Genomic DNA, 144,179 nt, shown 5'->3' on the forward strand with positions numbered 1-144,179 from the left:
CAAGCAGACGAACCAACGAAGAATGAAGAGAAAACACAGGCTTAAATACACACACACGCACCTGTACACGTCACAACATTACGACAGTAGTTGTAACAAGTGTGATTCACTAATCAAACAGGAGAGAGGAGGAAAAAGGGCAGGAAAACAGACAAAGGGGGGAAGGAAAGTGAAACAAGCTACATGAGGATATAATTACCAAAATAAAACAGGAAATCAACAAACCAAAAAACCCAAACCATGACATATAGCTGTTTGTTTCCGGGCCAGTATAAACCCTAAAAACTAAAACATTACCTGATTTGTTAATGTGAATAAATTACTTTTCTTAATAATCTCCACAAAACTCTACAGGGACAGTTACAACTTAACCCCATATTATAAATTATATGTCAGCAAACATTGATGTGCAATACATGAATTAATAAAAAGTTTCCAACCATCAACCAAAAATGTTTTATTTATCTGCATACTATATGACTTTAAGTCTAATATTCTCTCTCTTTTTGCTCTGTTTTTGGTCTCCACCACCTCCTGAAAAAGAAAATAATCTGACTAGGACAGCTAGTCTGTAACTGTCTGCTGTTTTCTGCTCAGCAGGTATTGTACTGTTTTCAGTTTTTACAGCTTTGTTGCTGATGCTAAACAATGATGCTTAGAGAACTGAGACTGAACCAAAGCAGTACATTTGTGGACGTAAAACAACAATAAAAAACAAAGAGCTGAAAAGATGTGAAAACATCCTCTGTGGGTTCATCACTTGTGTGACCTTTGTCACATTATACATACAAATTTGATATTTATAAAAAATATTGACTATAGCTGCTTTAAGTTTTGATCAAAAGATAAGGATGTGAAATTAAAGTATTCGCCTAAAAAGACAACAAACTAGACAATCACTCATAGAAGAGTAAAGACAGTTCTCGGGACTTATTTTGTTTTTTGGAAACCTCTGATTTGTTTTTTGTAGGTTTCATACTTATCATATCAACATTTTTATGATACATGGAATTTCATAGCAAGACGGCCATCTCGCCAGAGACCACTGTTCAAAGCTACGTTTCAACAATTGTTAGCATGGATATTTTAAACGTTGGGAATTTTTACAGCCAGGTTTTTGGTGACAGAACAAGGTATTTTAGGCCAAAAGAGAATGTTTTCCTGACACTTACCAAGTGGTTTTTGTGCTTAAACCACAAGCACAGCGTTGTCACAAAAGGAAATTGATAGTTGAACGTCAGGAAACGGAAAGTTGTAACATTAAAGAATTGAAAGTTTTAACAAATTTGTGGTTGGAAAAGTGCATTTTGCCAATATTTATCCTTGCAATTTTCATGTTGGTTGGATTTTATAATGAAATGACCAATTTCCTTTATTTTAATGCAACTAAATGCCTTTAAACACAGAAAATATCAGTAATCATATCTTTCTTTGGAAACTCCTTAATATGTGTCCCACCAACCTCTGACACCAAACCTAACACATGCCAATAACTCCAGTAAAGAAATGGAAGTTGCACTGAATTATATTACTTTTGACAAAACCATCATGGGACATATTTTACTATAAAGTCGTATTTAAGGTTCCTCCTATTTACTGGAGTAGTGAATGTTTCTGTTGCACAAGAACCATATGGGATGGTAGTGACTGTTCCAACTATTATTTTACTAAATCTTGTTTAAAAGGATGCAAAAGACACAGATCTGTCTTGTTAATCCTTCAGTTGTATTAAACGATCCTATTCTCAGTATGTGTTGCTCAGCTCCACACCAGAGGAAAATATTTTCATTTCTTCGTCGGTTTCCTTGTGCAGCAGTGATGTCAGCCGTCCTCTGGGTTCAGCTCTAAACCAACACTGATTAATAATTTATGGATCATCCCATTATGCCACTTTACACAGTTCAAAGGCTGCGCATTTGCATCCCAATTTGTTCACTCTGGTATAAAGACACGCTCAGCCTTTTTGCATCAGTATTTCTCTCATAAATGGAATTTGGGACGGTCTGTCCTCACATCAGCGGATAAAGAAGATTAAAGTGCGGGCATCCTGCATTCCCTCCCTCCTCCTCCCCTCTCCTCCTCCTCCTCCTCCTCCTTCCATCTCCAGCTCGGCCTCGGGGCTTTGATGTGTCTCGTGATAATTCTGAGGAAGGCAGACATGAAATACAGTCGAGTTACATCCAGAGAAAGGACTCGACACGTAGAATCAGGGTTTGTAAAGAGGGTTTTTACTCTGCTGATGAAAAAGAAACAAACAAAAGAGATGATGCAGAACCACAGGAGACATTAACAGATGGTTTGACTGATCTTTTTTAACCATAACCTAGGTGAATACTTGATTGTGATTGGCCACAGGTTTTCAATTAACTTCAGATAAACAAGATCTCTATTGTCTGTTCACAGTTCTAAATTAATGCCCTGTATCTAAAATAAGTGGCATTGACTCATTGGCGAGGTCATCAGAAGAGGACCCAAATGCAAAACACCGAGGCAGGCATGTTGAAAAACTAAAAGTGAGTGTAAATGGTAGCTGATGTCCCAAGTCCAAAACACAAAATATAAGCAACAAAAGGCTGGTGACAAAACAGGAGTGAAATGAGTAAAATTTAACGAAGTCCAAACCAGTATAACATGAGAAGAAAGGCAGGAAATGTAGGTAAAACACAACGGGAAGACAGGACCAGGGAACAGACGAGTGGAAAGTCACAACAAGACCGCCGTTCATTTTTTTGAACTGCAATCAATGCACATACGTTATTAACCTTGGCCCACTTCGTAATTTTAGAAATCAGGACGTGCAGCAATAACATTGTGGATGGCAGCAGTAACAAACCTCCTTGAGCAGAAATGGATAACGAAAAGGGTCTTTTGAATGGCAAGTTTCAAAGCCCTGCCAGATGAATCTCTCAACAAGAACAAAGTTTTTTGTATTTACTGTCGATGTGAACTGAATTATCCGCTTAGTCGTCGAGTCTCAAATACCACATGCTGGCCAAACACACAGCTGATGCGGACAGCCCTCCTCCCCCTCGCCAAAGGCAGACCACGCTGATAGTTTGCAGCGGAGAAACGCCTGGACAACTCTACATGAGACAAACTGTCAACAGCGATAGCTGAATAGGTGGCTACAGCTTTAACATTGTTAATCGGCCTGCAAGTGTAAAGTTGGACAATACATTGTGCTAGTATTACTAAGGAATGTTGCATTCTGGTCAATATGTCCATCTGTTGTTGCTTGTTGGGCTTGAGTTTGCCATATTATGCTTTCAGCATATTTTTTGAGCATGCAGTACCTTTGAGGTTATTCTGGAGACTATTCTGGACAGTATCTGTCATTGTTTTGGATTGTTGCCATGATAATAAACATACATTTGCATGAAGCAGGCATATTTATCGACTCCCATGTTGATAAGAGTATTAAAAACTTGAAAAATATTCCTTTAAGGTACATTTAGAACAGATGAAAAATATGCGATTAATTTGCGATTAATCGGGAGTTCACTATGGACAATCATGAGATTAAAATTAATTGATTGATTTTGATTTGACAGCCCTAGTTAAAACTGAATGTTTATTTATGTGGTAACTTCACATTTGTTTAGGTTGAATTTTCTATTTCTCTCTTGTCACAATGCTTTGCTTATGCACCGGTTAGGTTTAAGCACAAAACCATTTGGTTAGGGTCAGGAAAACACCAGCTGGAAATGTCCCCCGCTGTCGTTAAAAATATCTAGTGGTGTGACTTGAACTGCCGTAGGCCGTTTGGCTGCCTTGTTGGCTGTAATAACAACATCTCCGTCCCCTCAACCTCCTGATGTGAAAGTAAGCTAATGATCATTTAATGTGAATGTGATATGCCACATTTGGTACAACTGTCAACCTTGGACGTATCTGTGGTTTGCAGAAACATTAAGTGCTAACATTATATCCTGGTGAATGGGCTGCCACGGTATAAGCAAGATAAATCCCGAGGTGTCTATTATCAGGAATTAATGGACTCTGCGTCATCCATTGATTCCTCATAATGGAAGCCCTGTTAGGCATTGCTCCGCTAATGTAGGAATTTAAACAAGCATCAGGTTTTTGGCACTTGTGGACATGAGCAGAGCATTTATGTCATGCAGAATGTCAGAGTCAAGACCACAACCTCAGTATTACCTCATGTCTAACAGGCCCTGATTGGTTTAAACCCAGGACTTTCAGTCTGTGAAGCTGCATGGCTCAACTTTGAGCTATTGAGCCTTCTCTCTTGTTTATTTCTCAGCCTAGCCACGGAATATAATGTTGCCAGTTATTGACATTTGTAGAAAACATGTCATATCATGTTCACATAACATGCATTTTTGAGATAGCAGAGAAATAACAACTCAGTCGTCAGAATAAATGCTGGCAAAATGTCTGCAAAACCACAGAAATTGTTATAATTTAAACAAAAGAAGAACCAAATGCAAGACACAAAAGGGCAGGCAGTTAGAAGCAAAAAGACAGAGGGGAAGACAAGAACTTAAATACCCAGAGGGTGATTACAGATAGAACGCAGGTGAGGCGCAAAATGTGCAGAGAAACAGACAAAGGTAGGAAATGAAAAGCAAAACATGACACATGATGGTAGAACTTAAAAATAAAAGAGGAAATGACAAAACCAAAAACTCACACCATAACAGATCACTTAAAACTGTACTTCTTTCAATTCAGTGTTCTAATTCTTTCATCGCAACGCTATGTTTATGCTCTGGTTAGGTTTAGGCACAAAAACCACTTGGTTAGGGTGAGAACAACATCATGGTTTGGCACAAAATACCTGTATGGCCACCACAAACACAGCTAGAAATTGTCCCAAGTTCTCCATAAAAATATCCGGTGGTGTCATGCTTCCAAAAACATCCAGTGGTTACACACTTACAAACGCTGAAATCCAGACTCGAACTGCGATCACAGGCTTCGAAGCCCTGTGGTCTGTAACTCCACCACCATCCTCTCCACCTCTGACCCAACTTTCATATTGGGACGTGGAGGGGATGGCTTTGTCTGTTTCCCTGCAAGGTTTGTGCCTCACCTGCGATCTATCAGTAATCACCCTCTGTGTATTCAAGTTCTTGTCTACCCCTCTGTCTTTGTCAGTTCATCTATTCTGTTTGTCATGTGTCTCCTGTTCCTGTTCCTGTCTTTATCCCTCTGTCAGTCCTGTCCCTCGTGTTCTCAGTGCTTCTTTGGTTTGTACCCTTTTTATTTATTTGATTCCTTTTGTCTCTTGGGATTTTGGATTGTTTGAGTTTGAGTGAGCATATTATTAAATCTCACTTTTTGTTTCTAACCGCCTGCCCTTCTGTGTCTTGCATTTGGTTCTTTTTTGTTTTGCTTTGTTTTGTTTAAACCATTATCTGTGGTTTTGCAGACATTTTGCCAGCATCTATTCTGACAACTGAGTTGTTATTTCTCTGATATCTCAAAAATCTACTTGTTTTGGGTGTTGGTTAAAGAACAGTGATTATTTTTCAGTGCAGATCCAATACATTGCTGCGTGCACTGGAATGAAAAAATGTTTTCTGTGGGTATTGTAATGCAGATTTGGATCCAAATGTAGATTAAAGCACTTTTTTTATTACAAACTCTTTATTGATTTATGATTAATAAAACCATTCAGAGGACTGAGCAGTGTTGGCAGAGAGTCACATCCCTTTTCTGCTTGAAGGGGTGCAGAGAATGACTTGTGCTCTCTCATGGCTGAGATCTGGACCTGTGCGACTTCAGAGTTTCAGGAGTCTGAAGGAAAATCTTCTGCTCTATCCAGCAGCTTTCAAGCCTTGTTGTCATCCAGGAGCAGATAGAGACGCATCCAAGGCCCCGGACACGGTGGCTGTTCACCTCAGATAGCCTCCTCGAGCCAAAATAAAAACAGCACTCCTGGCCTCCTTTCATCCCCTCCTCCCCGAGTCCCTTCGCTTTTTCTTTCATTACGACTGAAGGAGTGTGTGTCTGTCGTTCTGTCTGTGTGTGTTGCAGTCGGGGGGGGTTAAAGGGGGGGTGCATAGTGAAAGAAAATGGACTTCTGTGTGCTAGCTAGCAGCAACAGCTTTTTTTAATCCTAGCCCCAAGCCATACTGTGCACTGAAGCAAGCTATTACATGGCAACAATTAAGAGGCTGGAGCGCAGCACCTGGTCCTCCCCATTCGCTGGCCTTCAGTGGCAGCTGACTATACAGTTCCCCACGCCAGGTGGTTCCACTTCAATCACATTAGCTAGTCACTGTAGGGTTAATAAAGAGCCCACTCACCCTCCCTCCACCCTCGCTGCTTCTTTTCTGCAGCGAATCTGAAGACAGAGCATTTTAAAACTCGTTAAAATTAAGATCCCTCCGCCGGCGCTGGATAATTAAAGCAGTGCAGGACGAGCTCCTTGGAATCTAATGTTTCAGGGAGGGGGTGTCGGCGAGGAGGGGGTGGTGCGGGGGTCCCTATCCGCTTAGTAGTCCATTTGTACAAAGAGCAGAGGATCATAATAGACCTTTTCATGGATAGACAAAACAGATGGAGGCCAATTGAAATGAGACAGGCAGGGAGACTGTACATATCTGCCCGGATACTGGCGATGTGGAGGGATTCACAAAAACAAGTGGCGAGCCAGCAGCAGAAGCGAGCGGCGGCGGCTCCACTCGGCTTTTGTTCGTCGGAGCGTTATCGCACTAAAAACAGCTTGAAAACCAAAACCTGTAAATAAAGGAGTTGGGGCCGAGTGTGTCAGGCTCACAATCAATAGTCATTTGTAAGCACAGAAAGCAGATGTATGCAGTGACATTTAATGCAGCGGCCTCCTTTCAGCGGGATGTTAATGGTGCGTTTCTCAATTCTTACCTCCTGTTGCTTTGTGTTTGTTGTCGATTTTCTTACTTTTGGGGGAAAGTTTTATCCTTTTAACCTTTAGTCTTCACTCACTCGAGGAAGATGCTTTTGTTTGTTCACAAATAATAGATTAATGAAGGTATAGGAAAAACTTTTTTTTGTTTTAGTTGCTTTATTTGTTTGATTTGAAAACCAGAAAAATAAGGTTTGTGTGGAAAGTTTGTTAAATTAATGGTGCAGGATCAAAAAGAAACTTTTTTTTGACCCTTTAACATCCAGTTTTTTCTTTTTACTGCCCTTTAAGAAACCACAGTCAGGGTTGGTCTTAAGTGACTAAAATCAGACCAGACTACATTTGAAATTTTTTTGTGATTAGATTATGATCACATTGTCAATGATTACATTACTATATTTTTGATCATGCTCTTTAAAATGACTATCTTAAAATGATGAAACTGTTTTTCCTTGATAACTAATGCTTTGTTAATCATTTAAAGTTCATCTGAATTTTTATTTCTTTTTAGCACTGAAAATATAAAGTGATTGATTCAGTCCTCCAAGTGGCCTTGAGTAAAAAACGGCAGCTGAATAGCTGAATATTACCTGATTAACTGAAGCTGGCTACAGAGCTTCATGAAACTGAGGAGATCTGCTGTCATGGTTTACAAAACATGGACCCAGATGCAGACACAGGTTGAACAACAACAAGCGAACTTTAATGCTGAGCCGATATCGAAGTCCAAAATCAAAAGTAAAAAGGAGGCAACAGAAAGTCTATAAACAACAAAAGGCAAGTAATAAAAATGCTAAATCATGAGTGAAAAGAAATTAAACAAATCAGGGAGGCTTAAATACACAGGGAGTGATTAACTATTAAGACACAGGTGAGCAGAATAAATGGGCGGGAAAGCAGACAAAGACAGGAAGTGGAAAGTAAAGCATGACACATGAGGATATAATCTAGAAAATAAAACAAGAATTTACAAACCAAAAGTCCCAAATCATTTAATAATGATCAATGAACAATTAAAGCCACCTCAAAAAAATCTTGCAGATCTCCTTCCGCTCTTAGTCTAACTCTCAGGTGATCCTGTATGATGTAAACTGGTGTATTTTTCAGCAGCAGTAGATTCTTCTGCTTCAGTATAAAGTGCTTTGTGCTCAGACAGACTGTAGCTGTAACATAATCTCCCTGAGTGTGACTGAGGCCACAGATGGAGCTGATGCAGTGAGGAGGATCAGTGGGTGGAGGAGGCTGAGTGCTGCTGCGTTCAGGGACCCTTGGCCTCTCCGCTGCACCGGCTGCCAGGTAACCGTCCACAGGGCCCGGGCCGCCTGATCTCCTGCGGGACCCGGGGCCGGGAGGAGCCGGGCTGGGACCGAAGGAGCAGCGATGGGATTATTCTTCTTACAGACAAGAGAACACAGTGGAGGATCAGGAGGGAGGATTACCTTTATACTGTAAGAGAACAGAGTAATGAAGGCTGAGTCACAGTAGTATGTACAAGTAATAGAGGATATCAGCATATATATCATAAAGCTGGAAAGTAGGTCATTTCAAATGCTTTGATTGTAAATGAGCAGCTTTTTAAAATGCTCTCACTTTATTGAGTAGAGTTTGTAGTTCAGCTTTCATTCATTTTGATTATTTTTTTCTTTGAATTGTGGCCTGCTGTCAAGAAAATCAAGTAAAATCAAACGACAATTTATGAAATGATTGGTGTACTTATTCAAACAAATATCATCATTAGGAAATCTTCATTTTTATTTTAATAATAAGAGTTTTAAAGGACTTAAATTTTATTTCAAAATGCCCTTTTCCCCAGTAATTATTTCACGCCAATTTTTATTTCACAATGTCAAGCATAATTTTTTACAATTTTTTGCAATTTTTTTGTGAGTGAGTACTCGGCTGAAACCTTTAGTATCATGAGTGAAATGTGTCAATATCCGTACTCATGAAGAAGGAAAATCCTCATTGGACAGCTGACTGAAGTTTGTCCATTCAAGTTTACAAAAAAAGTGGTTTCTCTTCATCCTCAGTGATCTGAAGTCCAGTTCTGAGGCTGTGTAAAGTTTTCTCATGTAAATTTAAATGAACAACTTCTGATTCGTTCCACCCACTTCTGGTTAGCTACGTCCATTCCAAGTAGGGGTATAGAGAGCCGAAGTCACGCCCCTTCTGATTTGCCCCATAGGACCTTGTTTTGGAAAAACTTTGTATGGTAGTGAATGGAGAGAGACAAATCATTTTTTTAATCCTGTTTGAATTGTGCCATAAATCACACGTATGATGTTTCCCCACTTAAAAGATCATTTTTCAAGTCAATAAAGTCACAGTTTGTCGTAAATTAAGGTAAAATATCATGTAGTTTTCTGTTAAAGCGCTCAGTGAACTACATCATCTCACTCAACACACGTCACCAACACAGAAAAGGCACTACATCTGGTCATATTGACAACTGCAGTTATGTGAAAGTAGAGTTGGTCAGTTCTGTGAGCATGCTCTCTATAGCACCAAGTACAAAGTTGATGGAAATGTCATTATGTGTCTTTAAACAAATAACATTTTTGAATTGATTTTGAGGAAAAAGTACAGGAAAAGTCACCAAAGTGATTAAAATTCATCTTGAGGGGAACTTAAAGCAACACTAGGTAGTTTGGACTCATTACTACCCCCAGCTGGTTGAGAAGCGCAATTATCGGTTACCAGTGTCGTAAATACTGTCACTGTATGAGCATCCCTGGGGAAAATGAATACACCTGAATTTGTTGACGGAGCTGGCGAATCACAAAATCGTCTAAAAAAACATAAAGTTATAAACTGTGGACAAATAGAGCCTCAATGAACACCACATAACAACAAATCAACTCAAAGTAAAAGTTGGTAAGATAATAAATATGTATATATGTAATATATGACTTACAAATCCAGTAGCATCTAGGCTATGTCGCCATCAGTCTTGAAACCCATTTCTTCTTTCAGCTCGCATCACTGAGTGTAAGCTAGTCCAGTGCGGTTTCTGCCAGCGCGACCCCCCTCAGGCTGCAGAGACGTCACCATTCATCCTATTAACCGTTTTTCTACCACTTAACTGAGTTTAGAAAAAATATTTTAAGCTCGCAAAACTACCTAGTGTTGCTTTAAATCTGTGAATCAAATTTCAGTACAATCCCCTCAGAACCCCAAATGCCATCCCCATGGGTGGTGCAAGAAGAGAACTCAGAGAATCATCAAAGTCATTCAGTCAAAGATTCATCATCTGGGGACCATGAATGTATGTACGAAATATCGCAGCAAACCATCTGATACCTGTTGACATTTTCGGTGTGGACCGAGTGGTGGAAAGAGCAGCCAGGTGAGCCAACCACCACGTCCAGCTGTGGTCTGTTGAAATAGTTTTATTCAAGTAGTTTTCAACATGATTTCTTGGAATATTAAGTCAATCAGGAGCACTTCTACACCTTATTACCAACGTATAATGTAATGTTGCCATTTCACATTTCTTCAAACCACGTATAAGGTCAGATTTGTAATTTGTAATTTTTACAATACAAGTCATGTCACATTCATATTACAAGTCTGTGAGCTGACTTTCATGTCAGGAGATGGAGGAGATGGTGGTGTTGTCACAGCTAGGCGGGGTGGCTGCCAAGGTAGAAACCAATGTTCAAGATTGTCTTTCAAGTTTTGACCTGGACAATTTCCAGCTGTGTTTGTGGTGACAGAACCAGGTATTTTGAGCCAAAACATGATCATTTCCTGATCCTAACCAAATGCTTTTCTTACAAAACCCAACTGGATTATAAGCACAGCGTTGAAATTGAAGAATAAACTTGAGGAAATGTAAAGTTTCACATACATTGCCAACATTTATTCTGGTGACTGGGTTGCTTATTTCACCTCCCGCATCTGTATACATCAAAATATGAAGTGAAACATTGTCAATATCATATTTAAGCATAAAAATGTCTGGGGAACTTTGATGGAGCGTCAAAGGTTTGAACTGAAAAGCTGCATTTCTCCTCAGGAACGCTGTTTGAAATATACTAATATACAAAAATTTCAAAAAAGTTTCTCTGTTTCTATGAACACTTGCAGAGTGAAATTTTAAGTGCTCTCCAAAGCACTCCTGTCATGTTGTGCAAAGCGTAATAAGGGATTCATCTCCTCGCCTGGTATGCAACACATGAAAGAATTTAATCAGAGAGTGCAGGGAAATAAAGAAATAACAAACAAAGGAACGATGAACAAGAATGAAATTGAACTTCAGATCCTCTCACACAACCTCTGAGCTGTCTGTCACTCACATCCATCCATGTTTACAAATGGATGAATGGAATACTTGCAACTTTAATACTCTGAGCCCGCTTCATCCTGCCGGTGCTCAGCTGCCTTTGAGGGGAATGTATCTATAAAATGTCTCAGGGAGCCGTCTCTCCATTTGACAGCCCTTCGGGAGAACAAAGGCTCAGCACTAATGCAGCACGGATCAACCGCCTGCTTTTCTCTTGAGCAAGGTGCCAAGATGCACTCGCTTTTAAAGCTGGAGCGCCCCGACGCCGGCCACCGGGGACCGGCTTCAAAGCCTAATGCAAAGTGAGTCATCCGTCGCCCGTCTCATATTAAGTCCCCCTTTAATTCAGCCCCCTTTGGTTAATTATTTGCTATTGTGTTTGACCCATCTGAGCCCGTGTCAACATTAAAAAAATTAGTTGGAGAAGGGGCGGTTTAGTGAGCGAGGACGACCTAAAAGCACAGCAGCCCGGAAAAATGTGGGCCGGCGCGGGGGTTGTGCAGCCATCTGTGACCCCGCTGCTCCTCGCCAAACGCTGACAACCAGCAGGTCCCATGTGGCCGACCGGGTTCTGCCGGGTGTCACCCTCTTGTTGCTATTTTGTTGTTGTTATTTATTTACAGAAGCAGTCAGATGAGATGATGAGGGAGAGCTTTGCCTCGGGTGCCAGGAGCAGTCGGAGTCGTTGGAGGAGAGGAGGTTTTTTTTGTGGTGGTTTGGCAGCGGCGTGGCGTCCAGCGGAGAGCCGGTCCAGCAAGAGGACAGAGGGAGAGCGGGGCCGGGCCATCTGTGGGACAGACATGGTAGACGAGTGTCAAATGGTGCCAGGAACTGATGGCACTGAGGCTGATCTGATCTTGAACTGGTCTGCGTTTAGTCACAGCGTTCTGAGCAGAGGTGGGAGTAACAATTACATCTACTCCTGTTACTGTAACAAAAACAAAAAAGTATTTTTAGAAATCAGTCATTCTTCAGTATTTCTTTACCTCAAGTGTTCTACCTCTAGCCAGTCCCCATCAGAAAAACTGATGTGTAGGTCGTCTGTGCCGGCAGTTTATTACGACCTGTATTTATGTTTAGTGTTAAGCAGCAACCTCTCGTTGTCACAGTAATTATGATGTGGGCAAAAGAAGAAGTTAGGTGAAGTAGGACAGCGACAAGGTCCACATGTGGAGGAGGACGAGGAGGAAGACTCTCACCCAGGAGACTACTACAAGTAGTAGGTAGGTAAGTAATGTAAGGTAAAGTTTTTTTTTTTGTTTTGTTTTTGCTTAACCTAACTAAGTGGTTTTCCCCCCTGTACTTACCTGTTGCAAATGCTCTATTCTTTTTGCTGAATACTAGGTTTTATGATCATATCACTCTTTTGGACAGCCAAGGGTCCTAAGGTTAGCGGGTAAGGACCGAGTTAGGCTGCATCCAAATGTTCGCGAGTCTTGAGGGCTGTCCAAATTCACAATTTATCCAGTCCACAAGGGCTCTCAAGTTGACTTTCTGCAGACTTCCAGGCAGTCCGCTTGGGGAGTGGACTTCACCGCACTGATTTAATTATCCACGGATCAAAAAAGCTTGGTACTGGGTGGGTGGTGCACCGTGCGAGTAGTGGAACCAAAGCTCAAAGCTGAGTGTGAACTTCTTTTGCCACTGTTAGTGTATTGGAACATTACTGAATTTAATAAATACTAACTCTGGGAAAGCTGAGTTTAGTTTTTGTGCTGCACTCGGAACATTGTACAACATTAAAACTTAACACAAATACCTTGCATTTGTTTTCTTGTTCATATTTTCTGTGTGTATTTATTCTATTATGCTTATTAGCCACCTTCAGGAGGTGGATGGTGGTGGTGTTATTACAGCCACCAAGGCTGCCAAATGGCCTACCACAGTTTGAGTCTCATCAGTGGATATTTTTAAGGACACCTAGAGACATTTCCAGCGGATTTGTTGTGACCATAACCGGGTATTTTTCACAGGAAGTTAGACCATCTCCATCAGTGATCGTGGTGACCAAAACAGGTATTTTAAGCCAAACCATGATGTTTTCCTAACCCTAACCAAGTGGTTTTTGAGCCTAAACTTAACAATACCAAAAAAAAATTGAACGTTGCAATGTAACGTAACAAAGAAACAGTTTTATCTGTGTTTTTTTCAGAAGTGTACTTTGCTAACATTTTTTCTGGTGATTGGGTTGAAACTCATGTCACCTGGCCTGAAAACACATCAACAAAATGGAGACGATCCCCTCCCAAAACAACAGAAGCCTTTGTCCCTGCACATGAAACACACCCTGAGCAGCAGCAGTAACTTCAGGAGAGCAGAATGCTGATGTAGAGTGAGAGAATGTCCCCGAGGTTCAATTACCGAGCCGCCACAGGTCCTCTCAGCCTTCATTAGCTGCCTGCTGGAGCAGACACTCCTTCCACACACCCGGTGTGGTTGTTGTATTGTGCCGAACCTTCGGGGAGATGCCTTTCCCTCCTCTCCTCTCGCTAATGATCACACAGAAAGCTTTCTCAGAACTCGGAGGAGCTGCTGTGTGCTGTTATGTGGTTTGTTAATACAGCGGGGAGGGGCCAGTCAGCCACCTCTGCGTCTTCCTGCCGCCTCGGCACGAACCGTTCCTGCTGCTCCCACCAGATCGGTTAACTAGACGCACGGGTGTTGGCATGCCCAGACAGGGTGGAGGCTGATCAGCGCTCAGCAGGAGGGAGACGGTCACACTGACTCCAGCTCCGAGCTTCAGCTAAGTAAAAGTCTTAGCTCTACAAGTGAACATAACAAGATTCATCTGATCATACCGACTGGAGACTTGAAACTTACACCATTACTACGTCGAGATGACGCACATTTCAGTCGACTTTTACACCATTTCCAGTCCGTTCTGCCTCTGTGGACGTCTTTTTAATTGTCTTTTAAATCGACAGCAAAATGAAGAATGTGTTACAATCAACTTCAGAATGACACGAACAAAAGGACAGATATCACCAGGGAAAATCATCATTACGCGTGATGATCTTACTTTAATGTAATAAAATAACACTTCTAAAACCTGAAAATTGAATCTTATTATCTCATCTACATCTTTCAATGATTATTTTTAACCCCTCTCAGTTTCCCCCCAGAATATTTTATAATGAAGCACTTTGTAGGAAAAAAATCCTTATTTTAACTGTCACTGAATATCATCCATGAAAAACGCAGCACTGACAATCACATTTAGCAGCAATCAAGCCTCATCTCTGTTACAGCAGCGTCTTAATTTCCTAAACCCTAGATGCAGATGAAAATTTAATCTGCTCACTTATTTGGGTAATGGAGATGGAAATTAGATTATGGGCATCTCAGTTCCGAGCCATCTGGGAAGAGACTGATGCTCGTAACTTTCAGCAGTGTGCAGTCTTCAGGAGAAAGCGAGAATGAAAGAGTTGGTGTGAAACAGGTTTTAATTGTAATATTTTGCCATGATGTTGTCTGTGAACAGGGATTTAATTTCACCCGACCATATGATCTACAGCTTTTCCCTGGCCTAAGTGGTACAGAACTTTAAGCTCAGTGATTACATCTTGTTTTCGGGTGCCCCCTTGCCGCTCAGAAAAAGGGTGGATGGAGTTCAGCTCGATCAGGGCTATGCTGTGCTGAGACATATTTCCATGACTTACCATGTAGTCCAACTTCCCTGCTCAATTTCCTCCATGTCAGCTGTCCTGTCTCGGTACAAGTGAATGTGTTATCGTACAGCTCTGGGTGTCCGCAAACAGCCATGATTACCCTGGGCACGTCTCTGTTACCTGGTGTGTGCAACGCTGTTCATATCCCACTGGGAGTGTTTCAGAAGCAGAGAGTCATGCCTGCCTGATGTTGTTGACTTGCTCAGACTGTGTTTATTTCATCATTTCACCTTAATTTTTGCATAGTAGGCTACGTAGTTCAAACATTTAATATTTTGTCCGTTTTAATTGTATTTATTGTTAATATTTCAGACTTTGGCACGCAGTGTTTTATTTTGAAAAACACTATGGTGTTCTACTGTCTGACTTCCTGTCTGGTTCGAGCTGCTCTGTGTGTTCCGCTTAAGTCAAAAATAGACTTGGTGCGTATTCTCCCCGGAGCAGAGTGGAGAACTGCTTCCGGGACGCTGCTGAAACATGCCGTGGCTCAGCCGGTGGAAACACAAGCACTGTCTAGAACGGCCGCGAGACGGTCGCTAGAGCAGATCCGGTGACCATATAGCAGCCCAGCCATAACGCGGTGGAATCTGGGGGGTAGTGATTATTATCCTCTCCTCCATTACTTTTCATGAATGCCCGGACATCAGCTGCATTAACATCATGACATCAGTGTGAATGTCAACACCAATAGACTTTTGAGACATCATGCAAAATCCCTGCGTGTGTTCAATATGTTCAACTCATGTGAATTTGTTTATTTGCATCATTTGCACGACCAGTCGTTTCATTGAATTTGTATGTAATCTAGCGCTGTTTGTTCGTTTTTTGCTCTGAATTTCCCATTAGCCAATGCTGCCTGATAAACATGTAGAGGATGTTGAAGTTGATCATGGCAAATAACCACTTTAGTTAATGTTAGCTGTGAGCAGTGATTTAGAGCAGTTTTAGCTTAGTTTGCACATTTTTAGATGTCAGCAATTGTTTCTTAATTCCCTTATATGATACAACATATAAAAAATCAGTTCTAGAAATGTTGGTCATTGTATTTTTGAACTGGATAAAGCCAGATGAGATGGTTTCCCCTGAATACAATCTTTAAGCTAAGCTATAGGCTTAACATTTCCCGACTCTAGCTCTGTACCTAATGAGACTGATATCAATCTTCTTGTCTCACTTTCAGGAAGACAGCATAAAGGCATTTTTAACATATGTGACTGTATTACATCAGAGTATTTTTCAGTGATCATTGACATCGGGATGTATTGACTGAGGCAGGATGTGACATGTGCTGTTCCACTGTGAGGCCGCGTGCCTCTATAGTCGCACCACACTGAGCCCCCTGTGAATGGCTTCATATTTACAGCCAATTATCTCTCTGAGGGAGGGTCGGCGTGACCGCGGGCCTCTCCAGCATGTTACATGAAGGTCAGCATCATCGATGGGGGCTAATTAAACAACTGTCGCTCAAGAGGCAGTGGAGTGTGAGTCACCCAGTACTTTACCCATCAGAGGAATGTCTTGTTTCTCGAATACAAGGACAGATCTGCCTCTCAAAGCCTCGAGCGTGCTTGACCAGTTAAGAAAACACTTGATGCCCTTGGTGGAATCTTCTCTATTGGGATCACTTTTTTTGAACTCATGTTTACAGTTTAAAGTAGAAAAAGTTAATTCAAGGTTAAAGGAGACAGCAGCAGCGCACCCTCCTTCCAATGATTGTCTCAACTCTGCTGAAGGATAATGACCTGTCAGAGGCCAGAAGACTCTGTGTCCTTACATCATCTTTGAGGTGAGAGACTTCTCGTCATGGTCTGCCATTGCAATAATCCCCTTGCCTGCAGCTCCATTAGGCAATGAAACAAGTTGTCCAACTGTGTGGATGGAGGGGGTTAATCCTCCAGCAGCTCCTCTGTAAAAGGCCTCAGCTGCCACCATCCTCAAATCTTTTGAAACCTCTGTCAGTTTATGGGGACTTCAGACGAACCTTCCTCCCTGACCCTTATTGATTCAGGTCTGCACCGCACCCTTTCAGCTCTACACACACACACACACACACACACACACACACACACACGCTGTCTCCAAAGAGCTCAGGCCCTCGAGCTACAGCACTGGGGTGCCGTAATGTTTCAATTACTGATGCCTGTCATTGTTCGGGCATGACAGGAGAAATCCATTTGAACAGTCTGGCGTCACAATTCTATATTTAAAAAAAATATATGATCAAAAAGTTTTCAGAAATGTTTTGTTGTCAATATATAGTATTTTTGTTGTTAACATTGAATCCAAGGACTCAGGATTTAACCTGAACCTCTACAGAGCTGTTTAGCCTCTTTCAGCTCATTGTGTTCATTTTACATCACATTTAATATTTTCGTTCACTCTCAGTGCTTTCATAAACTTTCTTTCCAACAGCACTTACTTAAAGGGGACATATTATGCAAAACTGACTTTTTCCTTGCTTTAGTATGTATATTTGCGTATCCGGAGTGCCTCCCCACCCCCTAAGCATGAGTTTTGACAACTAAGTCAATATTTTGTACCTGGCAGAGTCAGGAATTGAGTCTCTAAATGAGCCGTTTGGATTTCGACCGGATTGTGACGTCACAATCCGGTCTTTTGCATACTCTTTGCGTATCTCCTCCCACATTACGCCAGCTACCTGAACGAGGATCCGCCATTTTTTTCCCCTCGCTAACTTGTACTACAGCCTGACCACTACCATGTACAACCCGAAAGCCAAGCACTGCTGCTCTGTCGTCGGATGCACGGATCCTCATGTTTCGCTACATCGCCTCCCTACCAAAGAGGATATCAGAGCAAAGAGGCTACTTTTTATTTATCAGGGTCCCAGCTTCAGTGAGCAGAAGCGTTATGGTCTGTGCCAGTCACTTCACCCCGGACTGTTTCAACTGCCAGGGTCAGTACAACGCTGGACTGGCGACGAGATTGTCCCTTAAAAGATGGATCCATACCCGCTGTCAGTGATGGAACTGTAAGTATTTAAAAAACACTATAGTTTGTGTTACTTTGGCCGTTTAGCACATGAGCTAACGCTAACCGTGGGTGTAAATATGAGGCTGAACTAACATTACGTGTGAAGTTGTCAACGTTGGGCTTACTGACCGTAGGATTCACGATAATGTTAATGATACGAAGCGTTAATTTGTCATATCAACACTTTTAAAACATGACGGTGAATTGAGAAAATGAATTAGGATATTGAGAATGTATCGCTTCTAACCGGCCGGTGAACCACTGCTCGGCCGTGAACATGGGGAGGAGACGGGGTGAAATGTCTCAGTTGTTCGCGGACAATGAGCTGCTGCTCCGCGGTGAACAAACAGAGGAGACGGTGTGACATCGTCTCAGTTGTGTGTGTCAGTTGTTCGCGGACGTTTAGCTGCTGTTCCGCGGTGAACACGCAGAGGAAACGGTATGAACTGGTCTGTTATTCTCGGCCAGTGAGCTACGTTAATTCATTAGCATGTTGTGCTAAAGGACAGTGTGTAAGCAAACTTCTAGAAGCGTGTCTTGTCTGAATGCACTGCTGACTGTGTGACAGCCCGAGGAGCTGCTGTAGTTGGGCAGATGTCCTGGCTCTGGGAGACTGTCCTCTGACCGTTTTCCTGTGTGTTGGTATACATGTAATACGTGTGTAGCGTTAGCCGTAGCATTAGCTGTAGCGTTAGCTGTAGGCTACAGCTAATGCTACAGCCTGTAGCGTTAGCTGCTGGCATGAGAGACCAGACCTGAGAGTATCAAAACGTTATCTGCAGTAAAGCAATCACTACTTTGTTTTGGAGCTGGAGACAGGGGCTACCTGCTACATGTCTGCTGTGCTACTATCAGTTATATGCAGGCACGGACACTGAAAAGCTGCGTCGCGCTGTGTATTGCTCCTTGTTTTTGTTTTTTTTCCTCAACTTTATTGAAAGTTGCTGTGTAGCGCTTGTTGCCATGGTCCCGCGATGCCTTCCTCACGTCTTCCGGTCGGCAGGAAGAAGTGGGCGGCGCACGCAGTAGCTCATTAACATAATGAAAAAAAGTCACTGAATCCGGCCGCTGAGAGCAGGGCTGTGAAACTGGTGTGTAAACAACCCTGCTGTGCTCAATCCTTCGGTTTTTTCGACCAAAGCATGTTACTATCATTCCATTTAGACATCAAGGACCCATGTCAACAAGCAGAAATGAGCATAATATGTCCCCTTTAACTTAACTATCGGCTTGACTTGCACGGTTGCCAGATTAAATACTGGCAGTGTACATTTCTGCAAACCTAGGATATGTTGAAACGGCACTGTGCTTAGGCTCTGGTTAGGTTTAGGCACAAAAACCACTTAGTTAAGGTTAGGAAAACATCATGTCTTGGCTTAAAATACCTGATTCTGTCACCACAAACACGGCTAAAGAATGTCCCGACAGCTCACTTGAAAAAACACCAAAGGGTTCACGCTTAAACGTTGAAATGGCGTCTCAAACATGTGGTCCCTGGCTTGTCAACCAACTAGCTATCATTCTAACACCACATGAGATGAAAGTCAGCTCATATACATGTAATCTGAATGTGATATGACCAAAAGTTGATATGAGGCTAGCTGGTGAAAAAAGGAACATTTAGCAGCTGAAGGGACGGATAGCTTTCTCCGGAATTGGTGGAGAACAAAACAGAGCTGAAAGGAGAGTGAACTGTGATGACAGTGTTGCTTCACATCTGCTGGATATCTAAACCGGCGATTGTTTGCTAACATGTGAGTCCTACAGCTTATTATGAGAAAGACAACAATAGATCTGGTCTGTTTTCAAAGCATGAACCAGGTACAGTGTGTAATATGTAGTGGCATCTAGCAGAACAGACTTGGCAGAAATGGAATATAATATTCATAAGTATGTTTTATTTAGCGTTTAATCACCTGAAAATAAAAATTGTTTATTTTCATTTCCTTAGAATGAGTCAATTATATCTACATAGGGAACGGGTCCCCGTCCACGGAGGTCGCCATGTTGCACGGCCATGTTTCCACAGTAGCCCAGAACGGACAAACCTGCCACTAGTTAAGGCCGTTTTTTAAATTTAGTGGGTGGCTGCTTGAAATGCACTGGTTGGAAGATGAGAAAGAAGAAGAGCGAGTGGCTACTGTTTCCTGCCAAACAATTTGTATTGTGAGAAGTTTGAAACCACAATCTGATAGAGGATGGCGAATCATACTTATTTTGTACAAGAAAAATCACAGGAGCGTGAAGAGACGAAAACTCCAAGACGCTAACCAGGCAACGGCATAAAACAAGAATAAACATTGGAGCTGCCTTTCACAGATGAAAGTCTCTGATGACAGAGAAATGTTTGCAGACTGACGCCAAAGCGTCCTGCTTTCTGCTGGACAGATAAGAGTAACGTTTTACAGCCGACGGTAATATACAATTCCCCCTGCTGCTAATGGTACAAAACCTATATAATGTACAATGTTTATTAGCAGTACAATAGTTTCACTGAAAAGAAATGCTGCCACATATGACGTTAAATATTAGCACACCGTAGATTCAGGGAGTGTTTCAATCTAGAACCTCACCGCTAGATGCTGCTAAATACTCCAAATATATCACACTGGACCTTTAAAAAAATGTATGATTTTTAATCTGGATTTTAACTGTACTAACTTGGCCAAGCAGGAAATGATTCCAAAGTCCAACATCTATAAATGCTGTAAGCTAATGTGATGTTTAGACAACAACTATCTATATATCGATTAACTTCATTGTTTTCTCAATTGATCATTTATATTAAATGTCAGAAAACAGAGAAACTCATTCAATTCTTTCATTAGATGAATTACCAATGTTTTAAATCTTTTTTATATCTGTTCCACATGGGAAAACATAACTTTTCATGCATATTATTTATTCACTCATGACAACTTTATTAATTTTCATGCGATGATCAGAAACGTACCATGTTCATATGTGAGAACCAACGTGTTTCTAGAGAGCATGAGCTTTAAAATCACATGAAAGTTCCCATGTGACTGCAACATGAATCTGCTTTACTGTCCCTCCATCTGAGACAAACATAGTTCCCCCCATTTCTGCACAGGGGCCAGAGGGTCATGGACCACCATCTGAGCAGGAGCAGGCTCAGCAGCTTGCTCAAGGACACTACATCGTGGACAAAAAGAGTCTCAGATATGTCCATTAATACAATAAACCCTCACAAGGTGCCTAGTTTAAGCATTCCTTCAACCTCTCATCCAACAACAAGACTCCCACACAGATGTGCGTGACTCGAGTGCCTCTGTCTTGGATCAATACTGGCTCGAGGGAGCGCGGCATGTCTCCTTGCTCCTCCTGAGTCCATGAAACTCGCCGGCTGCTCGTCCATCAGTGACTCACCTCTGTGAAACCGAACCCGAACAGCTCCGTTCCCATGGTGATCAAGGACCCGGGTTCATTTTAAATCAATCTGCAGTTCCATGAAGGCATGCGGGACAATTATTTCTCTAACTGAACTTATCTGCTGTTATTTCTAAAAAGGCTCCATACTGAAATTGAGCATTTATTAACAACGCTCTGAGGATGACTCAGAACATAAAAGCAATCCCATAATGCATTTCAGTCTAATGCCAGTAATCATTTTGTTTGGAGTGGGTGTCAATTTTCTGAAAATGGCAGTTTGTGAAGTCTCATTTAGGCTTTTTATATAATTGTGATAAAATGTTGTGATACAGTGAGATGTAAAAATGTGTGATTTTGTGATGAGGTTTGGTTGCTATAGCAGCTGAACTGTTAAATGACCCGCAATTTATCCTGAAGCATCCAATACAATAAAACAGACAGCTGCAGGACAGACAGTGCTCCGTGTTCAACATCACATGAGATATTTATGATTTGGGCACAGCTTGAACACCAGGGAGGGAAAGTGTCTGTAAATGTAAAGACATGCAAAAGATTCATTTGTAGCGAGTGTAGATCTTTTAGACACAAGAATCTTGGTGTTACTTTTGATTCTACCCTCATCACATCAAAGAAATGACCAAGAGCGCTTTTTACCACCTGCGCAACATAGCTAAAATGAGGTCCTTGTTGTCCACAGCTGACGCAGAGATCCTGATTCATGCCTTTGTTTCGTCTAGTCTGGATTATTGCAATGCCTTATTTTCGTGTCTGCCGCGTGAGAGCACTACAAGTCTTTAAATGGGTCAGAATGCTGCAGCTAGAGTCTTAACACGTACAAGAAGATTTGATCATATTACACCAATCCTAGAATACAAACCTGTACATGGCCTTGCCCCGTCGTACATGTCCGATCTCATTATACCATACACTCTACCTTGTGCGGTACACTCTCAAAATTCAGGGTGCCTGACGGTTCCCAGGTTTAAAAAGAAGTCAGCTGGCTGCAGGGCTTTTTCCTATTTAATTAGTCCTTGACCTCAATTGCTAGTTTCTAGACTCAATGAGTCTCCTACCTGTGGTATTAGAATACACATTGTCCTGGCGACGAGAAACAATCTGCTTATTCTGATTAACAACGCATTTCTCTAACTTTTGTTTTTTGTTTTCTGCCCCCTCTGTTTTACTATCTTCTTATATCTGTATTTCTGTCAAATGTGATGCCTCTTCACTCTGATGTTTTCTTTTTTACTGCTAATTATCTTGTGTGGCCTTCCCTCTTCCAGGTCACCACAGTGGAGAGGAGGCCATGTGGCTCGGGCACCACTCTGTCAATGCAAATTGTAAATTGTGATTTTGTTGTTCTGTTCTGTACATGCGACAGCTGTTGCATGTCTGTCCGTGCTGGGAGAGGGATCCCTCCTTTGTGGCTCTTCCTGAGGTTTCTTCTATCTTTTTATTTTTCCCCCGTTTAAAGTTTTTTTTTCCGAATATGGCAAGTTTTTTCTCACTTGAATCCAGGGTCTTAGGACAGAGGATGTCGTTCACTGTACATTGGATGTCAATCCAATGGAATACTTTTAATACATCTGTCAGCGCCCCTCCACAAGACTCTCATGACAAGACACTCAGTTCAGGTGAGTTGCATGAATTCAGGGGGTCAACTTGAAGTGGTTGCTCCTTTTAGTTGAAAGGAAAATGTGATTCTGATTCAGTTGCCTTCTGTAGAGGTATTCCAGGCACATATAACTGGTAGGAGACCCCAGAATACGCTGGAGGGATTACAGATCCCATCTGGCATGGGAACGCATCGGGATTCCCCTGAAAGTGCTGGAGGACGTAACTGTATGAGGTTAGGAGGATAGACATCTGGACAACCTGCCTAGCCTGCTGTCACCGTGATCCGCACCAGGATGAGTGGCGGGAAATAGATGGATGTAATCACCAAAGTATATGGTGACAAGTCCGATGTGAACAAGAGACACAGTCAGTCAACAACATACAGATGAGTCATATTTGATTGGAAAAGAAAAATACGGCAAACAGAGAAACTTGTTTTTTTTAGATCTGAATAACCGTTGGAGTAACAATTCATGTTAAAGTCCTTGTAATAAGTGTTAGTTCACAGATAATAAATCCTTTAAGTCTTATTAACATCAATAAAACTATTTAAGTGTTTATAATAACATAATAAACATGTATTGTAAGATTAAAGACATTTATAAGCACTTAAAGGAAGCGTGTTAACAGTCAATAGACCACTTAAGAATGAAAGTCTTAAAGGTTTATGATGCTATTACTAACACTTACATAGTCTTATTAATGGTAATAACATCTTATGAGGGCCTCACTACCTGTTATCTAACACAACTACAAGGATCTTAACATAAAGTGATGCTGCTGACGTGTCTCCAGATCTCAGCTGTCCAAAACCAGAAAAACAAAACCCAAATTCTGATAAACCTAATTAATCTTTCAAAGGGATCATTTAAGTCTCCTCCTTTCTGCCTTTTGTCCATCTTGCTGTAATCAGTATGTCCCGGCGTCTGTGCCACCAGACCGTTGGACCCCTCCTTCCAGCCCTGACCCCTCCCTCCGCTCGGTGGCTCAGGTGTTCGTCTGTGCGGCCTCGCAGAGCTTCCTTTCAGTGATTCGTCATGCCTCGGCCGGGCTGCTGCGCCGGCACGTGCCAGCTCGCCGAGGAGGGCCCGGCCTGCTCGCCAGACGGACGCTCGGCCCGACAGCCTGCCGCTGTCAGCCAGGGGCCCAGGAGTCACCGTCGGGCCTGGCAACCGGTCCCCTGGCCCCGCCCCCATCCAGGGACAAGAATAGGCAGCGAACCCCTCCACCACCACCGCCGCCTCCTTCCTCTCTGCAGGCTTTTCATTAGCTGCAGTCATCAGGAGGTTAGGACTGAATGAGACAAGTGGACACACACACACACACACACACACACACACACACACACACACACACACACACACACACACACACACACACACACACACACACTCAGCTGCGTCACTGCGAGTGTTTAACTGTGTTGACCAGTGATTAAAGTGAAGATGTGTTGTGAAGGTCATCGACAGGGAAACAGATCAACAAATACTCGCTGTTTGGCTTCAGACTGGGTTTTTATGTCATCATTTCCTCTCTATTATGTTTTTAGTGACTTTTAAATGGTCTTTATAATTAATCAACCTGTATCTCTACTGTTTGCCGATTGCAAGATTTGACTGTACCCTTAAAGACTAATTAGACTAATACTAAATGTATCGCAAATAAAATTCCACATTTCATCATTTTTATGACCAGAGACATTTTTGTAGACTTGCTGACCCATTCCCAAGAGAAAAAGGCGCCCACACACAAAACAGATGCTCCAAAAAAGACATCATAATTGTTCTGGATGTTTTGTTTGGGAGCATTAATTCAGTATGTAGTCACCTTTTTCTCTCAATATTGTTTTCCCCTAATTGCAGATGAACTTAATATTATGTTGGGATGTGCATAAACTATTTTATGAAACACTCTTCTTGCCTTTTATACCTTTTTGCATGTTTATTATAAAACACCATAATGTACAAAACAAGAATCCGGATGCATAATATGGCTGGAGACAAAAGAAAAAACTAAGAATTCAAAAACAAAGAACAAAATCAAAAAGGTAACAGGGAACAAACCCTGGAGCAGTGAGGACACGAGGAGACAAACTGACAAAACATAAGGGGAAACAACAGGCTTTACTACACAGGGACTAATCAAATGAAACGCCGGTGAACAGGAAAAAAGGCGGGAAAAGGTCACTACAAGAAGTGTAAAGGAAACATCACACACGAGGAGAGAACTTACAAAATAAAACAGAAAAATAACTAAATCAAGAACTCTAACCCTGACACCGTGATGATGTTGCATATTATAATATTACTTTAATTATTCTTAACTGTGTGTGTGTGTGTGTGTGTGTGTGTGTGTGTGTGTGTGTGTGTGTGTGTGTGTGTCCAGCAGCATCAGGCTCATTACCATAATGATGTTCCTGCTTCCTGCAGTGATGAGGGGAGGAGCTGCTGTGACCTCCTATGACCTTTTCATCAGCTGCTCCGGGACTCAAACACCTTCACAGCCAAAATCAACTGGAGCGCCAACACTGTCCCCGAACACAGAAACACAAGATCACCTGCTGCTTCGTTTCCTGTAAATCTAATACATAGATCCCCAACACTAATTATGAAAACTACTATAGAGAGAAGAAATTATGGAAAGCATCCTGTCAGAAATTAGGTGTGATTTAAGGATCACAATCCCAAAGCATCTGTTTTTGACTAATTGGGAATGAGACTCTTACAAATAGCACCTTTAAGTTGAGATCAGTGACTGTCAACATAATATCATGGCAGTTTGGGAAACTGTCACTGAATATAATCTACATTTGTGCACATGGACACATATTTTAAATTGTTTTTGTGACTTTCAGCACAACTGTGTCAATCATTGTATGTGTCGCTGCTCATTAAAAATGTTGAGCTGTTAGATAAAGCAGGCCAAAGCTTAAAGTTCTCAGCAAGCTAAAGAACATTTAGATCTGTCGTCCTGTTGTCGGAAAAAAACTACGAAGCATGAAATCAGAATGCTGTTGCTCGTGTCATGATGAGGAAAGGCCAGTTAAAAAGGCAGTTATTGACCGACTTCTTTATTAGAACAAAGTTCATTTGTTGGCTGCACTGGAAACAGATACACCGGTTGTTCCTGCTGCTCAGCCACTGTTTTCTGTGGTGTTAAACAATGATGGAATGTTACTCAAGTACTCTACATGTTGGAAGTACTTGTACTTGCAGTAGTGTTTCCATTTTCTGCGAGTTACTTTGCAGATTGCATGTTGCATCAAAGCCATTTTTCTTTTCATTAAAGTAATGTATTTCATCGGCAGTTGGATAAAAAAACACACTTATTCTGATAGTCAGTCAACCGATAGTGCACAGTATAGTATACAGTATATATGTAAATAAGTAGATTTATTTCCATAACATTACATCACATTTAATATCAGATACTTTAAGACTTTAATCAAGTACTACTAATATGGGCGAATTTCACTTTTACTGAAGTGCTATTTTAAAATGATATCTTTACTTTTACTCAAGTGTGACTTTTGGGCACGACACTGACACTATATAAAGATAGTAATAATAAAGATTTCTACATTTTAAGATTTAAAACAAATGATTTTAAAATCTTTTGCGCTCCTACAGAAATTCTCTTTGTGTGGAGGATCGACCAAATGTTTAAATCTGTCGCTCAGATTCCTTCGTAGGCAGGTTGTCGGCCCGTCTGCGTCCTGCTGCTCTGTTGTTTATCCAACGCTATTGAAGAACTCATCTCTGCATCAATGCTAAACAGGCACGTTTGTTATATGATGGCGGTCTGTGAAGCAGGATTTCTGCTGAAACAGAATCAGGTTTCCAGTGGAGAGACAGGCTTCAGTTTGCTCATTAGAAATTCATTCTGAACAGCTTGTTATTATCTTTGGCCTCTGGATGTGTGAATAGATTTACAAGCATTAGGGCCGGGGCATTGTGTGGGGCATGTGTGGAGGAGGTCCTGGCCCCTTTGTGTTCGTCAGGGTCCTCAAATCAGCTGCCCCCCCCTCCAAACACACACACACACACACACACACACAGATCCCCCCCACCCCGCCTGCCCCACCCATTACCTCAACCCTCTGAACAAAAGCTTACAGAACACACTGATGTTTTGCAGGATTTTAGGAATTACAGAACAGACGTGTGCTTTCAGCCAAAGCAGATGCAAAAAGCTGTTCCCCAATTTACACCACAAGCTTCTGTACACAGTGCACACATCTCCAGTATTTGAAACATGTCAATACAGATCCAGTATCAACCCAATAATAACAGATACAGTCACCCAAAACTGAGTCAAAGGTTTGCAGAGATGACCATGCTTCAGACAGTTCAATAAGGAGGCTGGGTTAGTTCAGCCTGTACTCTGCTATTCAGCCTGCAGCCTGCACAGCACTCAATGTACTTCTCTCTCGGCATGAAGCTCTTAAAATACAGTTGTCATTTCCGTCCGGTTCACGAGCAGCACGAGCACGAGCTGTCTGACCATGCTCACAATTTAGCATAAATGGCTCTGAACTCGCCCCCAATGACCTGGTTTGCATATAAAAATCCAGGATTTAGTTTGGTGTTGACGAGAAATGTGAGAAGCGACATTCACATCAGAAGTTTTTTTATACCAGGAACCAAATTGAGTACATTTCTACAGCTCTACCACTGAAACTCGTCTGTGTCTCCGAGCTGCTGGGGAGAGTTAATTAGCTTTCCCACTTTGAGAGCCTTTCAAGTCAACAAGGCGATTAAGGTTTTACTTGAGCCCTGCTAATCAGAGGGGAGATGGGTATCACAGCCAGCTGTATCCTGCTCTGTAAAGCTGATCAACTGCAGACCCTGACCTTGGAAATGATGTAACAGATCCTAAGAGGCTGGATTTACATGACACAATCCACCATCTTTATTGATTAATGTTCCTGAGCTTTGGTTTGGACAAAACAGGTGTTGGTAGGTGAAAAAAGTGCTTTATATCAAACTGTCCTGCTCGATTATTGAGCTGCAGAGAAAACCAAACCACCTGTGATTCCATAAGTAGCATAAAGTATATTTCCTTTTTTAATGAAATGAACATACAAACATTACAAAGCAGCGGTTTGAGAGGGTCAACGTGAAGGTGGTCTCTAACTTTAAACTCATTTTCATCACACACTGTTGTTGTTTAAGCTGAATTAGCTATGATACACTATGGAAAGGAGATTCATGTCACACCTGTGCATGCAGGGAAACAGGAAGACAAGGGACTGGACCTAAATACAGTTACTGGTGTGTGCAAAAGGCTTACGGAGCGAAAAGTCCAAAACACAGGCAAGATTAAGGAAAACAAAATACAGATCTAAAAATCACACAATGGAGAGGCTGGGATGCTGGACACACAAGGTACAAAGACAAACTAGCAAAGTCAGAGGGGAACAGGTGCTAAATACAGGGAGAGAGCTAACGAGGGACAGGTGAAACTAATCAGGGCGGGCCACACAATCAGAGAGGCGGGAAAATCAAAGGCAGGAAGTAATCTGCAATCAAAAGAGAGGTAAGTAATAAAATAAAGCTGTAAACGAATGAATGAGTGAAACAAGGAAACACAAGCGAGGGAGCAGAGCAGAACATGACGATTAAGAAAAGCAGACAATAAAATGCACAATAATGTCCTTAACTGCTGTGACCAAAGTAAAACAGCCACTTAGACAAACTGAGATCTCCTTGTAACAACCCTGCTGACAGACTAATCAGAGGGAACAGAGTTTGAAGACTTGCTTAAAATAAAAAAACCCTTTAATGGATCTGACTGCAGCTCATTCAAAAAGCACAGACTGTCAGTTGTGTCAAAAAAAATGTTTTAATCATTGATGGTACCCACTTTCCATAAAATGATATATTATGCCTCCAAAAGCTGATGCTTTCGCAATTTTTTGGAGCATGCAGTACCTTTGAGGTTATTCTGGAGAATATTCTGGACAGTATTTGTCATTGTTTTCGATAGTTGCAATGATAATAAACATACGTTTGCAAGCATATTTGTCCACTCCCATGTTGATAAGAGTATTAAAAACTTGAAAAATATCCCTTTAAGGTGCATTTAGAACAGAAAAAAATTGTGCGATTAATTTGAAATTAATCAATTTGCAACCTGAAAATGAGACATGGGACCCTTACGTGACTGAAACATCGTCAATGATGGCTGAACTTGATCGACGTCACAGTCACAGGCCGGAGGAAGCATAATAACCAGAATGGAACACATCCAAGTAAGCTAAATGAAATTCGTCCCACCTACTCTGTTGTGACTGAGAGGAGGCCTGTTGGTTACGCAGTGCAGAAACACTACAGAGGATTTAACAAAAGACCAACATGAGTATTTACCACTTTAGCTTTAGCACCCACATGTCGAGTGAGCAGAAGTCCGTGCAGGCAGCAAACACTCTACAAGTAGCAACAACTAAAGCTCAACATGCACTTAAAACACAGTGTTCCTGTGTTTGTGTCCGCCCCTCACTGCTTGTTCTTCTCCACTTGTTGACTCGATGCCACGCTTGCCTGCCTCTGACACCAACACCTGCCGGCCTGGAAAATGCCCCCGAGGTTTGTTTGACTTACCCCGGCCTACGCAGAGAGGCAGCGAGGCCGTGTTTACTCTGTCTGCTCCTGCCTTTTTCTTTCTGTTTTTTGTCTCTTTGTTTGAGTGTGTTGGAGATAAGAGGAGGCGCGTGCAGGGCGGCAGCAGCTGAGAGAGGGCAGCCATGATGGAGGACAGGGAGGGGGAGGAGGTGAAAAGATGCAAGCTGATGTGAAAGAAGACTGGAAAATCTGAGCGAGCCGATGTGATGTAACTCCACACCTGCTTGTCAGGAATTTAAGGTCTACAAACAAAAACTGGCGTTTAGAAAAGAAGAAGTTAGAAAACAACCAGCAGAAACAAATATTTTCAATGTCTTTATGTGGCTATTCAGTGTTATTTGCCTAAATGTTTGAATAATCAGCCTGTAAGACAATTTTATCGTCACAATTGGATAGATTTCAACTTGAATCATTTGTCTAAATTTTAGATGTTTCTATATTTTAGATGGTGCGCCATGAAAAGGAATGAAAAGAAAAATGGAAGGATTAAGGAATGGATTGACAGATGGTTAGTTTGTTTGTTGGATGTGTAGATTAATCCATGGATAGATAGATTATCAAATGGTTTGGTTGGTTGGTTAGTTGGTTGGAAGGAATAATGGATGGTTTGTTCGTTAGTTGGTTGGAAGGAATAATTGATGGTTGGGTGGTTGGATGAGTGGACTAATAGTATGTTGGTTGGTTGGAGTAAAGAATGGTTGGTTGGTTGTATTAATAAATGGATAGGTGGTTGATTGGTTGTTTGACAGATGATTGGATGGCTGGATGGAAGAAATGGTGGATGGATGGATGGATGGATGGATGGATGGATTAATGGATTGGTGGACAGATTGTGTTGATGGATTGATAGGCTGATGGTTGATTGGATGGATGGATTTGTAACATGCTGAACCAAGGTGGGTTATTGGGAAAAGCAGTTTTAATGCTGAGGAACATAAACACTTACACTACATGTGTAATGGCTCCTTTTCACCATACTAACAATAAAATACAAAAATAGAGGCTTTAACGGCCACAAATGATGCTGTTTATCATTTATATGTACATCCACACAGCTGAGGTAACAAAAACACATTCATACACACACAGACACACACACGCAGGTTGTAACATTACTCCCTGTCCTGGGCTAACAGCATTAGAGAGCAGTGGATGTCTGATTAAACCAGACAAATTGAATCACATCGTGTCGCTTTCATGTCTGATAACAAGTTGTCTGACGTGAAGAAAACACACAACAGCCGCAGAAAGAAACAAAACCGCCAACAGCAGATCTGATGATGGCACATTAACGCTGACTGACCACAGAGCATCTGTGATATGAGGAGACACTGAACGCAAACATGTAGAAGAACAATCTGTAACAGTTTTGCATAAAGAAATGTGTTTTACTGATCCAACCTATAAAGTCATTTTTCACTTAAGTGGCTGTCACAGAACCCTGACTTCAACCCTATCAACACCTTTGGGGATGAACTGGATCACCGACCTCGAGTCAGACCTGATCACCCGATATCTGTGTTGGACCTCCTCAAAAAGTATCAAATACCTGCAGCAGGTTCTAGATTTGATGGAAAGACTGGAACCAGAGTAGTATATGGGATTTGTGGGTGTTTTCTCTGAGGAACTGTTGCAAAAAATGATTTGGTTGGTTGGTTCGTTGATGGGTAGGTTTGATGGAGGTTTAATGGATAATTGGTTGGTTGGTTGGTTTTGGTTTAAAGGTTGATGGTTGGTTGGCTGGTTTGATTGGATGAGTGGATAAATATATAGTTATTAATGGATAGTACCATTATACGGTTGGTATAGTGTGGACAGTTGTTTGGATGGATGGATGGATGGATGGATGGATGGACCTAGTCTGGAAAAACTCTCAGGACGGAGTCAGAATGAGAGTCCACAGCCATATCAGCGGCTCTGTGAGATTTGACTATATCGTTTACTAAGTTTTCCATCTTAGTTTAGCGTGTTAGAATGCTAACATTTGCTAATTAATTTGCTAATGCACAAAACACGGTTTTGCCATCAGTTTTGCAGGCATTTCATCGAAATAATGGAAAAATACAAAAATTGAGCTGACGATGGAGCAACATGAAAAGTTAAGGAATCATCGGAGTTGCTGAAGTTGCTCCTGAGGGGGGCATGAATGTGTTGATCATATTTCACAATGACTCGCCCAATAGTTGTTGAGACATTTCACTGAAAACCAGAAATGTAAACCTTGTTAAGGAGCAAGAGGAAAAGTCAGAAGATCACCAAAGTTATTAGGAATCACCCTCTGTGGATTGTAAATGGTAGTAAAGACAAAAGAAACCTGTATTCTTGTATTCTTGAATTAAAAGAACACTTTAATGCTGCAGGTTAGCTCTGTAACACGTTCAGATGTACAGTTTGAGTCCTGCAGCTCCGACAGCTGCTGCTTCAGACTCTCTTTATTTCTGTGGAAATGCTGCTCTGGTCCATTATAGAGACTGTGTGTGTGTGTGTGTGTGTGTGTGTGTGTGTGTGTGTGTGTGTTATCTGTAGCTCTTATCTGCAGTCTGCTCCCCAGCTGGCTTACACCTGTCAGAGCCACACAAGGAGGGAGACACAGACTGATGGCCTGCCTCTGGGTGTGTGTGTACTGAAAGTGTGTGTATTTGCTGTGAAAGTGTGTGAGTGGTAAAAGCTAGAGACAGGGAGAAAGTGCCAGAGTGTGATGGAGGGGTTAATGCTGAGGTCAGACAAAAGGTTTCCGTCCAGATGTAGTGAAAATGTGTTTGTTTTTGTCACCATTTGTTCTGTCAGTAACTCTTCAAATACATTCTGGAAAATTACTGAATTTCTTTGAGTCGGATCAGATTTTTTACAGGTTACTGGTAAAAGAAAAATTGAAGAGATACAGTAAAGTTGACTTCTTCTCCACAGAAGAACATGATGGCAGTCATGTGTCAGTGTTTCAGAGAGGCTGAAAGAGAAGAAAGAGAATCAGAGAAGCTGCAGGAATGTCTTTCAGATGCGGAAATGTTTTGTATATGTTGACCTGCAGCTGACCTGTGACCTGACCTCTGACCTCTGCTAAACACATGGTACACAAAGCTCTCTGTTACAGTGTGCAGTAACTGTTCTCTCTGCATTTCCATCCTGTTACACACACACATAAATAGAAGATGATAAAAATGGAACCGGTTCAACAAGGCTTAATTGAATTAAAATATTTCAAGTCAGTTATGAACATTCCCTATATTTCAAGTATCAAATTGTAAAGGTGTGATGTTGCTGTTTTTACTTCAGTAATAGATGTAAATACTTCCATCACGTTGTACAGTACATGTTCTTAACACAGAAATCATTGATGGTCGAGATTTGGAGAATATCGATAAATGGATATGAAAAAATAGAGCGATAATGTCAACAGTTAGTTGTATTATCTGGTTTCTTCTTTTCATTGTAGCATAATGTTCTATTTTTTTCAGGTTTTATTGTGTCTTCTTCATCTTTTACAAAAAACACATTTGTTGCAGACAGCAAAAAAAATGAAGACATTATATTTGTAATTTTGTAAAATGTGAAATTGTTCTTGTCTTACTTAGTTTGGGAGAAGAGTGTCATGTGGTGTTCTTCGACTGATTCATCAGAAAAAATAGAAAAACTCTGCTGACGTCATCCCTACAAATACCTTCACATGGGGCTGCGTTCAGGGTCGTCACGCTGTTCAGGAAACCAAGGACGCGTCCTCAGTGATGCTTCTGGGAATCTGGTGCTTTAATAACACTGAGCTCTCATGCAACACACAGTCATGGAGGAGGTATTCAGACCACACTGTGGAAATACTTCACTACATGTTAAAGTCCTGCATCGAAAATGTACATGAGCATTATTAGCCAAAATGTTTAGCCAAAATTATTATTATAATCTAATCTAACTATTTCTACATACTTCTGGGCAGTTTGATTAAATATTATAAGCTCATCAAATGTTTTATATGTATTTTTTTAAGTATAACTATCAGAACAATATAGTAGTGTACACTCAAAAAAATAATTTACTTAAAACGTTGACTTTAAAGGTGCAAAATCTTAGAGTTCTAGTTGAAAACATTAAAAATTAACTAAAATTATTAACAGAAGAAATTTGAAGAAATAACAGTTTTGATCTTATGATGTCTATATATTGTGCTGCACAGATATCTACTGAAGTTAGCATGCTAACCAGCTAGCTCTGTGCCAGCAGTGTAAACACGAACACTCCCAGTCTTGACCACTAGCTGCACAGCTAAATGAGCTAACTAGCTAATGCCAGCTATAGTTAGCAGTTGTCACTCTGGTGATCTGCTGACCCCTACTCATCTTTTAATGATTGAATTCACCAGGTGGGAAAATCCTACATATTGCACCTTTAAGTTATTCAATTAAATGTAATGAAAGTATTTAAAGTAACTGTTTTAGGCCAATTATTCTTTTGAGTGTTTAAAGTACAATATTTGCCTCTTAGCTGTAGTGAAGTAGAAATAAAAAGAGGTATAAAATGGAGAATACTGTCTTAAATACCTTCAATTCAATTGAATTTGTACTGAAGTGCAGCACTTGAGTAAATCTACTTAGTTACATTTAGGGTTGGGAGGGTTACTTTAACAATGTATTCCGATACAGTTACTAATTCCCTGTTAAAAATGTAAAGTATCACAATATTAAAGTAATGTTACTTGATTACTTTCCGTAACATTTGGATTACCTCAAAACCAAACATATGCAAATAAAGTCAAGAGAAAAGAAAGACTCTTTGAAAGACTGTGCATGGTGACGGACTAGTATGTCTTTCTTTATTTCTAAATTATAATCCTGCTAGTTATCCCCTTTTTGCTCAATGTATCTGTAATCTGATTACATCTTTACTTCTATAATTTTACTGGAAAAGTAACCCTTTTTTGTATCCTAATTTTGTAATCCCATTACATGTATTCAATTACTCCCCAAGCCTGGTTACATTCCACCACTTGCAACATGTACTGCACATGTTGGTATTTTATGGCTCATTCTGATATTTTTAGATAATTGTCTCCAAATTTTGGCTGTTTTTAGCTGATAAAAACATTAATGAAGGTATAATTTACGTATAAAGATGAAATATGTATTGTTTTAAACGGCATTAAAGTTGATTTGGGGTTTAAATCCAGCTGATAAACCACATCTGGAAATATATTTTCATGTTAAAAACCTCCAGAAGACACGAGACAGAACAGAAACTGTTTCTCAGTTTGGTTTTTATTATTTTTGGACATTTAGCAAAATACTGCAGAAACATCCAAAGCAGTATAAGAGCTAACGGTTACAAAGAAACCTGAACAAAAAATAAAATAAAATACAACAAAGAAATAAAATCATGATTGCATTATTCAGTTTTTATTCAAGAGCGAGAGGCTGATGAAACTCATCGATTGCTATAATGTCACTTGAACACACCGTCCTCACTTCTGATATAAGTTAAAGAAAATAAATTTGGCTACATCATGAAAAAACACAGCAACAGATCACATCAGAGAGCACACAGAGCAATAATTTACACAAATAATTTAATAAATACATAAATAAATAGAAAAAAAAGAGTCAGATATACTGTATAGTGGTAATACAGAAGGCTTTGTAAAAAATAATAATCATATTTAACCCAGCCAGTGATAAATAAGTGATCAAAAAACAATCAGATCAGTTCAGTTTAAGGCAGTTTTACAGCAGGAGTTTCTAATCCAAAGGCAGTACCGGCTACACTAGTTTTTACTCTTTTTGTTTTCAGGCGACAGCTACTGATCCACGGATCCACAAGCTATGTTAAAGCTAATCAGAGTGTTGAGATAAGGTTCTTTATAGGCCTGTGATTTCTGCTTTTTATTGGCTACAGGTCGTCCCCTCTCTTAGGTCTAGAAGCTAATAGCACTTGTGCAGAGATGCTAGAAAAATAAATTAACAGTCTAACGCTTTAAGTGTTTGGAGTATGACGTCAGAGATCCTTTAAGAAGGGGGGGAGGAGGAGGAGGAGGGGGAGTAGGCTATAGGCCGGGGGTTCAAACACACACCCAGAACCTGCTGAAGTGTCCTTGAGCAAGGCACTGAATCTCTGCCAGCTGCAGGTGAGCGGCTGACCTCTGACCTCTACAAACTGGTGCATGTGAGTCAGATTATGTTACACTGCAAAAATATCCTTAAATGACCTTTTACTTCCAAATTTGTCTAGAAAAGGTGAAGCCAGCGACGATTCCTCTTTATTCTTTACTGATTTGTGCATTTATCATAAATTAACAGTTAAAATTAAGACACATTTCAGCAGTTCAGGGTGAAAATTTCAATATTTGGTGTTTTTTTTTTACCAAATAACTGAAACAAGAGCAAAACTAAATCACTCCTATCAACCAAAAGTTACAGCTTTTCACCAAAGTGCCGTATATTTTTCACTTGATTTAAGATTTTAAGAGGCCAAACTTTTTTAAAAATCTAAATAAGTTGGATATTCTTGCAGTCCCTAAATTCCTCCCAGAAACAAGGCTGGACTGTGTGATCAGTGTGAAAGCAGCCTGAAGTCCCGGATCAGCAGGCGGGGCGCAGGGGCATCTGCAGCAGGATCACCTGCCGGTTCTCGGACGGGTGGCATTTGTTGATGTGTCTGGTGAGTCCCGGGGAGCTGTAAAAGACGGCGGGGCAGTACTTGCACGGGTACACCTGTGAGGAGTGCAGCAGGCGGATGTGCCGCTCCTGGCTGCCTCTGTTGGAAAAGTTCTCACCGCAGACTGGACACAGGTGGCAGCTGGAGGAGCTCAGGTTCAGCGGCGCCGCGCTCTGCTCGCACGCCGGCGCGTCCTCGTCCTCCGCCGGTTTTGGGGAGCCGTGCTGGGACGCCAGGTGCTTCCGCAGGTACGCTTGGCGCTTAAACTTTTTCCCACAGTGATTACAATCGTACAGCCCCTCCTCTGAGCCGGACTCGGACGGCCCGGGGCTGGGTGTGTCCCTGTCACTAGAGTCCTTCGCTTCATCCGCAGCAGTCTTCCCGGACGCGGCCGCCTTGTCGCTCTCCAAGTTTTGCGCCCCGGCAGCTGCGCTCTGAGGCTTCGGTTTGTGCCACCGCCGGTGAGAGGCGAGGTTAGCCGGGCAGCTGAACACCTTGTCACACTCGGGACACCTGTACTCGACCCGGACTATCCTGGAGCACTTGTGCTGCGCCAGAGCGAACGGGTCCGCGTACGCCTCCCGGCACAGCTGGCACACGAACTCGCCCAGCGGGTTGTTGTCCCCTCCGGACGACTGCGGTCTGGGAGGCTTCTGGTCCACCGGCGCCTCCTTAATCTTGAGCCCGAGGACCGGAGATGTGGTGACATCATCCTCAAAGTGCAGTTTCCGGATAGCTTTGGTTTTCTTGGATGGCGGCTTGCTCTTGCGCTCCGTGTCGCTGGAGGGTCGTTTGGTCCCGGCGGCGGTGGGGAGCGTCGCGGTGGATGTGGCGCTGGTGTCGGTGCGGTTGCTTTTGCTGGAGCCGATTTTCAGGTCCACCGGGGCGAATAGATGGTCCAAAGCGGTGAGCGCTGCTGGTGTGGGGAAGGACTCCGCGGACACCGGGGAGCCGAGGTTGAAGCGTCTCTCGAAGTAGGAGCGGTCGTGGTCCTGGCTGACAGGGCGGGTGGGGCTGTAGAGCGCCTGGTACACCGCCTCCGGGTTTCCAAATTGCACCGGTTTGGCTTCATGCTCCGGGGCCGTGGCCGCCGCCCCGCAGGTGGGCGTCGGCGTCTGTGCGCGCACGGGGATGGAGGCGAGAGGCGCAGAGGAGCACGGCGGCAGCGGCGGCGCATCAGCCGCTGCTTGTTCCGCTTCCTCCTCGTCGGAGCGGACCCGGTAGGACACCGGGTTGGTTTTCTTGTTCCTTTTCACCAAAAATCCTCTCGGCATGTTCGCGCTGGACGGAGAGCTGAAGGCACTTTGGACGCTGCTGAAGAAAGAAGAAGAAATCCACTTTCAGCCGCTCGCTGACAGAAACATCTGATGCGTCTTTTTGTTGTTGTTTCCTCCTGCTACTGATCCTCTGTTCTCCTCCCGAGGTGCTTTCACCACAACATAGCTGCACTCTTTTTAAGGCGACATGATGACATTGTTCCCGTCCCCCCTTGTTGCCTCATCCCCGACCAATCAGAAGGAGCCGAGGTCCCCCGTGGATTTGGAGAGTGGGTGTGGGAGGATGGAGAGGCTGATGGAGGGGAGGAGGGGGGAGATGGAGGGAGGATTTGCAGATTGCAAAGCAGATGTACCTGAGGGTTTTATTGTATTTCACTCCCCCTCCCTACACGCACACACACACACACTCCACACACACACACTCTCTCTCCTCCGCCTCCTCCTCCTCGTCTCGACCCGGGCACACGCCAGGAGCCTCCTGCTTTTACGGTCTGATGAGTTTGTATAGAAATCTACACGTGCCTCGGCTTTATGTGTCTCTTTTGGGTGGTGGGGGCTCTGATTTGTCCAAAAAGGAGACATCCGTCCACAAAACAGTGTCAAGAAGAAGTGAGTGGACAAAATAACAACAAGGGAAAATGGAAAATCTACAAGTACAAGCTGGAAATTTAAAATCCAGAGAGGGGAAGCGGAGCAGAACTTAGAGGAAAATTTACGACCAATTTTAGAAATTAAATAAAAGTGAGAGACAGACAGAGAGCGCTAAAACAGCCCCGAGCCTGAGTTCTAATACTTGACCGAACTGTTTTCAGGACCTTGGGTTCATATTTTTATTTTTATTTTTTATCTAAGAGATTCAAAGACTTTCCAGGACAACTAAAGATCCTAAACACAAATTTAAAACGCAATTTTACGCACCGAACGATTGAGTTAAATTCAGCTTCCAAACAAACAATCCAAACCAGACAAATAACCAAACAGCAAAACAAACAAACAAACATTTCAAACCCCAGTGGCCCTGCAGCATGTGCGCTGGCGTGACAGTTAACTCCGGACATATGAATCCGTCATTTTACGCATACATAATTAATAGCGAGAGGAGGGTTTCCTGCTTTGCATCACAATGGCTGCGCTTGTGCAAGCTGTAGACCCGTCGTGATTGAAAAGGAAATTGCACAGTTGAAAAAAAAAAAGGAGAAGAAGAAGTGGGGGCCCCCAAAAAAGCAATCTGGCCCCCAGATACTGTCGGCGCGTGCTGTGCGTAATCAGTGCGCTTTTTTCTGTGTCTCCAAATGGGGCAAACCGAGATTATCAGCGAGTTAAAAACACAGCAAACCCAATTCCTGCAGGTCAGATCTGACCCGGTCAGCCGGATATGAGTCTGTCCTGCACCGTGAGGGATGACGGGATGACACACACATCTCTGACATTATTGTGTGGATGGTAAAGATGTTTGGAGAGCAGCAGGTTTTAGTTTATATCTCAGAATCAGGCTGATGAGTGATTAGGTCACATTTTAGACTGTTGGTGTTCCCAAACAGTTACTATTCAAATATCAATTCAAGTCATTTCCTCGTTAAAACTGCCTACAATTAAATTTTTTCTTAACTTTTTAAATATAATGGTGTTTTTCCTTTTTGTTTCTGAAGTAAAATCAGTTTGTACATTTTGTCCTTTATCGAGCCCTTATAATCCAAAAAAATCATTTGAAATAAGTGTAATTTTTTCTTGATTTACAGCAGCAGCCTGAACCATTCTGTCTTGTTTTTCAAGATACAAACACACATATACAGAATATTCCTGAAGAAGTTTAAGTTTAATCGAAACAGACTGAAATGATCTCACCACGCTGGCATTTTTTGACTTGTTTATAGAAAGCAAAACTTTTTGGACTCAAAACAGGCCAAAAGTATTAAAAAAGTTTGAGGGTTTTTTCTTGAACTGGATGAGGTTTTCTTTACATTTCATGTAGTTTTTGATAACTGATTCCAACAATACAATAATATATATAATCCTAAATATATGATAAAAAATCATGACACAAAATCCCTGAAACAAGTTGACTGGCCTGTTTGGAGACAGGTCAGAACTCTGTCACCCAGCTGGCTTTTATTTTGACTTTTAAGACTAAAAACAGACCAAAATGACTTAAAAGTAAAAAGAGTTTTCTTTCTTGAAGTTGATGAGTTTTGGTTTACATTTTGTTTGTTTAATATGAAATACATTTAATAATATACAGCACTATGTTTCATATTCTATAGTTGTTTTCCAAATGCAAGAACTCTTAATATTTAACCATCCGGTAACCAAATATAAAATTCAAAAACATTTATAATTATCATAAAAAACACTATAATGGTCTTTTTGACTCACCAGCAGAATATAAGGACATTATAGCACAGTTGTCAAAGATAACAACATCAGTAAGTGAAGTAAAGTTACCATTAAAGTTAATATATATATATATATATATATAACTGAGTACCATAAGAACCCTGTACACCCTTGGTAAGTATCATAGAAATATCAAATTTCATCAAGACAATCAAACTTTTCTGACTCCAGGAGGGACACTTGTATCTTATATCTCTGTATATTGTATTGGGATAATCTGGTGACTTGCATCATTATATCATAACATTTTAATGCTTGCTGATCGTATATAAATCCTTTAATATCTGACTTGATATACCAGCAGTGTTTGGGGCTTGCGGTTTGTTTGTAGGTGTGGACATATGTTGTGGTGTGTGCGGTTATTTTCCCGACAGGCTTCAGCTCAGCCTCATTATCATACAGCTGTAGAGTGACACCCTCCTCCTCCTCCACCTCCTCCTCCTCCCAAAGGCTTTCATCTCCAGCCGCTATACGGGCCGTGTGATTGGTCACGCTGCTGCAGAGTCACTGAGGGCAGAGTTCATACTCACAGTTACAGTTGGCACATTGTGGAGGAGATAGACAGAAACCTCAACAGTCCTAATTTTACTTGTGTTAAACTGTTTACTGTACGTCATGCTCACGTTAGAGTGAGTCAGGAGTTTCTACACTTCGATAAACATCAGATAAGAGACATAGAGTGTCAATTAATTTGATGTTTACATGAGATGAAAGTGCTGAAATCCTCGAAAAGTCTCTTAATTTAATCAAATTTTGGAACAAATCAAAATGACGTCAAATTTCAAAGAACCTTTCAGTGACTTTATTCATTAAAAAGTGCCTTAATTTGAAGTTACTGTAACATAAAGGGTTTCCAGCTTGCAGGGATATAAGATTACACATTTCTAATGGGAAGAACTGACATTGATTTGTAATGTTTACTGGACTAATGTTGCTCATATTTACATCTTTACAGTTAGTGAAAAGTCCCTTAAATTTGATACTCATAGGATCAAATTAAGGGACTTTTCTACATATGACTTTCTTTTTATCAAGAAATAACTCAACATTCTTGGAAAGTTTGCTTGTGTGCTTTCACTTGAGTTTGACAAAAAGATGGTTATCAGCCTCATGTCTGCACTGAAAAAGTAAACTGTTTTAACCCTGCACTTATATAACACTGAACAGTTTCTAAAAACACAATGTTCTCATCTCAGAGAACTTGCCAGAATAAAATATAACACTTGTCAAATTGGTGTTCACATTACATGTACATGAGCTGACTTTCATGTCATAGTATAGTGGAATCACAGCTAGGTGAGATGTAAAAAAGTAAATTAATTGGATTTATATGAGAAAATTTACATTAAGACAGCTGCTAAACCAGAGACTGTTCGAGACGAGGTTTCAACGTTTGTAAGCGGGAAAAAAATAGATATTTTCAAAGAGACATCGGAACATTTTCCAGCTGTGTTTGTGGTGGCTTAGGTATTGTAAGCCAAAACAAAACTTTCCTAACTGTAATTAATGTATGTTTTTTGTTTTTTTTGCATAAATCTAACCAGACGTGAAACTAACTGAAAGAAATGTAAAGTTGCAACATATCTGTGGTTTGCAGAAACAAACGCTGACAACATTTATACTGCCGGTTGGGTTGCTCATCTAAGTGTTGACTAGAGAGCAAATAAACATGTTTCCATATATGTTGAATATTCCTTTAACGAGCAGTATTTGTTTGTTGCTGTTAGTAAACGTAGTAGAATAAGCAAAATCAGTTGTATTTAGATGGTATAAATAGTAGAAGTACTAGTGTTGCTAGTGGTTGCAGTAGAAGTATGAAACTAGAATCACTACAGGGCTAAGAAGCATTAGAGATACTACTTGCATGACAGGCAGTATTAGTATTTTTAGCAATACGATATTTGAGGGCTGCACAATGTATTGTTTCATTCAATGTGCGCATGTGCACTGATGCGCTCTGATGTTTTTTTAAAATTGCTTGTCTTTCTCTTTAGAGGAGCCCTGCAAATTATTTGACCACTAGTTGTGCAACTGAGCAATGTTTTTAAGCGTGTTTTTTGTTTTTATGACACAGTCACAAGCATGCTGATGAAAAGCCACTGGTTTCTTGACATTCAGATGATCCAGAGTTGTTGCTTATATGCAAAGAAAAGAAGCAATGTGCCAACAAAGGCAAGAGAGAAGAAGACCGTTCACAAGTCAACATGGACGTCAACAATGCAAGATTGAAAACATTCAAAAAAAGTGGCTCTGCAAATGTTTCATAAGGAATGAAATGTATTCAACATGTCTGTCAGACACACGTCATTTAGACAGAAACCGTGAACGTCAGCATAACTTTAAAAATAAAGTGCATGTTTTCAGTTTAACAGTTTATTCTGTAGTTTAAAGACATTCAACAGGCTTAAAAGACCTCGTTAACCTGGTGATGTCACTGATGGTGTCACAGCTGTCCCGGGTATGCGAACATGGGCAGCAGGTTACGGTTGTAGGTCAGATATTTCACAGTGCTGCTCCTCAGAGTCGCTCGACTCTCCGGAGTGAGGAAGTTTGAGTTGTCAGCGCCCATCAGCTGCTGCCTCGACTCGTCGTCCTGCAGACACACACAGAGATGTTTCTACCTTCTGAGACTGTCAGGTCAGTCGTGGCACTTTAAATATGTTACTTGCAATATATAGTTTTCTATTTTTATTCAGCCATTTACCGTTGCATTTTTTTATAGAAAGAAAGAAAGAAAGAAAGAAAGAAAGAAAGAAAGACAGGTCAGACTCAGATCAAACTTGAATTTTAAGATAAAAAATAAAGGCACTAACTGTCGTCGAGGTGATCTGCTGAAGCTCCTGCTCAAAGTCTGAGAATCTGTCGTGACAAACGGCCAAACACCAGCTTTGTCTGAAGAAACTGCAGGAGATACACACAATTATACCCACTGTTTGAATCCCAACAATCCCTGCTGTTAACAACCTTTATGTATTCAGAAGTTCAGGACATCACATCCGTGTAACAAGCTACTTCACAGAAAATGACTGGTGACAGCAATTTAGTTTTTACCCTGTTGAGTTTCCATCTTAAAAAACAAAACAAAAACACACTCTACACAACGACCTGTTTAGCTGATAAACACTTAATTTAAGACAGTGTCTCTACTCCACATCACAGCTGTGAACTGTGAAGTAAAAGAATGAAGTTTGCCTCTCAGATTGTTTTATTTGAATGGTTTGTTGAGGCCTGAAAAGGTTAAAACAACTATTATGTAATGAACAAAATGCGTGTAGTGAACAAAATGGAGCATTTAGCAGCTACAGATCCAGATATTTCCCTCAGGAGTTGGTGGAGACCAAAAACAGAGCTAAAAGAGAGTGAATACTGACCTAACATTCATCAGGTGTCACAAACGAGACTCCAAAACATTGTCGGTAAGAACCTAAACTGGCATTAGACATGTTTTCTGCTTCAACATATCATTATGAAGTAAATGTTAATTGCACAATGTAATAAAACCATCAGCGTTTACATTGGCTCCCTATAAACCTCACCATCACTATAGAAATTTGTCCGCCAGTGGGCAGGCAGCCACCCAGAAAAAAAGGAAGGTAAGTGGCGATCCATTTGTATTATAGACTAAATGATTGCATAAACTTGTGTTTTGTCCTGAGTTGTTGTTATTTGCGACTTTGAGGAAAACAGAAACGATCCAGTTGTCTTTGCAACAGCGACGCCCACAATACCACTTGGAAACACTAGGGGTAAAGTTGTCTGTTGCCACTTTAAGTACAGTTTTGAGGAACTTTCTTTTTGTGCTACTTTCTACTTCTACTCCATATATTCAAATATTATATTATATATCCAAATATTGAGCTTTTTACACCAATACATTTGCTTTACAGCTCTAAATACTAGTTACTTTCAGATTAGGATTAGGATTTTGCTTAATTTGCATTGTTAAAGGTAATATACAAATTTTTTAGCCCATTACCACCTTACAGAACAACATTCCCCTCTAAACCTCTTAAATAACTGTTTAAGGCCCAAAGAGGAAAATCTATCCAATATTACACACAAAAAGTAAAGATAAGAGAGAAAAACAACAACAACAACAACAACAAAACAGATTGTTAAAAACACTTTCTTCTGTATTCTTTTCTCTCCCATTTATCACGTCATGACCCCTCAGATTTATCTGGCGACCCTTTGGATGGATCTGACCCCTAGGTTGGGAACCACTGGACTGATCTAGATAACTGTATGTAAAGAAATTCAAACAATCTATGAAATAGTAAACGTCAGTCGAGGCCCACTTGTCTTTTAGTACATTTACATCTGCTGATCTTAAGGAGGATTTAAAGTGCATTACTTTTCCTTGTAGAGTATTTTTACATTGTGGTGTTGGCACTTTTACTTGAGTAAAAGATCTGAGCACTTCTTCCACGGCTGGCTGTCTGCATAGCTAGACACAAGATATAAGTGTGTGACTGTCTTTCTTCGCAATGTGGGTGAACTGACCCTTTAGGCTCAGCGAACCCTTGAAGGATCAAAACACACACACACCCCAGCAGCTACACTAAGTGTGTTGACTGAATAACCTCCAGCCGCCACACGGTCAATCAATTATTTTAACGGCTCCCGATGCTCCGTCAGCCTCCACAATGACTTTACGAGTCAGCTGAGTGAGCGGCGTGACGAGGAATGAGCCTCTGCGGCGGGGAGGCTCCGGCTTTGTCTCGTCCTGAACGGGCCACAAAGACAGATTGGGGGGCTGCATAAACAGATTAGGAGGCGGGGGACAATAGACGTCCATATCTGAGGGTCATTTGTGTTGAAACCTCAGAAGCAGGTCACCCGCTGTTTGACAAACACACACACACACACACGCATACACACACACTCTGCAAAGTCACAGCAGCAAACACACAGACAGCACGAGGACAAAAGACACTGAAGGCCTAAATCTCTCTCGCCTGTTCACACCACTTATGTGTTATTCTGACGTGTGAGGTCATCAGTCAGCAGATGAATGATGGGAAATCTGACGAACTGCAGCTTTCTGAAAAAAATTCCTCTGTCGGTCTCACAAACAGTCAGAGCGGCTTGTTTTGATACGGAACTCGGTTATGAAAACAGCTATTTTTAACAGCGCATGCCATCTGTTATATTTAGTACCAAAATCCACAACTGAAAATAGCAACATGAACTGTATTCTGGTACAATGACAGGAAGTGTTTAAATCAAATTATACGACTACAGACTGAACAGTGGCACATTAAACAATCCTTTGGTGAAGCTGTTCAGACATCATATGCATTTCTGCTGCTCTACTGTACTACAAGTTGTCTGTTTTCCTCTTTGATGTTTGCTGCTGATAAAAGATGATATTGACAAAAAATTATAATAATGATAATTCTGGTTCAATACAGCTAATTTACAGCTTGTTTCATCATTCTACCTGTAACAGGTTGTAAACAAAGGTGAAAGGTAAAACTATGAAAAAAATGTTGGCAATGTACATTTCTGCACACCATGGACATTTTACAACTTTACATTTCTTTTCTGTTCAGTTTTAAATGTAATGTTGTGACAACACCGTGCTTATGGTCTGGTTAGGATTCGGCAGAAAAACCTCTTGATTAAGGTCAGGGAGACATCATGTTTTGGCTTAGAATTCCTGGTTCTGTCGGCACAAACACAGCTTGAAAATGTCCTGAGGTGTTGTCAAAAATATCCTGTTTGTCCACACATTCTTTCCTCCAGTAGAAGTACAGATACATGTGTAAAAAAAGACTCTGGTAAAAGTAGAAGTACTGATTTGACTTGTTTACTCCAGTAAAAGTAATAAAGTACAGGCTCTGAAATGTAAAAAAGTATCCCTCTGAAGGACATTTCTAGCGGCTAATCCATAATTCCCCTCAAATGCATCAAACTAAAGTAATGAGCCTGTTTTGAAAATGTGAGGAGCAAAAAGTTCTGATATTTGTGTTCAAATGTAGAGAGGAAAAGTCAAACGTTGTCTCATAAATACTCAGCAAAATACAGATACCTGAAAAATCTATGAAAGTACAGTAACACTATTTGTACTTAAGAAATCTAAGACTGGTCTCCAACCACAGGTCAGTCTGAAATATCTTTCTTTAATAAGCCAGAATTATCTTTTTAAGTTTTACTAGTTGGATATTGTTGACTGAATTTAAAACCCTGGCTGGCTACAAATACTAAAATATAAATGTACGTATTCTTCCCTCAAAATGCCTCTCAAACATTTGAAAACTAACACTAACTGTCCTTCTGTCTCCCACCTGTACAGGTCGTGGATAAGGCCCTGGTTGAAGCGTGTTAGCAGCTGGCCCAGCAGCTGCTGGTGTTTCCCGTACAGACTCAGGTAATTGTAGACGGGGAGGGGCTTCAGGGACAAACAGGTGAGTGTCTCCACCAGCTCGTAACAGTCGAGGTGTAAACAGAAGTAGTTTCCTGTCTCCACTCGTCCAGTGACGATGCTTCTGTCCTGTAACTGTGCATGGATGAACACACCAGTTAGTGAGAGAACTTGTTTTGACTTGTACACCTGATCACAGATGGATTAAAGGAAAAGGCAGAAATGTTCTCTTTCGTTTTTTGTCCTCAAATCTCATGAAAAGATAAAAACCATCAATACATCAGTCTATATACGGACTTCCCGACCGTGTCTGTTGCTCTGAGCCCAAAGCCCACTGGTTCTCACTGAAAACATAAATCTTTAAAAATGTGTTCCAAGTTTTTTTTCAAACTCAACCAAAACTTGAGGAAATAGTACATTTGTTGGGGACTATTTTAATTAATCCACACTCAGGCACAGGATGTGTAACCCAGAGAAGAACTACCACTGACACATCTGAGGTTAAACCTTACATGTTTGACAGGAGGACCTGTCAGGTTGGTCGCAGACGGTTTAAAAACATGCAGGTAGTTGAAACCTCCGGGCAGCTTCCCACCTGAGGAGAGGAAACACATGATGAAGGTGAAGGTGTGATGTGGTTCATATCATTCATGTTTTAACAGAATACAAAAATCCATCAGTAAATGAATAAGAAATACGAAAATAGTTCCTACAAGGAACCGCTCACCACAAGGTCTGTGCATTATCTTGAGTAACGGGGTCATGATTTCTGGAAGGAGACACTGTTGTTGAGTTTTTCAAACTTGTGTTTTTAGCTCTTTGAGCACCACAAGCCAAGTGCCATCTAGTTCCATTACATTGGAGAGAAGGCAGACACCTCTAAAGCCGATATCTCCAAAACTTGGCAAATCACACTTAAACAATCCAGATGGGTAAATAGCAATACAGGTAAGAGGAAAAAGCAAGTGTTTTTGATTGTGGGGTGAACTGTCCCTTAATAATGGTAAAATTCAAATACAGTGAAAGCAGCGGCCATTTGGCTGTTTTGTGTTAGACAACTGAAAAACAACTGGTCAATTAACTGATCAGCTGATAAACTGTAAAGTTGATTTTCTCAGTTTTGTATCATTATAAATAAGTGGAAGATCTTAGGATTGGAAGTGTTTGTTGGACAAAACAAGAATTTGAAGATGCCACTTCTTATACTATCTATACTTAGACTTGATGAACAATATTTTTAACCATCAAAGACCCAGACAGCCGGTGGGGCTAAAAATAGCTATGATTCTAAAATGGTAAACTCATGTAAAGCGGAGTTTCTCTGCTTTTTAGTGGTATCGTCTTTAGTGTGTCTTGTTGGGCGCTCAGGGACTCCACAATGAATGGGTTACACCATCACGCCCTGCAGCATTGATTTGTCAAGGAAACCCAGGTAGTTTGTGTCTCTGGGCTAACGGGGAACGTTTGTAGCCGAGCTACTTTAGTTGTTCATGTTCAATGGATGATATGTGTCTATAAAAAAAATGTATTTTTGGTTCAGGGTCCTCAATAACCTTTCTATTTACTCTCTGAACTTTTTTGGACACAACTATAGTAAATACATTAAACGATTACACCTGTTTCTCATTGAAAAATGTCCAGGATAATATTCAAACAAACGGCTGTGACTTGATGAGGAAAGGTCAGATGTAGACAATAAATCTTATGAAAGTCTAAAACATCTGAGTACATCATTTTAAATGATAAAAAACTAAACTTCCTGATGTTTGTAAAAATATCATGGTGTTGATGTTGAGAGAAAGGAGCTTTTATCGGAGGAAAATATTCAAATATTTTTCTTGTTTCATTGCTGAAACGAGAACTGTGACAACAACAGATCATAATGTGCATTTCACTGTTAGCATCCACCCACAGAGGAGAAGAGATGTGAAGCAATGAACTCAGATTGCCGGCGGTGATGTGGCATCTGTGCTCTCCCTGAACACTGAAAAGTTCACGTGTGTTTCATCTCTGTGAGATGGGCGAAGCAGAGTGGCTGTTGTGTTTATGTAACCTGTGGAGTGGCCTTGGTTACTGCGTGAATGCGCAGCAGCACAATGCGCCATTGTTGCGCTCTGCTATGGTTTGAGTGTTCGCCACAATAACATTGGCTGTGGGTGGGTGGGTGAAAGATTGGAAAATGTTCCACAAAAACATAATGAGAAAATATTGGCAGCGCAAATTCTCTCAGATAAAAGCAGACGAAAACATGGAGGGACGGGAAGAGGAGAGTGTCGAGGCAAACTGACAGACACTGGGAACATGGAAACCTCCGCTGACATCTGCTGCTGAACGTGGAGGAATTCTGTCTTTATGACAAGAATACTAAATATTTAAAATGAAATAATGAAGCGGGATGAGTGTGTTTGGGTCCAGGGCTCGAGAGGTCCCATTTTTTTCTCATTCATTCTCTGGATGAATCATCACATCACACTTCGGTCTAATGCACATTGACACAGGGATGAACTGGAGATATCTGCTCAAACTTTTTGATGAATTTCTATTGATGATAAAGAGTCAGACCTTGAATCTTGGCCTGTTTGTACAGTGGTACGAGATGATCTGTTCGAGGCTCGTCCGCAGGCTCCTGCGTCGGGTCGAAGAGGGGCAGCAACATGGCCGCCAGCTCCTGACCCACTTCCTTTGAGTTGAAGTTGGCCTGCGGCCACTCGTCTGTGTAGTAGCAGCGGGAGTATTTGGTGAGCGGTCCGGCACCACAAATGGCTTCATCGCTGGTGTGGAAAGATGCGTTTATGACGAGTCTGCTGTCGAAGACAAGGAAGGAACTGTTGATGCTCTTAAAGGCGTCGTAGTCGACTCCTTTATTGGAGAGGTTAATGAACACCTGAAAGGAGGGAATACAAAAAAATCATAATGTTTTCTGTTTTCTCGTGATTTCATGATCAAATTCTTAACATCGCCGTTTTTCTTTACATCAAAGGGTGTGTTTATGTTAAAGCAATAGTTTGATAGCACTTATTAATGTACTCATTTTCTGTCTGTTGAATATTTATCAATTCGGTGTCTTCTTGACATCACACTTCATCACCGTTTTACACAATTGCATAAATTATGTCTATTTTCACAGTAGAAGTGAAGCTAAATGGAAGCTGGAAACACAACAGAGCAGACCAGAGACATGTTGAGCAGCTCAGGCGTGTGTGAGCTGACCAATCAGTCTTCTGGAGGGGCGCCTTCAAGAGACAGGAGCTAAAACTGAGCGTTTCATACACGGGGGCACTGGACAGTATGAGAAAACTGATGTGTTTTTCAGCAGTGAAGCATGTAAACGTATTCTAGTAGTAACCCGAGATAAAATGATAAACCTGAAAATGAGCGTAATATATCTCCTTTAAATCCTTGTTTATCTAATCCGACAATAAACTTTATTGTCCATACTGACATCAGTGCACTCAAACAATTCTTCAAATCAGGGCATATTAGAGAACATACACACCAATAAAAAGACATCTGTGATAGGCCAATAACAGCCAATAATAGTGGCTCAGAGATATTTTGGTTGGGCTCTTGGTTTTGTTATGTGTAATAAGTTATGTGCTCAACAATTGCTTGTCAGGCTTCCTGGAGTTTCTGCTGGTTGCCTGCGAGCCTTACCGTGACGATGACTATTCCTGGCCAAGAAATATTCCAGCCATGGATGCATTAAGAAATCTGGACACAGCGCCACCACTCAGCCTTGCTGCTAATTTGGATTTAACACCCTGCACCCCAAACACAGAAATTCTCAGCAGAACACATTGTGTGAATCCTTGGACATATTTCTCCCCTTCAAAAAATATTTGCTCAGCCAACATCTTGAATGTTTTGGAACCTGCATGGTTTGATACATGCAGATTATATGGAGCTTCTATTTTAAATTAAAATTGAAAACAAAAAAAAAAAAACCTGTAGGATCCTGTCTAACTGTCTGAAACAATGAAAATGGGAAACACACCAAAATCATTTTGTGTTTGACCAACAGTCTGCTTCCAGGAGAGAAATTAACATCCACCCAACAGCCTCAAGCTGCTGAATTCAGCCGGTCGTTTGTGAGCTTTTCAGCCCCACCAGACCCGCTGGCCACTCACCCACCATTGTTTTTAGAATATTTCCTTTTGTTAAAACTAATAACTGACCGGGTAAGCAGTGAAATCATCCAGTGGATTTTAAAAGAAACTTTGACTCACTCCACACTGCAGATGAAGAGGCTCTGCGTCGGTGCTGAATGACACGGATGTGAGAGGATCGGGGTGCTCGTCTCCGTCGTTCATCCGGGCCAGCAGGCAGTTACGGTGGACCTGGACCTCGGCCTTCGACATGGCTGTCACCACAGCCTTCTCGACATCAGGGTCGCTAAAGCAGGAGACGCCGGGCTCAGGAGGTGTGAGGACCAGGTGGATACGATGTCCCAGGACACCGAGGCTGAGCAAAGTCTCCACGGTGGTGAAGACATCGATGCTGTTTCCGTAGACAACGGCATTATCTGGAGAGACACAAGGAACATTCAGAAGAGTGATTTCATCATATTTCCAAACTAAGTGAGTTCAGGCAAAGACACTAATGTCGAGCAAATAATTATGCAGTCAAACTCATTGTTCCGTTGAAGAAAAGAATTAAACCTGTGGGTCATGAATGTAATTTTATAGTAATCAATCTACTACTGTTCACCCTTCCAGAACTATTCTGGACCGAAGCTGTAGATATCTTCCTCAAATTAGAACTCCAACAACTGGATTAGCTGTCAACTATTAAATGAATCTGCAACTATTTTGATAATCGATTGACTTGTTTGAGTAATTCTTTAAGAAAAAAAAAAGTCAAAAATCTCTGATTCCAGCTTCTTAAATGTGAATAATTTCTGCTTTCTTTCCTCCTCCATGACAGTAAACTGAATATCTTTGGCCTGTGGACCAAACAAGACATTTGAGGACATCATCTTGGGCTTTGACCAACATTTTTCTGACATTTTATAGACCAAATAACTAATCAAATAATCGAGAAATCAACTGGTTAATCAACAATGAAAACCATTGTTAGAGGCAGCCCGACCCCAACTCATTGAACCCTTCCCCAATAAGTCTCTTGAGCTCTATTCAAAATCTGATAGATGATCATCAACAGTGGAAATCTGAGTGATACATCAGGACTTTCTTATGCACTGAGAGATATAATAGAAATCCACTCACTACAGTGATAACACTTTGGATTTTATTGGATTTTGGATTGTTGTTCCTTATTTACAGTGCTCTTGTGGTTAGAATAGAAAACTTGTACAATGTACATTACTGCATGTTCTGGCTAGACTTAGGCACAAAAACCACTTGGTTAGGAAAACATCCTGTCTTTTGTCTGAGAGTATGTGCCCCTCATCTCTCACTGATTATATTACAGTTAAAACACAATGCCTGGAGCTGCAGGGTCATCATGCAGATCGTCTGTCAGACAAAATCAACATGAACTGAGATTTCATATGTGCATGAGTTTATACGCGAGTACTTCTACATGTTTTGCTCATGCTGGAGGTCATATAATGTCGGTTATAAAACAGATAATTTAACCAGTAGAAACACATAACAAAGATATTATAATTAAATTGAGATGTTTTTCATTTAGCTCAGAATGTGGGTGGTATTTTTTCAGCTCTTTCAGATGGGCTGATAAAAAAAACCCTCTCCAGTATGTATAAACATTGTGGAGTGGGACTCAAACAGTAGTGATTTATTGGTGATTAAGTTGTGTCCTGTGCAGAGGTTTACAATGAAGCAAAAGTTGCAGAAATATGTATTCATTTCCTTCCGTTCCCCTGTATACTGTTAGTTAAAGATAGAATATATAAGATTTCTGCATGAAAACGACTCGACCTTTGTCCTGAACTTTGTTGAGTGGTGTACTTACATTATTCCCAAGGTTAACAACAATGTTCACAAATCATATAAACATAATCACAAATGTTTGTGCTAACTGGGTTATCTTGGCTCAGGGGTTGCGTGTTCTTTTCCGACTTCTCACAACTCGATGCAGAAACTTCTTCAATCCAAGACGGAGCGAGTAGCCTTGAACTCTTTTGGCAGTGTGTAGGTGGTGCTCCTTGTCATGTTTCTGGGTTTTTAGCAGTTCCACCTGACTGAGACATTTCCCCCTCAAGGCCTCAAAAAGTCAAATAACCCAATATATCTTCAAAAAGATGAGAGAGAAGTCTAAAAGAAATAAATACAGAGTGTGCAGCAGTCATCACTCCTGGTGCTATTTAGCTGAAAACTCTTCTGTACTTCAAATGAAGAATTTTCAATGCAGGATTTGTATTTGTAATGAAATATTATTACATTATTGTCTATTTAGGAGTTGGTGTAACAGAGTAGACCAGAATTGGTGTTAGCTCTCAGTGGCTGCTGTTGGGAGTCTCTGTCCATGGTGCTGAAGGAGAGGAGTGCTGCTGCTCCTGAACATCAAGGCCAGCAGAACACAACTTCTCATCTACAGATCTATATTTCACTGCTCACTTCATCTGCTTCCTCCTTCGACCACTACTAGAATAGTCCAATGAAACATGTTTTTATGATTACAAAAAAAGGAGAATGAATTCTCCAGAAAGTGAAGGCTCATCGCTTTGTTAAGGCACAAAAGTTAAAAAGCCTCAGAGTCCTGAGATGCACTGGTATGTGGTCAATGTGAACTAGTCTTCTTTCTAATCAAGTAGCCGCTGTAATAAAAGCCTTGTAATGAAGGAGTGAGCCTTGACTATTTCTGGAATTTGATCCCTGTTTCTGGGAACACTGACTGCCTACTTGTGCTTGTACTTGACATCGCTGTCAGATCTAAGAAGCTTCCTTCCTCATCTTTTTTGTATCAAATGTTTTTTTTATTTTTAATTTACTGTTTGTCGATGCATATTTAGATTGCACTAAATCTAAAAAACTAAATCTAAACTGTATCTACTAACAAGTGTGTATCACAGCCTGATTAATCTTCTTATTCTTTGCCATATAACTCCATTGTTGTCCAAAAACTATTAAAGGGTATCTCCACCAATTTTACACATTAAAGTGTGTTTTCAGGTCTTGGGGAGTATTGGCATTAGAAAGTAGCATAAAGGCTTTTGTGGCTCCTGAGTAAGCTGCATGTAAGTTGATAAATTGCCTCCAGTGATGTCACTCACTGACTGAGTTGCCTTGTGGGTAATGTAGGCTCTCCTATAACACTTTTGGACTAATTATGGACAGTTTAAAAACAAATGATCAAAATGGATACAGCAGAACCAGAGACGTCACCTTTTTTTTAATTCCATACAGTTTCTTCAAAACCTTCCACCTACCCACAATGCAATTTAGCCACTGAGTGACATCACCTTAATAATTATGGGATTACATGCAGCTTCCTCTGGAGCCACAAAAGGCTTTATACTACTTTTTTCACATATGTAGTTGTATTTTGACTTTTACATATTCACTCTTCACATACGAATATCACCACGGTGGACGATCACACTTGATTCCACACACACCACAAATACTCACTGGAGGCACCAAATGTGGATTAATCAAGCGCTGAATATAGTCCCTGACAAATGCGCTATTTCCTTCTGTTTGTATGATAAAAACTACTGTGAGCAGCTGGTTTTAGGAAATTACTGAACCATTTTAGAAAAAAAAGAAACTAAACAGGACATTGAAGATTCATTCATAGAGATTTACATATTCAGTAGGAATCAGTGGGCTTGGAGCCACAGACAGGCAGTCGGAAAGGATCAAGAGATGACACATTGTTAGATTTTATATTTTTATGGGATTTGTTGTCAAAAAAAAAAAAAAGTCCTTTAAAGACCGTATTGAGACAGAACAGAAGTGACTGCACTCAAAATATGGTAATAAACAAGGTATCAGCGGGAGTCAATTTGCATTTATTAATGGTTTTCCTTTATGACTGGGATCAACTAATTAGTATGTATAAAAGCCTCATTCTAGATCACTGCACAATTCCTTCAGAGAGCAGATTAATTTTGCTTAATGGCACTGTGTATTTTCTCCCGCTCTGAGCAGCCCGGCTCTCAGAAAGTGATATGATAATGGAAAATGGATGGAAGAGGCCGACCTGATTCACAGAGATGAAAGATTTCTCTGCAGCTAATTAGCTGCTAATTATACCAGGGCACTTCAGCGCTGACTGGCTGAGTAATGACACACTACTACAGATTAATTTCAGGCTCCCTGTGTGTGTGTGTGTGTGTGTGTGTGTGTGTGTGTGTGTGTGTGTGTGTGTGATCACTTACCCTCCAGCTCCACAAAGTTGGCACACAGCCAGCGGTGAGCAGCCATGCAGTCGTGGAGGTCGTTGAGGGTGAAGAGGTTGGACGGGACGGGCCTGGTGTATCTGCGGTGGGTGGACTGAGCCGGCAGCTGGCTGTTTGTGACGGGCTGGCTCACATCCACACCAGTAGGACAGGGAACCTACAGCGTCACATGACACATATAATTCAGATCATTCCAGACTACACTTTCACCAAAAGTGCTTTATGAACAATTAAAAACTCTGATGGTCTCATGGTCTCACCTGGTACTGCAGGCCGGTACAGAGGATGAGGTGATCGTAGGGCACCTTCTCACCATTAGACACACGGACATATTTGGACTTCCTGTTGATGCCCACCATCTTCCCAGTCATCACATTGACGTAGGAACGCAGAGGTAGCTGGGCCAAGTCTCTGCTGCTGTATGCATGACTGCAGGAAGTGAAGAAGACTGAATAGACTGAGATAGTTCTGCTGAAAAATGTTCTTCATCAAGCTAATTTTTAGCTAGCATTTTGAGGTGCTAGCATGGTTGCAGACTTGTGTACTATTATACAAACAATTCTATGAATTTGTGTTGGTTTTTTATCATCACATTTTTCAGTGAATGCAGGAGAAACATGGAAATTGTCTCATAATGTTTTAACACAATCTGGAAACCATTCAGGCTAAATTTATATCATATTGCATATTATATTTGTGCACTTAACTTACAATAACTGGACATGGATGCTAAAGTCTAAAGTAAATTAATGTAGGTGTGATTAACAACTTGATTCTAATAACACATGAAATAGTCACACAGGTTTAATATTCTCATATCTGAGTTATGGCAGAATATGATTTTCCATTGTTCCACTCACTCACCTTGTGGACAGAAACCCGACGTCCTCGTGGTTACAGTCGCTGGGGAAACCGTGTGTTGAGATGAGGGTCAGGTTGTTGAACCGCAGGTGAGGGCTGAGAGAGAACAAACAACGGTGAAAAGCATGAGTGCTTTTCTGCAGTTCCACTGAATACATGCTGTGTGAGAGGAATGTTCTCTGTGGAAGGACAAGTTTAATTTCTGCAGCAACTACAGCCCCTTCTTCATCCAGTGCAACATCATTTAGAAAGTCTGAGTAATGTCAGCCATGTCAAGAGGAAAATAAAGAATATGAAATAAAACTCTCAGCATTGCTTTATGTAACAGGAAGGTCTGAACGATACAGGGGCGTCTGCTCGGCCCTTCGCTGCCACCGCTTATATTATAAGTGCTCATATAAACATTTTAAATGAGAAGTTATAAGATCAAGGATTGGTTCGCTGGAAGGTTGTCTCTTCATAGATCAGAGAAAGGATTAGCTTAAACAGTGTGAGTAGTCTGGGTGGAGAGAGCAACGCAGATCCTGGGTGAGGTGAATGACAGAACTTGCCCTGCACATCCACGTGATTTCACTTCTCCCAGCTGCTTAGAGCTCTTCTCAGTTCTGTGTGGGTGTGAACAGACCTTCTGATCAACATCTCCCTACGTGTCCTTGTTGCACCTTTTAGGATGGAACACATCACATCTTAATCTTTCAAGGAGTTCGTTTAAGGAATCTGGTAACCTCATGTACATCCCGCCGTAGTTTTTCTTATCTTCAGGACACAGTCACACATGCATGAATGCGGGCGAACGACCATCTGCTGGTGCTGAACTGAGTTCACTGGTTTCTAGTCAGGTTCAGGAGTCAACCACACATGTCTTTGCTATTGGTTGTGGCTGCAACATCATCCGTAAAAAGGTAAATTAATGTTGAACTCCATGTGAAGGCAAGATGCGAATTTGCTTCACCATTGGACGCAAATGTTTTATTTGCCCCTTCGACTGCGTAGAGTGAAGGTGAATTTATTTGATGTGATGTGTTCACAGACAAGGTAATGTTTAAAAGGTTTATTCTTGTTATGTTTGGTCAAGTTCACTGACTTCCGTCCTCACTCTCTGACATTTTATCTGGCTTTTACCCGAAAGTTAAAGTGACAGGCGACCAAATCAAATGCACTGTTATCTCAAGGTAAAATACTGAATTTCTCTGAGTATTAACTTTAACACCTTTGGATAATATAAATACTACACAACTCAACAAAATATATAACAAATGTCTAGTCATTTTTAGACTTTTCTTTAGCAGAATTATGACATCTTTTGAGTGTGTAAGTTCATCCCTGACCTTGGAACCATTAATTCGACTCTTTTGAACTCCATCAGTGGATGGAGGACTGTGAGGTGCAACTGAAAGAAAATCTGCTTCAGTAGAACTCAAACACAGTTGATCTCTTTGACAGAGTCCCTGCTAACAGAAACATTTAAAAATCATGAGCAGCCCAGTGTTACATTTGTGCTTCCTGTGCATGAAGAATCCTGAACTGCTCTCCCTCCTGTCGTGTGTTTACTGCCCACAATATACAACATCCCTTGTGATGCTAATCATCTCCTTTGTGATGGCCTACAGGACATTACACAGCTGATAACAGCAGCTCCAGCTCCTCCGTCCAGTGAATAGCAGACTGTGTACCTCACAGTGTTCGGCCTTATCACACTGACGCCTCTGATCGCCTCCTGCGCTGTTCTTATCTCTGCTTCCTGCTAAATTAACGCCCACCGGCAACAGATCTACAGCACCAGACACTGAAACGCTGGTAAACTGACTGGTTATTATAGGCTGACTGTTAGGTTATATCACTAGCAGTGTGACTGGACAGTATGGGGATAAACACTGTAAGTGACATGATAGACATTTCTCAACATTTAAACCATTGCGGACAATTTTAGAAATGAGAATGGAAGGAGAAAGACCACGTCATGATAAGTCGGTGCAGATCCAGACCTTCTGGAGGAATAAACACGCAGAGTCACATCAGATTCTGCTCCGAATCCAGAGCCGTTTACCGATGGGAGGAGAGCTCAGAGATTAGTTTTTAACTTTTGGGAGTGGGATCACTCGGCGGTGATCCACGGATCACTCACCTGTTCACCTCACCTGCTCCTCATCACCAATCAACCCAGTATATCTACTCCAGCCTCACAGACACTCATTGCCAAATTGTTTTTGACATTCATGCAACACTCTCCAGCACTTCTCTGTGGACTGATTTCCTGCTGCCAACCCTGCCTGCCTCTGACCAACTCATCTCGTCTGATCCCCGGTAAACTGACCTGCTTTCTGTCCCCGGTGTTGAGAGTTTCCGCTGCTTCTTTGGATACTGTTTTTCCTGTGGCTGCTCAGAGTAAACTCTCCCCAGCTACACTGCAGAGTGAGTTTATCATTCCGTCTCTCTAAGATTTCCTACAGATCGTAGACTCTCGCTGTGTTGCCATTTTCACCTGTTGGCTTCCGCCTTCACAAGCTCGTCTGCCTGCCTCTGCGTGGTATTGTAACCCTCGTTATTTTGGACTACAAGTGTGTTTGGACTACTCAGCACATATCCTGTCTGATTCTGCCTGCCATATCTGCGGATCCATCAGACTTTGTTGAGAGACATTTCTGTAATTTTGTTCACCTTGCGAGTCAGATCATTAAATCCTCAATCGACTATTCCAGGTTTCCCGTGAGCAGCATTTAGGTCTTCACTCTGCACTTTACAGAGGTGGCCTCCATTGTTGGATGTTTATGTTCTGTAATGTTGACTGCTGACTGGAGCTGGAGGGGAAATGTACTTTACTTCATGAACGTAGCTTTACAGAGAGGGGAGGGGAAAAAGAAGAGAGAGAACCAGAGTCTCTGCTGAGTGCTGAGTTTAGTCAGAGGTTGACCTGAATTCAAACAAACAGACACACACACCCTTGGTCCGTGCCGTCACTTACTATTTTATGGCTTAAGTACAGTAAGGTAATCTGGCTGTTTTGCGGCAAATAAAACAACCATCATTGCTGATGAAAATAATCAGACATGACTCAGGCATGACTCAGGCATGACTTTTTTTTTTTACTTATTAAGTAATCGTTTAGTCATTAAAATGTCTGAAAAATAGAGCAAAAAAAAGGAGCAAAATTAAAAATGTTGAGGATCTTTATCCAGTAAAATCCTCAGATTTAATGATCGAACGAGAATTTACAGAAGGATCAAGTAAAGGATCCTCAACTGTCATTTCAAAGCTTTGTGTAGTCAATGGTTTGATCCCTGATTTTGACGTCAACATGCAAATAACAATGATCAGCGATCAGACAAAGACTGCCGTCAAACTTTCCTTGTTAATCTGTGCCAGAAGGTGGATTTATGCCGCAGCACTGAGGCATTAAGGCCCATTATTGGCGTCTGGAAGTGACTGAATCAGAAGCTGTGGATTTGCTCTGTTATCAGCCGGTGACAGACGGCCGTGGTGACCCTGCAGCCTGACCGCGGCGAGCAGAGGGCCTCGCCGCTGCAGAGCTCTTTATCTGTCTGACCCCGTCCCAGCCAGTAATGGAGTTGGGGGGGTGGTGCTGGTGCTGCTGGGCTGGATTCAATGAGCACATGGAAAGCTGTGTCAGGGTGGGGGGGTGAAGGGGGATGGACGTTTGGGCAGGGCTGATAAGGGGGGCCCCAGCAGGCCGAAACTGACCCATCATTCACCCTCTCAATGCGTCGCCGCCTCACCATTAGTTCAGCGGACACTAACTGCCTCATTAGTCAACTCATTAGTGACAGCAAACACAGATCGCTGCAGCAGATCCCTGACGGGGGAAACAGTGGAGTGGCTAATTAAGGGGGCCAGCGCTGGCCCTGCTGAATGCCAGGCCTCAGACAGCTGCGTGCGCCCGCCCCGGCAGCCACGTCGTGCCAGCCTCACCAGCTCTGAGAGCTGCGAGATCTCATTCGCACAAAACAGTGAGCCCAGTTGCCTGGCAGCTATCGCCTGGTTCTGAATCAGCAGCCCTGCGCTCCTTATTATCTGCCGGAGCAGTTAATCTCACAAAGGCAGGACGAAGGCAAACATGTAAGACGTCCGACCCGGAGTCAAGTGACATTTCCAGAGATTGGATTCATGGAATAAAAGACGATAAAGAAATAAAGAAGAAGCTTCATTGTCACGGCTCTCTTTGGGTTCACAGTATTTCTCTGCAGACATGTCAGAATCTGTAACAAACAGGATCATGTGAATACTTTGTATTTTAACAGCTGTCTGTTAAATCTACACTGTCTCTGTGTACTTCACTACTCAGCTGGGTTTACTGGCACATAAAGATTAAAGTGATTGTCCTCCTGTTACCTGTCTGCTTAAGACATACAGACACTGACTGAAAGATTCATACTCAGACTGTTTCCTCTGCTTGTAGAAGTCCTGCCTGGGCACAGCATGTAGTTTTTTCCACAATGGGTCAAAACGGTGACAACAAAAGATGTAGTGTGGGATCATGGGAGTTGCTTTCTTCATTGTTAAACAACCAACACCGCTGATGACTAAAGCAGAGTATTAACAGACGAGGTCATGTATTAAAGTTTTATACATGTTATGTTAAGTCATGTTTGCCGACTTCCTTCCCCACTCTCTGAAGTATCATCCGATGTTTCCCTGGAAGTTAAGTTAAAGCAACAGGCGGCCAAATGAAATGCACTGTTTACCTTCAGTGAACTTACAGATTTCTCTGGGTCTGACATTCCTGGAAACATTTGGGATAATGTTAGTACACAACTCAACTAAATATATAAAAAAGGTCATTTATTAGACATTTTAAAGGTGCACTGTGTAGTTTTGGGGGATAAATCAGATGAGAAAGATCTTCATTGACTTTTTTTATGCCTAAAGAAACTAAATAAACAAACTCTTTGTTTTTATAACTGAATAAACAAAGTGACCTTAAAGGACAACACAATTTCATACTGTTGTACTTTGTTTATATGTGGCGGACCCTGACACCTTTCTAGCTTCAGTGTTCTGGGACCTTATTTTCCTCTGAGAACAGCTTGTTTATTCACTTGTGGAAATAAGAAATATTTCTGAGTTTGTATTATTCCCTCATTAATATTGTAAATATTACAATTCTGAGTTTGAATTTCTTCTCCAAAACAAAGTGCATAATGCACAAAAGGATACAGATATCCTCAAGACATTGGTGCTTATTCCTAAATAAGATAATCCCTGTCCTTAAAATAATATTGCAATATTTTACACTGTATCGCGATGCACAATATACTATTTCTTGATATTCTGAAATCCCCTTAATAGATAACAGTTATTTCGACAAAATAACTGAATATTGCATCAATATTGTAGAGATGACTAATGGTAAGTAAGTAATCATTAGTAATCCGGATATAATGACTAAGTGGGTAAAGACAATGATCAGAACAAGTAACAGTCTGGTAATTCAGAAAATGACATCACTTTACTGTAATGCAGTCTTTAAACCTAGGAAAAGAAAACACTTATGTCATATCACAATAACAATATAATATCCATGTATTTCCGAGACCTAATCCCGGATGTCGCTAGTGTTATACTCCTCTTATTGTCCACAGTTCCCACTAAAGACGCACAGTAAAACTTCAAGGAAAGGTCACAAGTTTATAGTTTCATTTTAAATAACAGCTCAGTAGTTCCCCAAAACAGTTGCTCACTGTCGTTATTACCAAGTGTTTCTCAAACAGAAAGAAACAGCGCATTTGATGGGGACTATTTTCAGTGGCGGATTAATGCAGATTTGGTGGCATTTCTGGCAGCAGGCTGTTATTCACTGTTCTTGATGGTAACTCGGAGATGACAGGGTGCATAAACAATACACAGATGGTGAGAGGTGTGTGTCTGTGTGTCTGTGGGGGGGGGATAATGAGGCCTGACACTAAATTTTTGCCCCAGGGCCCCTTAAGTAGTGAATCCGGTAAAGGAAGAACTATGACATTATTTGTCACTGCTGCTACTAAATCAGAAAAGACCAGTACAGACACACTTTCCTGCACATCTCTGATAACAATCACAACACAGAGTTTGTTCTGAGGCTGACTCACCAGAAACAAAGCACCTCAAGGAAAGATAAACCTGTGTCTGACGCCCCCACCACCACAATCCTGGCATTAACGGTGACCTTCGGCTCCATGGTTAACTTCCTGCTGATCAGGCTGAGAGCAAACGGTGCCTGAGAGAAACAGAGAGAGAAGACAGTTGGACAGATTCACTAGTTTTACTTCAGTGAAGAAATCTGGAGGGAATTCGTCACTCTCTAAATGACTGGTGCCATTTCCTGAAAATTAAATAATCCATCAAATGCATGTGGCCTTAATTATTAATACACTAAAAGCATTAAAAAATGATGTGCCCAATTTTCTTCCATTTGAGCATCACAGGATGAAACAGGAACGAGCTTTCATTAAAGCACTTAATCTGCCTGCTGAAGAGAAAGTCCAGCTTTCGGGAAAAAAACCTTTTCAGTCTGTAAAGTTAGAGCAACGTTTGTGTCAGATCTTCTGAAATCTTTGCTGAGTGATGCACCTTCCTTTTACAGGTGGTTGGCTAATTCAGATTTTCCAAAGACCAACAGACATTAGAGAAGCTAAAGCAGGTAGACGTAGATGCTGAGATATTCCACAACAGACTCTTGGTATATTTTATAAGCTGAAGCACTCAGATGACTCAGGAGAAATATTCTGTATCTTTAAAACCCAAAAGTCTCTTTTTTTTCTTGAATTTGGCATTTGTATACCCAGAAAAATCATGTCCTTTTTTTTTTTCATATTTTGGGACATTTAGTGAGATGTAGAGTGATGACAGGAAATGAAGTGAAAGAAAAGGGAATGACATCCCACAAAGGTCCCCAGACAGACATAAAACCGGGATGTTGCAGTTCACAGTCGACACCTACACCCAGAGGCCATCAGGAAGCCTGGGTAAATGGTTTTCGGCCCAAAATGAAGGAATGAGGAATGAACTTTAAGTTGAGCTGATCATTTTCTTCTGTGCACGGCTCTGCTTCCAATTTGTCTACGAACTTGTTTGGTAAAACCAATAAAACTCTGTTAGTGACAATTTTTCCATAAAATGTGCGACTTGTAAACACGTCCTCACACAGTTTATAGAGTATCTTAACAACAGACTGAAGAGCAGCGCTTAACTGCGCTTAGTGGACAGTTCCAAGTCAAGTCACCTGCTGCGTGTGGTCAGAAATTTGCTTTCTTACACCTGTGACCACACCCAACTGTGATGTCATGGGGGCCAGGAGTACACCTGTACATCCCTGCAGCAAGCTGAGAAGTTAAACCACTGGAGGTCAGCAGGAACAAGATTTTCAGGGGTGTTACTATTTAAAGAGCTTTATTTAATAATGGTATTACTCTCAAAGGTCCAGTGTGTAGGATTTAAGAGGACCTATTGGCAGATATTAAATATAATATTCATAATTGTCTTTTCATTAGTGTATAATCACCAGTGGATGACTTTATATAAGTTTTTTCAACAGAAAACAGCCTTACAACAGGGGATAGATGTATGATTATATCTACTGTCTTTTAGAAATTCTAGAAAAAATGTTGTCTAATTAGCAACACTAAATTAGTTTTAAATAACCCATGCCACCTGAATTATATTTTTTAATTGGCATAATGAGGAGGGGAATCTGTCGCAAAATGTTCGTCTGTTCTCCGGTGTCCTTGGCGCTTTGTTTTGGTAAGATACAAAAACTTCATTCACTGGGAATCATTTTTCTGACCTGGAATAACCTCCTAGTCCTACTTGGAGGTTGAGGGAGGTGATGCAGAACCTTAGACTAAAGAGGCTCAGGTGAACACTAATTGTCACTGTCATCGCTGTCATCTGTAGACCCTTCACACTGAGATAGTTGTGTATTGATCTTTGAAACGCTCCTTTTGTAATTATTATTTTTTTTAAATTGTATTTTTCCTATTTTATGCTCTGTGTACCGTCATCCCGCTATCTTCCCTTGTTTGTGTGTCAATCAAGTGTTTGCTTTATATTTATACATTCAAAACTCAATAAACACAGTCAGAAAAATATGAGGATTTCATTAAGTGCAGCCTTGGATTCTAATGAGATGGAAACATAGGGATCAAATGTGTGACCTTACAGTTAAGGAACACTTTTCCACAATAATTACAAAAGAGTCCCACAGGAATTAGCTGAACACTGTGTTCTCATTTTCCAATTCCTCCACCGCTAAGCGTCTCTGGTCCTCGCCCTGCGATCTGAGGCAGCTAATGGCTCCTTCATCATCTATAATTAGGCAGATTGGCCCCACAATGCACCTTGTTGGATGAAAACAGCATTGAGTGAAAAGAGGGAAACCCGAGGGTGAAATTAACCTTTGTGTAATATTCAAATAATTTCCGTGAGGGCCTGTGTGCCCGACATCTGTCACATACTGAAAGATGGTGTCGCTCACCGTTTGATTAGCAGGAAGATAAAAGAGCATGTGGTTAATCTATAGGATAATGTATGTGTGCGTCAGAAAAGCAAAAGTGATCTGATAAATGTTTTTAATTGTAGCAACAAAACAAAAGCAGCATATTCCATATGTTCAATTTTATGTCGTGCAACGCTGTGTTTATGGTCTGCTAAGGTTTAGGCACAAAAAAACACTTGGTTAGGGTTAGGAACAGATCATGTTTTGGATAAAAATTCCTGATTTTGTCAAGAAAACATGTCTGGAAAATGTTACAAATGTTTAAACGCTGTCTAGAACAGTGGTCTCTGGCTTGGCAGGCATCTCGCAGAGCCGCAACGCGACCAACATCCATTCCCTCCACCTAACATTAAAGTCAGCTCATATTCATGTAATTGGAACATATTAAAAACACTGCGGCAATGTTGGGATGATAAGTATCAATGCGCCGACTTGGGTTAAACAGTGGGGGGACAAAAACATGTAGATGATGTTTGATGACATCCTCTCGTGAGGGAACTGCGTGATCCAACTTGGGTTTTGGTCGTTTTGGGTAGTTATCGCTATAAAAACTGAGGCTGCAGTGAAGGGTTCAGTGTTTCTGCCTGTACCAAAAGCAAAAACAAAACATGTCGCCAATGTGACCTTAATACGCGGCTGACACGTTACCATTTTGTATCATAATTGTTAAAAGTAGGAGGACAAAAAGTCACATCGTCCCCCGATTCAGGCGCCAGTGATGCCCTACAACAACAGGTCAATAAGAGAGTTTCAGATGATACTTGTTTTAGCTTGACTAGCTTCATTAGAGTTGCAACATTGGAGATGTTTGGGAGCAGGGTTACTGAAGTATTCATCTCGCTCATTTTCTGACCAGTGAACTCTTCTGGTTGATTAATGATTATAAAAAACAAACAATAGGAATTAGGAAATTCTGTATTTTTGATAAGAAGTTGAATGAAAAACAAAGAGAGAGGAGTGAACTGAAAAGCATTTTGGTACAACACATCCAGACCTTTCACAGAACATTCTGTTTTGTGTACAACTTGCGATAAGCTGAAGTTAAAGATTAAACCTCTAAGTCAACTTTAAACATTCTGCAGTTAAGATTATGGGTCAATTTTGGATGAATTAAACAACTGTGGCTTGTTTTTTGTTCCCAAATGCAACAATGAAGCATTCTGAATTTGCTTGTGGAGTAAAAAGGCTGGACTGGAGATTTATATAAACATGCTAATAAAATGATGCTGTTGTCATTATTTTCTATAAAAGTCATCCCTTAGAACACTTTTATCAGGATAACATTTAAGAACTGTGCCAGATAAACAATGATTTCTAAGTGTGTCTCATGCAGACGCTGTATTGACATTTATTGAAACTGAGTATTACTTTATATGTAAAAACCCAGCATTTGTTACTGCATGTAGTCAAATTAAATGCCTACATGCATCCATCTGAATACTGCAGGAATTAACCAGATGAGGTATTCATATGAACAAAGCTCCTGTCTCATCTGCATGTGCGGTGGAGCAGGTGCAGCAGCTCTTATCACACTGGAGACGCCTCACCTTCCCTGAACACAATGACCGCGCCTCTGTGTAATACGATCCAGTATTGACAGAGAGGGAACAGGTGCTTTAAATTTGATTAATCATCCCGAGGCCGACATCAGGAGGCAGGGGCGATGCTCGGTAAGCGAAGCTCGGAGGCGAAGCTCTTATCTGCACGGAAGCCTAGAAATCATGACTGCTGTGTTACCGAGGTGAAGGGGGGGGGGCAGGCTGGGTTTGATGGAGTGAAATGAGCATGTGTGTGTACACAGAGCGCTGCTGCACATGTGGTAAATATTTGAAGTGGGGGATGTTTAAAGAAATCACAGTCACGTTAAAATCAGTCAAGCTCAGAGGATTTAACCAGAAAACACGACTCAGGGTAGAATTTAAACATAAGAGAGCTGAGATTATCATTATTCACTATTCATCAGTCACTTATATTCTCTTACCGGTTTAAAAAAGAATGAAATAAATCAAGTTGCTCTTAAAGGTAAAGTTCACCCAAAAAAATCTAAACTCTTCTTTCATCCTTTCTTCTTAGTTTTTAGCATATTTGAATGTTTATATTTCAACTAGTGCTTTTGAGCAATTCCTTTTTTACATTTAATTTCTGTCAGTGCTTAAATTTTATTTGTCACTTTTGCTGTTTTAACTTCATATTTGACTCCCATATGAAGAGGATTTCTATAGCTCAAAAGATTTAACATTAAGTTGAGTAAGTTTGAAATGTTTCCACTGCAGTTTTCAGCTAAATGAGTTCTAAATCCTCTTCAGAAAATGTTTCCTTTTCAACTTACAAATGCTTGTGTAGACGAGATTTGTTAAAAACACCACAACATTATTTCAAATTCTAGCTGAAACCCAGAAGTTTCACAGATATCAAACATAAATAAAGTTGAACTCTCAGGTGTTTCTGAAATCTGATCTAACAAAAAAATGTTACATTAAAGGAAATATAGATGAATTTTAAATTAAATGAGTTTTCTACGATTTTAGTTCTGTTTGTTTGAAATCTTTTAGTTCATATGTATCAAATCTCTGTTTTTAAATGCTGTTTGTGTATTAGAAACTAAAATGTCAGCGCTAATTCCATCATACTGTGGTTTCTGTACTGGAGTTTGCCCTCCGTACCTGTAAGTGAATCACATTCTGTGTCACTTTTCCCTTTTGAAACAGCGCCGTCTAGTGGCCACATGACCTCCCTGCTGTTCCCTCTGTCTGCAGCCTTCAGCTAATCTACATTCCCTGGCAGGCTGCGCGCTGTCAGCCAGCTGCTGCTGTGCCCACCTGGTCCTCGGTGATCTGCCTGGAAGGGGCGTTGATGCCAAGCTCCTCCAGCGGGTAGATGATCTGGCGTCGCGGGCGGACGGGGACTGCGCAGTTGAGGACAAAATCCAGATGGTGGACACAGGAATTCTGGGTGCAGAAGAAGAGGGCACGATGTCAGCGAGCTCAGAAAAATCCCCTCAGAGGTTAAACAGCATCAGTGTGAGGGCTCAGGAGGTAACTGGGAGGCGGCAGAGTGATAATGAAGAGGTTAGATGATGCAAGGTTTACACCACTGATATGAGCTGCCTGGAAAACATCACTCCATGCTTCATCCACGGCCTGATCAGAGCTAATTCTCTGGTTATCTACTGTCATTATTCTATTTGCACATCATCATCTCCCAATCTGCTGCTTGTTTGTGGAAGGTAATTAGCAGAGGAAGTGGAGGCCTCTACACGTTGAGGAAATGTCTTATTATGGTGTGGAGAGGTGGAGCTGGCAGCACTGTCGGCACCTGCTGCCCCGACCCCGGGGACAGCAGCCTGCCGAGGGCCACACGCTGCACAAAATGACCTGTTTGAAAACACATCATTTTAACATGAACAAATGCATCCAACAGCTACAGGAGACATTTCTAATATCTGAGATGCTGCAGGTTTTTTCTCTTTGTCCAAATAAAAAACAATAGCAAAAGGAAAGGGGAGCAAATTTAACAGGAACAGTTCACTCAAAAATGAAAATTCTGTCATCACTGCTCCCCCAGTGCCGATGAGAAAAACAGGTAAAGTTTTGTAGTCTCCGGAAGCCTTGAGATCCTAAATTGATCTGACAAGACGTTACTTTCACACTTTTTAAGCAGAAATCTTCACTGTTGCTGCTAAACTAAGCGTTAAGGCTTGCCCTGTCTAAAGAGCTCAACTGCATGTCGAGGGTGTAAAAAAACATCTTCTCAATTCAATTTAGCATCTTGTGGCTTCCAAACACTTGGATTAAACCGGACGGGCTGTATGGAGCCATCTTGTGGTTTTTTTTTTGGTTGTTTTTACGTTTTAAAACAAGTCCCCAGCTTATTCAGTTGTTTGGGTGCATCCTGCAACACTGTTTTGCTGTGAAGCTCCAGAAATGTTTTGTGAACTACCAAACTTCACCTGACTTTCCATCACAATGGGGGGAGGAGATGATGACTGAAATTACATTTTTGGGTGAACTGTTCCTTTAAATATCAAGGCTTAATGCTGAGGTTTGGCAGAACTAAAAAAATGTTTAAACACCAATGTTTATCAAGTCTGGACACAAAATGATCATGAACGAAGTGTCAAATTCTTTTTCCTTCAACATGTTAAAAAAAATAAATCAACCATTCCAGTTTGCCTGAATGAGTTTCCATTATGTGGGACTCACCTGCCTGTTTTATACTCATGCAATCTGTGTTAAGAAATTCTCAGACTAGAAAACTGCTACTTCGTCATTTGAATGACTTGTCCTGAAGGATATTTTTTGCAGTGTATGAACTGAGGATCATTACACTAATGACAATGTGTATCTGAGCAGACATGCACAGAAGCTGGAAGGGGCCCAGTGATGATGAGGGGCCAGTGAGGGCCTGAAGGTCCCTGTGCACCCACCTCCTGGCTGCAGTCGGGGGGGTACATTCGGTGGAACAGGCAGGATTTGTGAGCCAGACGGAGCACTTCCTTAAACAAGTGTTTGCTGAAGTGCTGGAAGGACGGGTTGAGGACAAAGTGGCGTATCTGAGCGTGCTCCTCGTAGCGGTGATGGCTGAAGTAGATGAAGTTCTCGATGTTGTAGTGGGCTCGAATGTACTCGACGTCCTGACAAAGACAGATTAGATATTGAAGTATGAAGTCTGCAAACATTTTCTTTGGTTTAATAAAGTGAATCTGTTTTTGTTCCATGCAAATTATAACAAAGAAAAGGCTCCTGCTGATTGTCGTATAAAAACATTTTAATCATATGAACCTGTTTCAACATTATTCATTCATATTCATTATTTCTTTATTAAAAAACATTAAAAGAAGACAGTAGAAAGAACTGACCTTACCTCATCAGCAGACTTCTTTTCAGTCTTATGTTGAGCAGACAAACATGTCAAAACAACTATTTCATTTTTCTCTCCTTATTTCCAGCTCTAGTCGAGATCCTTAAGTTTCAATTATCCTAATTATTTCAGGCTGAATCACAGGAAAAGGGTTTTCTAATTCATCTCTTTTATTCTCGTTGTGAGAAAATAGGGTTTAAACTAACAAATATTTCCATTATCAAGTGATCTTTTAATTATTTTTGATTGATTTAAGTGATCATCTATAGAATGTCAAACAATTGTGAAAAATCTTCATCTTTAAATTGCTTATTTTACCTAAACTCAAATATATATGACTTACAATCATATCAAATAGAGAAAAGCCATAAATTATCATAATGTTTGGTATGTCAAATTGATAACAGACTTATGAAAAACTGTTGTTGATGAATCCAACACAATTTGACCACCACTCGACTACTCTGGATGGAACGTAGGAATGTAGAGCTGCACAAGTAATCAAAATGTTATTAAAATTGCAATATGGCCAAGTGCAACACCTTAATTGCAAAAGCTGCAATTTTCTAATAAAGGTAAGATTTGTGACAAACACAGCATCGTAATGCAGAACTGTATCTGCAGAGATGTTCTTGCCTAAAATCTTGTTCTCCAGATGTGAGAACACACATTTGTTTGGTATGTCATACCCCCCACGGATTTTTTTCAGTGAAAATGAAAATTGTGATGCAAAAAATGAATCACTATGATATTTTTGCGTTACCATATCTTGCAGCCCTTTTAATTATTTTTAATTGGCTTGAGCAAAAAAATCACAATCCTAATGTTGCCTGTTCAACGGTCCAAAACACAAATATACTAAATTTAAAATCATATGAAAAAGAGAAAAGCTGGGAAAAGTCATAATGTTTGGGATTAATGATAAATGATGATTGATGTTGATGATTGAACTGATTCATGTCAATATATATAAACCTCCATAAAGTTTGGGGGAATGGGGAGACAGATAGTTAGAATCAGTGCAGCAGAATCAGGGGGATGCTCGAAAAGCTCTGGATCCTACAATTCCCATAATGCAACCCGTATTCATGATAACTGTGCTGTGAGGAAATGTTTTATAAGTAAAAAGTTTTCAATTAAGCCCTTAGTGATACAGAACCAAAAACATCCACCATCGTTTCAGGTTCATCTGAGGACGATGAGGTGTAAACTGCACCTACCTGCTCGTCACTCATGATCAGAATCCCCACAACCTGACTGTCCACCTGGGCCACGAAGGCCTGCAGCGGCACCCCGTCCTGACAAACAACACAACAACACAAAATCCATGTGAATTTACATGTGTGTATTGAACTGAATACTGAACCTCCTCGTATCAGTCCGGTGCCATGAATACTCATGAAGTGGCTGCATTCTCATTTGAGAAGTAATTATCAGTTTTGGAGCTGCAGCAGTGACAGCTGGGGTGTCAGTCAGAGAGGAAAATCCGTTCAGCTGAATTCTCACCAATCTGTTCCCTGGCATACGTGCGATATTCCTCGTTATTCCAAGACAATCATCGTCACCAGCTCTAGTCACACTCGACCGTCCAAAACAATCATCGTTTCATTTTAAAAGTTAACGGGGGCGCAGTTAGAATTTCAACCTTGATATTTTCTCTATTTACTGTTTACACTAATTAATATTACTTCCAAACAGTTGTTTATTTGTGAGGATCCCCATTAATTGTGCCCTCAGGCAGCTCGTCTTCCTGGGGTCCACAAACATGGACCGTATTACAGGCTGGAGAAAATTGGTAGTAGTTTGGTTGTAGTGGCACACTGCTATGCCATTAATGAAGAATAAAGATGGGCAAGTAAAAAACATGAGAAGGTAAATACATTGTGTATTCAAAGACAGGACGGGAGGGAATAATGTCGGAACACGGGTGTAGGTTTGGTTTCAGAGGTGGAGGGCACAGTGAAGTCTCAGGTTCTTTAACCAAAGAGAAAGAGGAAGAAGATAGGAAAGAAACCATGTGAATGTTACTTCCTCGATAAGATACATTTATATGAATCTAACATATTATGGTGAAATTGGTTATTGAGTTTAATATTTAAATAATATTGTATTATAAAGGCAGTAATACTACTTTAAATCAAATATACAGTATAATAAAACTTATTTATTTACGTATTTACATCTTTACTATGAAGAGCTCTGTCCTCTTTGTCTCTGTGTTCTACTTTAGTGTCTATTTAGGAGAATATGTAATTCAAAATATAAGCATGTTGGATAAATATTTGTTACCTCAGGAGTATTTTAGCCCTGAGTAGAGTCTGCAGTGTTCAGTAGGGCAGCCTGTAGCCTGAGAGGCACAACCCAAGGGAAAATGAACCAATAGCACTGGCTGCTGTTTATGAAAACGAATTGCTGTGAGCTCAGACTGTTGATTGTATCAACATTTTAATAAACTCAGCGCTTCTCTCGCCTGGGTTTTGGTATCTGGACAGTAAGAGGAAAGCGTTGAGAGAGTTATTAGTAATTAAATAAAACTGAACCTGTTAGAGTGGCGGGGACAAATATAGGATTAAGAAAGTAACAAAGCCAGAGGGAATGTTTCTTTGTGCTGGATACATGATTACTATTGATCACTATGGGAAAGCAGGCTTGCATCAGCATCATAACTGCAGCCTGCAGTCTGAAGGAAACACAAGAATAATATCAACAGTGCTTAGAGTAACTGAAGGTGGTGTGTTTGATGTCTGTGCTGACTGACCGGGTCTCTGCATGTCTCATAGAAGCAGTCCAGGTCCTGCAGCAGGGACTTCTTCAGACTCAGACCCTTCACCAGATCAGAGACAGCCGGCCGGTCTGCAGCCACAGCCGGCCTCACCTCCACACTCCTGCTGGGACAACCATACTAAAGTGGCAAACTTGCTATCCTGGCAGGCACAGTGACGTTCCGATGCTGCCTATGAGAAGTAGACAAAAATGAACTAAGATGACCCACCTGAGTCCGGCCCGGGGGAATATGTAGAGTTCATAAGGCAGCAAGGTGGTGGTGCGGTGCGGCACCCTGAGGAAGTTCTGCAGCAACAGGAACTCAGGGGACAGCATCGGGACAGTGATGATGCAGAAGTCCAGGTCCTGGCAGGCAGACACGAGACACACACACACTTCACTGAGCAGAATATATCATATTTTTTTTTGTTTTTAAAGAGTCTGCGGGGATCATACACTTTATTAATTTTCCAAAACCTGAAAATCAAAGTCATGTCTATTCGATGAGATTAAAATCCCTCCTGATGTGTAAAGGAATCCAGTGTTTATAATTACAGACTGACTTATTTCTGTACCGTGCACACATCTGGCACAAATTATCATTCCAGGAAAAAGGAGAATTTATTTAACTTCTTGTTCAGTGACATTTATCTTTGGCCTATTTGCTCTGTCTGTTTGTACAGCTCATTAACACATGCTTCTTTTCTGGCGGAGAACATGAGTCAAATGATTTAAATGTCATGTGCAAATTAATACTCACAGGAAAGAGTTTGAATGCATATGGAATCAAATCCACTGATCTGTAAGAGAAGGAGAAGACGGAGAAGAGGAAGGGGAAGTTAAGTGAAAAAATGTCTGTGCCAACTTCAGAATCAAATCTGGTGATCAGTGTGGCGGAACAACTGGCCGACCAATCTGCCCGCCGCTTCCAGCTCAACTTCTCGCTTTCAGCTCTGCCTTGCTGTCACTTTAGGTGCAGCTCTCATTAATAACATGCTCACTCTCGGCAGGAAGCGCCTCGACTTCATATTCAGTAACAGCTGGGAGGTAAGGCGGTGGTGAGAGGAGCTCAGCGGGAGCCAACTAACAGTCACTCTCCCTGCTTTAACACAGCATATGACTGATGCAACTCTGGACAGCTGCCATCAGCAACGCCTCAAAAATCCATTTCTGACAGGAAAAATATTCATATTTAAGATATGGTATACTTTTCAAAATATATTTCCAGATTTGCAAACCTTCTTTTGGTATCTAACTTTTATTAAATGGATTTTAGTGAGAAGTGAACAAGGAAATCTGGCACTGAAAACAAAGTCTGAACTCACATGAAACTCTCAATGCGTAAGTAAGTCTGTTTCTCTCTGTCGTTGTTTTTCACAATTCACATGAAAACCAGTGACACTGAGAAAGTTTAATTGAAAAAAGACAAACATAAGGAAAATAATCTGACAATTTGTCAATGAAAAACACATCAAAATAGAAAAAAATTATAATAGTTTTTAATGTCTGTGTTTCATTTTTTCATTTTTATGTTTTTTTCCAGTCCCAAAGATTTGTTTCAGTGCCAATACAACTTTTTCAAATACAAACATTTCAATGCCACTATTTTCTCTTCAAGTTTAGACTTTGTCTTCAATGCCTAATTTTATTTTCGGCACTGCCAATATTTACGATCACTTCTCTAGCCTCATATCTGAGGCACTGAAAGCTCGCTCATTAATACTCACACCAAGACCTCATCCTGACCTTACCTCATTTCATAACTCTTGTCAATAGCAAAGAACTGAATACAGAAAGCGTTGGATTTCTCTGAAAATTGTCCTGCTCCATTCGACTGTGTCTTCTCCTGCATAGAGGTGAGAGTGACAATAACAACAAACATGCCACAAAGAAGAACATAACAATAAAACAATTTTTTATATCATAATCATGACTTTAATTGCATTCATTAAAGAATTCCAGCAGGGAGACACCACTGAGATGCTTCCTACTTGTGAGTGTAAGCTTCATTGTGCCTCTATTTATCTGTAATGTGAGTTAAGTGTATTTACAGAGGTGCAGTTAAGTTACCTGCTGTGAATCTTGTTTGTCTTTACTTAAGTCAGGCTGAGCAGCAGCTTCATCGTGTTTTATCCGTTTGTACAAACCATCAAACTCGCTCAACTCGAAGCTGTGCAGCTGTTTTAAATCAACATCAGAAGTGACGCTGATGAAGCCAACGATCACTCCGTCGCTCTGTGTAGATCAGGAACACACAGACATCAATACATATACTCATACTTGTATTTCCCTCTGAATGTAATATACAGTATGTCTATAACACAGCAGCCTTCTACTAGTTAATGAAGGTTTTACCATTTTTACACACAAAATACACATTTAGGTGTTTGTTTTAGTCCCGATTTGCAAATTGGTGCATATATAAATATAAAATATCAGAAAACTTGTAATTCAATAAATATTTGTTTTAATGCAATAAATTAACTGGGGAAGTTTCATTTAGTTAACATGTTTACCCTATTCAGAATGTGAGACAGAAATCTCCACTTCCAGCTATTAATTCTCATGCTGGATTGAATTTGGATTGAAATCATGATTAGGACACATGAAAAAGGTAATAATATAACACCCAAAATACCAAAATGACATATTCTGTAGTTTGACAAAAAGTTGAAGAGAGCAGAGTGAACAGCCCAACCCTCTGGGGCAATGTTTGACTGTTTGTTCTCTGAGTGCTGAACATATTCAGACAAAAAGCCCAAAATGCTTCAGATGTCTGGACACAATATGTTCAGTGAGAGCATGTCTTGGCCAAGTATCAGCTCGTATCTGCCATATGCTGCCATGAACACATGTCAGCCCGACTGGCGGGGAGGGGAGAGAAGATCTGTCGTCTTCCAGGTCCCGAGGGAACAGACCCCAGCAGGGTCCCTGACAATCAGTCAAAGCATCATCACTGAGCTGCTATTACAATATGTTCAGACTGGAGCAGAGGATCAGAAATGACCAGGAACGAATCACATCTCACACACAAGATCAGACAACCGGGAGGGATGTTTGTAAATGGTTTGTCTACTTAAACTAAAATTAAAGTTGGAACAAACCTCACACACAGCGGCGCAGTTCTCCTCATTCTGGGCCTCAATGAGCTCTGCCAGGAAGTACGGCTGATCCACTATGTCTGTAGTTTGTAGTAGTTTTGTCTGCTCTGCAAATAAGTGCATGATATCATCGTGATCTTCAACCCTGTAATGAACAAAAAGAGGAGTAGCCGACACGTTAAAGCTCCACCAATCAATATTTTTTAAATTACAATGAATCAAATTACTCTCTTACTTGCTGATACTGCTTAATCCATTAATAATTATCAGTAACGCAGCAGTTCTTTAAAAATGTTATTGTTTTCTAAGCTGATTCTATGTTCACCTGGCTGGGCGGATATGAAGCCTTGGACAGAGCTCTTGTCTTTTGCAGATGAATGCCGAACACTGAGGTCCAGGGTCAGTCAGGTGCTTTAATGGCTGAAACACCTCCTCTAGCGCTGGCTCTGGACAAACAGCAATCATAAGACTCACAACTCTATTCAAGTTTTTGAATAACTGGTAAATTAACAATGAATTTAAAATGCTCTTCACCTAAAACACCAACGTTTGGGCTGACCAGGCAGATGTATTCAAGCTCTCCAACTGCATTAAAGACAGCCCTGCAAAAATAATCAGAACAGCAAAGGGAATTATAATTTGGCAGACATTGCATTAACCTGTTACTGCTTCTACCAAAGTACTGGAGTAACTACTGTTTAAAATAATCATGACTTTTAGGAGTTGAACCAGTGTCATGTTCAGCTGTCTATAACTGCTATACCACACACACATCAAATGTATTGACACGTAAGGCTATATTCGGAAAGTAAATATTCCGGATAAGAATACTGAAAAACTTAACTAAAACCAAATTGCCCTTGTTTTGTCATACCTCATTATTTCCTTTACACTTGCTGTGACGAAATTCGGCTGTGCCACAAAAAGGTGGAGGTAGAGTGTGTTCAAAGGCTGCAGAGGGAAGAAAAATTAGCTTTAGTTTTCTCCAGTGCAGCTGTCAGTTCACTTTTATCTCACCTGACCTAAAAATTAACTTTACTTCAACTTCAAATAGTGAAAAAGTCTTAGTATGCGCATACAGCCAGATTAGTTCTGTAGGGGCCAAAGATGTGACTTTATGGTTAAAAACTGTTAGTATGCATGAACAGTATTAATCTTAAAAACAACTCTATATCAGCAGCTGTCTCCAGTATTGTCTGAATTTATGACTGATACAGACTGTGCATTTTTCAGCTCTGAAGTGTTTCTGCAGGAAAGGTTCCCAGTGAGCCGGATCCACCAAGTCTCCAACAGGGTGATCGAAAAACGAAGCGTGGGCCACAATGTCATCCTTTTCATTGGCCAGAGTCACGGCCAGATTGGCTTTCTCTCTGGAAGGTGACGGAGAGCAGAGAGGAAACAGGAGGCAGAAAATCATATTGGGACGACATCAGAACACTTTGTCAGTGACTTTTTACGAAAACATGCTGGAAGAATTCTGTTTGTATGTCATATGATTACTCGCAAGGCAAGCTTTCAGACATTACACAGATTAAGTACCAGTGAAAACAGTGCATATACTGTAGATATATAATATGAATGAATGATACTAGGAAACTTACACAGAATGAATAATAAGCCAATACGTACTGTGGATTGATATGTACAGAATAAACGGTAACCCAGTACAACAGGTGTAACTAAATGTAACATCAGGCCAAGAGACTGCTGATAATAACTAGTCACTCAGCTTGCACTTACATTTGTGTGAAGGTTGATTAATGTACACTTTCCCTTTTCAAAAATAAAGAATTAAATAATTAATAAGTTATGATGTATTCAAGGTGCAAAAATGAGCCTTTTGTACAATCAGCAGTAGAATAAACAAGTGAGTTCACATTGACTAAATAGAAACTACTGTGGTAAGTTGTCAGGTTGTCAAATTCATGGACAGCTTAGGTAGCCTTGAAGACTAGCCAGTTTATTCTGTGTGTCTCTATCCAGAAAGCTTGATATTTACTGTCGGTTCTCTATACTAAAAAAAAGACACTATTTAAATGTTTTGTCTTACAGCAGATGAATTACATTGACCCTTCCAAAAACCGCCAGAGCCGAAGGGCTGATGAGGCTGTCAATCCCCTGAGCATCCGCTGATTCACTCCTTCTGACAGTCACAGCTTCCTCTTGGCCACTGGGTGAAGTTATGGTCCTCATCTTCACCTGGACTGGTTTTAATAGAGCGGGACGGTGTCATTTCAGCCACGACGATACCAACAACAAGAACGGATACAAGTTAGATAATAATCTAGCTAAATGTGCAAATGTTAACCAGAACCATGAACTGTTACTTACCTGTAAAAGATTTATCTCCCAGTGAACTACAACGTCAGTCTTGTAATGTTTTAATATCCTATAACTCTTGTCTGAAATTAGAAATGAGAAACTAACGGGAAAAGTAGCGTTAGCGCCATAAAACTGTAACTTTTCGTCGCAGGATTAGCTAGCTAGCTAACCCCAAACTCTGTAACCATGGTAACAGAACGCTGCACCAGGGGTTAATGGGAACTGTCGCAAGGCATGCTGGGTACTGTCATGGTGGCTGGCGGTGGATGTGAACGAAACGTTTCACTCACAGTTGTGTTGTTGTCGAAACATTTTAATTAAGTTTGGTAAAACTTTGAGTTAACCTGCCGGCGAAATGGCGTCCACCGCGGCGGGCAAACAGCGGATACCGAAGGTGGCGAAGGTAAGAAGCCAAAACTCAATAACAGGAGCCACGAGCTGACTTCGGCTAAGCTAATGCTAACATTTAGCGCTAAAGTTGAACGGAGCGAACTTCTCGAGCTAGCGCCAGATAACGCTTGTGTTTGCTTTCTAACAAGGATAGATCTCATAAATCTGAAACATCGGATACGAATACACATACAGTTGTTATTTTAGGGTACTAAAGTTAGCCAGGCGGAAACCACATGAGCTCGAAAACCAGCTAAGCTGACTTTCACACACAAGCTAACTAAGGACGTTGTATTTCCCCACCAGGCTGCGCTTTTGGGGGGTTGCCTAAACGTGTTGTTTTAATCCTATATTGTGTAGTTATTCCTGGTTTTGTGTAAGTGACAAACTGGTAGGCTTAGACTTAGCATTTAAGCATGATAACCTGACTTGGCTCCATATTAAACACTTAATGGTAGTGCTAATAGTCGTAGTAATAACGGTTTGTTTTCATGCACATACAAGTGCCAAGCCGACATGGACGCATAAGGCACCTTATACACACTCGTTAGGGGAAAAAAAGATCAAATAACACAAGTTTAGATCACATTTAAAGCTCCCCACATGTCAAGTCTTGCACCCATCAGAACAGAAAAAATGATAAAATGTTATAATTTACTGTAAACATAACTGTTCGTATGGATAATGGTGTTGAACCTGAATATAGCTGTGTATTAAGAAATCAAGTATTATGTCATCCACTCCTACATGAACATTCATATGGTACATAGAACCAGTTGTACACTACACTATTAAATACATCTTCCTTCCTTCTCTGCTATAGTACTGAAACACACACACAGTCATGAAACATTTTCTATTCTTCTAAGTTTTGTGTTGAAAACTTATTGCACGAGATCATTATGTTAAGGGATAAAAAGAAACTGAATTATTCAGCAGTACGACATGAAAAACATCAAAACACAATGCTCAGGACTGGAGCAACATCATGTTAAATGACTTTTTCCTCGCATTTCAGGTGAAGAATAAAGCTCCTGCAGAGGTTCAGATCACTGCTGAGCAGCTGCTTAGGGAAGCCAAAGAGAGGGAGCTCGAACTTCTGCCACCCCCACCAAAACAGAAGATCACTGATGAAGAGGAGCTGAATGATTATAAACTCAAGAAGAGAAAGGTATGTTCTCACATGTCATTATCTCCACTGACTGCTTGTTCTGATGAAAATGCGCAGTGTGAAATCTGATCAAAACAAATCAGATTCTCCAGTTATAGTATCAATACTTGTCCAATACACCATATTTTAAAGTCTGAGCTGTAAGATCAGGTGATTATACTTGTATTCCAAGACTCATATTAACTCAAATTCTCGTGTTATGACTTTAATTAAACGAGAGCAAAAATGTAACAGAAACAAATGAACCCTTAGAAAGAAAACTTTTGTTTTATGACTTTTCGTCAAATTGTTGTCTTTTCTTTCAGGGGTTTGAGGACAACATCAGAAAGAATCGAACTGTCATCAGTAACTGGATCAAATACGCACAATGGGAGGAAAGCCTAAAGGAGATCCAGAGGTAATGTTCCTGAAGTCAATTTTACTGCAACATTTCAGAAGTGTTACAGCTGTCAGTACTGTTGAACCTCTGCATCATGCTGCATTAAGTCCTTTTCATGTTGAGGGTGTCAGTATTTTGGCAAAAAAAGAAAGAAGAAAAAATCTGATGTGATATTGCAGCTAATTTTGGCCTGTTTTACACAGAGTTTCTGTTGCAGCAGAAATTTCTCTGCTGATCTTCCCTCATCGCTGCCTCCTCTTTTTTCAGGGCTCGTTCCATTTACGAGCGAGCGCTGGACGTCGATCACCGCAACATCACTCTGTGGCTGAAGTATGCCGAGATGGAGATGAAGAGCCGTCAGGTGAACCATGCCCGCAACATCTGGGACAGAGCCATCACCATCCTCCCACGAGTCAACCAGTTCTGGTATGAATGAAATTCATAATTCCGGCTTACATTAGAAAATACAGGAAGTGGAACACTTCGATCTGTGTGCTTAAAAGGGCAGATGGAGAATCTTTAGTGTGTTGTACTTGTAGCCTATTATTACTTTATGACATGGCTATCAATATATCTGCTGCCTACTTTATTTATGTTTGATTGTTTGTCCTGTTAAAGGTACAAGTACACATACATGGAGGAGATGCTGGGAAACGTGGCCGGCTGCCGGCAGGTGTTTGAGCGCTGGATGGAGTGGGAGCCTGAGGAGCAGGCCTGGCACTCCTACATCAACTTTGAGCTGCGCTACAAGGAAGTGGACAAAGGCCGCACCATATATGAGCGATATATCCTTTTATTTGCGTTTTAATGCATTGTGTTGGGAGGATTAAACTACTGAGAGGAGGTGGTGTTAGGAGAGATTTCATCTCTGTGACTTCATGTTTATGTTGGAGAGGGAGACGGCAGCAACGAGGACTAAACAGGAAAAGTGACTATTCATAAAACCTTCAAGATAAGAACACAGCAAATTATATTAAATATTTATAAAATATATTTTAAAACAACCAGGGTTGACCAAAGTGCTTTACAATAAAATACCCTAAATAAAATAGCATGGCAAATTATGTAAAATGTATAATGCAGTTACTAACACAAGTGTCAATATGATCATTTTCATGCTGATCATTTGTTGCACCTCCAGTTCATACCAGTCATGTTTCATTTTGTCTGCTCTGATCAGACACATCAGTAGATGACATCTTGTGACCTTTGGATGATATTATTTTGTCATGTAAAAATTCCTTAACTCCTCTGCACTCGTCATGGTTCACCCTGAAGTGAAGAACTGGATCAAATACGCTCGTTTTGAAGAGAAGCACGGATACATCGCCCATGGCAGGAAGGTGTACGAGAGGGCAGTGGAGTTTTTCGGGGAGGAATATGTGGACGAAAACCTCTTTGTGGCCTTTGCCAAGTTTGAGGAGACACAGAAAGAGGTTTGTGCAGCTCAGTACAAAACTCACCTGTAACAGACTGTATGAATTCAAATTACAGCCTCAGTCCTTTTGTTTCTTGTTCTGCTGGAGAGTTATTAAAAATGTTTATATCTTTGTCCTTACATTGTTTGTGCTTGCCGAATGACTCTGATTGTAAGATCCCCCTTCCTTTACAGTTTGAACGTGTTCGGGTGATCTATAAGTACGCTTTGGACAGAATCCCTAAACACCAGGCACAGGAGCTCTTCAAGTACTACACCATGTTTGAGAAGAAGTTTGGAGACCGAAGAGGTATCGAGGACGTCATCGTCAGCAAGAGAAGGTTCCAGTATGAGGAGGAAGTCAAGGTATTTAGTGGGTGCAAAACAGTCTGACCAGTGGGTGTAAACGTTACTTCCTGTCTTCATCACTGACATTTCTCTGTTCCTCTCAGGCAAACCCACACAACTACGACGCCTGGTTTGATTACCTTCGCTTGGTGGAGAACGACGCTGACCCAGACACAGTGAGAGAGGTTTATGAGAGAGCCATCGCCAACATGCCCCCCATCCAGGAGAAGAGACACTGGAAACGATACATCTACCTGTGGATCAACTACGCTCTGTACGAAGAGCTGGAGGTCAAGGTCAGTTCAGTTACTTTTCTTCATCATCATCAACAACTGCCCTCATTTTACCTAAAGAGACCAATTATTATACGATTCCTCATTGACCTGCTCAGTCATTTTCTCAGCCAGTCAGCTTAATTTCAAATTGATTAAGATGTCATCACAATGAAAAACAGATACTAAATCAACAATAAGCTCTGTTAAATTTGCTGAATAAACTTTTATTATTGTTTGATCAGGATCCTGAGAGGACGAGGCAGGTGTATCAGGCATGTCTGGATCTCATCCCACATAAAAAGGTAATTTGGATGTTTGATTTTCCACTTTGTTAGAATAAGTCCTGACTCTCTGTTGTTTCTCTCATAATAAATACAATACTGGTGTCTCTGAATGTAAACAGAATGCTGGTGTAGTTGATATAACAGTTGAAGTCAAGGTACTGTTATTACTCAGATTGTGATAATCGTGTGTCATGTTTTCGTTTCAGTTCACGTTTGCTAAGATGTGGCTGCTTTACGCTCAGTTTGAGATCCGACAGAAGAACCTGCAGGGAGCCAGAAGGGTCATGGTAAGATTCAGCAGAACTCATGAGTTTTAAAATTATGTGCTTATAAATTTATTATAACATACTTTTAGATCAACATGGAGACCAGCGCAAAAAAAGGAATAAACTTGGAAATAACATCCTAGTGGAATACTTGTTCATGGACTGTCAATCTAAAGGTTTATAATAACAAGTTTACCTGTTTTGATATTAGCTGTCTTACATTACATAAATGTTCCCAAACTGAAGCATTTATTTCTTTTATTCCCTTATTTAACTAGCTAAACATGTCATGTCATGGCTTATTTAACCTTGAAACAACTGACACACAAATTAAAAACATATGTAGACTGTTACTTTTGAAATTATAAAGCATTAAATAACCATGATCAAGACGATCAAAAGTACATTTATTGAAGTTGAAGTTAATGAACAGCAGGTAAAATAAAGAAAGTGACTTTTTAGTAAAAATTTAGACGTGATATTTTTGATTTAGTGCTTGAATTTTACTCTGGGCTAAGATGCTTAAACAGGTATGAGTTTCCTCAATATCTAAGAAACTTGAACTTGACAGTTTCTGCAAATGAACTCAGTTTGACCTGTGTTTTCCACTCTTTTGTTTCTCCTCTCAGGGTACAGCGATCGGTAAATGTCCGAAGAACAAGCTGCTGAAGGGCTACATTGAACTGGAGCTGCAGCTGCGTGAGTTTGACCGCTGCAGGAAGCTGTATGAGAAATACCTGGAGTTTAGTCCAGAGAACTGCACCACCTGGATCAAGTTTGCTGAGCTGGAGACGATCTTGGGAGACACGGAGAGAGCCCGTGGCATCTTCGAGCTCGCCATCGGACAACCGCGACTCGACATGCCAGAGGTACTGACTGCATATTCGTTCATATAACCATTTATTATTGACTAAAGACATACTACTGCATTGCTCAGACGGTCTCACTCAGACCAACAAGTTTAAGCTTCTACATAAAGGCCGTAGTTTGTTCTGCACATAGAAATTCATTTGTTGATCATTTCAAAATGTGTGTCCGTTATCTTACAGGTGCTGTGGAAGTCCTACATTGACTTTGAGATTGAGCAGGAGGAGTTTGGAAACACCAGAAACCTTTACAAAAGGCTGCTCCAGCGCACTCAGCACGTCAAGGTGAGAACAACATTTTAGCTTTCTGTGTCCCTTGAATATATGGGGGACAAAATGCTTAAAAACTTCCTCTCATGCAGGTTTGGATCAGCTACGCCAAGTTTGAGCTGTCCATCGACAGCCCCGACAGGCTGCAGAAGTGCCGGCAGATCTTCGAGGAGGCCAACAAGAGCCTGAGGAACTGCGAGGAGAAGGAGGAGCGCCTGATGCTGCTCGAGTCCTGGAGCGACTTCGAGAAGGAGTTCGGATCCGACAGCACGAGGGACAGAGTGAGGAAGCTGCTGCCGGAGAAGGTGAAGAAGAGGAGGAAGCTGACTGCGGAGGACGGGGTAAGAGCTCAACAGAAGAACTGGTTTATAGCACAGCATTATGATGTCAAATTGAAGATAGCAGACAGCAGAAAGTCCTTTACACTGGAGGTCTTGTTCTTTTCCAGTCATTTTTTTAAATCTTAGACTTTTTAGCTTTGAAACATGTACAGCGTAGAAAACTGTTTCCATCAGTCCTGTTATGTATAAACTGATTAACAGTTTTTGATAAATAAGTAGTTCTTCAGGGCAAAATGTGGATTTCTTCAAGACTCTTTATGTTGTTAGTCTGAAGCTTATCCATTTATTTTCTCAATTAAATGTTGTTTGTTAATTTAAATAACTTGGAAAACGATAAAGATGCATCTCAGAGTATTTGCTTTACTATGCCAGGGGTTTAATTGCCGTGTGAGCACAGGACGGCAAGGTCAAATAAATAAAATAGAAATGAATCTACTCATGACTTTACAGCACCAAACAGTCTCTTAAGTGATTATGAACTTAGAAGGTAGACGATTTAACAAAAGATTTCCTTATTCAAAAGACAAAGGTTTTCCCAAGATGGAATGTGTGAATATATAATCTTGGATTGATCTGATGGGGGAATAATTAGATTTTGGAAGCTTCTTCTTTCCTCAGGCTGAGACTCGTTAACTCAGCCTCCACACTCCAATATAAAAAATAGTTAATTTATTATCGGAGCAGCAAAATTCATCTAGTTTCACAACCCTGTGAAGTGATAAAATAAATGAATCTTGAATCTAGAATATTTTGGCACTATTCTATAATGCCATGCCAATTAAGCATATTTGATTTTAGAAAACTGCACTAAATGTTTTTGAATTTACTTAATATTAAACTGAACTCGAGCTTGATCAGTCAGTTCAATATTAAGCTATTTAGCAAAGAGTTGGAGCCAATCCCAGGTATTAATCTCTTCTTGTTTTCTCAGTCGGACGCAGGTTGGGAGGAGTACTACGACTACATCTTCCCAGAAGATGCAGCCAACCAGCCCAACCTCAAACTGCTGGCCATGGCGAAGATGTGGAAGAGGCAGCAGGTAGTAGAAACGACAGAGGAGGATCCAGAAACCTCTCCAGGGGATGAAACGACATCACCCTCTGACGAGCCTGCAGCTCCTCCGGAAAACGGCTCCGACAGAAACACTGCGACCGAAACAGAACAGGAGGCGACATACGATGATCGAGACGATGACGTCAGCAGCACCAGCAGCGAGAGTGACAGTGATGATGAAGATGGAGAGAAAGAGGAGAAACGGAGCCAGAGCGAAGAGGAAGAGGAGAAACGAAGCCGGAGCGAAGAGGAAGAGGAGAAACGAAGCCGGAGCGAAGAGAAAGAGGAGAAACGGAGCGAGAGTGGAGATGAAGACGATAAAGATTAAACTCATGTTTAGAAGAGTTTCCCCGCTCAGGGACACGAGAGGAGCGACGTTCATCCTGGACTGATTTTTCTACTGATCTGTTTTATACCACAAACAACAAAATGAGCTCATGAGCGAACAGTCTTTATTGTATTACCATGTTTTGTTTGTGCCATTATACAAAAAAACATCAAGTCAAACTCGCCTGTTGTCTTGTTTCTCAATTAAATGTTGATTGAAAATTTACAGGAAATGAAACTGAATTCGACTGTTAATGGAAGTAAAATTTGTACAATCAGTGGCTCTCAGACGAAAAAGCAGGGAGAAATGGTGACAGTTTATGTACAATGTAACATGATTATGAGGATGCAGAGAGCCACAGTCTACTGTTATTCAATGTCTTCTGGTCTGACAGGATGTGGCAGCGGGATGATCGACTTCTTCTCTGTGTCTCTGGACAGAGCTTTCCTCATATCTGCAACAAGGACACAAGACAAACTGTCAGTTCTTAAAAACTAAGCTGAAGTTTCTTTTGCTCGTCACAGTTCTTAACTGAGTGAAATGACCACAACAGCTGTTTGAATTCTCTATTCCTTGCAGTCCTACTGTAAATGCAGTTGAATTGTCTGAGCACTGCAGTTGTTTTTATTAATTCTTCACATCTTTCCTTGACCTTATGATGCATTACATCGAGGTCAAGGAGGGAGAAGAGGCAAAGAATTACATTTATTGATTATTTGACTGCAACCCCAGTCTGAATTCAGTTTGTGTGGAGCAACAGCGCCCTCTGCTGCTTTGTGTTACTAAGACAAATAAATGTGCTGCACAGTTTGCTTATGATACACGTCCAGAGTTAGTTTGGTAATTGAAAGTCATATAAGGGGTCGGTTCATCAAAAATACAGTAAAGATTAGTTTAGCTTCAGTAATACCTGTCCATGCAGGTCGATTCTGTTTTATTTGTCAGGTTTTCTGAAACTTCTCAAAGGTAAAATTAAAAATAAACCTCAAAAGCTGCTTGTCTTTGCAGAAAATGTCCCTGTTAAAACCCACAGAAGAGCTTTTACAGAGACTTTCTTCAATACCAGTTCTTAAGGAAAGTGTTGGTAGCTTATGGCATCAATTCCAAGATTCCACTGTATCAGGTCAGCAGAAAGCTCAGACTGACAACTTACAACCTCTGCAAATAAAACAAAACTATCTGCAAGATTGATCCTACCAAAGGGTAGTCGGAAAAATGTCTCGCAATTTGCGTGGACTGGCCCTTTAGATGCTGAATATTTAAATGCCACTGTTTTTACTTGCTGTATTTTATGCAACAAACTAATACAGGTGATCACACACTACTTTTTTTTTTTTTTTTTGTTACATCTAGCTAGCTTGCTGGCTAACAAATACCACAAAATTGTATGCTTATGATATATTCTCCATTAACTTATATCCATTGCCTGGCCACCTACCCACTGCTAGACAGGCAGCATCCCCCTTTTGGGACAGTTTGTAGTTTTCATAGGTAATATCGTATAATATCTGCTGGTTCTGTTTTGAGAGCTGCTCTCACCGTAAGCGTCTTCATCAGGTTCTCCGTTGCTGGCTGAGTAATACTCGATCACCGTCCTGTAGACGCTGTAGCCGAGACGTTTGTACATGTTCACCGCCACCTGGTTGGAGACTCGCACGAAGAGATCAACGAAGAATCCGCCCTTCCTACAAGATGACAATAAAGGTCACAGTAACATGTTTTTATGAGGCAATAACTTCAGTCATCAGCTGTTCACTGAGCCAACAACAACATCTGTTGCTCTCGGGTCTGGAGATGATTTTCAGAATAAAAACATCAAAACTAACAAATTTTAAGCTACAAACAACCTATGAAAACCCATTACTTGTTCAGAAATTAAAGGGGATAATGTGTATTAATATATAAAAAGATAAAGATGCATTAAATCTCCTTTGCTGTGTGAATCTTTTGATGCCCAGGAAATGCAGTTTAAGTCTGCTCATTTGGGTTGAGTCCTGACTTGAAAGAAAAGACACATTTAGAAAAATGCAAATTCAAATTTTAGACTCAAAATCAAATTTTCACCTAAAAGAAATACTTAAATTTTAGGGACTGGACACATTTTTGTTAACCAGCTGTCAGCACAAACAAACAGCCAGATGTTAATGCAGATTCTGCCTAATTTATACAATTTTTTTTTCAGTATTTGCATATTTAAACCTTGAAATTTGAACAGGAATTGGAATTGGAACAGGCTCCTGTGACACTAACATTACACTTATCTAATTTCTAAATAATTGTCATGCCTGTGCTGCAGATGTTACAGTCCAGTATGTGTTGTGATGTTACAAACCTCTCTGAGATTTCCTCCAGCATCTCCATAAGTTTGGCGGCGAGGCCGAGTCGTCTGAACTCCGGGGCGACAGACAGAGCTGTGACGTGCCCGTGCCACTCCTCCCGAGCCACAGATCCCTCCGCCTTCCCCATGACTGAAAAACAGAGTCAACCGTGAGATCAGAGAGTCACACGAGCTTCACAGAGAGTTATATTTTCCTTCACCACCTTGCTGAGTTTTGGTGTAGTAAATGTGTGGCTGTAATGTAAATTAGTGTTAAAGAGCATTTCATATGCAACGTGAACCATCTGTTCAAGGGCCAGGGTGAAAATGCAGAAATTTCAATTGCTTTGTTTTCAGGGCCAGCAATATGCTTGAATTTGAATATAATCCTTAATTTTCAACATAATCTGTTGTTTCATCGACACATGAATTGTGTCTTGTATTTGTAACAATTTAGATGAGACGATAAAGGCTTCCTGAGTCTGGATATCTTTGTTTAAAGTTAAGACTACCTAGACTTTTTCTACTGTGTCAAACTGTCCTCCATGAAACAGCTCCACACATGGCAAATGTTTTACACTTGAATGAAATAGTAATTGGTGTGAAGACGCACCCAGAGGTGTTTACACTGAGACTTTCTTTATGATTAATATGTCATCATAGCAACTGACCAGCAGGTGGTGACAAAGAGAAATATTTCAAAATGTTTGTCTTTTTGTCAGCTCTTTCATTTATTTATAAATTAGGTGCTTATTGAATAATTTGTCCTTCCTTTGTTTAGTTAATATCTTGTTGTTTAGCTATTGTTTTGCTATTGTCGCATGTACTGTGTGTGCGCCCTACCATGTGACCATGGCCACATGAAACAAATGAAACGTTGTAGGGAAATTTCAGTTTTTTACCTGCTCGTTTTCCCAAACACACGTGAAGGTTATTTCACTGAGGATACTTGGTTTCTTCCTGGCATGTTCCCTCTATCCTGCTATTATTACTTTTATCATATACTCTGTTATGTTATCAGGTCCTATATGCTCTGTTTTTATCCATGTTGTGTTTTTATCTTGACTGTTGTTGTACTATTTTATGCTTCCTTGTTTTTATATTGACTGTGTGTACTGTTTTTAACTTGTTCTGTAAAGCACTTTGTAACCCTGTGTCGAAAAGTGCTATACATTAAAGTTTATTATTATTATCATTATTATTATCATCATCACAGAGGGACAGTGTGACTCATTTAAAAGTCTACACTACTCAATTTTGCTTTTGTTACTGTATTAATTCTTGATAGTCTTGACAGTATGAGGACAGGTATGGACATTTATTTTCTTTTACAAACTCCGTGCTTCCCACCAACAACTACAGTAAATGCACCAGAGGACTTTTCAGATTAATGTGCACCAAATTGAAAATAAAAACTGCTATTCAAGCAGCAGGTTCCTTGTGATGAAAACATTATCTGGAATCTGTTCAAGTATATTTTTGTATTGTAAAAGAGAAAAGAAATGGCTGTTATGTAAATGTATGAAAGGGAAATTTCTTGTAAAAGACGATCTCAACCATATTAAACAATAAAATAATTTAAATCTGACAAAGCAGACGAATTTACTGTAGCCCATCAGTTCACCACCAGGAGCCTCAGCAACGATGAAGTACTCCGGCCAGTGAGCCAGGTACTGCAGGTAAAATGGGATCCCATACTGGAGGTCAAAGGTCAAAGAAAACTACAGACTGCTCTTAGATATGAAACACACTAATATTAGAAACAGCAGTATTAAATACAGTTTCAACAGCAGCAGCAATTACAGACTATCAGATGCACTCACTCACTTAAATTAAGTGTTGTCAAGCTGAAATATGCCAGACCAAGAGACAGAGACATGTGAGATGTATAAAACTAATTCACGACATGAAAATAAATGACAGATTAGCTGACATTGATAGCTGAAGGATACAGTTTCTGTCAAAGGGTCCAGGTTGCTGTTGGACAAAACACAGACATTAGTTAGTTTCATGCATTTTATGAAGACACAAAAAAACCAAAATCAATCGAAGAGTTATATGTTTTCCTAGTCAACTTTATTTACTAACGCTAACATTAGCTACCTAGCTAAGAGAGGTACTAAGTTACCTAGCTACCTAGCTCGGGTTAGTCGGCAAACAGATTTTAACTTTCACTGAAACGACAGTCAGTTGGCTGATTAAATGTGTGCCGATATCTCCAGGAGATACTAAGGATTCGCAGGTTATTCCAGTCAAACATTAATAAATATCCCTTTTGCCGATGACACTCGCACACCTACATTCTCTACTTTTTTAAAGGGAGTTCGGCACAGCATTCTCTCAAGCCAGCCCTCATCTTTGGCCACACTGGTTAGCCTGCTAACGCTGCTGCACCCCCAAACACAGGATGTACACATAGCTCTGCCACATAAATACAAGACGACTGGTTCGTGAATATAATCTGTATGGTGAAACTGACAATATTTCACTCACATGTTGTTGAATTTGAATAAATCATCGCAGGTAAACGGTCTCAATGTTGTCATCTTGGCTTGCTGCTCTGTGTCCTTTAACCTGACGGAGGCAAAGAGACTTCCGCTTACTTTAAAACGCGAGAAGAAAAAGAGCAGCGCCCCCTGCTGGAGCGGAGGTACTACATGTTAAATCAATGTCGAGAGCAAAAGGCAATCTCATGTGTAATGTGTATTTATACTTGGTGGCGTGTGTGATGCAGAGGCAGAATGTAACTTTACTGAAGGATTGTACTTCAGTACAAGTTTGAGTTGATTTGAGTATTTCCATTTTATGCCTCTTTCAAGATTGTGCTCGTTATTGTTCACAGGAATAGAAACAAACAGATATTATAAATCTTTTTTGGTACAGACCACAGATAATAAAACGGGTACATTTTCCTCCGTGTTAACAGATTAAATATCCTAACAGTTGAAATACCCAGTCTCTGCTCCCAGATGAAGCCTCCCTGGGGGAAGTCAGGTAAACTGACACCGGTTCAGTTCATCAGGTGATATTGTAGGAGGACTAGGAGGGGTCACAGGTTTCTGCAGGTATGAAGACTGCTGTTGACATCACCTCCTTCCAGCTCTGAGCGAAGCCCCGTGGATTGAGGCTCACTCATGCAGATGGAGCGACTCCAGGTGTGGAGATTCTTCGGCCTCATCGTTCTCACCGCTGCCCAGAGCACCCTACCCAGGTAAACACACACACAGGCAAAATCACAGGTACAAGGTAAAGCCAGGGGAAGATATATGGAAAATTCAAGGATCTATCTTGTCAGGAGTAGATGAACAAACACCAAATTTTTTTTACAGGAAAGAGACTACAGATCATCATCAGCCCTCCTACCTACTGCTGGCTCCCACAGCCGTCCGTCCTGGAGTCCCAACATCAGTGTCAGTCACCATCCTGACCACCTCACCCGTCACTGTATCTGCTCACATCATTCATGACAACCAGACCGTGGCCTCAAACTCTACTACAGTTGAAGGAGGTGAAACTTTTTTGTGTATCATCAACAAAAGAATGTATTTCAATTACCTGCAGAGATATTAAACAGCATTATTGTCAATTTCTGCTTTTAAAGGTTCAACAAAGCTGCTGACTTTGCCACCTGTAAGTACATAATTTTTAAGCTTTTAAGTGGCTTTGCCCCTGATGTGGCTCCAACCTGAAGCATGTTTTACTTGATGTTTTATATTAGTGTTAGCAGGATAGCAAGCAAGCTAATAATTATGTTACATGAAATAAGGTCACACTGCAGATCGAATAAATAGATCCTTACCAAGACGAATTAATTACTAATCTACAGCGGGGGAAAGAAGTTGTGCAGAGCCAGAATATTTCTCTGTGAATTAAATTGATTAACCTACCAAGACAGATTTGATGATTTTGATTTTATTTATTTAGTTTGCTTGTGGAGTGTGGATGAAGTGTTCTTTACAATGAAATGCAAGGTATGGTACTTTTTTTTGTCAGTGGAGTTTGGTGTCTTTGAGGAGGTGAAACCTTTTGTGTATCATCAACAAAAGACTCTTCAGGTTCAAATTGCTTTCAAGTTTTGCCCTGAAATTACTTTGTAAGTTTTTGAACTCATTCATGTTCCCCTCAAGATAAATTGTAAATAACTGACTTTTAATCCAAGAGCCATCATCTGGTCAAAGTTTTACTTTGTCCAAAACTTTAGTTAAGAGCTAAATGCCTGCAGACTTTCCCTTTAATTATTTTTAAAAATCTGTACAGTTAAATAAGTCTAAATTGGTCATGCTTATTGTCAGAGTCATGTGAACATTTCAGCAAATCTCTTTAGGAATATTTTTTTATTAGCTGAAATAGATTTTTTTCAGATTTGAACAGTGTAGCGTAATTTGAGCTGACTCTCCCTTTAATTAACTCCAGAAATACACAGAAAAATAAGTCATCTTTTGTTTTTCTGAGCAGGACAGCAGTGAATTTTCAGCAAACCTTTTAAAGAAAAAGAAATTCAACAGGACTTTAAACAATTCAAAATGACTTGAGAAACTATTGCTGCAATGTGAATGTTTTATCCTTTTTGACTGCTCCAAGCACTCACACCATAACAGTGGGGACAGACAGGCATTAACATCCAAGCATCGGCTGTTTGTGAACGCTTGCTTGACCACAGTCACGAAAGCAAAGTTGTACATAACTTTCTGAACAGTGCTGGTTGAATTCTTTTCTATCAGTGGTTTTCTAAATGAAACCAGAGCAAACATGGATTTTCTGTTTTGAAGCAGAGGAGACACTTTTTTTCCTTGAAGTGTAAGCTGATACTTTTGAACAGAACCAGATACGATCAAGTAAAATTCAGACAGATGTTGAGCAGATCCAAAGCTAAGGCATCTCAACTGGACTGCAGCCCAGCTCTCAGTCTGCCGTCCTTGAGTTTACGGACACCTGAGAAGCTTTTAAGTCGCTGGAGCTGCTTCAAAAACTGATTTCTACAGAGGTCACTGAGGTTCTTGGATTTCCATTATTAACCACAATCATTGTCGTTTGGTCTATAAGCTTCAAGAGGTTTTAGAATTACAAACATTTATTTGTTAAACCTTTAATGGACCTCTAAATTGTGTCCCCCTTGCAGATCCACGATAGTGAGTCCAGCTACTGGCACCCTTACATCCTGGAGGTCAAAGGTCACGTGGGTAGCGTCGAGGTTTTCTCCAACTCAACACAGCTGCACTTCCACCCCAAATGCCTCTCCACTTTCATTCAGACAGACAAACTGAACTATCAGCCGGGGCAGGTGGTGAAGATCAGAGTGCTGTCCATTCACCCCGACAGGAAACCCTTCGTGAGCCCGGTGGACATCATCATTAGAGTGAGTCTCAGATTAATGTACAATACACATATGTAAAAATCATTTAACTCCTCAAATACACTATTTAGACATATCAGTGATCAAACATCTTCCTAACCAATCAACCCAACCATCTGGTGTAGCCACCTTTTTCATGCAACTTACACCTGCCATTTAGTTTAAAGCAACAGTTCTCCCAAAAATGAAACTGCTTTGTCCTTATAAAACACACAATACTCTAAGTTAACAGCTGGTTTACACTACTTTGCAGAAAAAATAAGCGCAATCAGCTTTAATAAACAAAACAAAAAGAAATACTGTATGTTCTGTCAATCAATTAACTGATGAATCGACGAACAGTTTTAGCTACTCTTTAGCTACTAAAGCTATTAGATAAATGAAGTGACGTAAAAAATGACTGCAGGAATATCAAAGACACTGGACTTCTTCCCACACAACATTATAATACAATACAATATGGCTGTGGCTCAGGGGTAGAGCCAGCGTCTTGTTATTGGAAGGTCACTGGTTCAATTCTCGTGGTCTGCATGTCAAAGTGTCCTTGGGCAAGATACTGAACCCCATACTGAACCCCCAAACTGTGCTGGTCGGCACCTTGAATGGCAACCACTGCCATCAGTGTATGAATGTATGTATGAATTACTGAAAGTCGCTTTGGACAAAAGCGTCTGCTAAAATGTAAAATACTATACATCCACCATTCAGCATAATGTCATTTGTTCTACCTCATCCAGGATCCGAGGGGGAACCTGCTCAGACAGTGGCTGGCTGTAGACACTGTCCTCGGGGTTGTGTCCAAAGAGTTTCAGCTGTCTGAAAACCCACCTCTGGGTGAATGGACCATCGTCACGACAGTCAATGTAAGTCCTTTAGGGGTACCTTACTGGGACTAAGGACTGTAGGAACTCATCTCAGATCTTTATAGATAAAAATGGAATGAAACTTGGACGGACCTGATGTGTTTGTAGGAAAATATTTATTACTAATTTGTTAAAATAAGTTTCTTATTAAGTTAAAGATGTTTGTCAGTGTCCTTGAAACCAATTATCATTTGAGATACACAATTTAAAGCGCTCAGCTAAAGAAACCAGATGGCTTTTTTTGGGTTTATATATTTGGAATCCACTGCAGTAATATAACACTTGAGAGTCCAATCCAGTAAAGATGGTGATGAAAGATTTACATCCTGACCTGCAGTTTCATGATGAAGACTTGAGATTTTGCTTGTGCTTGAGTTTCAAGGAGCCAAGACTTGCCATGAATGACAGAAAGTCCACTTTTTTGTAAATACGCCCCTTGAGACTTTACTTCTACACACAAGAAACAATAACTCTAATTGATAGATAAATGAAAGACAGACATTTTTAATTCATTTCCTCTCGTCATGTTGGCACAGAAATCAAGAGGGTTCATATTCTGTCTGTTTCACAGAGTGTTTCAACTGAGAAGCATTTCAGTGTGGTCCATTATGGTAAGTTTTCTTTTTTGTACAATGAAAACTGGATGATTACATGAAGACTTGGGCTTTTTGTCTTACATGTAAACATCCTCTGAATGCAGAAATTGTTATCCATAAAACACCTAAGTGTTTCCAATTAATGCTACTCAATAATGTACATCTGCTACACTATAGTTTGGAGGGAAATCCATGTATTATAAATATTTGTTGGTTACTTTGTAGATTAGGATTTTGCTTTATAAAACAATAAAGTATTATATAATAATGTTATATAGCTCATATAATATAACACATTGTTAAAGATTACACCGTCAACCTTTTGGATTGTGATCTCTTACAAAAAAGTGTTTAATTGTGTCTCATTGTTGCGTTTTAGATGTCTGAGTTGTTGTCAGTTTCACCATAGAGTCATTTCTCCTCTGAACTTTCCACATGTTTTTTTAATAACTTTCTGACACACAAAGAATAAAAAAGAATCCAGTTTTTCACAAAAGTCCAAAAACTGAGAACAGATTTGAGCATCAGAACTCTGTTACATATAAAAACCCTGTATTCAAAATCTTCAGAGTTTTACTACATTGTTATATTGGTACTTAATAAGCTGAATACTTTTTCCGCCACTCGTTTCATCCAGCTCTAAAGTCCATTCATTGTGTGTTGCAGTTCTGCCAAAATTTGAAGTTGTCATAAACGTTCCGGATGTAATTCATTATGAGGACACTTTGTGGGGCTCCGTCACAGCAAAGTGAGAACCTTCATTTCAATCCAGTTTCAATACTTTTATTTCCATATTTGTGTATTAATGATAAAGTGAGCATTATTTAATTTTATTGTGTTTTCATCCTCAGGCACTCGTATGGCAAGCCTGTTCAGGGACACATGATAATAACATACCTGTATCACTTTCATGGTATTGAAGACGCTTATGATGAATACAGTGAGGTGTGTATTTTTATTTTAAAGGAAGCAGACTGATGATCTGTTTACACCAAAAATAAATATTAGCTTTTGAGGATTCACAATTTTGCCTTTAAATAATACTTTTTTGTTTTGACGATTGGTCACCTGAAATAAAAACTTGAAAGACATCAGTTTGACATCTAGACTGAGATGGATGTATATCATTATTTTTGCTTTTTTTGACTAAACAATCAATAAATTAACTAACAAATACTGTATAATAGAATAGTTTAATAGATTTACTGATAATTAGTGAATACACTTAACAAACAGCAGGTTTTTCACAGTAAATTCTCACAGTAAACTACTGTAAATTATGCTTTAGTATTTAGGTGGACTTCTGAAGCGACTGTAAAAAAAATTAAATAGTATATTACAAGGAAATTTTGTAATTAAGGTACAGCAACATGCAGTAATTTAGCAATAAAATATTGTAGTTTTACAACAAGTTACACATGCTAACATGCTAAAAGGCTAACAACAAGCTAACAGACTAGCATATTAACAGGCTGACATGCTAACAACAGGCAAACAGGCCTACAAGTGGTCGACCAAGGTACACATTCTAACATACTAACATGCTAGCGGGTAAATATATGCTCAGAAGCAATATGGCTGGGTAAGTGTGTAAACACAGTGTATTGTTATGATGTAACTGTAAATGTACTGTAAATGTGCATATTTACAATAACTACAGATGCTTATTACTGAATCAAAATTGTAATTTAAGATCCAAAATACTGTATCTTCACAGTAAAATTGTGTTTCAGTTTACTGTAGAAACACAACATATTACTGTAATGTTTGGTACTTCATCACAGTAAAATGATTACTGTGTACTACTGAGAATTTAATGCAGTTATTAGCTAGTAATATACTGCAAAATTACAGTAATCATTTTTATCAGTTTCTAGTAACTTAATGACATCACTCCTGCTTTGATTCAGATTGACGGCACCAAAGACTTCATGTTTGACGTTCCCGAATACCACCCCATGAAAAAAAGGGCTCTAGAAAGGGCCTTCTATGAAGGATCCATGGATGATGAGTTTCTGACGATTGTGGTTAATGTGACTGAACAGCTAACAGGTAATGAAGCCTGTAGTTATTCAAACTGCAGTAGAGTTTTATTTAACAAATATCACAGAAATGTTGTGTTCTTGACTTCACTCTGGATGCTTCTCATCTCTCAGGTCTCACATATAACAGCATGGCAAAGGTGTCTTTGGCAAGGTTTAGGTTTAAAGTTTCCTTTGATTGCTATCCCCAAATATTAAGGCCCTTTCTGAACTTCACTGCCAGGGTAAGGAAAGTACATCTTTTGTTGTTTCAGTCTAATTTGTTTCCAAGGTTTTAATTGTTTACTTTTATACCTTTTCCATTTCCTTTTCGCATTAAAGATAATTAACTTTTCTGAGTAAAATGTCAAGTAAAATGTTTTTAGTCAGTGATAGAATGTAACTAAGTACATTTTCTCAAGTACTGTACCATTTTCAGATACTTGTACTTGAGTATTTCCATTTTCTGCTGCTTTATACTTCCAACTCTACATTTTGTCCTTTTTTCTCACTATATTTTTTTGATAACTTACTTTGCAGATTTAATGCTGCATCAGAACCAAAGTAGTACATTTTTAAATTAATTTACTAAACTGATACTGATATCTGATCTGTTCATCAGTCTGGCTAAGAATTGATCAACTAAAAGTATACAGTATATACATATCGGTAAATATATTTTAAATGTACTTTTACTTTTGGTACTTAAACACATTTAATATCAGACACTTTAAGTCTTTTACTCAAGTACTATTCGTATGGGTGACTTTCACCTTTACGAAAGTATATTTTTAACATGATATCTTTACTCGAGTATTACTCCAGGTACTTTTAACAACACAATTGTGTGTTAGTAGTATGGGTAAAAATTAGTCTTTTGCTCACCCAAGCATGTTTACATTCATCTTTTTCAAATAAGAATGGGGCTAGTTAAGTTTTAGTTAGTTTCAATGCACAAAAAGTATCATCAACAAGGTATCAGTTTCAAGTATTATTTCTATGAGATTTGAAGATAAGGGCCTCTTATTGCACATTCTGTACCATACACAATAGATCTGATACTGTTCTTTATTTCATACTAGATTCAATTCTGAAAAGCATAGTCAATAGTATCCATGATCTTGCAGCTGAAAGTATCTACATACAATGATGAGCCTCTGTCAGCGGAAGATCAGCTAAAGACCATCCAAGTGTCAGTGATGCAGGGAATGCAAAGTCCATGGAGTTGGGAATTGGATGAGGTGGATGTAATGGAGCCTCGTAAAGCAATCACGTTGGGAGATCCCTTCATGCACGTCCGTCCGGAGGAGATGCCGCCTGAAGACATGGAGTTTCCTGTCCCTGCAGATGGAGTGATACCCCTCTACATCCAGATAATGAATGGAACTGAAACACTCACAATTGATGTAAGATTATCTTTATATCACCTTAAAACTTGATCTTTATCCTGACTGCAATATATTGAGGGTATAGTACATTTGCTATTGGATAAAAAATTAAAAATAGTTTCCTACTGGTACAATGTATTTTGCCATAATTAACTATGAGCATTACAACCTAGGAATCACTTATCAATTGACATTTTGTGTGAAATTTGAACACAGTGACAGGATTAAGTTAAATGTAAAGTGGCGTATCATCTGCATAGAAGAGAAACAAAACATTAGAGGACTTGAACCAGAGCTAGGTGGGAAGTGAAAAGCATGTTTTGAATATAAATGTTATGTCCACAGACAAACTGAGACTTTTGAGTCAGCTGCAGATGCCAAAAAGATTTTCAGCTAGATTATTTAGCACCGGAGCAGGAAATTTAAGACCGTGGTTTTTTTTGCTTATTTGTTGTTTGTTTTCAGGCTTCTTTTAAGGACAGTCACAGCACTCTACAGCTCTATAGAAGCTACACATCCCCCAGTAACTCCTACCTGCAGATTCAGAAACCCTCCAGACCCGTAGAGGTACGTAAGAAGAACATGAGGAACTCATTGTGAGAATACTGTTGGTCAAACAGGAAGTGCAGTTACTCTGATGATGTATTTACTCTGACTCTTAGCATTCATAAAGCTTCTTGTAATTCTAAAATAATCACTAAATCACAATCTTCCCTTCCTTCAGGTTGGTGAACCTCTCCCGCTGCACATAGAAAGGAATTTTCCAATGACTGAGATTCACTACATAGTGAGTTCAATAATGTCACTCAAAAAAGATGCTTCATTTATTTAATATCCAACTTAACTTTATGTTTTTGAATCTTCTAGGGCTTTCATTTAGAGTTAACTGCAACTGTAGGATTACCTTCAGTTTCTTAAATTATCTAGATTAGATTTGTATTATTCTTTTGTTTTATAGATTGTTCCCTGTGACAATATAAGCAAATGTTTTATCTTATTTTATCATTAAGTTTGTTTGTATTGTGTCCGTTTTACATCTTGTGGAGCACTTAAATGTTTAGTGGTATAGAACTAAAATTCTATATCAATAAACATTGTTATTGTACAGCTTTAGAAAGTTACAATATGTCTGTCCTTTTTGGGATTTTGTCTGCCCCCTTGTGGCCAAAACAATGATTAATTTAACTTTAAGTATAACATTTATAAAAGAATAAAGAAAAAAAGGCCTCATATTTGTTTTCTATGTGAAGGTGAAGTCCAGAGGTCAGGTAGTTTCTGCTGGGAAAAGCTCTGGAGTTCTAACTCTGGTCCCAGACATTAACTGGGCTCCTCTGGCCTGCATCATCGTCTACTGTGTACATCCAAATGGAGAGATTGTCAACGATATGATACGGTTACCCATCGAACAAGCATTACAAAACAAGGTAATTCATTGTTTCAGTTATTTACATTTTTTGCTTATTTCTGATTATTGTAAGTATGATGATACCAAGGTAGTAAGTCAAGTGCATGGAAAAGTTGAGTTAAAATTAATGAGTGTTAACCAGCTTTACAGTACCAACTAAGTTGATCACTGCAGCCTGCTTGGAGGTGGGGTAGACAAGGTTTGGCCCCACTTCAGAGAAGGTCTATCAGCTCAGCTCAGCTCTTCTCAACTCAGCGTGGTAAAACTGGTAATGGAAAAGCAAATCGGAGCAGCATTGTTTGACTCAGCACTGCCGAAAGTGGCTGTTGAAAACTCCAATATATTAAATAATTACTGACATAAACATAAACACAAATTCTTCTATTTTGAAGCTTTCCCATACATCTTTGCTTTGGGCTACCATGTTAAACCTGATTACTAATTTGCCTGATGTAATGTTGTCTGATAGTGTATAGTGGTTTAAAGTGTGTGACAAAAAAAGTGTGTCTGATGTGAGTGTATGTAATGATGGTTTATGACTTACCAGCCTGTGATTGGCAGGTTTCTCTGAGCTGGAGCAGCACTATGATGAGACCAGGTAACAATGTGACACTGAAGGTTGCTGTGGCAGAACCCGCCTCTCTGGTAGGGATCCTGGTGGTTGACAAGGCGACAAAGTGGGCAGGATCACACAATGACATCTCCAAGGAGTCGGTGAGAACAGCGGTTCTATGGTTGATCCAAAAATCCACCCCAATCTCCTCCTAATGCAGACTTTATACTACGCCACCTGACTTCCTCCTTTGCTGCTGCAATTATTACTACGACCACTAGAGGTCACTGCATAACATTAAAAGTAAATATGGCTTGCAAAAACAAGCTGCTTGCAAAGTCGACCTGTGTGGTATTTTTTTTACCCTGGGCTAGCAATTTTTTTATTATTGCTAGCTAAAATAACTTAAACAAGTGTATTATTTCATTCTTGACGTTGCTAATAATTTCTCCTCAGTCAAAAATCTTGAGTCACATATTTTGTACAGATAGTTAGTTTGCATTTATTACAGTACATCCTGTGATCTGTGAACATCAGAAGTTTCCATATCTCACCAGGGACCTCTCCAGTTCCAACAGTAGCAGTTTTCCAGATACATGTCCACCCATATTTTTCCCAGTATATTAACATCCCCCGCAGGCACTTCTATGAAATCCAATCTGCCACCCCTGACCCCAGTATCTGCTCATTGTTTACTGAGGCACCATGAACTGTTTTGTCCCCCTTCAGTCAAACAGGTTTTAAACAATAAGGGCTCTTTTTGTGTCATGGTCTGTTTTGTCGGTCATTGTGGGCTCTGAGGATGTCGGTGTTGCTTTCACAGGTGCTGAAGGAGATGGGGGAGTACAGGGTTTCCATGGCCGACGCCTATTCTGACATGTTGAGAATGGGAGATCCATACTCCGTCTTTAAGGTTACCTCCCCCAGAGACACATCACATCTGTTCTATCACTAGAGTATTGTGTTAACTTCCTGTTAATCAGAAGGAACAGTTTCTGATGGTTGATTATGCTTCTGTCTTGCTTAGAGATGAGCATTTAAAACGTATTCCCTGCTTTACTTAGTTATTTGTATTTGTACAAATCTCTGCCATACATTATCACGAGTGGGATGCAGAAATATGTGTTATGTCTTTGCATACACAATTAAGTAAATACGATGCCAACAATTCCTCCAAATTAAGTCCCTCTAGAACGGCAATTATAAGGACAATATCATTTGTCATCCAAAACTGCTAAATGCAGACCATGCACAAAACAAAATGTTTTCTGATTTGATTCAACTATAAATAGGCTGATGTTTGGCAACAATTAGACACTTAAATGTCCTGGTTACATTTAGAGAAAGATGGTAGTCTTGGTTATAAGGAACCAACATTGCCCGGCTAAAAAGCCAAGTATTACTGTTTCGTCATTCTCTAACCCTGACTTAAAGGGTAATTCCACTGATTTTACACATTAAAATGTGTTTACAGGTCATGGGGAATACTAATGCATATGTTAAAAAAGATAGTATCAAGCCTTTTTTGTGGCTCCAGAGGAAGCTGTGTGTAATCTGATAAACTGTCTCCAGGGATGTCACTCTATGGCTAAGGTTTAATGTGAGTAATGTAGGTTTTGAAAATCAGTCCACTGGTCTAGCGTTGCACTTGTCTACATTAACATGTTGGACTCATGATGGACAGCATAGATACAAATGATCAAAAACGAGACAGCAGAACCAGAGTCACCTTTTTTATTCTGTATGTTGATCTTCCTTTTCAAAACCTGGCACCTACTTTACCTGTAAACACACTTTAATGTAAAGCTACCTTAATAATTATAATAATAATACATTTTATTTGTAAAGCACTTCTGAAGTTCTGAAGAATGGGGGTGATGTGGTCGTATTTGCGGGTTTTCATCAGAGTTCGGGCAGCACAGTTCTGAATGAATTGAAGTTTCTGAAGGTGTTTGTTGGGTATACCGATGAGCAGGCTGTTACACTAATCAAGCCTGGAGGAGATTAGGGCGTGGACGAGTTTTTCTGCATCAGAGAAAGTGAGGAATGGGCGGAGTTTAGAAACCTACCCTCATCCCTGCACATCAATCTCCTCTGGTCTTAAACATAACCCCCAGTTATATCAGAAACTTTACACCACTCTTTGACCTAATGCACCTTTAAATGGTCCTTGGCAGTTAAACTGGGTTTTATATCTGTGTTGACTGGCTTGATAGGCAGTTTCATTCTTATTTCATGGCTCACTCAGCAGTCAACCTTCTATGACAGGAAAGAAAATGATGTGCACTAAATTCCAAAGTTTATTTGGGTGCTGAATCAGCACTGTATTGAAGCAAGAACTGGTATTTTATGAGTGAAGTTCACATTTACTCCACCGTCCTAACGAGGTGATTGACTGCAGCTCTGACTAGGACTCTGATCTTGATCATATTTTTTGGAGAAAATATTTTTTCCTCTGATGTCCTGCTCGTTCTTTGCCTCAACAGATTTTTACAGAGTTCCTGATGGACAGAAAGCATTTCATTTTGCCAAAGAAAATATACTGCCAACTATAGCTGCTTTTAGCCAGTTAGCTCAGTTAGCTGTGGAGCTATCAGGCATATTATTTGACTCTCCTAGCTGCCCTTTTTCCTGCCAGATTTCCCCACTGGGCCAACTGTTCTTACAGGAATAACTTCAGAATTCTATTTGCATTGAAATGTAACTAGTGGTTGTCGTGTATTAACCCTAATCCTTAACTCTCCTGCCAAATATGGAGTAAATTGTGTATTTGTGTCTTTCTGCAGACATGTGATCTTATAGCGTTGACGGATGCCACTTTATACATGATTGGCCATCATCTGAAGCCGGAATTTCGTAAGTTTTATAAAACAATGTTAATCAAAAGCTTACTGTATATTTCAGTCTATTGTGACTGTGATGCTTATATAATTGACACTCATCTCTAAACAGCAGGGGAGGGAATACATCACCTGACCCAGACAGACATTCCATATATGGAGCAACAACAGGAGCCACGAGAGCGCTGGAACTTTCCAGAGACCTGGATATGGATGGATACTAACACAGGGTGAAGCTTCAGAAACATTGAATTATTCAATACGTGTCATGTTGCTGTGTAAACGTGTGCCCCTAAAGAGAATGGAGCTATGATTGATCGAGACAAACAATCATATTATATATATATATATATATATATATATATATATTTTATTTTAATTGCACCAAGTGTGTGACTGCTTCTCTATGCAGATGACACCTCTTTTTATTCTAATACTTAAAACTAGCATTTTACAGTATAGTGAGGGAATTACATGCAGAGTAGTGCTTGAAGAGCAAACAGTTCAAAAGAAATTAAAGCATATAACTATGAATGAGTTGTATAAACTCTCAGTCTGCTGCAAATCTTCTGACACACTTTGTCAGTTACAGATAACAACAAACAAAACCGTCGCTGTTGTGGGGATAAAAAAAATGCATCTCTTTTTCCTGGTCGCCATTTTGAAGTTATGAATAGAACCAATTTGAATTCATTTGGAGTAAACTGCAGACCTCATATTTCAGTATTTATTTGGAATCATATTTTTAGCACTGTTTTACATTTAAAATCATGTCTCTCGTCTTTTTTCCACAGTAATTCAGACTCAACAGAGATACATCTGACTGTACCAGACAGCATCACAACCTGGACAGCCACCGCCTTCGTCATGTCTGAGAACCTGGGCCTGGGCATCGTGGAGAGGCCTGCAGAGGTATTTACATCACTTAAACGACTTTGTGTAAAAAACATTTTGAGGAGAAATCTCAACATGGCTCTAAATGTGTCTTTTCTTAATTGTTAACTTAAGTGAACTCTAAGCTGATGTCTATTCAGTGTTTTTTTCAGTCTAATTTTACTCTTCTCTCATTCGATTTAAATCACTTAACTGTTAGTGCTGTCTTCACCTGATGAGACAGTACATAATGAGATTTCCATAATATCCTTCTGCAGCTCACAGTGTTCCAGGATTTCTTCCTGTCCTTGAATCTTCCGGCCTACATTATCCGAGGAGAGGAGCTGCTGCTGGAGGTCATTCTGTTCAACTATCTGCTACAGGACCTGGAGGTCAGTCTGAGCCTTCTCACACAGCTTGATTGGATTGGATTGAATTGTACTTTATTGTCCCGAAGGGAAATTTGTTTTGGGCTCTGAGCCACTGCATACACAAAACAATACATACGAGACATTCATACAAAGCACTTTCACACATTTAACACACATTCAAAACAGTGAAGGGTGCTTCCACTCAATCAATAAAATCAATAAATCTGTAGAGCTGATCAAACCAGCAGCTCTTAAGTTAAAGTGCTATGTGCGCAGTGGTTCGATACGGAGAAAAACTAAACCAATAGAGTAAAACCAACGGTACATAAATAAACTAGAGTGCTACATTCAAAATGTTTGCATGTAAAAATAATAAAACAATAAAACTATACCAAAAAGGTAAAACCGGTCAAATTAATAAAACCTACAGTTCTGCAATAAAATGCTACATATTACTGTTTAGTGCCTTAATGGCGGAAGGGATAAATGAGTTTCTATATCTATTCAGTCTACTTTTTGGAAGTCTGAGCCTTAGACCTGAGGGCAACACATCAAATTCTGGGTTGAGGATGTGTGTCGGGTCGTTAAAAATCTTTTGTGCTTCTCTGAGCAGTGATTTCTCATATAGCAACTTAAGATAGTTCTGCTCCTCCCTCCCTATGATTTTCATGGCGGTTTGAGCCAGGCGTGCAAGTTTTGAGTGGATGGTCTCAAGAAAAGCTTGATTTTCACACGATTTAATACATGCAAAATATCGAAGGCGTCATAAGTAATAAAAAAAGGACTAAACTTATCATTTTACTTGAATGATGCAAGTCGCTATTGTTATTCAGTTTGGGTCAATTAAGTTGTTGAGTTTTCCATCAGTTTGGTGTGATGGAAGTTGTATCTCTTATAGACTTTTTTCTGTAAATTCATGTTGATGTATTGAAGCACAACAAAAACAACAACAACAAAAAAGCTACAGCTACAGTTTTTTAAATACGTTGGCTGAAATAAAAGTCTGCGACTACCCTATCGAGGGTATTTTGTTTACTCATTCTAATGCCATGGGAGCTCTTAACACATGATCAGGGCACTCCTGAGAGTTTTAATTTTCTGCCTCTGTTGCTGTAGTGTAACCAGTTTCGGCTAGCATTTTAGCTAATTATATATTTGTATTTTTCTTTATGAAATGCATAAACATTTGAACTGATGAAGAACTTTGCACGCTGCCAAAGATGTTGATCTGGAGTCTTAATACATCATGATGTAGGTCACATGATGTTGTTGATGTTGGCCTCAGACTACATGATATATCTACTTTAAATCAGTCTGTTGAGTCTGAGAGTGTAATATGTCATTGTGTGCCAACAGCAGACTACAGCAGGTGTTGGATAACATGACCCAGGTTCTCTTTAAATCCTACACAAAGAGCTCAATAAACCCTCAGAGAGCTGTCTTCCTTAAAATTTTTGTTTTAATTTAATATTTAGTTTCAACAGAATGCTGTCTTTTGTTACCTCCTACTGTTGGTATTGTCGGACTTCTGTGTGAATTCTTTCTGTCTTTGTTGTCAGGTCATGGTGATTGTTGCACACAGTGACACCTTCGAGTTCGTCTTACCAGACTATGAGGAGCTCTCCATGCCCAACGTTCGTCGTGTGTCAGTGAGGAGTCAGAGCGGAGCGTCTGTCCTCATTCCCATCAGGCCGCAGGTCCTTGGAGAGATCCCCATCTCTGTGAAAGCCATGTCACCTTTGGGATCCGACTTCGTTCGCATGGTGGTGCTGGTCAAGGTGCTTGTGTGTCCTTTTTCCTAAGTTATTGAGCATATAGTCAAGGTGGTCTTGATCTGAGGTCAACAAATGTCATCTACAGTAAGAGTCAAAGTCGGATTGTTTTAATCAGAACATCTGTTGACTGGCTGCAGCTCCAAAACAAACACAAAGAGTTTCAGACAGGAAACCCAAGAAATCTTGATCTTGTTTTACTGCTCTGCCTTTCCCACGAATATTACTCACTTGGTTTGTTTGTCTGTGTGTTGTGTTTCCACATTTCCTGGCTGTTGATTCTTCAGGCCGAAGGACTCGAGCAGTCGTTCTCCACCTCGCTGCTGTTTGAGGTTTCTGACTCGCAATCGAGCCTTTCCAGAGACGTGATTTACACCTTCCCGGCAGATGTTGTGGAGGGCAGCGAGAGAGTTTCAGTGACGGCCGTTGGTATGTAAACACACCGAAAACACAGATTCACAACAGATACAAGCAGATCACAACAACAATGAAAATAAAATGAAAGCACTTGTAGTCATGAGGGGGGCCGGGCCCGCCCAATGAGTCACCTGTACCCTCCCCCCGCCTTGGACCTGTCTGGACCAAACTGAACCCTTTGGTCAGACAAATGTAATAATAATGGATATTAGAAGTTTCTTTAAAAAAACTGCTGGGCCTGGGTCATCAGAGGAGAGTTGCAGGAGGAAAAAGGCAGTGGTGATTCTCATGTATCAGTTCATTGTGCCACCCCCATGACAATGTAATGCCCACCAACTTATATGTTTCTGCCGTCGGGTCTGCCTGTAGTTAGTAGTTGCAGATCTACTTTACTGTCCTGAAGTGTGCGCAATGTTTTTAATGGCACGTTGTCACATACGGACTCCAGCATGTTTCAAGCATTGTACACACATGGTTTCGACGACATGAATTAAAATAACCAGAGGTAGTTTCTTCATGGTTTAGGGTCGGTGGAACACACGCGTTCAAAGCGAGCCGTGCAGGAAGTTACAGTGTTTCAATGTAACAAGGTGCAGACGTTCAACATGCAACACATGTGCAACACAAGATGCAGCGTGCTGAGATCATAATTTCCTGTGTCCAGGTGTTGAACATAGATATTTATAACAACAGTGAGAATCAGCACTGTAGTCATGTTAAAGGTTAAATGTTGTGTCAGCAGTGAGGAAGCAGCTGGTTGTCATGTGAACGGTGGAAAGATTGCTTCACTTTCCTCATTGAGACTGAACTCGGAGCTGAACTTTTGGCTACAAGTTTGCCGGTGATATTTTGAGGAGTAGATACCCGGGTGAAAAGATGTGTTTCTCTGCCCTCTCTGATTGACAGTTAAAGTGTGTTTCCTTTCTGACCACATCAATTCTCAGTTGTTCTTAGGCCCTGTACACATGAACACATGTATTTCTTAAAGCTAAGCCTTTTGGCCTACCCTACAAATGTTAATGGTTAACAGAGGCCTTTCTATTTGAGAGTAAATTAAAAAAATAGTAACACACATTGTTGAAATTGGATTGTGAACACATAAATGGAGGGCAAACACAAGGAATTTTGTAGTTTAGATTAATTTTTGAAAAATAAATAACAAAAATAATGAGCTGTAAGAATATATGACCTTTTAAAAGAGGACTGCCCAAAGTGGGGCCCACAGGTCAAAGCTGGCCCACTTTAAGATTTGACTTTGCCCGCCAGATGCTTTTTAGCTTTCTTTTTATAAATGAAACATAACAAAGATATGACCTTTAATTTGAGATCATCACACTGACAAATATCAGAAGAATCTTCAGAGTTGACCCACTTGGCTTATGCAGACAGATGTGCTCTTATTACTCATCTGCCATTACTGCCTCAGTGACTCCACCCACAGAGGTTTAAGTCACCCAGTGAGATTAAATCTGCCTCTGGAGCAGCTCATCCAAATCAAAATATTTGTATCAGTAATCTGCCGCAACAGTGAAACATCTCCTCCGTGTTTAGCTTGGCTAACAATCAGTAAACATGACTCTTCTCCCTGGTGTTACTCATCATGTCTGATTTGTCTGGTTTCCATGGTGATAAAGGTGACATCCTCGGCCCGTCCATCAGTGGCCTGGACTCTCTCATCCAGATGCCGTACGGCTGCGGGGAACAGAACATGATCCACTTTGCACCAAACATCTACATTCTGCAGTATCTGAGCGCTACAGGACAGGCTGACCAGGACACCACAGACACAGCAACAACGTACATGATGAAAGGTAGAACAAGGACATGGATCAGGTCACATTAACCCTGGAAACTGCACATATGGAGTTTACAGAAAGAGATTAACCATCTGAATTTGTGGTACATTTTGAGAAACAGAGTCACAAAAGAAGCATGTTTGTTGCCACTTGTCAAATATTCTGTCTGTAATTACAAGCATCAGCCGCTGATTTTATCAGTTAGCTTGCTAGCATTAACTCCATGAGGCAGTTACTGCAGTATCCAGATACTTTACACAAGTAGAAGAAGCATCCCACTATATAAATACTTTGTTAGAGGGAACTGTTACATTCAAAATTCTACTTGAGTGAAAGTGTGTCAGTTAAATATACTCAAAGTATCAAAAGGAAATGTACTAAAAATGGCCCCTTTCAGTGTGTTAAAGGTGCGTACGTCTTAGCTGCACAGCATAGCTCTTATCAATCCAAACTCCATTCCGGGAACAAGCATTTTAAAAGTTGTTTGCTTGGCCAACAGACCTGACAAAGCATGAATTCAGGCTTTTTACGAGACGGTATTATGATGTTGTTGTTTTTTGCGTCCTTCTGATCCATTTATTGCAGTCAGATCACAGAGAAATCTCTTTGTTTTTGGTTCATACTGATGTGGTTCACAGTAATTTTTATTTGCGTTACTCGCACAAGTAGACAAGATTAAAAATTTGTAACCCCTATCAAACTTGTCCAACGTAAATATTTTCATCACGTTTGGTCTGAACACGCCATTATTTGTAGTGTTATTTATCCATCTAGATTTAATGTCAGTAATAACTCGATGGCACAACTCAGACCTTGTTGTGAGAAGTTTTTAATATAGGACCTATTTTCTTTCTAACTAACCACACTCACCAACCGTATGACCCCGCAGAAGGAAGCTGCATCTACCCTTGGACGAGAGGCTAGATAACAAACTTACCCAGCTGAGCCGAGGAGGACGCCATTAATGTTTGCATCCCGTGCTGTCACAAGCACGAGCCTCTCACGTCCTGTGATATTGATTTTGGGGCGACTGTTCCTTTAAAAGCAATTGAGCTCTCTGGTTCTGGCTTTCCCCAGAGGTAGAATTAAGAGAAGTGGACAGAAAGCAGTGCACACTTCAGTAGTTAAAAACCTGTAAAATGTAACGGTAGTTTTATTAATTTTTGTTTCTTTTAATCAGATCTCACAACAAAACGCAAGGAAAATCTATTTTTACATTCAGCCTATAAACATGTTTTTTTTAGCAATGCAACATTTTCTTTATGATGTGTCTCTGGTTTAAAAAAAATCTATAAAAATGTGTTTATTTCTACTAAATTTACATCTCAAAAGTAAAACAGAATCAATATTTAAACCAACAAAAATCTCATAACAACTTGCTTTACTGTAATTTGGAGACTATGTTTGCTTTCTACTGAGTAAAATAATCTGATTTAAGGAGATGAATTGACTTATTTTTTAGGCAATTTTTCTACATGTTATTTTAATTTGTCTTCTGTATCCATGTAAAAAATATTTGTGCACATTCCCAGAAGAAGCCTGAGGAAGACCTGACTGCTGCATAATCCCTGCTGTCTTTTCTCACCAGGTTATGAGCGAGAGCTGTCCTATCAGAGAATGGACGGCTCCTTCAGTGCCTTCGGAGACAGCGACTCATCTGGAAGCACCTGGTACGTCACAAACTAGTAGCTCAAAACATGGAGAGATATCCTCAGAATCACTGATGAGAGAAACTCCATCTCTGCAGGCTCTCTGCTTTCGTGCTAAGGTGTTTCCTGCAGGCACGGTCATTCATCAGCATCGACGCCAACGTGCTGCAAGTAGTGGCGGCCTGGTTAGGAGCCCAGCAGGGGGCTGATGGGAGATTCGAAGAGCCCGGTCGGGTCATCCACACAGAGCTCCAAGGAGGCCTGGATGGCCCTGTGTCGCTCACAGCTTACGTCCTCATCGCCCTGCTGGAAGATAACGACATCAAGGTGAGAGCCAATAAAAGAATCAAACTTCACCCAGAATGCACTGCAGCTACAGGACAGTTTGTTTTCTTTTCTCCACAGAAGACTTTTGCTCTCTCCAGCCACAAGTAAGAAAACAATTTGACCTGATTTTGGCTCTTATTCTGAAGGATATCTGTTTTCCCCACAGGGATCAATAAAGTTTGATTTTAATGAACGCTGTGTAAAAACAGGAAGAGTGAAAGCTGGACAAACTCATGTGACCACAGATGGGATCAAACACTACACATCCTAACAAGACAAACATTCTCATGTCCAAAGATGTTGCCTCACCCCTCCGCATCTTTATGATCTGATCTCATAAATGCCTTTGAGCTGAAGTGACTGCTTACACACCACTGCCCTGTTCTCTGTCTGTCAGGCTCAGTACTGGAGCCAGGTGTCTGCCGCCCTGATGTTCCTGGAGACCCGTCTGGCTCTCGGCGTCTCCAGTAACTACAGCCTCAGCCTACTCACTTATGCTCTGGCTCTGGCCGGCAGTTCCAGCGCACCGACAGCAATCAATGAGCTGATTGGACGAGCCAAGATGAGAGGTACAGTGTGTGTGTGTGTGTGTGTGTGTGTGTGTGTGTGTGTATGAAATGTGTAGGTGTTACTGCTTCACTGAGTTGGACTCATCTTGGAGTAAAATCAGTTACCAATGACCAATCATTAAACGCTCCCTCCGCCTAAGTTACTGTTGCTATGCCATTTTGGGATTACACGTGTATTTTATGATAATAAAATGCCAGACTTACCATCAAAATTCATAGATATTTTCAAAACAAGAGGTCCTTAACTTCACAAAGAGGGAGACAAAAGCAGGCTGCCTTTTTCTAGCCTCTAACCTGTGATTTTGCGCATTTTATCAGCTATAGCTAGCTAGCCACTTAAAGGATAACTACCGTTTTTTACAACCTGGACCTTATTTCCAGCAAAATATATGGTCATGTACTCACCCAGATAACTTTGGTGTCATTCGGCGTCGTTCGGACGAAATTAGATCCAGTGTAGCGCCGATATATCCATATAATGCGAGTAACGGGGCATCGACACACAGCCTCTATATAACGCATTATCTGCCGCGAAACTAGTTCATTTCACCAATATTTTGTTACGATATGCTAGTGCTATTCCCCTCTGAGTCCGGGCTCGTCTGTTGTCAACATCCGGGGTCTATAGGTTGACCTACTACCTCTGACCTGGAAGATGTCGTCTCTGAGCTGCGCGCGCACCCGCGACAGCCGGCTTGTTTACCTGTAGCTGCTACTGCTAGTTTGACCCCGGATATTGATAACGGACGAGCCCGGACTCAGAGGGGTATAGCACTAGCATATCATGACAAAATATTGGTGAAATTAACTAGTTTCGTGGCAGATATGCGTTATATAGAGGCTGTGTGTCGCTGCCCCGTCACTCGCATTATATGGATATATCGGCGCTACACTGGATCTAATTTCGTCCGAACGACTTCAAATGACACCAAAGTTATCTGGGTGAGTAAATGATCATATATTTTGCTGGAAATAAGGTCCAGGTTGTAAAAAACGGTAGTTATCCTTTAAGCTGGTGTTAGCTCTATGAACTAGGTGAATACGCTGTCTACATCTGACTTTTAAATTTTTCCATTTGATAAGGTAGATTGATAAATTGATTGATAAGCTCAAACAGCCAGAATATCTTATTGTACAACAGCCTTAAGCTAACAAGCAAGCAGTTCAGTTCTGCGTTGAGTTCAGCCTCTGACTAACCTCAGCACTCACCTGAGACTCTGCTTCTTTCTTTCGCTCCAGTCTCTCTCTTTTTTATCCTTTCCACTCTGTATGTTCATGAAGTCAAATACATTTACCCTCTATTCAGCAGTCGACAAGGACTAAGAGAGACTAATTATAGTACTTTATAACACCTGAGCTCGCTGCAGATGACAGGTTGTGATGCCAGCGAGAAGATAGATCTACTACTTAATCCCAGAATCTTACAAAATAAATAAAATAAAAAACGTTGTGTCTCTGGGTGTTTATTCTTCCAGAGACTCTGGCTCTGCCTTAGCTCTTTTCTCCAGATTTCTCCAGCTCTCAGCAGCTTTCTTTTTGCATGTCTTGAAGTCATTGAAGATATGGCCTCCTCTTTTAAATATGTAAAAGCCACAGTACAACGACCCCATCACTTTTATAATACACCAAATAATTCTGATTCTTCTAACCATGCCTGTATCTCCTCCGACTGTCCTCTGTGAGAAGATGGCGTGCCGATGTGGTCTTCCCCAGACACCAGCCTGTCGTCCTCGTGGCAGCCTCGCTCTGCAGACATCGAGATGGCGTCCTACACCCTGCTCTCTCAACACAAACTGGGTCTCATCACAGAGGGCCTCGCCCTCATGAAGTGGCTCAGCCAGCAGCGGAACCATAAGGGAGGATTCGGGAGCACTCAGGTGAGTTACTAAAATTTGAAAAAGAAAAATAAATGAGCTGGATGCTGGATGTCATTTTTAGGAAAGGGTTTTGGTCTGTAATCAGCACGAGAGACCACAGAGTTTATCTCAACTGATTCTAGTAAATGTCAGCAATAAAAAAAAAATCATCTGTTGCTCCAAATTTGCACTAGACCACCAAATGTGGATTAATCCACCGCTGAAAATAGTCCCAAACAAATTCACAATTTCCACACGTTTGAGAAACATTTGAAAGAAACTACAGTAACCAGTTGTTTCATAATATTACTGAGACTTTTATATTTGTTAGACGTTTTTTTAAAGATGTATGCCCTCAGTAGGAAGCAATGAGCTTGGAGCTGAAAGCCACAGTCAGAGAAATCGGAAAGTATGGGGATGGGCTAACTCATTGTGGGTTTGGCCTTTTCATGGGATTTGTTTGCAAATAAAAAATCAAACATGGTTACTTACCTTTACCAGATTTAAGGCTCTTGTTTACTGGTTAAACTGGATTCATGTAAAAGGAGGAATTCCAGTCTGCGTCACTTTAAACTGGAAACTGTGGTTAGTGTCACATCAGAAGGAGGCTGTGGCCGTCTGGGCATGTGGTGACTAAAGTGGAATTAACCCCTTAGCATGCATGAATGCACACATGCACAAACATGCATGACAGATGCTACAAGGAAACAACAAAGATCTAAATACTGAGTCAGCAGATCTAAATACAGTAAGGACTTTCTCAGGGTTTGTCAGGCAGAAATGACTCTATTTGTCTACAGGAACAGATGCACAGACATGCACACATGTACGCTCTGAAAAACAACTATAGCCGTAAACAGGAAATCAGAATTATCAAAGCAGGAGTCCATCAGCTATGGTCAGATATGCAGTGTATATTTAAATCTTGTTTCCTGTCTCAGGACACAGTCGTGGCTCTGCAGGCCTTGTCCAAGTTTGCAGTTCTTGGTGGGTCTCACGACTTTGACCTCACCGTCAAAGTGAACACCAACGCCTCAAACACCGTTGCCTACTTCCACATCCGCCAGGACAACTACCTGCTTCACCAGAGCCAGCAGGTACACTGACAGATTCAGCATCTGTTGATGATTAAATAGTAGAAATAACCAAAGAGAGGTGAGGCACATGTGTTAATGAGTTTAAACATTTTTTATCCTACACTCAAAGAACACTGTGATTAAGCAGTGGAGCCCAAATCTGTTATTTTGTCCTGATTTTAGTGCTAAAATTGAGTCAAAGTCAACAGAGTTCATCCTCTGGGAGTCATGGCAATGTGACATAAAGACTATGAAAATATTTTTTTCAAACTTTTGGGGCTTGTTCTAAACCTGGGGCTGTCACTTTCTCAAATAGTCAAGTTGGAACAAATTCAAAGCCAATGGAAGCCCATTTCCACCAATTTGATGGAAATATCCAATAACTCATTACAAAACCAAATCTGGAAATAATGACTTCTCAAAAGTATGAAAATACTGACCTTTATTGAAGACTTGTCAAATAGTTACTGATGGGAAACCCTGATGTTCAGGTAGAAAACAGTAATCTCGGGCTAAAATTTGTGTCAAGTTGTTTCAGATTGAACCAGAGGAGGAGCTGAACTTGCAGGTGACCGCAGTGGGCCGTGGACTCGCTCTGTTTCAGGTACGGCAGCGATGTTCAAACTGTCATGGGAGCTGTTGTCAGCTACAGTAAATTATATGTACTGTGAGGACGCTTTCTGCTGGGCAGCATTCACAGGTGTGATGAACTCATGATCGCATTTCAACAGCAAAGATGATAGGAGCAGGTTTTCAGTTACATTAAAGGTCCGATATCACGGTAATTTTCATGTTCATTATTTTATTATGGTTGTCTACTAGAAATGCTTTAACCCTCATGCAACTGATAATAAAAAAATACTTAGACCACACATTAAGAACAAAAACTGTTCCATGTCAAAAACTGCCATTAAAAATACTATATATTAATATTATTTTCATCTTTCACTGGGTTACATTTTTCAACCAACATCAGTCCTGATAATAACGACCAAATATTGATTCATTTTCAGGATTTTAACCCTTTAAATACCAGTTTGTTTACATGATGCCACTGTGCATATATTTGATATATATTATTTTTATGGCAGTTTTTGACATGGAACATTTTTTCTTAGTAAATATGTTTTTTTTTATCAGTTGCATGATGGTCAAGTTTTATTAGGCGGTAAATCCCCCTTTAGGACTTGAGGGAAATTGCATGCATTTGGGCCAACATATAGGTAAACTGCCCTATCTAGTGAAAAATTACAAACTCAAACTCATCCAGGACCACTGACTGAAATCCTGATAACATGGGACGCATGATTTTATGCTGTAATGAAAGTGGCATGAAAACAATAGTTTTACTGGTTCATAATATGTAACGGTTTTATCTGTCTGTAAAATAGCAAACACCTTTGCCAAAATGTATGCAATATGCAATAATACAGCCAAAATGATACAAAAATGAAAGTTAAATAAACATAAAGTGTAAATCTAAACCGGTTACATGAGAGTTAATGTTCACAAAAAACATTATTTTCCTTGTACTGGCCATTACTGCAGCACTTCTATTCACCCTCTGTCTGAATGCTCCTCTGATTGGTCAGCTGTCACAGGCCTGAGCAGGCACTGCCCATCAAGTTTCTGTATCAGCTCTACTGTGTCTTTACAACCATGGTATATAAATACTTAGACATGTTAATCTCATTATACACTTTGGAACCTTATAAAGACAAATGTATTGAGGTTATATCAAATCCAATAATACAACAAAAAACAGGAAATCATAAATATGTGATACAAATTGCCACTAAAATAAACATTGAGATGATAAGATTTTTAAAACGATTTCCTCATTTCCTCAAATTTCTTTCATCGGAGACAAAAAACCCTCGAGTCAGAACGAGTCCTTTTGTTCAAGTAGTCCAGAGATGCCTTACCATGGCAAGGGGAAGAGGAACATCCAATGAGATCACGAAGGAAACTAGAGGTGGGGAGGGAAGGAAATAGAGCGACATAATAAACCACATTAGAAGCACAAAAAAGCAGACAGAGGAACATTCAAAGTAGTGGAGAGAACGATCGAGTAAGACACGGAGCAGGAGGTCCCTCAGATCTGAGGCCAGCAGGTGATTTTCTTGTAATACTGCTATAATTTAATCCGGTCCTGGAGTTCTTCAAGTGGAGTAATCTTGCAATCAGCACATGACAGTTGTCTCTGATTGTCCTTCTCATCTTCTTCTGCCGCAGCTGAACGTGTTTTACAACATCAGGAGGGAGGAGCTGATGAAAAGGAGACGACGCGCAGGCGGACACGCAGGCGAACACGAGGCGTTTCATCTGCACGTTGACCTGCGAGACTCAGGGTCAATCTCAGCAACTCTGGACATCTGCAGCAGGTGAGCAGGACGGCTCTCTGACAGTCGGTCCCTGTTTGTTCACATGACGTCAGCGTGATGCAACTGTATCGGCAACAGAACATCAACAGCTTGTGTGTGATATGTCAAACTACTGCGGCTGTTTACAAACAGCAAAACATAATCAGTAAAGACGTAAGTCAAGAAGAAAACAATAGAAACACCAGATGGGAAGTTGACAACAAACATTATGTAACGTTTTTTACCTGAAAATAACAGCTTTAACATCATGTTGATGGTACAGTGTCTTGTAACTGAATGGTTTCTCTATCTTGTTTTTGCTCTATGTCACTTCAGTGAGAGGGTAGGATCACAGCGTTACATACATGCTTACTTCAACATACAAGTTTTCAACACGTAACATTGTTATGACGTCATGAGTTTTGTTTGTAGTCAGCACCCACATTACATCTGACAAACTGTTACAGACCTGGAATTTGTTTTTACCACAGTGGTGTTGCACTCAGAAAATGTAGGGGGCGCCAAATCTCCGCAAATTTCTACATAGTGATGCTTTAACTTCTCATGTTGTGTAATGCGTTTACTGTTGACTAAAGAGTCTGCTGGGATATTTGTTTCAACGTTGTCATCATAGAGTTGAAAAAATAAATCAAATGTACATACATTTTGTATTTAGATTTTGACAAGATTCAAACATTTTTTTTACAGTGGCCCAAACTGTCTTACTTATATTAACAACTAGGGCTGCAACGATTGTGGCAGAGGGAATTCACGATAACAAAAATATCGCTACATCTATTTACATAGGCAAAAAAAGCTCTGTCAAATTCATCCTTAACTTCATAATGTTTTGTCCCTTTTTTGCCAAATTAATTACACTGAAAATAAGTGTGTAGGGAGGTTGAGAGAGATATTACCTACTGGGGCTTCTTCGCCTTCCGTTTTATGGCAGGTGGCAGTCAGCGTTAGAGCACTTTACCACCACCCACTATGACAAACCAAGAACGGAAAGAAATGGGAATTATTTAAGAGGCATTGGACTATTTAAATGATATTATCATATGTGTATCAATAACAGGACATCAGTATTTCATTTGAAAAATATCTTCATTATTGTCAATACCGGTTATTTGTGACCCCCCTATTAGCAACCAAAGTTTAATAAAAAAACAATAAACAAATGTAAGTCACCATGTGAATAACGTTTTTATAAAAGTAAAGTTTGTAAGTATGAATACTATATGCTTCTAATGACTTTATTAACTTAAATAATCATTGAAAGAAATTGCTACACAAATACAGTTAGATTTAATATAGTTAAAATTTTTACATTTCATTACTTTATTTTCTGATGATTTACACTCTGTTCTTGCACACATTTGACAAAAATAAATACATTTACAACTTAATAAGTAAAATGGTTTCATGTCCCAGGAAATACTCCGTGATGAAACATACTGTAGTTTTCTAACATCTTCACGTTGTCGTATCACCCTCTGCAGTCTGTCAGAGGGTTCGGGTCTGAATGCGACAGGCATGGCCATCATGGAGGTGGGTCTGCTGAGCGGCTTCAGCCTGCCACCAGAAGGCTTACCGACTTATGGGGCCTTAAAGAAGGTGGAGACACAGCCGGGGAAAGTCGTCCTGTACCTGGACTCTGTAAGCTTTACTGAAACACACTGAGTCATAGACAGAACATATCTGAATGTTTTGTCTCTGAAGTAAAGGACTAAAGTGTGAAATGTGTTTCAGGTGACAACAGACGAGATGTGTCTAGAGATTCCTCTGGTCATGGAGTACAAAGTCGGCAAAGTGCAGGAAGCAAGTGTTGTCATCTATGATTATTATGAACCAAGTAAGAGTGAAATTTAACATCTTCACTTCTCTTTTTATACTTTTACTTCTCTTTTTCTGCAGCTAGATGTGTATTTCTGTTGCTAATGTATCTCACCAGAATGCAGATCAAAGTCCTGAATTCAAAATGTTTAAAGTAGGTAGACTCATGTTGAACCTTTGACCTCTGACCTTTCAGGACGGAGGACGGTGAGGATGTATAACTCATACTGGAGGAACAGCGTGCCTGCCAGCTACTTCTGTGGTGACGACTACGGTCAGTGCTCAGACAACACAGTTTATTACGTCAGCGCTGCCTCACGCTGCAGCCAAAACTTCCTGCTGACCAGTTTACCTCCCGCTCTGCTCCTCCTCCTCCTCCTCCTCATCTAAATGAGGTCTAGCTTTTGCTAGTTCAGCTTTGTAGATGCATTCATTTCTCAAGTTTTGTGGAAGATGCAAGTTGTGTGACAAGATTGATTTTTTGAAAGTGTACAATTTTAATGCTGTTTTAATAAATGCGTCTGCTAGTTTTACTGATTATTCTGCCTGTCACCTTGTGTTGATTAGAATGTAAAATAAAATTTTAATTGAACTTTGACCCGACCATATGTGTCTATTCTGTATTTGTCCAATGGGAGACCCTGTTTAAAAAATTAATTGGTTGAAATAAGAAATTACCTTCTAGAAAAAGGGAAATGTCTTCTTCAAATATTATTAATAGACAAATAGTATAGCTTTGCAAGCGCTTTTATGGCCAGTGGGCAAACTAACCTTACGTACAAGGTAAGCAAACAAAGGCTGCTCAGCAAAGTCGCGACTCTTCTCTGCTCTGGCGCCCCAGTGGTGGAACGAACTCCCGACCAAAGGACAGCAGAGTCACCCGCCATCTTCCGCATAAGACCCAAGACTCACTTGTTCAGACTTCACCTCGACCCTGCATAGCATGACTCCTGCTGTAGTTGCTGTGAAGTTTGCAGACTTTCCATTCAAACACCTGTTCACAGCGAGCGTCCATGTTTTTCCGAGCAGATGCACTAGAACTCTTTTAGATTGGAAGTCGGAAATACCCACTTGGAAATTCCGACTTGAAATTAGTCCCTACTTACACATTAAATCGCTCAGCCTTTCTAGACTCTCTGATTGTATTTTTGGCAGCTATATTGCCTTTTTTGTGATAAGATTATTAAATTCTTTATATAGGGTTCCGAAAGTAAGCGCTGCTCCTTGGCTCTCAACATCGCTGCTCGCTCTTTAACACTGTTGTTTGCCATCGTGGATCGGTTTGATCTGTGTTCGACCTCATGGCTGTGGGAGCTTGGATTGAGCTTTGTGGAACCACTTTAGCCCTGACTGATTTGTTAGTTTCATTCAAGTCAGGTGTTCGACTTTAATTCCCACTGTTTTAAGCTCACTTTATGGAAGAGGCCCCAGCTCAGCGATACTGAGCTGAAATCTGAGATCTGCTCGTAAACAAACAAACAAGGAAACACATGGAAACCCGACATAAAACATGACCCCTCTCTCCATTATTGTATGTGAGACATATTTCATGTGGATTCATCCTGTAACCCACTGTAAGTCTGTCTGTGATCCCTGGAGGGGTCCTGACCTCCGGGAGGAGAACCAGCTGTGACGGAGGACAGCAGTCTGACAGCTTTCCTGATCTCTTCAGAAGCATAAAAGCATAAAGCATGAAACATCACTGAACAATGAATATGAGGGATTTACTCTGTGCACACTAACCTCAGAGTCGCTTTAATTAGACTGAGACCGTGACGAAGTGCAACACAAGCAGAAGCATGAGCAGCGCTTGAACACTTCCCATAAATCTGCATAATAAAGCAGGTATGCAGCCTAATGGTACAGCAGCTCAATAAATCCCTGCAACAATCAAAGTGACACAGGTATAAACGTTAACGACTCGACGCCATGACTTCAAAGATCCTGCCATGATGGACAGCTTGAACTTTCCAGTTAGGAGAACCAGTGAGCTGAGCTGAGAACATTTGACCCTCGTGTGGACGTGAGAAGCAGGTGGAGTCGATACCTCCGACATTAACCCGTCCTCTGGCTTTTAACTGCCTGAGATGTTCTGCCTCATTACAGATGACCTCCGCTCGTGGTGCACGGCGCCCTGCAGGTCACCTCCTCTCAGAGTCAGCACGAGTCCTGTGAGTCGGCCAAATGTCTACCATGTTTTCCATTTTATTGGGGTGTGTTAGCCAGACATGTGACTCAAGCCATTTGGTCTTGAGCAAGTCGTCAACTCCAGTTCTCAGGTAAAGCAACATTTTGTAACTTTTTCACCTTTAAATAACAGCTTCAAAATATTTTTAATGACTTGTAAAGGTGTGAATGCACTCTCTGTCTCAGCTACTCTGCACCGCTATCACTTGTTTCTGTGCTTTGTAACAGTGTGTAACACTTGTGACCATCATACTTTGTGGAGAGAATGTTTTCTGGTTTTCCCTCGGATGTCCTCCGACTGCTCTGCCTAAACTTTCCATGATTTACAGTTTCCTGAAAGCAACCTGTAACGTCTAAGAACTGTAGCTACAAGTGAGCTCTGTTAGCAGACTCTGCTCGGAGCACCACCGGGAAGTGTGGGTGTTTAACCTGCTATCAGAAGAGCTTTGGACCGCTGGGAGATGGAGGTCCAGAGCCGTATTAGGCACAAGAAATGGAACCAGGCTCAGCAGACAGACACCAAGCTGGACTTGTTGCTGCTGAATAGTCAGTAATATTAGCTGCTTGCTAAGTTTTATGTCTTGTGATGCACTTGTTTTCAACTCATTTGCCAAATCAGCCCATTTCAACTGAGGTTTAACAGAGTTTTCAAGACATACCATTGTTGAGACGTGCTGACTTGTGTTTGTAGTTAACATGTAACAATATATTACATCAGTCAGATTGTTACAGAAACCTGGGATTTGAATTCATGACAGTTGTGTAGCACTGAAAAAAAGCAGAAGTTGCAAAATTGTACAAAATAGGAATTCCGGCATAATGTTGCTTTAAGGCTAGTCGAGTCACCTTATTCCCATCAAGATACTTCAGTCTTACCTGCAGTATCCAGTCTGTATATAAAGAAAAAAGTCAAGCCATCAAATCCAGGTAGAGGTAGAGCAGGTAGGCCAGTAGTCCAGTCAATGGAGGGTCGGTTTGATTCTCCCAGCTGCACATCCTTGAGCAAGATGCTGAACACCAAATTGCTCCTTATGAGCAGCTCGACACCTTGCATGGCAGCCTCTGCCATCAGTGTGTGAATGTGACAAGTGTTGTTAAGTGCTTTGAGCGGTCAGTAAACTGGAAAAGAACGTCATTAGGTTTAGTAAGCTTCATGCTCTCTGGACCATTTAGGTCTGTACAAAACTTTGTGGCAATCCAGCCAACATTTTCAGAAGTGGTGGACGATGACTGTGACTGTCATGGGGCCAGTCTGTGGACGGCCACATGGCTAAAAATGATCCACTGTTGATGTCAGAACCCAGTGAGTCACATTCCTACCTCTGATCATTAAAACTGGTTTCCCTTCTCAGTCTTTGTGCCATCATAACCATAACTTCTTCTGTAGCATGCCAAGCTACAAAAACAAAAGTGTGAAACTTTCACTTCCTGTGTGTGAACGAGGCGAGTTTGGATTATTTTGGACAGAGCGGATCACACAGCCAGCTCAGATCAAAGCCACCACATTGGAGCAGCTCGTTCATCGCTCAGCCCTGACAGTGTATCAGACCTGTCAGAGTATAAACACGACCGCAGAGGCAAAATATTTCCTCCTAACTCCAAACACCGGCCCGTCCATGCATCATCTGTCAGTGAGCAGAGCTGCACCACATGTACGGTACGCTCAGTCAACACGTGCACTGCAGACTGCTCCGCTCATTCTCATGGACATCAAACAATGCAAGAATGTCACAATTACACAGAGCTGGCGCTACCATATTTCAAGAGAGCCTTTTGGATGAAGGAGATGAGTCATTAGAACGTGCAGCTGCCGCCATCTGGGTTCAATCAGCAGCCGAGGTCGGGACACAAAGGTTGTTTTTATTGGATAAAAATTTGACGATACGCTCAAAAGCAGAATCTCACATCCTACTCTGGGGGCATTCAGTACACAATCAGAGGAGAATAAGGGAAAGAAAAGTGAGGAGATGTGATTTTGGTTTTTACTGAGTGCATGAAACGACTGAAGATGAAGTATACTGGGAGAAGGAGGTCTTCTGATCCGTCAAATGCCCCTCAAAATCACAACTGAAAGCAAGGGAGTTAAGAATGGTGGATAGATCGATTTCATATTATTCCTTCAGTTAATTGTTTAGTTTTTAATATAATACAAAATGTAGCCGGTCTGATCTTGTCAGTTAAAGCACCTTCTCAGCAGCAGAGATGATTAAACCTTCGGGTTTACCTGCACAGGTGTTTTCACATTTTGACTGATTAGACCTCTCCTCAGGTGGACACGTGTTTGATTGACTGACATTTCTCTCACTGTGTTGTCAGTTTTGGGTACGTGTGAAGAGCTTTTAGGAAGATCATTCAGTACCTTTTAATGAATTAATTACTTGTCAGATTGCATTTGAGGTAATCAGAGGTCACTTAACAGACTGTTGGGAGTGAATCATTTCAAATTAATAACCCAGCTCTGTGAGTGTCAGAAAATGTCTCAATGATCATCATCAGTCAGCTCACTCATAAATCCCTTAAAAGCCTCTGATGCAAACTCTTGAATCTGTGGCATTTTGAGCCATAAGCTGCATGTTTCCAACGCTGAAATATCTTAACAACTTTTTGATGGGTTACCATGAAAGTTTGAACTGTCTCCATCAGAATTAAAGGCGCAGTATGTAGGAATTTAGTTAGAAATATTGAATTACAGTATAGCCATTAACATAACGTGAAGAAATGACATTTGTGACATCATGGTGTCTATTTATTGTGCCCCCTGCCTGTCCCAGTCAAAACCTCCTGTGATAGCCTTGTAAACACCAACACACATCTGGCTGAGCTTCCAGTCCAGACCACTAGCTGCATGGCTAATTGAGCTAACGGCAGCTACAGTTAGAGCCAGTTAGCGATTACATTGGTGATATGCAGCTCCTTATTGGCCTCGAGTATGTATCGAAGAGTGGCCAATTCTTACATATTGCACCTTTAATTGTAATATGTTTTTTGTTCTTCTGACCTATGTAGCACCGTAATCAAGACAACATTTAAATTAATTCAAAAACCTTCAAAGCTAAAGATGTTCCCATCAGCCTCAGCTGTACTTTGTGTTTTGTGCTAATTAGCAAATGTTAGCATGTATTTGGAAACACACTAATTTCCAACCTCCTACTTAAAAAAGTAGGAATTGCTACTTGTGGAAGGTCCACCTACTCTAGCTGTCTGATGTCACTCTACATTCGAAGCACCCATGGGGCGGGGGTAGTGTATTTGTAGATGACAGTATTTGTAAAAGGCTAGTGAATAACCTGTTTAGATATATTGTCAAGTGCCCTTACCTGGTGTTGTTTTTCTCCTCTATTTCTTTTAGAGGAGGCTCCACTGCTGGAAGATCAGTTGTGTGTACACTCGCCAAAGAGATATAATTTTGTTGTGTTCAGCCAAGATTTTTGTTCATTTTTGGCGTCTTGCATCTGGACCGCTTTGAGGTCGGAAGTTGGAAATTTTCGACCTCTGAAGTTGTCTGGAACACAGCGTGAGAAACGGTGATCTGCAACTTTAAACGAATATGGGAAAAGGGCATCAACATCTTCTCCCTACTGCTCGCACCATACCCATCGGCGAGATCCGCCTTAATTTTGATCTCAGCTACACACCTGTCGCGCTACATGACTGTCTGTGGACAGCTTTTTGTCAGCACGATAGTGTCACAACAGTGCAAAATACAAACAGACACATCCAAGTGACTTTGAGTTATTTGCCTGGTGATTGTTTTCAATCACGCTATAAAAGGTGTCACCAGGACCACCATGATGACACACAGACTGAAAGCATTACCAGACAACGCATAAATACTGGGAATGATTCTAGACAGAGCTGCTCTGATCTCCCTTTTTCCATTTCTTTTAAAAATAGTTCTTATCCTTTTAATATTTATACTTACTGAATGTCAACTTGACAACCTACAACATCTGTGTTCCCAAAACAGAAACATGAACGTCTTTTACTGACAATGAAGTCACTCCAGCTGAAACCTTTTGTGGCCTTTCATGAATATTTCAAGGTTCAGCTTTAATGTCTGACTAAAACACATGATGGCATAATGAAATGCAGTTGTGGCCTCCTGCACGCTACAAACAGAACATGTATAAACAAAAAACAAAAATTGGGGATAAAATATGACAAAATATAAAATAAAAAATGAACTAAAATGCATTCACAAGGAACCTATGCAGTTACGTTTATACATATGTACATCATATTTATAAAAACATATTTTCTGTTTGTATATGTGTATATGCAAGGAGTAGTACAAAAAAGCACTTCATCAACAAATCATGGCTTCATTCAGATGTCAAGCATAAACAAAATGGTTTCAGCTCCCTGAATCTGACTTTAGTTTACTGTCTTATTACTAAAAACATCTTTTGCTTTTCAAAAAATGACTAATAATTCACATTTTTTACCCTTTAATGGACACTCGCCGATCTCTGTTGTTCACAGCTCTACCAGTAGGTGACAGGCTTGCTCAGGGAAAAAAGACAACTTCATGGTATGTCTCCAAACGACAACTTTCCATGACACAAAGGTAACAACGGGAAACTTTTTATAGAGGCTTTCACATGGGCTGCGTAAGTCGAGGCTGTGTGAGAGTCGAGCCTCTCTGGCTGCCACTGTTAATGGGAGGCAGATGGACCTGGCCCACACGCTGCACACTAATGAGGGAAATATGGAATCAGTGGAGGTTTCACACAAGCAGGCAGACTGGATGCTGATTGTATATTTTGCTGTGTGGCTGTCAAACAGAGGAGGGGCTGATCCATTTATTCTGCTCAGAGTAATGCAGCTTGACATTTATGAAAAAGACAGATGCATGTTGAGTAACTGCACTGTCGTGAAATATTTAGCAGATTAAAAACATTTGAGCACCATAAATGCATTGTAATATGCTGTTTTATGACAGATTTTTTAATACATGTATTTCCAAGAAAAACAGCCTCCACAGTAAAGCAGAAACAAGCTCATGTTGTCTGTAAACTGAGCTGCTTTTTACAGCCCTCTCTGCAGTTTGATTGTGGATTTAACTGAGCTACATTCAAAAGGCTGCGCTCCATAAAGCGTCCCCCAGAGAGGATGAGGTCAAAGCTCAGAAACTTGTTACACAAGCCTGAAACCGTCAGTTTGACACGATGAGACAACAGAAGATGACATGAGTGTTTTCTCCTCAGTGTGTACACCTGTGTTCAAACTGCAGTGTGTTGAATCAGAGGAAGTTTAGTCAGGTCCAGTCCTGCTTCTCATTCAGTTTGACATGTTCCCTCTGACAGTGAATGAAGATTTCATTCATGTCATGTTTTGATCAGATGAATAGACAGTAGAGGAGTAAAAGGTCCCTTTAAAATGTTTTTGATGAGGAGAATTAAACAACCTTTCATCACTGTATTTTGAAATGTTGTGTCAGTTCTGACCGACATCTTTTATTTCAAAGCAACAAGAACTCATCTTTTGGGCCACATGGGGGCAGCAGAAACAACACAACGTTCATCTTTTCAATGGATTTGGCGAACATGTTAGCAAACAGCAACCTATTTACACATCCATCAGTTACGGAGCAACATCATCATTCATTCAACGTGTCCTTGTACCTTAACGACTGAAAAGATCGATCTTTACCAAATTACAAATCCATAATGACTTGAAAATGGCTGTTGGAGAGTACCAGTGTTAAGCGAATTGGACTGGATCTTCATCTACGTCACCTAACTTCCTCCATTGCTTCCCTCAATTTTACTACATCCACTACAGATCGCCACCTAACAATAGATGTAAATATGGTTCATAGTAAGCTGTGTGCACAGATGACCTATAGAGCCTCTTTTCTGATGAGGACAAACTGCACCTGATGACGAATGTAAGTCCAATATGGACCAAAAACTGAGGGAGATATCTGTCTCTTTAACTGCTAAATGCTTTGCTGTGTTCACCAACTAGTTTCTAACGGTGTCTGTCTGCAGAGCAGGTAGTGCAAAACACTGACCTGAAACTCTGACCTGACAGCTATAGAGCGCTGTAAAGCCAAGGGGAGCTGCAGATTCAGGTGATAATTCTTCGTGGATTTATCACGACTTGTGAAGCCCCGAGTTTGGCATCACAGCCGTCATCATGTTGGTTTTTTGAAACCAGAAATTACCACATTTGGATGAGAGGGTGGAGCTTGGGAGGATATCTTGATCGGAGTACTTGTCAATCACAGGGTTGCCACACCCTACAGCATACCCTGCTTTATTGTCTATTTTACTCTAAAAAGAACCATAATTTACTAAATGAACATCATGCTGTGTTGTAGAAGACTTGAAACTAGGGATAGAGACCATAAACTCATTAACAAACTGTTTATTGATGTAATAAATCAAGTGAGAAGTAGGGTCATGTTCTCAAAAGCTTACATCCGACTTCTTCTTGAAACCAGTGGAGTCGCCACTTATTACAAAGTTTTGTCCTTTTATATTTATTTCCTTTAAGTTTAACCTGACATATTTGATATCTTTGGAAATGTTGCGATCTCTAATATAACTTAAAATAAAGTTTGGAGGGTTTGAACACAACTTGTCTGCACAGCATGAGTTTGTAAAAGAGCCACCACACGGTTTGCTGCAGGAATGGAGAGGTTATTCAAATCACGATTACAAGACACCAACTGGATGATCCAACTCTGACCTCTGTCTCCAAATGTGGCCTCATTTGTCATTTCTGTAACAGACAGAAAGAACCTGTGAGGCCAAGTTAACATTAGTGATCAATCCAGCTAACAGTTTCGTCTTTGTAACTGTTGGCTTCATGTTTTGTTTTGTTTTGTTTTGTGGCTCCTCATTCCCAGTCTTGTGTTTCAGCGCTGAACTCCTGAACTCCAGCAGCCTACAGAAACTCCCATTAGCCAGCTGTGATGTCATCTCAGAGCGACGGCCAGCAGATCAGCGCTGCTCGACTGTCTGGTGTCAGCGGTTTGAATCCGACCAACAGGATGTGATCGATCCTTCAGTTTGTTTTCTTTGGTTGAAATCAGCGTGGAACAGTTTGATTTTTTGTTTGGCTCCTTCAGTTTCACACCAACCAATTAGACCATATAAACCAAAGCGAAATGTTATTTATTGGACAGAGTTTTGGTCGTACATCATCCTGCCTGATTGGAGACTCTGGGTGGTTTCATGAAGTCAGATTCCTTTCAGCGATGATGGGCCTGACTGTCTCTGGTGGAACACATGAAGAAGAAACAGCTGAAAGCTTTTAGTATGCTTGGCTTTCCAAGCAAGATGAGTATCCCTGCAAGACCTGCAGGGCCATTATTCTGTAAATAATACCTCTTTCAAACTGGACAAAAAACCCACAAACACCCACTAACATCTGCCTTTTGTCTTGAATGGGAAAAGGTAAAATCGGCATTCGTTGCCAAGTCAAATGATGGCAGTAGTCACTGGTATTTATCAGGTCCCGGGTGAAAATGCTAATTTCCGCCCCTTTTCGTGACTGGTGTTGAATTTTCTGCTTTTAAATGAGTTGTTTACTGACATTATCCCATATGTTGCCAACAATGTTCAAATCAAAGAAATCCACAAGTTTATTTCAGTTAACGGCGTGCTTCATTTGGTCACCTGTTGCTATAACTTCCAGACTCATGAAGTAAAGTACATTTCCCCTCCAGCTCCAGTCAGCAGTCAACATTACAGAAAATAAACACCCGACAATGGAGGTCACCTCCGCAGATCACTGCTGCAGTCAGGTTGATAAACAGGAGTGAAGATAAATCCACTTTTTAATACCAAAAGTTCAAAAGCAATCTCCGAGCTCTCCTCCCATTGGTAAAAGGCTCTGGATCAGAGCAGAATCTGATGTGACTCCAGGTGTTTATTCCTCCAGGAGGTCTGGATCTGCACCCGAGTCTTTGTTTCGATAGAGAGCCCAGTGTGTCCATGATGTGTAACATGACATACCAGAACAAAAAAAGAGAAAGAAAAAAAACAAAGAAACTATTTTTGGCAGATTTACCAGTGTTTAAAAAACCTGCATGGTAGCATGAGGAAGCTTTAACAGATCAGAATCTGCACTCGTGAACTTATTCATAAGACTTAAGAATGATCTCAGAAACCATTCATTCAGAACATGGACGTTAAAAGCTGCAGATCTCCCACAGTGGTCTGTCAGTCACTGTGAGGTAAGCTCTACTCGTCTGGCATCTGAGGTGACAAAAACAAACCACCACAGTATTTACAGATAGTTTGTGGTCCATTCTATGGCCTCTATCTGTTCTACATGCTGTCATATAACACATAAAGCGATCTGATTGGCTGAAGATGTGCTTCAGTCACGGTGATGACTCCCATTAAAGCATGACGAGTCAGGATTTATTGGTTTTGTTGGCAGCTCTCCAGGAACTAAAGAGCCAATTATCATTTTGTTTCCTGCGTCTCTTTACATTAACTGTTTCAGACAGACTGACTGTATGCAGACTGTCTGAGTCTTGGCTGAAAGTGAAATCTTGGCTGACCTGCTCACTCATTGCATCACTGTAGAGCATGAAACCACAGCAAAGAGTCTTGTTACTTTATGTCTCAATGATGTAAAGAGCTGAAACATTTATGATTTTGGAGTGACTTATATTTTCTCTCTGTAAAAAACAGCACAGAGGTTCTTTCCTTTAGTGTTTTTGACCAAAAAGCTCCATGTTTGTAAAGAAAAGAGATTTAGGATGAAGACGATGTAAACAACAGAGAAGTGGTTCAATGTGTTGCAGCTCACACATGCAGAGTCACTAATGATTTATAGAGGGAAGTTAACTGCAGTGAGGCAGAATTCAGATCTTTATTCTAGTTAAAAAGTTAAATAGCATGACTAGTGCACAGGTGTGCTTTGGACTGGACACAATAAGGTCTCTTATGGTTCATGTCCAAAGGATCCGTCATTTCCTTGTCATGCATTCTGGTAACGGAGCGTGGTGTTTCATGAGATGAAAGAAATGCTCCTGCTCCTCTTTTGCATAAGGTTGAAATCTAGGTACTTCATGCAAATCAGGGGTGTCTGACATAATGCACCTACTCTTGAAAAACAATAAAAACTAAATATATTTGTGTTAAATTGAAGACAGATTCTGCAACTGCATGGCTCATTTCTTGCCTAAAATTTCATTAGAAATAGATTTCTGTGAGCCATTTATGTAATTTAAGAGAATGATTTCAAACAAGCCGCCCCGTTGCTCCGGTTTTAAATCCCAGAGCACCTGCCAGAGACTAGTGTTCATTCCAATATGAAATGTAACCTCTAATTTTGTCGTGATGTGTGCACAAAAGATGACCTATTCATTTTCCTCAGGAAATAACTGCACTGAAGTAGGTGTGTGATGTTTCCACACGGATTTACACACATTTCTGATAAGATAAAAGCCATTTATGTGCAGAGAAAAGTCTTAAATCTTTACTTCAACTTGTGAAAATGAAGCATAAACTAAAGTGCTGCATTGTTGTTGAGTACATTTATTTAAGTATTGTATACTTATAGTACACATTTGAGGTATTTGTTTCATGTTTAATACATGAGTAATAATTATCTAATGTTATAACATTGTTGTGTAACAGTCGCAGGGGACATTTTCCTGCTACTTTAAGAACATTTTCTTTATTATACTTACATACTTTTGCTTAAGAAATGTTTTCTATGCAGGACTTGAACTTGTAACAGAGCAGTGTCGCTTTCTAGTGTGATATTTGTACGTTTATTTGAATAAAGTATCTGAATACTATGAATTGAAATACTACACTTTAGATAAGACTCAAGTACAGAGAACAAAAAAACGTGTGAATGTAATCTGAGCCTTCCGACCCTTTGACTCGGGGCCAAACCCAAACACTTCAAACACATTTCCTGTCCATGTGGGCCACAGTACCATCACATTAACACTTCTTCACTTCAAAACAACACAGTTTCCATTGTTGTGTGAGGAGACATTAAAGTGATAACATCTACCAAAGCTGCAGTAAACCTCACACGGAAAAATCTTTAGTTTGGCCGGAGCCCAGGCGCGACGTCATGAGGAGAACCAGGCCGAGTGGAAGCCGACTCTGACCCGACAGGAAGCGCTGGTCTCATCGTGGCGAGTCATGGAAAGTCTGCTTGGTCGTCGTCCCGCTGCTTATAAGCTTACTCATGAGAACACGGTCTGGGGTTACTGATTCAAAAGAGCACACACATCTCGAAGCTGCGTTTCCACTACACTTCCACATTGTGTTGGAGGATGGCCATCGTTTGGAGAGAGAAGATGTTAAAGCACTAATATTACAGCAGAAAGAATACAAGTAAAAGTCGTGCAAACAAGTACATTAAACCAGTGAAATATAGTCACGTAAAAGTATAAAATGTTTTGTTTTGTGGAAACTGTGACAGGTTCTGATTTAGCTTCATTATCATTTTGGAGGTAGCTTGTGTTGTGTTTGATTAAGTGACAGAGAGAGAGACTTTTATGTTATTCAGCCCGCCCTCATTGATCTAAATTGGGAGGACAAAATAATGGAAAAACACAATACAGGACTGTTTGACTAGTTTTAGCTAGTAGTAGTAGTAGACCTTATTTCGGAAAAACTTTGTATGGTAGTGAATGGAGAGAGACAAATAATTGTTTGATCTTGTTTGAATTGTGTCACGAATCACACATATGATGTTTGTCAATTTAAAAGATAAGTCAGTTTTTCAGCTTGAGAAAGTCTCAGTTTATCATAAAACTAATGAGACGTCGTCTCGTTGAACAGTCACCAAAACCTGTCACTTAAACATTGTAGAGCTGCTCCTGTAAGTTAGCGGCTTGCAGAACTGACCAACTCTACTTTCACATGACTCCAGTTGTCATTGGACCAGATTTATTGTGATTTTCATCTTTTTTTGTGCCTTTTCTGTTTTGAGTTGGCGGCCATGTTGGTGTTGGTGTTGGTGTATTGGGTGAGACGATGTAGTTTACTAATCAAACAGGATCAATATATTATTTGTCTCTCTCCACGTGATAAAACTTTAAAACATTAACCTGTCTTGGAACATTTGCGCATATTGTACATTAGCCGTAAGCTAGCGAGCTATGGCCCCCCACTGACGGTGTGTGGATCTGTGTTTGAATTCAGGTCAGCCTCTGACTTAACTCAGCACTCACCAAAGACTCTGGTTCTCTCTTCTTGCCCGCCCTCCTCTCTGTCACATTACTCTGCTGTCCTCCGTCATCCTCCGCCACATCTCCTAACCTAAGTAACATTAACATAACATGTAAAGCTTGACAGCAATGTTAAGACATAACTTTACAATTTTATTGATGGAAAATAACCCTAACGCAAACATCATATGTGTGATTGATAACACAATTCAAACGGGGTCCGCCAGAAGGCGCATGACTTCGGCTCTGTATAATGGTTTGTAATTTAACCAGAACGTTATTTTAAATGGAAAACTGACGTCCAAACACACTGGCCAGCAGCCTTTTCATCTAGCTTAGCTGCCTGGCTGAGGACTAACTACTCCTGCCTGTACACATAATGTTAATCATCCACATACTGTTGTGCATCACTGTTTTAGGTCTTGTGACAGTAGCTTAAGAATTTTTCCTAATATAGTTAGTTGAATAAAAATGCTATGGCTTAAACCAAAAATGAATCAAACAGGAAACATTAGTCAAGATTACCGTAATTTACTAATGCGTCTTCATCCCTACAGACTTTCTGCAAGAGGGAATTCAAACACATGTCAACTATTGAGAGATTTAATCATTAACAGGTGTTGGCAGTTTGCAAATTTACAATTTTACAGCCCAGTGCAAACTTTTACCCTAAGTGCTCTCAATATGTGTGTACCTGCAGGCAAAAGTGGGCTACATGCAGTCTGTCTGAGCGTTAAGGACCATTTTGAAGTACAGGATTCAGCTTATAACTGATGACTGAGCAAAAATGCACTGTCATGATGTAGCTTAGTATTTGTTCTTTTCCATGAAAAAACAAAAATATTTTAAAGTTGTTTTTTTCAAATCAGATTAAAAACAGATTTCTTGGCCTGTTGATGTTTTCTGAAGAGATACAGTTTCTAAAACAGATTACAAATGGTGTCAGTGCAGATGTGTTTTAATGGATCTGTTTGACTTAAATACCTGATCAATGCCAATGCAATCTTGAATTTCCAGAGCTCCTCCGAGTTTTGTCCACCTCAGCCCGAAACTGTTACAAAGCAGCTCTCCTAACCTTGAGCCATTAAGAACAATTAAATCTTCTCTTCTCTCTTCCTCAATGTAGAGATCGGTGTTCAGCTCAGCTCATTTATACAAGCACTTACGTTTACTGATTAAATTAAGACATGCTGCATGCAGCAGATCGTATCAGCTGTCACTGATTTATTCTGTGAGTGACTTGATGACATATCAGTCTTGTCTGTTTATGTGTCTGTATGTAGATTTTTTTCTGAGGGAGGAACTCCACCCTGTAATTGTCACATTTTAGGGGTCTCAGTTAAACCATCACTCGTATCAGATCAATACTTTTCATAATTTTGATGATCAACTTTATAGTTCTCAGTATTTATTTAGTATCAATAGATGTTATTTTATTTATCAGAGACATATTTAGTCAACTTATCACTGTGCATACTTCAACAGTCCGCCTAAAAAATATTTTAATCTGCTGGATCCAGATTTTTATGATCAGATCCAAATTGTACTCAGCTATAGATACCAGTCACCTACATTTTTAACAAGATCCATGCATTATTCCCTGTGAGATAATGCATACAAAGTTTTTTATCCTCATGTGTCATGTTTCTCTCCCTTTGTCTGATTTCCCTTCTCTGTGTACAGCTGTGTCCCATCAGTTAATCGCCCCCTCGTTCTGTCTTTCTGTCCCATTCCTGTTGTGTTCCCTGCTTTTGGTTCCTGATTCCTCATGTTATTTCTGTTTTTTTTTTCTTTGTTTTGCTTTTACTCTTCTCCTGTTTTGTTATCTGCAGTTTGCCTGCCTTTGGTTGTTACCATTTTTGGATTTGGATTTTGGACAATCAGCTTTCAATAAAATTTGCATTTTGTTGCTTATCTGCCTGCTTCTGTGTCTGCATTTGGGTCCTCTATGTGTAAATCTGACAGCTCTGATCTAAATGAACTTCCTGGTGAACAACATTTGTGGTCTAAACATTGTCAGACTGCAATTAAATGCAATTAAAGGTCCAGTGTTTAGGATTTAGTGCCATCTAGCAATGAGCTTGCAAAGTGCAACCAACAAAATACCCCTCATCCCACCCTCCTCTATGGTGGCCAAAAACGTGAAAGAGAGTCAGTGTTTGGTTTGTCCGTTTTGGCAGACGCGCAGCTTGTGAACAGGCAAGGCAGGCAACTGTTCGGGGCCCCGAGTTGCCAGGGGGCCCCCGAGACTCGGGGCCCGAGGGCTGTTTTATTAATGTTTCAAAAATATATTCGACACATGCCCCATGACCGACTCGAGTGTGGCTCTGCCTGGACACTGCCATGGACGAGGTTATGATCAGCAACAAGTTACAAAAAAAAAAAAGTGTCACCTAACGTTAGTTGCTGTCCTGTCCTCCTTGACAGGAAGTAGCAGCACTCTATTAAATTAATAGAGCTAGCAAAATAATAGTATTAATTTGCTAGCTATTAGGGTAGAAGAAAGTAAATAAGCAAACTTATTATGTTATGGAAATTTTTGCCTGGGGCCCCAGCAGACTCTAGAATCGCCTCTTCGTGTTGGGCTACCGTTGAAACATGGTGGGACCCGCTTGATATAAAAGTCTCATTCGACAGTCCAAAAAGTTTCAGGTAATAATAAAAATTATATTTCATTTCTGCCACTAAGTCCTACACACTTGACATTTAAGGAAGAAATGGGAACAAGTGATAAACATGCAGGTCCTTTTGTTTTGTCTGTGCAACTTATTGTTATCAAACACCTGCAAAAAGAAAGAATGTGTGCATGCCTTCAGTTACATGTTTAGTCTGAGACTTTTAATTAAGTTAAGTATAGGAAATGAAAGAGTATGTAAATATTGTGAGATCGTTCCACCAAACATCCCGGTACTCATGTGTCTGAGCTTTTGTTGATTCATTTTTAAAAGCACGATGGTAAAAAAATGACAAACTACAAACTCCCCTTCAGCCTTTTAAAAGAGGACAATCAGATCCTGTGCATCACTGAGAGGCAGAACTCTGTTTATGACATTACTTCAGGACATATTATCTCTCCTATTCGTCAAAATCGCTGTTGCTGCCAGACAACGGAAACTGCAGGAGAGTCTCAGTTAAAGCCAGATCCCTATTAGCGGAAGAGCTGGCGTTTATATTCAGCCTGAGCCCAGCGTGGGTTTATATGTAGGCAGCTGCCATCGACTTACTAAATCACCAATTAGAGTAATGAGAAGCAGGCTGCGATGTTTATTTTCACTCACGTGTCACCACTGCACATGTGAGTGTGAAAACAAATGGACAATTACGGAAAAAGTGAAGCACAAATTCTGATGAATTAAGATCATCTTGTCAACTTCATTGGCAATTTAAGAGAAAGTCAGAGACATAATCTCTAAAGTTATAGTCTGGGGATTAAGCCCCTGCGCAAGCAGCTGCAGACAGGCCTGAATCAGTGGACACATTAATAACTAGCACCAAATATGCTTGACTTTGCCAAGGTGACACAATATGAGCTACTAGTCCCAGAACCAGTGTTAAAAGATAAGTGCTTCCATTTATTGTGATGGCCTCACTGCTCTTTGCACAGAGAGTCTTTTAAAAGCCCAGAAATGAAAGCGAATTGCCGGGTTTGGTTAGGTAGTGGTGTAGGTAGTGATAATAACCACACAAACATTAAGCAGTAAATCCCGTTCGATAGTAGTGCTGTCATGTCGAAAGAATGTCTGCAGACAGAAAAAGGGGTCAGTTGATATCATGTTACAAGAGGAGGATGGTTAATTAAGTGGATGTTTCTGTCATGGGAACATCGTCACAGATTGTGTGATTCCAGAGGTTTCTATTGACCGTATTCACATGGCAGCCATTTTTACGTTACGCTCAGGGTGGGAAGCTCGAATGCTGGGATAATGTTATGCAGCTGTTTTCTGGGTTGCAATTCATATGAATGTAGGGAATCATTTCACTGCTTCATGATTGATCAGCGTCTGAAAAGATGATGGGCAGTGAAAACCTGGAAGAACCCAGGCCATATGTGCATTGCAGTATGCATGTGAATGTCAGCTGTATGAGGATACCTTTTAAAAACTTAGAAAAGTGCTTCCTTCTGCTGTGAATGTGCACACATATATTTTTTGGTCACAAATCACTCGGTCATTGAAGGCGCAGTGGCAGCTGTAGCCGTTGTTTCCGGTAACATACTCGTATGACAGAGTGCACGGACCAAAGCTTTGCGACTGGCATCTAATTCTGCTACTGTACTGTAGCTTCTTTGAACACATGCTGCAGCACCCTGCTCCCTCAATTTGTAGCATCAAGTGCTGAATGGCTTCCCATGTCCACCATTTTCTTCCATCTATGTCCAGCGCTATTTGTTCTTAACTTCTCTCTCAAGTAAGGCTGTATCTTAGCCAGGTTTAATGAATGTTGCTTCCATTTGAGCCGAGTTGCAGGGCTATGACACTGCACTCAAGTTTCTTGGCAAGACCCGCCCTGCTCTGCCTCTGATTGGCGAGCACTTGTTGGTTGGCCTCATACCATTGGTAGGTGGAACTACCCTTTGCTTCGCTGAAGATGATTGGTTAAACCACGTCAAAAACAAATCCCATGTGGACTTTTTTATTTTCCCCTTTCTAAAATAGTCTGATGCTGGAAATCCGGCACAATGCTGGAGTACTTTAAGCCCTGAAAATGGCTAAAATTACAAGAACTTTGTTCTATATTATGTTGAGATGTGTACTTATATTATCCCAAATATTTCCAACAATGTTCAAATCAGAGAAATCCAGTCTACTCAAGGTTACAGTGCATTTCATTTGGTCAACTGTCACCATACCATTACTCCGGGGATAGAGAGTCAGACAGTGAGGAAGGAAGTCTGCGAACAAGACAAAATGTTACGGGAATAAAACATTAAAACACAACCTCATCCATGAACATTTCCGCCGGAGTCATGTCAGATTTTAAAGCTTTTTATACGCAATGGTGGTTGTTTGATAGTGTATTCACCACCAGCAAAGCAGATTTTTTTTGCCCCAAACAGCCAGATTGCTTTACTGTAAACTATCTGTCAGATAGTGAATGATTGAATCCAGGTGAACCTCTGACTGAACTCAGCACTCAGCAGAGACTCTGGTTCTCTCTTCTTTTTCTCCTCTCCTCTCTGTAACATTACGTTCATGAAGTAAAGTACATTTCCCCTCCAGCTCCAGTCAGCAGTCAACATTACAGAACATGGGTCATGGAGGTCACCTCCGTGGATCACTGCTGCAGTCAGGTTAATAAACATTAATTAATCCAAAGGGCTAAAAACTAATCTCTGAGCTCTCCTCCCGTCAGTAAACGTCTCCGGATCAGAGCAGAATCCTCTCGGTGTTGATTCCTCAGGTAGGTGTGGCTCTACATCTGAATCTATCCTCCAGTGCTGGCCGGCTCTGAGCAACGGCTAAGAAAAACATTTCTGTGTGGCACAAGAAGGCAGAATTTCCCGGACTTTAAGAAACATTATATTATTATATTATGACATCTAACATAATCCACATTTAACTTAAGGCAGTACACAGTGCCTTGAAGCAAAATGGCTGCTCACCTCCCTGTTTCTGATTAAATCATCGTTATCGCAGATAAAAACAGAAGTTATGAAGATTTATTTTGACATAAGTTCTAACAGTGCATGAGGGAGGTCAAATATTTTCGTGATTATACCCTCAGACTCATGATCAGGTATCAGGTTGTGGTCTAAAGAATTTCAGCGTCAACATTTAAATTACTTTAAAATGGTAACAGGATCAGGTCAGCAGGGAAATGACACAGCATATAATTGGATCAGTTTAGTCTAATTCATGGCTTCTTGTCACACCAGATTTCCGTCATAAAATATAAATTTCCGACAAAGAAACACAAATAAGTTTGTTTTGAGTAACATAATCAGTTCTGTGGGTACATCAACATCAAATTAAATGATCAATTATGTCAGCATGAACTTTTCTATGAATCAGTTTTAATTATATTCTTTCAGGTAACCATATCTTCATGACCTCCTGACTGTTGCTTTCTGCCAGAGACAGAAATCGTATTCAATGACACCACTCATTGTAAACATCGGTGGTTAGACGTGATGTAAATGTGGATACTGAACGATGAACCTCAGGCAGTGATCGTTCTCCAAAATAAATACAGGGCATTGTGGAAAGGAGCTCCTCGTTTGAACAAACTTGCTGTAAGACCAATTAGCTTTCATAGGTCTGTGTGACCTTTTAAAACTGTAATTGAAACAGCGCCTTCCACAAATGGTATCAATAAGCAGACATGTGTTTTGTTGTTTTTATTTTTAAGACACTGAGCAGAGGAAGAAGAACTCTTTAGCATGGAAGGCATGCAGCGCAACAGTTCTCGGGGAGGTTCGGACATTTTCATCTTGTCCGATCAGCTAAAGAATGAAAATGAGAGAAGAGGAAAGGATGTACAGGAAGTAAGGAAGGAAGATTAGAAGGAAGGAAGGGAGAAAATGAGTTGGTAAGCGAGAAAATCAAAGCATAAACCAGGCATACAAAATATGTGCTTGGCTGCTGCTAATTGTACCTGCCATTAGGTAGTTAGCTCCTTTACTTGTTCAAGTGAGCGGTCCTATTTGCTGACTCAACCCCAGGGTGCCAGGAGCCAAATCCTGCCAGACAACCAAGTCGGTGCTGTATTCCCTTCCTCAAACCGGCCTCCGTCTTCTTGGATGCTGTGTTGTTACGTCCCGCTTCAGCCATGTTAAAGTGGCAACAGACAACTTTCCCCTTGTAACGTTTCCGAGGGGTATTATTGTTGGTGCCGCTGCTACAAAGACAACTGGATCGCTTTGGTTTTCCTCAGAGTCCCATATAAAAACCCAGGACCAAATGTGAGTTTATTAATTAATTTAGTCTATCATAGGAATACTGTAGATCATTGGTTAACCTTCCTTTTCGTGAATGACAGCAAGGTTTATAGAAACAATGTAAAATGGCACTCCACATTTAACGGGAACTGTAAGGGCCCTACCCTGCTGCTGCTGGTTGTGGTAGAGGAAAGGGCCAGTCAGACCTGACATAGGCTATGCAGGTGGTCGCCTAGAGCGCCACATGCTGGAGGGGCGCCGCAAATTAAAAAAATTACACTCATAATTTGCGGCTCCCATTGGCGCCCTTCCCTCACGTCCTACTTTGACAATAACAAGTGAACAAAGAAAGAAAGAAAGTATAACAAACTGTGCCTCCCTGTTGTTCCTCATCATTTGACCCTGTGTCAGGTGAGCACTGACTGAGCTGAAAGTGGTGGGATGCATCTCAGGTCAGATGGAGAAATCCTACTATAGAGGTGTCAAAACAATATTGTGTTGTATAAAGACGTTTCATTTGTACTAGCTATCTTAAATTAAAATAGAGCAAAACTAGGTAATAATGCTAGATAATGAAGCTATGTTAGCTGCTAAGGATGTGAATCATCTGAATGTCAGGCCTGTTAGCTTATTTGGTTAACTGCTGCTGCTGTTCAGTGTTCCTCCTCCTACCTACACTGTTTGACATTGTGCTGAAATTCTCTGACCAACACGGACAAATAATTACCCATATTGTTGGGCATGTGTAACCATTTGATTATAGTGCAGCCTCTTTTATTTTACTAATGCATAATCACAAGTAGGTAATAATGTGTTATGTTGAACCACTGGTGCTGGTAGTAGTGTGCAGGCTGCAGCAGTTTTATCCTCTGTCTGCTGCAGCTACATGTCTTTGCTTGTACAGTGGTGTAACAGTATAGATATACTGAATGTTTAAATACAGCTGCAGGTCAGGTAAAAGGCAGCAGTAGCACCACTACATCCATCCAAATCCTAATCTCGCCTCAGGCACCAAAATGGCTAGAGCCGGCCCTGGTCAGATGAATCCTCTGGTAGTCATGCATGTATGTATTTAAGTCTGAGAATGCCATCCCTGCATGGGGCTTGGGGCTGAAATGTTAACTATTTCTCTTTAATAGATTCCGATCTTTGAAATAGTGACAGCCTGATCTGCTTAAGTGCAGTAGTCGTACTACAGTGACTCTGGGAGGGAGCCTGGCTTCGAAACAGAGTTAAACGAGCTAGTGCAGTGAACATGTCAAACCTGCATTCAAGTTCTGTTCATTTTCAGTTCAAACAGTCTGGCTAACACTTCTTCTCCCTTTTAAAAGGCACTTACACGCTCAGCTTTTCTCCTGATCTGTTAATCTGAGAGCTGCTCAAGATAAACTACAGAAACTACCTCGCTGCAGTGTTTTTCTTTTTCTTACTGAAACGGAGAAATGATCCTCGCCGTGCTGAGTGAGCTTCATGACCACTGGAGCCACTAAACTAATTCTGAAAGCACACGCAAGCTGTTTGGAATTATTTTTTATTTTTACTCTGCCTTAAAAAAAAAAAAACTGCTCTCTGAATATGCATGTTTTTTGTCCATCAGCAGTGATCTGAGAAATACTGAAGAGCTTAGCTGTGTCCACTTGGCCAGCCCTCAGCCAAGCAGATCACGTTAATGTCATGTAGATGGTGTGTTGATGTTAAAGAAAAGCAGAGCGCAGTGACGTTTATCAGGTGCTGCTGTACTGTACGTCATACAGGAGATCTATCTTCATTTTTTTTTTTTTATCATTCATTAGTGGGAACATTCGTGGCCATAAATGCGGTCGTGCCCTCCTCCCTGTCCACGCAGCAGGAGGTGAACTGAAGAGCAGCCAACCAGAAGCTGGCAGGGATTCAGCACTTCACTCAACTTGCAACTTGTAGACATTAGATGGAAATTCGATAAGGTGCTTAAAAACAAGATGAAGCTCAGATATGGTTTGGACTGCAGCTGTGCGGGAGTGACACTGAAAAGGATCTTGCACCTTTTAGTCATCATAATAAGAAAAATATTTCCAGAGATTGAAGCAGAAGTCGTGTTGCTACCACCTGTGCAGCAGAAATAACTTCCATTTTTTTCCATGAGACTCAGTTTTTCCTTTTTCATCTTGCCAACACGGACAGGTTGTTCAGCCCCGTGCAGCTCTGTCCCGAGGTAACATTCAAACGTGTATAAATCTGAGAGAGATGAGCAGTCAGCTCACCTTGTATTTATGAGAGGTTTCAGGTGATTCATGACGTCTGGATGCCTCTTAAACATCCATCAGCTGCCCACTTTGACTCGGGGCGAGATTATCGTGTGTCAGAAAACCTCAAAGACAGAAAATTGGACCCACTTATTTTCATGAGCTCTGCGACGTTAACACGAGGTGCCACATGCAGCGGGATGCCTGGCTCGACAGAATTATGTTCGCTCAGGAATTTCCATTTGATGGCTCACTTCAAACATCTGAGCTCCACGTGAGAGTGCTGTCTGCAGAGGGAGAGCCTGAAACTGTTTGAAAACTGAACACAGTCTCAGGGACGGAGGAGGCTTCAGTTCACTGATACACTAACGTACGATTGTTTCGAAGATCTTAAAGGGCATTTTCCTGAAAGTCATGTTTCTGTTGAGTCATTACAATGTAATGTTTAAACACTTTGAGCAGCACTCAATATATTTGATCTTTATAAATAAACAACTAAATATGTGGATTGCCAGTAACGTCCAAAACGACATTCATCACCATTCTCAAAACAAAATGGCCGTTGTGACAGCGACAGGTGTACCTGACCATCATATTGTTCGCATTTCGGTTAAAAAAATGGTTTGTGTTAAAATAACTTATTACTTGTGTAACTTTAGATACATTGTGTCATCCCTATGTGGACTTCACACTACATAACCTGACTTCCTCCTTTTCTGCAGTAGTAATTACCATCGCCACTAGAGGTCACTGCCTGACATATGTTTGGCTCGTTATACGCTGCTTTAACTGTCCAACTATATGGTGGCCTGGAATTGTTATGTACGATATATAATGAGTGATAACGAAAAAATTTCATATATTTGAAAAAAATCAGGACAGATCCGTGCATTGTCCACCTCACTCGCACTCAAGAATTGAAATGAATAACAGTGTTTCGGTTAGTTGGCTTAGTTACTAATTACTTTGCAAATTACATGCTGCCAAAGTAGTGCATTTGTAAATCACTTATTTTATTGGCATTAAAAAAACACTGACTCTGATAATCAGCCAGGCCAATAATCTATCGACCCATAACATACACACATGTAAATAAAAGTATAATTTACTTTTGATACTTAACTACATTTAATATCAGACACTAAACGTATACTCATATGGGTGACTTTCACTTTTACCAGAGCAATACTTCAACACAATATCTTTACTAGTATGACTTTTGGGTACTTTATACAACTCAAAATGTTTATACTGATTTTGTACGAACTCATTTTTATTGAAAGGCCAGCTGTTGTTTTTTTACTATATAAGTTTTTGAGATGCTTTTTTACAAAAAATAGTTAGGATTCTTTACTTACTTCTCTTTTCTGACTTCCTCCATCTTTTAGAAACAAACTCGCTGCTTTCTGTCTCTTAACAAACAAATCCTCCTTTCTCGGCTTGTGTTGGTGGTTGCATGTGTATCGTGTACATCCTGCTGTTAACACACAACTCATGACCTGAACGAACTACGCGCACATCAGTTATTTTACAAGTACACAGAACAAACGCTGGTGTCTGGAGAGCTTCAATACATATAAACATATATTAAAAAAACAGACAGTTCTACAGCCTGCAGTCAAAATGTCTTGCTGGCATGGGACGTTTGGGTGATTATATTATGAAAAAGACACATGCTATCCTTTAATTCAATTGTATTAACTAAGAGCAAGAAACATTAGATAAAAACAAAGTATATTATGATGGAAGGAGAGTGGAGTAAATTTGAATTGAGTACTGTTTAAAAGTCTGCTGTGGTTTTGAGGTGATGTATGAGGCTACATAGTTTTGCTCACTTTTATTAACACTCACCGGTGTGTGAATGACTCCTCTAATGTTTTGACCTTTTCTTTCAGGGAGAATGACTCGCTGATCTCACAGTTTTCAAGACAAGAAGGTCGAGTTCTGAGAGAGAGAAAAAAATATATAAACCACAGAAAGTACGGCTCTGACATGATGAACTATCATCACCGAAAGGTCGGAGGATGAAAAATCACAGGTTTGAGGTTTCAGGTGATTTGTGTAACCTCTTGCTGCTCGGCCATCTCTCCTGTCATCAGCAGACCTTCGTGCCACTGGAGGCGGCTAACAGCAGCTAATTTGAGTCTGGAGCCTGGTGAGTAATGCCTCTGAACAAATGCATCTTTAAAAGCATGTGTCGTCTAATGCAGTGGAGCCCTGATGGTTATCAGAGCAACCCGAACATTTCAGTAACTTCAGGTGGGTTTAAGTCATGCTTTGGAAAAAGGTGAAGCTCTGTTACAGTCTATGCTCGTGCTGTCACTTTTTATTATAACTTTGGACTCCTGTTCCAGTATGGAGGACAAAACCTTGATATTCAATCTGTCATGTTGTGTTTTGGGACTCCGGGAATGCAGGATTGGACCTAAATGGAGACAAGCAAGTATGCAGGGTAATTTCGATGATTTATTGATACGCAGAGGCTCAAAAGCAAAAATAGCAAGAAGGCAATGTTGCCACGAGGATGAACCGTGAGAATGGGACAGTTAAGTGTCTGCAAGGCTGACGAGCAGATGAGATGCAGGTGAGGAGGTGGTCTCGGGATGTCAGTTGACTGCAGGGCAGATGAGGGAAGTGGGAACAGGTGCATAGTTGAATGTTGCAGTCAGGTGAAAGGAGAGAAAGTTGGACTTTGTGGAGCATGTTAGCCTGTCACTCAGTCGTCAAGTATTGCCTCCAAAAGTAGCACGCATCTTCTATGAATTGACAGAAAATTGGCAAAAGAAATTGCAAATTTTACAACTACTGTTGAGCAAGTATTCAGAATTAAAATTTACGTGAACGCCCTCTAAAGTCTGAACAATAACTCAAAGTCTGAGAAAATGTTGGCGCATGAGTTGCAGAGTGGACTTCATGATGCTGAAACATGGCGGAAGAAAGTATAAATTAGATTGATGAAACTTTTACTAAAGTCATGTGTTGTATAGTCATTGTATCGTTTCCTTTGCTCTTCATGTCACTAGAAACTGGAAACAGCTGTTAGCATATCATAAAAAACGCTCAGTGATAAAATACAAAACAACTTCTTTTAGATGCCCATGTTGCTCCCACATTCAGACATGATGCACAATGGAACTAAACGAGGAGCACATGACTGCAGCATTACACAATTGACACATGGTCGAGTTCGTGCACCCACTTTGCTAACGCTAGTGAAGATTTCAGCTATAAAAAATAAGGTGGAAATAAGATCTTTTCAAATTGGTTTGGGATCCCAGGGGTTCTGAGACTTGATTACACCGGATGAGCTGTATGGAGCCATTTTATGTTGTTATACGTTTTAAAACAAGTCCTCAGCTTCTTCAGTTGTTTAGCAGAATGCTGCAACGCTGTTTTGCTGTGAAGCTCCAGAAATGTTTTGTGGACTACGAAACTTCTAACTTTCCGTTAGAATGAGGTCTAGGAGAAAATGACTGAACTGTTCCTTTGCAGATAGGTTAAGGGTTGGGTGGCAAAAGCTCAAAACCAGAAATTAAAAGATTGCAAAAGGATGAACTGACACACTGAGTTATCAGTGAGAATGGGCTGGTTAAGTATCGTCAGGGCTGATGAGCAAATGAGAAGCAGGTGACGAGCTGGGTGGGGACGGCCAGGCGACTGCAGAACAAAATAAGGGAAGTGGTAACAGGTGTGTAGATGGATGTGGCTCGGATCAGACGCCAACCCATGAATGAGATTCAACAACAATTTTTTTCCAGAATCACATTAAAAGTTACGTCATTTTCGTGTAATTCAATTTTTTATCTTGCCTTTTGAGTGAATGTTCGTTTTGAGTTGTGGTTTTCTTGTTTCCTTGGTTTTGTGCATATCTGGGCAAATTCTGCTGCAGGCCTGACTTGATTCAACACGTGAGCTGACGGGGTTAAATTTCTTTTTTAGTTACTGCAGAACTCCAGGTTTTAAAGCTTGATAGAGTGATGAGATAATCCTCGTTTTCCAAGCAAGCAACAAAGATGACCTCATGCATCTGCCTGTTAAAAGGATTAAATGTGGTCATGTAGTCAGGCAGCCATCTGAACACAGTATACCTGCTGCACATGTAGAACCAATCATCATTTTAGTGTCATTCTTGTCCCTTTAGATCAAACTTATTACAGGTTGTGATGTAATGTCAGGGTTCATAAACAGCCACGATTACCGGACTGCTGAGAACAAAACTGATATGAGGTAATTTATTTCATAAATGGATGTGACTGATGTCGTCCTTCTCAGAAATTTGTTCTCTCAAAGTTTTTCACATAAATTCCCCACTTTATAGAGCATTAACAGGGAGAACAGAATGACAAAGCTTTTAGGAGGAAAGCTGCTCAGCTCCTCCTTCTTCAAACCCTGTTATTTAACTCTGTTCCTCTGTAGCGCCGAGACAAGAGGTTTCTACATAGACCCTTTCAGAGCCAATAGAGAGGCTCACTCCAGTACCATTCCCACTGGTCCAGTAGAAAACCTGTTGGTGCTGTAAATGAAAAAGCCAAAATGCCAAAATGAAAAAGTATTCTATAGATCATATGGCTCTGAAAATAACATTTTCTGCATGTGAATGATTCTTACAGAAAGGTGCTACACATCAATGTAGTACATTTTCTTGCTGTTTATCTGCAGATGATTTCTCTACAAAGACTAAATTGTTGTACCAGGGTGTACCAGGGCAGGATTGTTGTTCATGGTACTACACGTCACTCAATAGAAAGGTTCTTTCTAATTCTCTACGTCCCACCAGAAAATCTGTTAGTGCTGTGAGTGAATCTGAATCAGTCCAGTTCTGTAACAACAAACACACAGTTAAAAGGTTTTAAACAACTCTTTGGTACTTCTAGGACCACTTTCCTAAAGGTGTTTCTTACCACAGTCATTCTAAATAGAGCCTTCCTGTGCTATAAAGAAACGCTTGCACAAGATATCTCTGCAGAACTAAGGTTCTGCGAAGATTATTTTGGTGTTGTGTATAGAACCATTACGGGGGGGTTGTCTGTAATGCCAAGCTGAAATGTTTCGACATAGAACCTTTTTTGTGCTTAAGAGGTCTTAGTCAATTTTAAAAAGTTCTTTATGGTACAATTCTGAAATGGTGTCCCTTTGTTGAAGGTCAGATGCTTCTAAACACAACTTTTGTGATACTCCAAACGCTTATAGAAAGGTTCTTCTCACTGCTCAGCACCTATACTGTACTGTTCTGTACAGAACTATTTTGTGCCATGCAGACCCAAAATAGAAAGGT

At 40.5% G+C, this 144,179-nt stretch overlaps 5 protein-coding genes and 1 long non-coding RNA gene across 9 annotated transcripts; 2 read left to right on the plus strand and 4 right to left on the minus strand.

The window, feature by feature from the left end:
* Positions 1-34,658: 34,658 nt before the first annotated feature.
* On the minus strand, positions 34,659-39,334 carry insm1a (insulinoma-associated 1a). The gene has a single exon (XM_084377379.1). It carries the CDS (start codon positions 37,341-37,343, stop codon positions 35,994-35,996), a length of 1,350 nt encoding a protein of 449 aa, XP_084233505.1. The 5' UTR covers positions 37,344-39,334; the 3' UTR covers positions 34,659-35,993.
* Positions 39,335-39,401: 67 nt separating this feature from the next.
* Positions 39,402-76,994, minus strand: cfap61 (cilia and flagella associated protein 61). 3 transcript variants are annotated; one of them, XM_084377375.1, is made up of 26 exons: positions 76,838-76,994; positions 76,557-76,710; positions 75,726-75,876; positions 75,381-75,457; positions 75,041-75,108; positions 74,832-74,952; positions 74,510-74,651; positions 73,476-73,640; positions 73,157-73,251; positions 72,166-72,205; positions 71,635-71,771; positions 71,401-71,527; positions 69,863-69,940; positions 68,209-68,415; positions 66,602-66,730; positions 61,378-61,505; positions 55,298-55,390; positions 54,694-54,862; positions 54,413-54,590; positions 50,334-50,629; positions 48,670-48,991; positions 46,620-46,702; positions 46,031-46,242; positions 42,554-42,641; positions 42,163-42,333; positions 39,402-40,247 (listed from the first exon to the last, which is right to left on the minus strand). In XM_084377375.1, the coding sequence occupies exons 2-25, from the start codon at positions 76,697-76,699 to the stop codon at positions 42,184-42,186; spliced, it is 3,399 nt and encodes a 1,132-aa protein (XP_084233501.1). In that variant the 5' UTR covers positions 76,700-76,710; positions 76,838-76,994; the 3' UTR covers positions 39,402-40,247; positions 42,163-42,183. The 3 variants fall into 3 exon arrangements, with proteins under 3 accessions (XP_084233501.1, XP_084233500.1, XP_084233502.1); XM_084377374.1 differs by having other exon boundaries at positions 42,154-42,333; XM_084377376.1 differs by lacking the exon at positions 39,402-40,247 and having other exon boundaries at positions 42,005-42,333; positions 76,557-76,705.
* Positions 76,995-77,070: 76 nt separating this feature from the next.
* crnkl1 (crooked neck pre-mRNA splicing factor 1) lies at positions 77,071-84,399 on the plus strand. Its single transcript, XM_084377378.1, has 14 exons — positions 77,071-77,231; positions 78,237-78,389; positions 78,695-78,786; positions 79,036-79,194; positions 79,387-79,553; positions 80,026-80,204; positions 80,381-80,551; positions 80,638-80,829; positions 81,051-81,110; positions 81,299-81,379; positions 81,988-82,227; positions 82,408-82,509; positions 82,587-82,835; positions 83,767-84,399. Exons 1-14 carry the CDS (start codon positions 77,184-77,186, stop codon positions 84,214-84,216), a joined length of 2,343 nt encoding a protein of 780 aa, XP_084233504.1. The 5' UTR covers positions 77,071-77,183; the 3' UTR covers positions 84,217-84,399.
* Positions 84,324-89,119, minus strand: naa20 (N-alpha-acetyltransferase 20, NatB catalytic subunit). Its single transcript, XM_084377380.1, has 6 exons — positions 89,027-89,119; positions 88,486-88,510; positions 88,140-88,230; positions 86,549-86,684; positions 85,756-85,901; positions 84,324-84,670 (listed from the first exon to the last, which is right to left on the minus strand). The coding sequence occupies exons 1-6, from the start codon at positions 89,077-89,079 to the stop codon at positions 84,585-84,587; spliced, it is 537 nt and encodes a 178-aa protein (XP_084233506.1). The 5' UTR covers positions 89,080-89,119; the 3' UTR covers positions 84,324-84,584.
* A 548-nt stretch (positions 89,120-89,667) lies between these two features.
* Positions 89,668-117,055, plus strand: cd109 (CD109 molecule; the record flags this gene model as incomplete). Its single annotated transcript, XM_084377331.1, has 33 exons — positions 89,668-89,744; positions 89,863-90,041; positions 90,135-90,163; positions 91,653-91,889; positions 92,624-92,749; positions 93,321-93,360; positions 94,012-94,093; positions 94,197-94,290; positions 95,256-95,397; positions 95,502-95,611; positions 96,494-96,772; positions 97,220-97,321; positions 97,479-97,541; positions 98,005-98,178; positions 98,721-98,873; positions 99,536-99,625; positions 101,499-101,568; positions 101,665-101,782; positions 102,347-102,464; positions 102,704-102,817; positions 104,356-104,574; positions 104,856-104,997; positions 106,620-106,796; positions 108,370-108,451; positions 108,529-108,757; positions 109,155-109,326; positions 111,013-111,203; positions 112,124-112,279; positions 112,788-112,862; positions 114,494-114,642; positions 116,124-116,280; positions 116,374-116,476; positions 116,654-117,055. 33 exons carry the CDS (start codon positions 89,668-89,670, stop codon positions 116,845-116,847), a joined length of 4,443 nt encoding a protein of 1,480 aa, XP_084233457.1. The 3' UTR covers positions 116,848-117,055.
* An 8,743-nt stretch (positions 117,056-125,798) lies between these two features.
* LOC311271474 lies at positions 125,799-130,903 on the minus strand. 2 transcript variants are annotated; one of them, XR_014624423.1, is made up of 3 exons: positions 130,790-130,903; positions 129,809-129,896; positions 125,799-125,870 (listed from the first exon to the last, which is right to left on the minus strand). It is a non-coding gene; the product is annotated as an uncharacterized lncRNA (long non-coding RNA). The 2 variants fall into 2 exon arrangements; XR_014624424.1 differs by lacking the exon at positions 125,799-125,870 and adding an exon at positions 128,513-128,880.
* Between the last annotated feature and the right edge of the window lie 13,276 nt (positions 130,904-144,179).

The sequence above is a fragment of the Pagrus pagrus genome (genome assembly GCF_965226575.1).
Source record: "Pagrus pagrus genome assembly, chromosome: 16".
NCBI classification, from domain to species: domain Eukaryota; kingdom Metazoa; phylum Chordata; class Actinopteri; order Spariformes; family Sparidae; genus Pagrus; species Pagrus pagrus.

Coding starts and splice junctions, on each gene's coding strand:
- insm1a (XM_084377379.1), bottom strand. CDS start 37,343: ATGCCGAGAGGATTTTTGGTGAAAAGGAACAAGAAAACCAACCCGGTG.
- cfap61 (XM_084377375.1), bottom strand. CDS start 76,699: ATGAGGACCATAACTTCACCCAGTGGCCAAGAGGAAGCTGTGACTGTC. Junction 48,992..50,333: donor CTCTTCATCTGCAGTGTGGA/GTGAGTCAAAGT, acceptor CCCTCCTTTCAG/GTGTTCATTAACCTCTCCAA. Junction 46,703..48,669: donor CAAACAGGCCAAGATTCAAG/GTCTGACTCTTT, acceptor TCCTCTCCTCAG/GTGGGAAGCTGCCCGGAGGT.
- crnkl1 (XM_084377378.1), top strand. CDS start 77,184: ATGGCGTCCACCGCGGCGGGCAAACAGCGGATACCGAAGGTGGCGAAG. Junction 77,232..78,236: donor GGATACCGAAGGTGGCGAAG/GTAAGAAGCCAA, acceptor CTCGCATTTCAG/GTGAAGAATAAAGCTCCTGC. Junction 81,111..81,298: donor ATCTCATCCCACATAAAAAG/GTAATTTGGATG, acceptor TTTTCGTTTCAG/TTCACGTTTGCTAAGATGTG.
- naa20 (XM_084377380.1), bottom strand. CDS start 89,079: ATGACAACATTGAGACCGTTTACCTGCGATGATTTATTCAAATTCAAC. Junction 88,511..89,026: donor TTATTCAAATTCAACAACAT/GTGAGTGAAATA, acceptor TTTGTCCAACAG/CAACCTGGACCCTTTGACAG. Junction 88,231..88,485: donor TGGACCCTTTGACAGAAACT/GTATCCTTCAGC, acceptor TTTGACCTCCAG/TATGGGATCCCATTTTACCT.